The 138,769-nt window shown below is 48.3% G+C and overlaps 5 protein-coding genes and 1 long non-coding RNA gene across 11 annotated transcripts; 3 read left to right on the top strand and 3 right to left on the bottom strand.

The window, feature by feature from the left end:
• The first annotated feature begins 10,217 nt into the window (after positions 1 to 10,217).
• LRRC2 (leucine rich repeat containing 2) lies at positions 10,218 to 30,156 on the top strand. Its single transcript, XM_028087235.2, has 8 exons — positions 10,218 to 10,342; positions 17,090 to 17,297; positions 19,035 to 19,191; positions 19,943 to 20,079; positions 23,908 to 24,053; positions 25,613 to 25,768; positions 27,832 to 27,968; positions 30,107 to 30,156. Exons 1-8 carry the CDS (start codon positions 10,218 to 10,220, stop codon positions 30,154 to 30,156), a joined length of 1,116 nt encoding a protein of 371 aa, XP_027943036.1.
• A 5,148-nt stretch (positions 30,157 to 35,304) lies between these two features.
• On the bottom strand, positions 35,305 to 38,802 carry RTP3 (receptor transporter protein 3). Its single transcript, XM_088022224.1, has 3 exons — positions 38,648 to 38,802; positions 35,719 to 36,205; positions 35,305 to 35,556 (listed from the first exon to the last, which is right to left on the bottom strand). Exons 1-3 carry the CDS (start codon positions 38,800 to 38,802, stop codon positions 35,305 to 35,307), a joined length of 894 nt encoding a protein of 297 aa, XP_087878350.1.
• Positions 38,803 to 74,123: 35,321 nt separating this feature from the next.
• LTF (lactotransferrin) lies at positions 74,124 to 102,837 on the top strand. Its single transcript, XM_028086993.2, has 17 exons — positions 74,124 to 74,231; positions 80,149 to 80,312; positions 82,491 to 82,599; positions 82,924 to 83,106; positions 83,390 to 83,537; positions 84,507 to 84,562; positions 86,008 to 86,186; positions 86,670 to 86,844; positions 87,658 to 87,812; positions 88,929 to 89,019; positions 90,203 to 90,250; positions 90,833 to 90,988; positions 92,615 to 92,756; positions 97,833 to 97,900; positions 99,956 to 100,140; positions 101,070 to 101,259; positions 102,630 to 102,837. The coding sequence occupies exons 1-17, from the start codon at positions 74,189 to 74,191 to the stop codon at positions 102,662 to 102,664; spliced, it is 2,127 nt and encodes a 708-aa protein (XP_027942794.1). The 5' UTR covers positions 74,124 to 74,188; the 3' UTR covers positions 102,665 to 102,837.
• A 5,827-nt stretch (positions 102,838 to 108,664) lies between these two features.
• CCRL2 (C-C motif chemokine receptor like 2) lies at positions 108,665 to 120,651 on the bottom strand. The gene is made up of 3 exons (XM_028087028.2): positions 119,364 to 120,651; positions 110,342 to 110,458; positions 108,665 to 109,823 (listed from the first exon to the last, which is right to left on the bottom strand). Exon 3 carries the CDS (start codon positions 109,762 to 109,764, stop codon positions 108,715 to 108,717), a length of 1,050 nt encoding a protein of 349 aa, XP_027942829.1. The 5' UTR covers positions 109,765 to 109,823; positions 110,342 to 110,458; positions 119,364 to 120,651; the 3' UTR covers positions 108,665 to 108,714.
• LOC114196388 (uncharacterized) lies at positions 117,095 to 124,015 on the top strand. Of its 3 annotated transcripts, none has more exons than XR_015769434.1 (3): positions 117,095 to 117,748; positions 118,293 to 121,398; positions 121,482 to 124,015. It is a non-coding gene; the product is annotated as an uncharacterized LOC114196388 (long non-coding RNA). The 3 variants fall into 3 exon arrangements; XR_015769433.1 differs by having other exon boundaries at positions 118,293 to 118,416; positions 118,638 to 124,015; XR_015769435.1 differs by having other exon boundaries at positions 118,293 to 118,416; positions 121,139 to 124,015.
• Positions 124,016 to 127,993: 3,978 nt separating this feature from the next.
• On the bottom strand, positions 127,994 to 133,533 carry LOC114196370 (C-C chemokine receptor type 5). Of its 4 annotated transcripts, none has more exons than XR_003606661.2 (3): positions 133,437 to 133,533; positions 130,261 to 131,799; positions 127,994 to 128,613 (listed from the first exon to the last, which is right to left on the bottom strand). XR_003606661.2 is itself a non-coding variant. In XM_028086996.2 (2 exons), exons 1-2 carry the CDS (start codon positions 133,513 to 133,515, stop codon positions 130,730 to 130,732), a joined length of 1,149 nt encoding a protein of 382 aa, XP_027942797.1. In that variant the 5' UTR covers positions 133,516 to 133,533; the 3' UTR covers positions 129,254 to 130,729. The 4 variants fall into 4 exon arrangements, 2 of the variants coding, with proteins under 2 accessions (XP_027942797.1, XP_027942800.1); XR_003606660.2 differs by lacking the exon at positions 127,994 to 128,613 and adding an exon at positions 129,254 to 129,885; XM_028086996.2 differs by lacking the exon at positions 127,994 to 128,613 and having other exon boundaries at positions 129,254 to 131,799.
• Positions 133,534 to 138,769: the final 5,236 nt, after the last annotated feature.

Raw genomic sequence — 138,769 nt, forward strand, 5'->3', positions numbered from 1 at the left:
AGGCTGATAGTGGGTGTCTTGTTCACGTGGTGGCCATGCTGGGAAGAATGCTGTGGAAAGCCTGGAGCCGGTCTGGGCAGAGGAAAGAGGGGCCCTGGGGGTTCTGAAGAGCAGGTGAGGACCATGGGGCTAGGCCTCTCTCCCCATGGATGTTCGGGTGACCCCCCGGACCTCAACTCTGTCCCTCAGACTATGCACACACTGTGCGTTCTGCCTAGACACACCTCCCCCTTGCTGCTGTCTGTCTTCCAGCCTGGCAGAGGGGGCACCTAGAATGGCCGGACCCCTGTATTGTGGGCTTTGTTGGGTCTCCTCCCCCAGGCCCTTTGTACTTCAGACCCTCAGAGATGTGAGCTCTGTACCCAGCCTCCCACGCCCCTCTGCCCAGTCTGCCGCTTGACCAGAAGGGGGAGGATGAGGTGACCAGAAAGTCCCCTCCCGCCTGGAACCCTGGCATTCATCTTCTGAGTGGGGACGAGTGCTCTGGTGCCAGGGGACATGTTTTTCCAGTCATGCCCTCTGGCTCAGACAGTGGATAGCTCTGTAAAAGGGATTCTAATGTACCTGGGCTGTGGAGGGAGTGTGAACAATTACCCAAGCAAACCTGCACGGACAGTCCCTTTCCCCTTCCTCAGGGTCCCTGTGGGACTGCCTTGAGCCCCCCTTCCCCCACGCACTTGAGGGCGTCCCTCGCTCCTCTTCTGACTGCACAGCATCTGTCTGCGCCCATTATCAAATCCACACGCAGCACTGAAATGTATCTCTGTGAGCATTTGTTCCCCTCCCCGGATGGAAAGCTTAAGGGCAGGGACATTCATCCTTCCCCATTTGATAGGTGCCCCTAATGTCAGTTATTTGGGGTTCCCAGCAATCAAAGAACAGGGATACACGCCAAGTAAACTGGCTCAACACGCAGGGTTTCTGTGTTGAGGTCCAGAAGCAGGAGCCTGGCTACATCTCCTCCAAAGCTACCATCTGTCACCCTCTGTCCCCTGGTGACCGCTTTTTAGGGTCAGTGGCTGACTCTGAGCCCACGTCTGGGGCTTCTCAGGTGGCTGCCCCTGTCAGTAAACCGTGGCCCTTCTCAGTGCAGTCCACAGTCAAATTATAATTAAACCAACAAGCAAATCGTTCAACTCATATTATGTGCTGTGAAGTAAATTAGCAACAGTCTGAGAGATGAACTAACGGGGGGATCTACCTTAGATGAAGAGGCCGTGAAGGCCGTGCTGAGGAGAGAACACTGAAGCTGAGTTCGGGGGCGTGGGGTGTGGGGAAGCCAGGAAGATGGGGGAAGAGTGTCTAGGCAGTGGGCACAGTGTATGCAGGATCTGAGGTACGAAGAAGCGCGGGGTGGGTGAGGCACAGAGGAGGAGAGCGGTTGAGGGTGGATCATGCCAGAGTCTCACTGGGCCCTGGGAGGAGCTGGGATCTCCCCCTCACCCCAGAGGGAAGTCTCTGGAGCACTTGAACCAGGCGGCAGGATGATCTAATTCTCTCACTGTTGTGCGACAAATGGATTGGATGTGGGTGAGTGGGAAGTCAGGACACCAGCTGTGAGGCTTCTGCATGACTGAGGCCAACTGTGACACTAACTTGTGGTGAGAAATGCATGCCCTCTAAGACTTGGGTGATTCACTGGATGTGCGAACGAATGTGTGTGTTTGTGTACGTGTTCATGCCCACATGGTGGGCAGGGTGAGGAAGCAGAAGGCATAAAGGAATGACCTCCAGGTAATGACAGAGTCAAGGTGAGGAATTAAGGCAGCCAGGAATGGTTAGATTCTAAGTGAGGAACTTTGGAAGGAATTATATTTCTTTGAGATACATGTGAGACAGCCAAGTGGCTATGTCAAGGAGGCAGCAAGATATAGACACTAGATGTCGCTATAAATTGAGACTGATTCTTATTTTACTGTCTACCGTATTAATGATTTATTGCTGCATAACAAATCACCCCAACACTTACAGCTTAATACAACAAATATATCATGTGATGGTCTTTGAGGGTTGGGAATGGCTTAGCTGAGAGGTCCTGGCTTAGGGTCTGTTGTGAAGTTGCAGCTGAGATGTCTTCTGGGGCTGCTACCATCTGAAGGCTCAACCGGGGCTGGAGGATCTGCTTTTAGACAGCTTCTGCTCACAGGGCTGCTGGCAGGAGGCCTCTGTTCCTCTCCATATGAAGCTTCTCCATAGGGCTGCTTGAGCATCCTCATGACACAGTGGCTGACTTCCCCCAGAGGGCATGCCCCAAGAGATAGAGAGGGGAGCACCTGGTGGGACTTGGCCTCAGAAGCCACATGCCATCATTCTCACCACATTTTATTCATTAGAAGTGAGTCACTGAATCCAACCCATGCTTAAGGGGGGAGAAATTAAGTTCTACCCTCTTAAAGGAAAGAATGTCAAGGAATTTGTGGGTACAATTTAAAGCCATCATATCCACAAAGCAAAATCTAGTTTATTGTTCATTAAAGCTGGGATGCACACACGGGACCGGCAGATGTTTTTGTATGGCAGGTAGGCACCGCTGGAGGGGGCTAGCACTGTGAGCCATGGAGACCAAGCTGGAGCCTCCCCCACCCATTCCCCTCCACTCTCAGTGTCTGTCTATCTGACCAGCTGTATCTTGCTGGTCAAGGCCCATGCTGGTTGCTCTCTATATGTTGGAGACTCTGCTGTTGGCAATGGCCAGGCACCAGGCAGTGGAATCTCTGCTCAGGAGTTGGTGACTTAGCAAGTCCACTTAGCCTCCAGCCAGCTACCCAGCTTGAGCCGGCAGGAAGAGAGAAGGACACACCAGCATCTGGGTGTCACCAGGACAGAGAGTGAACCTGACTACAGCAGATCCCCATTCCCAGTCCCTCTGTGTGCTGGCCTGCTGGGCCTTTCCCTCTTGGGCCAGTCGCTCTTGTCTTGAGAATGTCTCTAGCAGGTGGCAACTGAGCACAAAGCATGGAAGCATGCTCATGGCTCTGGCAGGCCCAGGGCAAGTGATCAGGGAGGGGCAGACCAGGAGTTTTCTCTTTTGTGATATAAGTACCTACAGAATATCTTCCATTTTGCCAGTTGGACCGTGAAGCCTCCAATATTTACTATCTTGCCCTTTACTGAAAAAATTTACTGACCCCTGCAGTGAAGCAAAAGGTTTTTCCAGGAGGAATTTTCCTTTCCACTGTGAATCCAACCTTTGACCATCTCTGCTTGTTGACGTGTTCACTCAGGACCCAGAACACCAGAAGCACGGGAGAAAAAATAAGCTTCAGGGCACTCTGCCCCAGTGTCCTTTGTATTGCCATGAGTGATGTTATTGTCATCCTCTCGTCTCTTCTAGTCCTGTGTGTTTTCTTCCCTGGAAGATGCTCTGTGGCTGTGGACCGTGGGGCCCAAAGCTAAGGATCCGTGTTCTGGTGCTTCTGCTGTAATGCAAAGCCAGATAGATCTCCAGCAGGGAACTGGAATCAGATGTCCCCTTGGGTCCCTGAATCTTTGCTGTAAAATCCACTGAGGGCTCAGGCTAATGCTCTGCATTTTTTATGGCGCCTCAGGAGAGTCTGCTCAGATGTTTTGTTTTCTCCATTCTCTAGGAGGATAATGCTTTATTGGAATTGACGGTCTCTCACACCACACCCTGGAGAGGTGAATTTCTCTTTACTGCTTTGGGATAGTATATCATGGTGCTCTTTCTATAGTTCTGGAGAAACCTAATGCTTAGAAAATTGCATTTTACGTATTTGCCTGAAAGGTTGTGTTGACTGGAGCTCATGCTACAAAGAGGAGATGAGCTTTGTAAATTTGCCAGGGAATCGTCTCTCGTTCCTGAAACTGCTGAGTGACTGGTCCCCGCTCCCCATTGTGGCTTTGTTCCTGGATGGAGCGTCTCCTGCCTGTCCTGGAATGACTCATTGGCTCCGATTATAAAACCTTTTTTCTGATCTGACACCAACCCACAGACCTACCATCTCCAGGGTTGATCTCAAACCTGCCCAGTTGTCTAGGGAGGCCTAGATTCAGCCCTGTGCTGGACAGGACACCAGGGGCTGGGCTGGACCTGGCATTCACGGGTTGGTTATTTCTTAGCTTCCCAGGCTTTCTGCACAGTACATGCACACTTATAGCAAACGTGGTCATGTCTCACTGCTCTTAGAGCCTCTGCATTTTGTCACACACATTTGCAAGCGGAACATCTCACAGGCAAGACCTTGATTTAAATTCTGACACATTCAAAACCCTCTTAATTGAAGAATAGAACCTCCTTCTCTGCTTTGCGAGATACAAGGGAAATGGGGAACATGGTTAGATGACAGACAGGATATGCTCTTTCCCACCCAAATACTGACATTAAGATTGATTTGGAAGTATTTAAAAATAGAACCTACAGGCATCAAGTAGAGACCATTCCTCTAGGATACAAACCTGAATTACATTTTTCTAAATGAATGCATAGAAACTAATGAGCAATGGTGTGTGTGTTGGTGTGTGTGTGTGTTTACAGCATGGGCGGTTAATGGACAGATCTGGCTACTCCCCAATGATTTGCTGGTCTAAGAAAATGACAGTAACTCAACAGCAGAGGCTGAGCCATGCTGGTTGATCTAGAGCACACAAATCCTGAACAGAGTGCAGTCTTTCCAGCTTTAAGTACCCTGGGCTGCCTGGGCTGTCCACGCTGCTCGGAAAGCTCACTTTACTTTGGCTTTTTGCTTTGCTTTTATGCGTAGACTTGGATTATGTGTAGAGATGGCCTCAAAGCATTTAAGTCGCCCTGGTTCTTTCTCTCCTTCTAATTTTTCTCTATTTCAGGCTGGGGACTGTGCTCTCTTGTCTTCAGGCTGTTGCTTGGCCGGCCTTTATGGAAGCTTTTTTTTTTTTTTTGGTCAAAAGCCAAAACCTTAAGACCTTTGCAGCGTAGGAGCTCCTGAGCTAAAAATGACAGAGTAAGGAATGTGGTAAAAGACAAATTAAATGCAGTGGTTTCTGGTTCTGGGTGAGACAGAGTTAGGCACACATGTCTATCCCACTGAATGCAGCTCTGAAACCTGGAACGAATACATGGAGCAGGAATATGAAGACTCTGCAAAGTAACTGGTTGCAAGAGAGTAAGGGCAAGACACCAGAATTCCAAGTACAGAGAGCCCGTGGTATGTTTCCCATTTTCGCCTGCAGCGTTGCGCAGCCTGGACTCAAAGCAGCCTCGAACCCAGAATTGGGCACAAGGATGCCTAATATTGCTCCACAGGTGGAAGAGGGGACCCCTCATGCTCAGAGAGTGCAGGCAAATCCCTGTTCTTCTTTTCACCATCCTGTCATGCCTCAGCCCCCAAAGGATTTAGTAGTAACAAGAGGGGCAGGGGCATGGCGGGGGGAGGTTGAGAGTGGAGGGCCTCAGTCACTCAAAACTTTGAGAAAGGGGTCTTTCCTTTTGGATCGGAGGAGTTGCAGGCCCCAGAGGGTGGAGAAAACTCTCATTGCTTTTTCTCTCCCCAGGCCCTCCTGCTACTTGGCCCCCAAAAGAGCATGCATAGCAAAGCAGGGGGATTAAAGCCCCAGTTCTCTGGCCAGAGGACTGTAAAAAGGAGCCCCAGAAATCTAGGGTGCCTGGGTGGCTCAGTCGGTTAAGCGACTGCCTTCGGCTCAGGTCATGATCCTGGAGTCCCGGGATCGAGTCCCGCATCGGGCTCCCTGCTCAGCGGGGGGTCTGCTTCTCCTTTTAACCCTCCCCCTTCTCATGTACTCTCTCTCTCTCTCTCTCATTCTCACTCTCTCAAAATAAATAAATAAATCTTAAAAAAAAAAAAAAAAAAGAAATCTAGAAGAACCCGGGGAACTGAGGAGAGGGAAGAGCTTGGAGAACAACCATAAAGTCATTTAGAGCTCCTGGGCTCATCCCTGAGCTGCACCTGGGGATCTGACCCTAATCAGCATGCCTTCTGCTGTTTGAGCTGAAGGCCAGGGTGGACCAAGGCCTCCATCCCAGACGGCCACTGGGGGATGACATGGGCAGCTGAATGGCACTGAGCCATCGGAGGACAGTCTGCGGGGGAAGGAATGCGAGGTCTGAGCTGAACCACACTGATCACCTACTCTGTCATTCATCAACGTACTGCCTCTCAGCTCTGAACGTAGCCTTCAACATCTGTACTGTGTGACACACAGCATTGTTCCTTGAAGTACTAGTCCTTTAAAGAGAACTCCACGTTAGACTTTCTCAGGGGAGAGCCCTGGAGGGACAGTGCGGTGGGAGGAGTTCCCCTACCTTTTCCAGTGTGGGCGGGAGGGGGCAGGCAGGGGCACAGTTACTGGAGCCCGCCCCAGCCCCTGGCCCAGAACCTGGTCCTTTGCAACCCCCCAGCCCTGGCTAGCAAGAACTTTTCTGCAGTCCTTTCCACCTAGAAAACAGAGCCCTCACAGAGCCCCTGTGCTCTGAAGGTTTCCTGCGACCCGGGACCCCCACTGCCTATGTGCACAACCCTGGTGGCTGGTCACGTGGCCTTCCACCGGCGCTCTGGGTGCGGGGTGGGGTGGTGGGCACTATGAGTTGCCCAGGGAGCCAGACCAGTCTGACCAAACCAGGGGACTTCCTTGCTGTCTGCTGGGCTGAGCTGCAACTTCTCAAACGAGGTTGGAAGAGCTTCCAAGTTTGTCCTTTCTGGGGTCCTCTCCCTCTGCCCTCGGTGTGAATGGAAAGATAAAAGGATCAGCAACGAGTAGAAGATATAAAGAACCAAAGGGCAACTTCAGAAATAAAATAGACAATCACTGAAACAAAAGCACTCCCTGGATAGATTCATAAACATAATGGAGATGATCTGGGGAAGGGGAGGGACCTTTGAAGATGGATTGCTGAATATTACCAATCTGAAAAAAGAGAGGAAAGGAGACTTCTAAAATAGTGAACAGACTCAGGAATCTACACAACGATACTGAAAGGGCTAATATTTGTGTTGTCCGAGTCCCAGGAGGAAGGGAGGAAGAGGGCAGTGCAGAAAAAAAAATAGTTGGGAGGATAAAATGGCTGAAAGTCCCCAAATTTGGCAAAAGATAAAAGCTCCCGACCAGAGGAGCTAGGCAAATCCCACACAGTATAAACCCAAAGAAATCCATGCCCAGATTCGTCATAATTAAACAGGAAAACCAAATACAAGGAACAATTCTCAGCAAATCGAGAGAAGCAACAAAATGAGAGAACCACGATGCATCACCTCTGTGAGACTTAGGGTTCCAACGACTGCACACTTCTCTCGGGCAACCATGGAGGCCCGAAGAAACGGGCAGTGCCTATAAAGTGCTGAGCGAAAAGAATGAACTCGGGATTCTCTATTCAGCAAAAACAATCTTTAGGAGTGAAGGTGAAAAAAAGATATTCAGGCGAAGGGGAACAGAGCATTTGTCAGCCCATGTCCTCTGCCTGAGGGGACTGTTGAAGGGAGCTGTTTAGGCAGAAGGGAAATGCTGCCAGAGGGGACGTGGGACAACAGCAGCACCGAGGCTAGAGCCTAGGTGACCTCGGTGGTAGTAAGGTTTCCACGTCTCATTCCAAGTGGTTAAAATACTGTTTCTGATGGACTATGAGAAGGGAAGCTGGAAGCTTATTCTCGCTAGGGCAACCATGAAAAAGAAAAGACCACACGGAGAAACATAGTCCAAAACACAATAGAGAAAATAAATTGAATACCAAAAAAATGTTCAGATAAACACAAAGGAAGACTTGAACGTGTAAAGAGGAAAACAAAAGAGGAGTGAAGCAGAAAATAGGTAATAAGTGAATTTAGACCTAAATGCAAAGTATCAGTAATTATGTTAAATGTAAATTGCCCAGATACACCAATTAAAAGACATTGTTGGAGTGTGTGAAATAAATGATCCGACAAGCTTCGGTCAATGGGGGCGCCTGGCTGGATCAGTCAGTGGAGGATGCGACTGCTGACCTCAGGGTTGTGGGTTCAAGCCCCACGCTGGGTGTGGAACCTACTTAAAAAAAAAAAAAGCTTCTGTCTGCAAAATCTCACATCAAATATAACCATATACTTAGGTTAAAAGTAAAAGGATGGAATTGAAAAAGTTTTGCAAATCATGTATCTGACGAAGGACCTGTGCTTAGGATATATAAAGAATTATTACAAGTCAACAAGAAAAAGGCAAATGGCCCAGTTTAAAATTTGGCAAAGGATCTGGATAGACATTTCTCCCAAGAAGGTATAAAAATGGTCTGGGGCGCCTGGGTGGCTCAGTCGTTAAGCGGCTGCCTTCAGCTCAGGTCATGATCCCAGGGTCCTGGGATTGAGTCCTGCATGGGGGTTCCCTGCTCAGCGGGAAGCCTGCTGCTCCCTCTCCCCCTCCCCCTGCTTGTGTTCCCTCTCTCTCTCTCTCTGCGTCTCTCTCTGTCAAATAAATAAATAAAATCTTTAAAAAAATAATAAAATAAAATTTAAAAATGCCTTTAAAAAATAAATAAAATCTTTAAAAAAATGGTCGATAAGCACATAAAAAGATGTTCGGTCAACATCATTAGCTGTCAGGGAAACGCAAATCAAAACCACTAGAGGCACCTTTGTCAGAAATCTCCTTTAGGTAAAAGAATTTTAAGGGAGACAAAAGACAGTCCCAGATGTCAGAAATGAAGGGAAAGATAGAAGTAAATCGGGGCCAGCATTTTCAGCTCCTTAGACGAAAATGAGGGCTCTCCAGCATTCCACTGCACAAACAGAAGCCGGCTCTCCCACTCAGCATGACAAGCCATTCATAGAGTACACAGCTGAGTCAGAAGATTAAATATTTGATTTTGTATCCCCACTGACTGCCATTTAGAAGCATCTGGAACTGGAGCAGAGAATATTCAATAGTCCTGTGATCTGCCTGCCAACTGACATGCTGTGTGTGTGTGCAAATCAGGAAAAGGATGGAGCCAGATTTCAGTGCTCTTAAGTAGGGGAAATTTAAAATGATAACTAGGAAGTTATTTTTAGATAAGGGAGATCAGTGTAGGTTAGTGGAATGAACATTAAAATGTACTTTTACGTCCTAATAATTTTTTTTTTTTTTTTTGCTGTGAGCAAATAATCACTTAAGGCACATAGTAAAAACAAGATGCAAGATGGGAACATAAAAAAGAAGAGAGAAAGCTCGTTGAGCGGCCTGAGAGGGGAGCAATCTGGATGCAAACCTTTTATTCAGTTTTCATTTGTTGATTCCACAAGTATTTATGGAGGGCCTGCTGTGTGCTAGGCACTGTGCTGGGTCTCACTTCAATGAAGGGCCAAGATGTACCTGACTTTGATTTTCCTTGCACTTGGAAAACCAATAAACAGAGACCAGCAGCTTGTGAGGTTTCATGTTGCAGGGGACCCTCACAGAACAGTTCCCCATGCTCTGTGGTGTGGTCAGTCCTGGCTGGGAAAGTGCTCATGCGCTTGGTGCAAGGATCGGTTTTGTCGCTTAACGGTGACTGACTGATGTGTAGCCTCAGATCACCAGGAGTGTGTGTATGTGTGTTTTGTGTGTGTGTGTGTGTGTGTGTGTGTGTGCGTGTATGTTCTGATTAACTCACAAACGTACCGTTGAGTATGGTACAGCTCTATTGGGAAGATGAGATGCTAGAAAATTCAGTGGAACGTGGGCTCGATCCAAGGACCCCAAGATCACAACTGGAGACCTGGAACCATGAGGCTTGCGGAGGGCCCAGGGGGCTTTGGGAACCCACAATTCAGCTGAGAGGTAGGGACACAAATGTGACCTTGTAGAGGAGAAGTCACAGAGTGGGTGTTGGACTTGACTTACCCAGAGTACTATCAGGCTTTAAGAACATTAGCGAACTGCCATCTTGGAATTAATAGGGCATCTCATCATTACTTAAGACAATGGATTCATTCTTGTTTCATTTTAAAGTTCTTGCTAAAACTGGGGCGCCTGGGTGGCTCAGTCGGTTGGGCGTCTGACTCTTGGTTTCAGGTCTCCAGTCATGATCTTGGGGTCCTGGGATCGAGCCCCGCGTGTGTCGTGGGCTCCATGCTCATCAGGGAGTCTGCTCGTCTTTCTCCCCACCCCTCTGCTCTCTGCCCCCTCCCCCCCACCACCGGCTCATGCGCACTCTCTCTCTCTCCAATAAATAAATAAAATCTTAAAAAAAAAATAAAGTTCATGCTAAATCTATTTTCTTCCGTGTGTGTGTGAAGCTGACATATGTATGTTTCTTAAATAGGTAATTTCCTGCTCCCAACATGGGACACAAAGTAGCCGTGTTCGACATTTCTGTCATCAGAGCCCTGTGGGAAACGCGTGTCAAGAAGCACAAAGCTTGGCAGAAGAAGGAGGCAGAGAGGCTCGAGAAAAGTGCATTGGAAAAGTATGTGTTTTCTGTCCTTACCTGTAGCTTCTTTAGCAAATGGGGACTAGGCAGGCTGCGGTTGTGGTGTGGAGGGGGATGCCCTTCTTTTGGGATTTCTCAGTGACTCTTGCTCATTGGGCTTCAGAGCCATCCCACTGTTGCCCAGAGCGAATGTCTGATTCCCATAACAGTGACCGCCCCCGCCCCCCACCCCTGCCCTGTGGTGTATGGACCTACATGCATTCCAGGCACTGTACCAGGCACAGGGGAGATGCCATGATACAGTAAACTCTCTACAGTACACTCTGTGGAAGGCTGCTCAGCTGGCCTCACGAGGCCCTCTAATGCTTTCCACACCTGGGCAGACCATGCCCTAGGGCAGCTCAAGGTCACTCGCAGTCCTGCATTTCCACCCTCACCTGTTGAGCTGAATGCTGGGTAAGACTCACTGTACTGACACCATTTTTAGTTGGATCGAAAGGAGGTAATTTGACTATGCTCATGTAAACTCATGAAATAGGCGTAAAAGAGAGTTACACGTATATGAAATGAAGCTGAGCACTTTGGAAAAACTACATTTGGGACAGCCATGAGCCACACAATTGACTCAGCACTGCACAAATCCGAAAAGGTATGGCAGGTTGGAGAGGTTGCACATTCTGATGGCTTTGCGTGTCTACTTTTTATTCCCTATGAAGGAACCAAAACTGGAGCTCTTGCATGATGTGCGGACGGTGTGGTTTATATAAGGAAGGCAGAATGGGATTTCTGATTGGCAGACCCATTCTCGGAGGAGGTCCCTGACTCTATCTCAAGTTGGCAAAGGTTGATATTTTTCTGTGCTTTAAGTTAAAAACCAAAGGTGTAAGGTGTGAATGTCTCTCTATTAGTTCTCCATTTTTATGAACTATTTGGATCAAACCAATACCTATTCTGGTCATGCTTGATAATTAAGCTGTTACTGTAAGCATCACAGCTGTTCCAGGTGGTTATCTTCATCCCCAACTTGCAGACAAGGAAGTTGGGACCTAAGTGACTTGCCCGAGCTGACGCAGCTGCTAAGTGGAGGATTTGACCAAGCTCTTTCCCCTGCACAACGCTGCAATCTCAGACAGTTGGGACGTTCTTTCCACTTGCACCAATCTGAGGTTATCCAACATGATGTGAATCTTGAATTTAAGCATTGGAACCTCAGACTGGGGAACACCTGCGGTAATGGGTCTGAGTGATCTACACTAGTACGAATTACACAGGTCCCCGGACCCCGTGAGCCCAAAGTGGCTCTCAGCTCTGCTCAGACCTCCTCCCCACTCCTAGCATCTAGGGTTACTCTAGGGTAGGACAACTTGCTGAAGGGGCACCCAAGCCCTGGGGGGTTTGGGGAAAGTGTCTGTAGCTGGCGTAAACCTCCCCCACCATCCCGAGGGTTCTTGGAGCTGGAGGCATCTGCAGAGAGCCCGGGTCCACAAACTCTCAGCTGTTTTGGAGTGGTTTTTGCCTCCTGACCTCTGTCTTGCATTGTGGTGCTAAATGGCTTTGTGGACAGCTTCCCATACCTCCCGTACACCAGGTCGGCCCTGAATTGGACTTGTGCCACGTCTTATCTTGCCCTAAAACGGAAAACTTCTTAGGGATTTGTTAGGCTTTTCTAGCTCAAGATAAGAAAAACAGCCATCATATTGGCTGGGCAGGTGAGGAGGAAGTCGGGATGGTGGAGGAAGGAATGTGGGGGTTCAAGGAGCAAGCTGATTAGCTTCCCTGCAAAAAATGAATGTAGTAAATTTACGTTTTTTGCAGGTGTCTCTGAGTTTCCATACTATGATTCATACTGTGATTGTTAATACTATTTGAAGGTTAACCGTTAGTTTCTCAAGATCTGTTTTCTGTGGGGAAATCAATATATTGAAAAGCTGGTGAAATCCTAATCAGAACACGCAATTATCTGGTTAATTTAATTTTATGAAAACAGGCAAAACACTGTAGGTTGCTCTGTGACTTCACTTCATGGTACTTCATTTTTGTAAGACTGTATTTGTTTCATGAAGCATGTATCAAAACTTAAAAGTTATAAGCAGGGGGCACTGGGTGGCTCAGTCAGTTAAGCAGCTGCCTCCAGCTCAGGTCATGATCCCAGGGTCTTGGGATCCAGCCCTCCACTGAGCTACCTGCTCATTGGGGAACCTGCTTCTCCCTCTGCCTGTCGCTTCCCCTGCTTGTGCTCTCTCTCTGACAAATAAATAAATACAATCTTTTTAAAAAAGTTATTAGCCGAGGGGGCACCTGGGTGGCTCAGTCATTAAACATGTGCCTTCGGCTCAGGTCACGATCCCAGGGTTCTGGGATCGAGCCCCACATCGGGCTCGCTGCTCAGTGGGAAGCCTGCTTCTCCCTCTCCCAGTCGCCCTGCTTGTGTTCCCTCTCTCACTCTCTCTCTGTCAAATAAATAAAATCTTTAAAAAAAAGTTATAAGCAGAGATACAATACAGACTAACACTCTATCTGAAACTCAGTCACCAAGTGGGGGAAATAGAAGAACCGCTGTAAGGCTCTGAGAGAGGACTTTCTCATCCAGGGAGGCTCTTTGCCATCCAGCCTAGGATTGTGGGTTCTTTTCTTAAGGGAAGAGCATTTTATTTGCACATTTACTGATTTAATTAGTGGAACTGTAATGGCATCATTTTACATGTCTATCTGTCTTGTATTTGAAGTTCTACTAAAATTGATGCAAGAGGATGATAATTCAACTATACGGGTGATAAAGTATAAAGACAAAGACAGTTTGTTTATTTATTTATTTGTTTATTTTGATCTCCCTCCCTTTTTCTTATTGAAATGTGGCTGACACACTATGTTACGTTAGTTTCAGGTGTACAACGTAGCAATTTGACAACTCTATGTTATGCTAGACAGTTTACTTATTTTAATTAGTCTCAAGGAAGAGAATGGAATTGAAAAAAAGAGTTCATAGTCTCATCTTGACTCTCACCAAAAAATAGCTTATATTCTCATGAGGTTTTGGAGGGAATGGGTTAGAAAACATTTAAAACGAAATCCAAAAAAGATTTGGTATATGCTTCTTTTTAATGAGATGTGTCTAATATTCTTTTGTTCTCCATTGTATATTGGCTGCACCAAAATATGTGAGCCATTGATGTTGGTTTATTTGTGATATAGGAAGGATGTATTCTGTAGGGCTTAACGGGCATTGTTCCATTCCATTGGCAGGGTAGCCCTTCGGGTTCGGTCTAAGAAATGAGGGTAGTAGAGACGTTAACCTGAAAAGTGCTTGGTGAACACAAGGCTTGGTGAACGGTGGCCATGCTGTGTTGGCTGTTGCCATTTGGGGGGGGATTTCTTTTATTCCTTCAATCCGCATGTCTTAGACCCGGGGTCTGCCCCACATCCTTGACTGCTACAATCAGGTCTAGATCTATAAGCAGGTATTTACATTCATTTATTTATTTATTTTTAAATATTTATTGTTTATTTAAGAGAGGGAGAGAGTGCATGAACAGAGGGAGGGGCAGGGGGAGAAAACGGAGAGAGAGAATCTTAAGCAGGCTCCACGCCCAGTGCAGAACTTGGACGCAGGGCTCGATCCCAGGACCCTGAGATCATGACCTGAACCAAAATCAAGAGTCGGATGCTTAACTGACCGAATTGCCCAGGTGACCCTAGGTATTTACATTTATTTTTATCACATGGTATTAAAATATTTAAATTATACAGAAGCGCTAATAATGAAAAGTAACAATCCCAAGCCAATCCTACCACTTTCTCCCAGTATTAAACTCATCTCTCTCCATGTGCTGGAATTTTTAAACTTATCCCTTTTATGACATTACATGGAGACGTCAGAGGTAGATCCTGAAGCCCTACCTCCTTGATTGCTGAGTGCCTACCCCAGCTCAGCTCACTGTGACTAGGATCTGGGTAGGGTGGTAGCTGGGCTAACCAGGGCCATCAGCAAAATACTTTTTTAAAAATGCTCCTCTTTCTCCCAGCTTAATGGCAAGCTTGAAACTCCAATGATACCCAAAGTCATTTTGGAAGAGCAAAAGCTGTGACATAGACCTTGGGAGCCAGCCCTGCAGAAATTCAGGAACGAATGTCCCAGGCAGACACAAGAGCAATGTGAACACTAAGGCATGGGTTGGCCTGGGATGGGGAAGAGGCAGGTTTTAGGGTGAGGATTAGGAATTTGGGTTGGAACATGTTAATTTGGGACCCCTTTTTGACACTCAGCTGGAGATACAGGGGAAGCAAGGAGTCTGGATTCAGTGAGGCAGTCTTGGCTAGAGAGCTATAATTGGGCACCATCAGCATACAGATCTATTTAAAACCACAGCACTGGGAGATATCCAAAGAATGAGTATAGATAGAGAAGGGCAGAGACCCAAGGGCTGGGTGTTGGGACCTTGGAGATTTGGAGGTTGGGAAGTTGAGGGGGGCGGTCAGCCTGGCGACTAGAGAGGTAGGAGTAGAATTGGCAGAGAGGGGGGTCCTGGGAGCCAAGTGGCAATCAGGCTTCATGGGGGGTTGGGGGGGAAGGGCTGTGCCAAATGCTGCAGATGGAAGATGAAGACTGGATTTGGCCACTGCGTCTAGCAAAGTGGAGGTCATGATGACCTTGAGAACAGTTCCAAAGAAGCGGGATGCTGAGTGAAGGGGGTTCAACAGAGAATAGGGGAATGGGAACGGAGAACTGTGGATGTGAGTCACCACAACTCTTTCGTGGGGTTGGCTATAAAGTGCAGCGGGCTTGATGGAGGACATGAGGTTGCAGGGGGTAGAGGTGGGGGGTGAAGGTGGCAGTGTTGCCCTTTAAGTTGGGAGAAATAACCGTGGTGCATGCATCAATGGGAATGATCCACAGGAGGAAAATACTCAGGAGAGAAGCGGGGGCAGGAAGTCCTTGAGCAGGTGAGAGGCTGGGTTTTGCTCGGGAGGCAGTGTAACCACAGGGAGGATCTGGGACAGTTCTTACAGACCAGCCTAAGCACAGGCAGAGTTGACAGGAGCAGATGCGAGCCGGTGGCGTGGATGTGGTGCTGGGAGTTCCATGCGTTGTGTTCTCTTTCATTTCTTCCCTCCCTGAACGAGGAGCTCTGAGACGGAGGATGGGGTAGGCACTGATGGAGGTTCGCTTGAAAGGGAGAACATGTACAAGAGTCACCTGGGGCCTGGGGCAAAGGATCAAGCTTGGGAGTGTGGCAGGGCTGCTGGACAGCGGTGAGGGGCCTGGGGTCAGGGGTCACCATTCAAAGCGAGGCCAGTTTGCAAGGCAGTGAATTTTCCTCCACCTTCACTCCTGGGTGGGTGCAGGTGCAGAGCCAGGGGTTGGGGGGGAGAGGTGGATGCCAGCTAAACTGAGGTTTGTCCAGGTGCCCCCAAAAAACAAGAGAGGGCCAGGGGGATTGAGGAGTGATGCAGGAGTGATGGAAATGGGACCACAAAATGTTTTTTTTTAAAGATTTTATTTATTTATTTGAGAGAGAGAATGAGATAGAAAGAGAGAGTATGAGAGGGGGGAGGGTCCAAGGGAGAAGCAGACTCTCTGCTGAGCAGGGAGCCCGACACGGGACTCGATCCCGGGACTCCAGGATCATGACCTGAGCCGAAGGCAGTCGCTTAACCAACTGAGCCACCCAGGCGCCCACACAAAATGTTTCTTATGAAAGCCTTACTGAGGAGCATAACTGACACACAGGAAACTACACGTATTTAAAGGATACAATTTGAAAAGTTTGATGTACATATACCTCCGTAAAACCATTTGCACCATCCAGATAGGATCATATTCATCATCTTAGGTGTCTCTTCCTCGCTCTAGGTGGTTCTTTCTTCTCATCCCCTGTCCTCGGTGCCTGGGCAGTCACTCCTTCCTGTTGCTGTAGATGATTTTGCGTTTATTAGAGTCTTACAAATCATTTTATATAAATAGAATAATTTTTTTTTTGGTCTGGATTCTTTCGTTCAGCCTGATGACACCGAGATTCATTCACGTGGTAGTGTGTATCAAGAGTTTATTTCTTTTTATTGCCGAGTGGTAGTCCACGTGTGGATAAGCTACAGTGTGTCCATCCATTCACCTGTGAAGGTGCATCATACCCAAATATGAACATATGCCCAGGTCTTTGTATAGTTATACACTTTCCCTTGTCTTATAGAAATACCTAGGAGTAGAATGTCTGGATCATACGGTATACATATGATCTTTATAAAATTCATTGGGATCTAGAGGGTTGGTGACTGGCAGGGTCCGGCTGTGTCCCCAGCCACCCACCCCGGCATTGCAGCTCTCCTGAGGAATTACTGACATTGACCACACTCTAGTGCTGCTACCAAGCTTTGCTAACACTACCAACTCTTGGCTGGTGGAAAGACAGTCTATAAGCACTTACTAGAATGTTTCAACACCTGTGATTCCTTTAACGGCGTGGTCCAGGCTCTGAATCAGGGGTCTCTTGCTGGCCCTGATTCTCCTTCTCTACTTTTTTAGTCAAAGTTGCTGATAATTCACAACTCTGAGGGTTTAAGATGCCCCTTACATTCCCACAGCAGAGGGACCAAGAGAAGAGGTGCAGGGAGGAGGGCTGAGGTTTGGGTGGTTGGGTGGGTGGGGGTGCTTGAGTCTCCTGCGGCGGCGGGGAAATTGCCGGCCTGGGGAAGGGCTGCCCCTGTGCCCAGGTGGCCTGCCGGCTGCTCGAGGCAGGTGAGGGCGGTTCCCCAGGAACGTGACTTCGGCCTCTGCTGTCCATTTAGGATAAAGGAGGAGTGGAACTTCGTGGCCGAGTGCAGGAGGAAAGGCATCCCCCAGGCTGCGTACTGCAAGAATGGCTTTATAGACACCAGTGTGAGGCTTCTGGAAAAGATCGAAAGGAACACCCTTGCAAGGCAGAGCTCACTTTTCAAGGAGAGAGACAAACGGAGCAGTCCATTTGTGTTTGAACTTTCTGGGGAGCAGTGGACGGTGAGTGCAGCAAGGGGTTGCCCAATGTGCGCTGCTGGGCTCTGTTCCAGGCATTGATTGGCCTTGGCCTTGGCCCAAAGAAGAGCTTTCCCATGGATGGGGAGGAGCCAGTTGCCTGCTCTGAACCAGATTCTCTCCTCCCTTCCTCCATGCAAGACCGAGTAGTCCTGGGGAGGGCAGCAGGATTCCTCCCAGGCTGGCAGGGGCTGCGACCCCAGCGGCCCTCACCAGGATGGCGCAGCCTTTAAAGTGTTTACTCCTGTGGTCTCTCCCCCAGACCTTTAAAATCACTCTTTGCCCCCCACCCTTTTTTTTTTTTTAAATATACTGAGTCTTTTAGGTAACAACCCCTAGTGGGTAGTGACAGACCCTTTAACTGCTTTTCCTCCTGAGAGTCTGAGGCCAGGACAAAGATGCCCCCTGTGCCCTTTCCTCAGGTGTTTACAGGTGGCCTCCTGTTCCCAGTGCCCCTGACCTGCTGCTTTGCTTGGGGAGGCATCTCTAGGGCTTGCCTGTGATCTGACGTTTTCTGGTAGACGCAGCACCTGAGTGTGCCATGGGCAAGCAAACTGGGACGATGGTCCCTTTCTGGGGCACAAGGTTCTCTGGAACCTGCCCTCCATCTCTTTTTATCTCCCCAACTTATGGCTGAAGGCACTCTGGGCCCGGAGACTGAAATTTGGAGGGGGGGGGTCCTGGGGGCTGTCCTTTATTGGCCATGTGATCTGGGGGCAGTTTACTCCACTTTCATATATTTTATCTTCTCCAGTGCTAAGGCCTGCCTTGGCTTCCTCTAAGGGCTGTTGTGGGTTCTAAATGAGCCGATATTCTAGGACACTGACTTGTTGGCTGCGCTGCCCTTTGAAACTGGGAGAGATTATTACTGTACAACCTCTAGTCTTCTTTCTCCTGCATCCCCATCACTGAGATCAGTGGGTGCTCTTTCTGCAGTTCCAGTTAAATACCGCTGGTAAATCGTTCTCATGCGCCATTGTCAAACATGGTCCTGGTCTAAGCACTTACCCCACAGGGGTTACCCAGCCCGCCTGGAGAACCTCCAGCCATAAGCACTTCTCAGCACCTTTCCAACTGTATCCCAGAGCCCTTGAGCTAGGGGCGGCCTTGGATTCTGCTGAGTTCCTCTGTCACTGCACAAATGAAGGCCGAGGGAGGTGGTGCACCTGGAAAAAGGCAGAGCCTGGCCCAGCATTCAGGTCTCCCTGCTGTCTTTCTGGTGCTCTTTCCTATGATAGACTCAGAAAAACAGTGAGAAATTTGGTACAGCAACTATTAGATCTTTATCAAGCAACTACCTAGGGAGGGGACATGTAGCACAAATTTTAAAATCCAGTGCATAGACAGATTTTGTTTTGAGATGTTAAATCAGTGTGTTGTAAATTAACAATATATGTCATGGCTATGGGTGTGAGCCTGGTTGTCTGTGTTCACTGGACATTTGATCTTAGTATCATGAATGAACGGCAGTTTTGTAATTGGGCTAATCTGTGAAATTAATGACAACCCCAGAGTGAAATTAATGACAACCCCGGAGTCTTAAAGTGGCTTCTTGGAGGGGCTATGGAGTGGGCTAAGGTTAGGCCTGACGCTCTCCCCCATGCTCTCTTGCTTCTTGCCTTTTACGTAAATGCCTGGTTGTACTTGGCTTTGTGCATTCTGCCACTCGGCTCCGACACCTTGAGGAACTAGTTGTGACTGATGTCATTCATTCTGTTTTAGGAGCTCCCGGATTCATTGAAGGAGCAGACACACCTGAAAGAATGGCACATCAGTAATACCCTGATTCAAATCATTCCTACTTATATCGAGCTGTTTCAAGCCATGAGAATTCTGGATCTGCCAAAAAACCAAATCTCCCATCTTCCTGCTGAAATCGGTAGGTTCTCCAGCAGGAGCCTCAGTGTTCTTGTCTGGCAAGCAGGCTGCGGGTGGGCAGGTGGTGGCTTGGTGCTCCCTTCCCCTCCTGGCCCAGGACACCGCTGGGCGGGGCTGTTTCCTGTGTTCCCAGAGCTGCTGGTGAGTTCGCAAGGTCCCCTTGGGGCAGTGATAGCAGGATGCCACCTGCAGAACTCAGCATAGGCAGACATTTGCCAATGGCTCAGAAACTAGAAGTCTCATGAGTGAGCAATGCTGTGTTTAGGAATTTTTTGTTTATTTTCTTTTAGTTTTAGAAAGTTAAGCAGGCAATGACATGCTCATTCAAACATAAAATACGACCAATTTGTTCCTGTATAAGTTTAGTGTAGCCTATTATGTCATTTTGATCAACATTTTATAATTTTCCATCATTTTTCTGTTCAGCTGCAGTACCTTAAAATGAAGACTACAGTGATCATTACTGCTTCTCTTTCTCTTGGGGTGGGAGGGGTGAAGGTCTGGGGGCTGCCTATAGTTCCATGAAGGATTAACTAGAGAGTAAGCAAAAAAATGCTATGGTCAAGGACTGACACGCTCAGGATAAAAGACGAACGGACATTTAATCAAGTGCTTAAAAAACAAATACAAAGTTATGTTTCATGTCTCCCCCATTGTCATTTATACAAAAGTTTTATATCTTGGTCTTGTGTTTGTTATTAAAAGACCTTTAAAGGATCTTCCCCATGGATGTTCATTTGTTCTGACGACAGGTCGTTTGAAGAACCTGAAAGAACTCAATGTGAGTTTCAACCATCTAAGGAGCATTCCTCCAGAACTGGGAGACTGTGAAAATCTAGAGAAACTGGATTGTTCTGGAAACCTAGAATTAACCGAGCTCCCCTTCGAAGTAAGAAAGCAGTCATATTGGCATTGTGATTTACTTGTATTTGGTTTATGACATGGGCTGATCTATAATGCAGGGAAGACAGTTTACAAGATGAAATCCATCTTTATTATATCATGCTTTCTTGACATTTCAATCGCCCTATACCAGCGATTTAGAAGGTCTTTTAAAATGTTTTTATACTAGGCCAGGAGCTGAATTTAAGTTCAGAAAAGCTATCAAAAACAAACAAAACTAGGCAAAAATGTCCTGTTTTCATATAAGATATTTTTATTTAATGCCTATTCAATGTATGATGCCTGTTGTCTGTAATGCAGATCTGGATTTTTTTTAACCCACAGTGGTAAAATAAATTGGAGACAGTTGGAAATAAAGGGGGTAAAAACTTTTTAAAAGTTTATAGATTCATAAAAACTTGTAGATAACTAAAGTAGTCTTAACAGATAGGATTTTAAAAGTCCATTAATTTAAGCAATATTCGTTAATGATTTTTGGTCTGTATTCACTGGAGAAATGATTTAAAATCCCATTCTGATGAGATGGAGCAGCTGAGAGCAAAGAGTGTTGCCAAACAAAACTCAACAGGCTTCTTGCGCTGAAGGGAGATAGAGATCTCATAATCCTGCTGGTAATGAACAGAGTGGAAACAGTGTTGCTGGTGTGGTCCAGACAAGGCCCTGGCTGCTGATTAGAGTCCTAGATGGGGTGTTACTCTCCTTGCCTGGAAACTTCTGGGTGGGAGGAAGTGGCTCCGTCCACTATCGCCCCAGGAAATGCCTGACAGTCCAGGTGAGGGCGTCTCCCCAGGGGCATGACTCCCTGCATGAGACTGCTCATTCCCCAGGCCTCTCTAGTTTATTTATTTTAATTAATTAATTAATTTTTAAAGATTTTATTTATTTATTTGACAGAGAGAGAAAGAGCGTGCCCACTAGCAGAGGGAGTGGGAGAGGGAGAAGCAGACTCCCGGCTGAGTAGAGAGCCTGATGCAGGGCTCCATCCAGGTTCTGGGATCATGACCTGAGCTGAAGGCAGATGCTTAACTGACTGAGCCACCCAGGCGCCCCCAGGCTTCCCCAGTTTAGAAATTGGCTCAGTCTTCTCTTGGTTGTCCCGGCTGGAAACAGTCCAGGTCATCTTGACCTCTCTTGCTCCCATGCCCTGTATTCACTCTGTAAGTGAGTCTATTGAAAATGCCCTTCAGAATAGGTTCTGTGTCTGACCACCACCCAGGAACTGGTCACCAACACCCTTGCCCAAGCCCGTGCTGTCCATCATCTGGACTGGGACAACAACATTTCTGGGCTTGCCTCTCTGTCCCTTCTCTGTTTCCCCCCCTTTATTGAGATATAATTTATAGACTTTCAGATTTAGCCATAAGTAATTCACTTTTAGGATATTTTAAGCATTCCCTCAAAATTCTGTCTCACCTGTTTACAGTTAATCCGCATGAGTTGGCATATTGAACAGCCCTAGGCAACCACAATTTGGGTTGTTTTTTTGTTTTGTTTTGTTTTTGTGGGCAAACAGCAATGTCCTGCTGATTCATCTATATTGACATAGGTGGGAGCAAATGTACTTGGGATATAGATTTTTAGGCTCTTTGCTTTGAATGGGATTCTGTAAATGCGCTGTACTTGTTATACTTCCCCAGGTGGCTCTGTTAAAACAGCTCACTGACTCTTCTTGTATATAATGTCACTATTTCCAGCCTGAATGGTTCTCATTGGCCATAAATTTCAGCCACCTGTTCAAAGTATGGCTTATTCAGGATAAATAGAAACTATGTAGCTGAAGACAGGTCATGTCTCAGCCTCATGTATCCAACTTGTACTATCCAAAGGAAGCACACAGCACACCAGGTTCTCACCTCTACAGACTCAGGAAAGCACTGTTTGCCTGGATGCGGTATCCAAACGCTGGCATTAGAACATTATTTTCCCTTTGGTTAAAAACATTACATTTACCATTGTGACCATTTTTAAGTGTATGGTTTGGTAGGGTTCAATGTAATCGCATCATTTTACCTGTCTTCATGAGGATGCTTCTCACGCAAATAATTGTCACAACCCTGAATTCAAGTTCAAACAGACCTCAAATAGAATGAATGACCCATGGAGGGAACTACCAGGAATTTTGAGACAAAGGTAAAGATAATGAAACTTCTGTATAAATGAGTGTTGTATTTATTTTGACTGAATGTCAGATTTTTATCTGGACAGCACTGGAATTGTCAGGCAAATATTAACTACCTTTCAAAAGAGTTTGAGTGTTTTGCTTTGCCCTTGCTGAAAGTAGTTAGTGGGGAATGACTATATCCAGGCATTTGCTCTCCTTGCTTGTTTGATGCCACTGTGATTTTCCTTATTCTAATTTTCACAGAATTCTTAATTTATTGAGGATATTTAAAGGAAAGAACTTGGGGCACCTGGGTGTCTCAGTAGGTTAAGCATCTGTCTTCAGCTCAGGTCATGATCCCAGGGTCCTAGAATTAAGCCCCATGGCTTCTCCCTCTCCCTCTGCCTGCCGCTCCCCCTGCTTGTGCGCTCTCTCTCTCTCTGTCAGATAAATAAACCTTAAAAAAAAAGAAAGGAGAGAACTTATTCTTTTAGAGGCTGAAAAAAATGCACCTTCTACATTTATTGTAAAAAGGAGAAAGATGAGAGGCTGATGGTAATTCAGTCTTGATTTTTCTGCTGGTCTGAGAACCCCTGCAACACAGCCAGAGACTTTAGACTGAATTATGGGCACCCCAAACATCTTTTTTGACTGCTTATTCGCTGTCACATTACTGTCTTCACATTCATTTTCATAAATTCAAAACAAGAGCAAAATTAGAATGTGCCCATTCAAGGGGGTGAGTTTGACCTGTGTGTCACTAAAGCAAATGTGGCAATACAGAATTAGGTATTATATTAAGGTAAAGAGAGGCATAAGCCTACTGATTCTTTCTTTTCTACATTTCACATTTCCTTCTGTTGGTCCAACTGGCTCCATATTGCATATTTCATAGGTTTGGAAAATGTGTTCTGAGAGGCAGCCCAAATGTTATTTGTGGACTCTGAAAATAAGTCAGTAAAAGGTAGCTCCTTCTATTTGTCTATATTGTCACAGCCACGACCCAACTTACAAAAAAATCCAAACATGAGACACTTTTCCATTCAATATTCATAGATATGCATTTGAAATAAAAAAAAATATTTCCCTGCATATCCAGTTACCATGTTAAAAAACACAAATTACAGAAATGGGACATAAAGAGTAGAGATTTCTGATCTTTTGCCATGGCCCTTCACAAGTTCAAATGTGAGTCTTTTTTAAGATTTGCCAAAACTCCTTGTGGCTGTCTTCAAGTCATTCTGTTTTTTTAAGGCTTGCGCTTTTTGTCTTCTGTGACTTTGCACATGTTGTTTCCCACCTGGAGTTCATTTCCCTATCTTTCCACCTGTCAAGGAACCTCAGGACCCAGTGTAAAAACTCTATTCTCTGTGAAATCTTTCCTGACCCCTTCCCTTACCCCACCGTGACGTCGGCACATTAGCCCCTTATGTCTGTGTTACCGAACGCTCCAAGTTGAAAACTTCTTCACATTAGTTCTTGCTACATAAAATGGCATTGCTTATTTTTAAAAGTGTGAACTCCTGCAGGGCAGCCCCTGTGTGCTGTTGATCTCAGCCCGCCCCGCATCAGCGCTCCAAGATACATACTCTGCTGATCTGTGTTGCATATATTCTTAGAAGGGCCTTTGGGAAGAAATAGCACCTGAAAATTATTAGTTGAACATACCCGCTCTTACAAAAGTAATTAGAATATGTTGTTATTCCTTTCTAGTTAAGTAACTTGAAGCAAGTTACATTCGTAGATATCTCAGCAAACAAGTTTGCCAGTGTCCCGATCTGTGTCCTGAGGATGTGTAATTTGCAGTGGTTGGATATCAGCAACAATAGTCTGAGTGACCTGCCCCAAGATATAGACAGGTAGCTACTCGCATTCTGAAGGTGAGGTGTATGAATTACTTACTAACGCCTTAGACACCGTTAACGTTTTAAACATGCATAACACACGAATGGTCTTTGAAATCAGTGACTTTTCCAAGAGCTTATTGTTTCTGGGAAATGAGTTTCATTCTTTATATGATAAGACAGTTTCCAGTCAGCCTCATACATGTGCGTGCATATGTGTGTGCATATGTGTGTGCATTTGAACACATCTCTGCTGTCTTGGTGACCTTTAATTTGCTTGAGTCCTCAAAAGAATGACATCATTAACTTTACCCCACAGAAATAGCAAAGTATTTTTATTATATATGGAATAGACACATATCACTCTATGTCTTTATATATATGTTATTTTTGGATGAGGAACATATTACTCTGTGTTTAGACTATCGGTGAGGATAATTTTTTTTGTTTCATTTATTGATTTATCACACATAATTTTTCAAACAAAATCGATATGATTAGGAGGTTTTTCCAATTATATCCCTGTATTTCGTGTTTAGAAAATAATTACACCAGGCTGCCTGGCTGGCTCATTCAGTAGAGCATGCGACTCCTGATTGTGGGGTCGTGAGTTCAAGCCCCACATTGAGCATGAGCTCAAAAAAAGAAAAAATTATACCGAGTCATGTAAGATCCATTCATTCACTCATTTATTTCATTCATTCATCCCACCAATGATTTTAGGCTCCTGAATGCCAGACCCAGAGTTTAAAATGGTGAATGAAACAAAGTATCTGGCCTCCTGGGATCCACAGTCTTCTTTATAAAGATAGAGCATAATAAGTAAGCTGTCGTGACACAGAAGCCAAAACTGACTTAGTTCCGAAGGTCACTCACATGACCTTTTTCTACTCCGGGTACTTATGATGTGTATTGGTGCTTTCCAGGTTTGTGAGACTAAGTGGGAATTGTTTTAGTTTGAAACACGAGGGGAACTTGGTGAACTATTTGTGGAATCAGTCAAGATTTTGCAAATGCATGCAAGAAAAAACTGGGGGGGGGTGTCCACCGAGTCAGAATAAAACGGAAAACAAATAAAACATATTTGGAGCGCATTTTGCTCATTTCCTTTTCATTTTGCAGGTTTCTTTCCATTTTAAAGTTAGAAAATATGATGGGAGAGGAATATCGGGCTTTCAAGATATACCCCAGGAAACATGTTGCCCAAATCTGTTCATTCCCGGCCCCAACTCCAGTAGGGTTCCTTTCCCATCCCCTGCTGACCCCGGGGAATGTGGCAGACACTTGGAGAGGTGTACTGATTGGTCAGGCCCCCTCCCAGACTAATGTATAATGTGCCGTTTGCTTATCCTGCTGTTATATTTGTCTTTGCTTGGCAATTAAGCCAGTGAAAACTTAAAAAAACCCAAATAGTGTCACCTGGCATGATTTTATTTAAATTTTAAAGTCCGTTTATTCTCATAGGGTCACATACATAAAATAAACTATGTAGGGATTTCATACCAGAATTTCTCCCCGCCCCCCCCCCCATGAAGTTAATCCTTTTAAGTCTAATCCGTTTTACTTCTTCTTAGGCTAGAAGAACTGCAGACCTTTCTCTTGTATAAGAACAAGCTGAGTTATCTTCCTTATGCCTTGCTTAACCTAAAGAAGCTCACCTTGTTAGTTGTCAGTGGGGACCATTTGGTGGAGCTCCCGACGGCCCTGTGTGACTCATCCACACCTTTAAAGTGAGTAGATCCCTGTAGAGACATTCATGCGCAAGGTAAGGGGCACCTGGAGCCTGGGCGCCCACCTGTCTCAGGAACCAGATTGGATGGTTCTTGGACTCGGAGGACCTAATCCCAGTTCACAGAAGTTTCAATGCCTTTTTACAGGCATTGTAAACGATTCCATTGGGCAGACCACTCAGCACCTGACCAAAAAGCCTGAGGTTTTGTCTAGGGTGGCCCTGGGGGAAAAACCCCAGAGTTTTGTGTTTGGAGACTCGCCAGGGGACTGGCAGCTCCTTGCCCGCGTGGTCACCCATGGTGGGCTGGAGCCTGGGCAAGCATGGGCTGCATGTGCAGGTGCCCAGCCAACATTTAGTGGTCTCAGCCTCAAACATGAAGGCATCACCAAGCCTTTCCAGATGATTGTCACAAAAACATGAATTTTTCAATTTTGGAATCAAACTGCAGGCAAGATAGAAAAGTTAAATATGGTTTCAGATCAGAATGCGGATGGTGTTGGTGTTAACGGTGTAAAAGTGAAAGTACGTGATGTCTGTGATGTGCTTTGAATGCATCAAAAAATAAGATGGCTCGATGAGTAGATCGAGGGGTGGATACATGGGTGGGGGTGTGATAAAGCAGGTGCAGTAAAATCTTAAATATGGAACCTAGGTAGTAGGGATGGGTGTGTTCACTGTAGCATTTTCCTGACTTCTGAATGTTGGAAAATTTTCATAGTGGAATGTTGAAAAACGTGAAAGTATAGATCATAAAAGCTGGGAGGTGGGAGGGTTGGGGAACTGAAGAGAAGGGAAGGAATACCTCCGCTTGATTAAACAACATTGAAGTATTGGTCCTGTGTAGAAGAGAATTCCAGCAGGTTAAGTAAAAATAATGATTGACCGATGAAAGAGACTGACTCTGGGGATCTGAGACACACAGGTCGGGTGACAGACTATAGTTTTAAATAAAAAAGTATCCTTGCACTATTCAAATTTTAAAATACCCACAGTGATTACTCTGATAAAACATTGAAGAATGATGAAATATAGACATTTTCTTTTTTTTTTTTTTTGGATAGGGACAGATGATAAAAATGAACTCAATGAAAGAGCTTGCAAAGGGGGCACATGGGTGGCTCAGTTGGTTAAGCTGCTGCCTTCGGCTCACGTCATAGTCTCACAATCCTGAGATCGAGCCCTGCATCGGGTCCCCTCTCCCTTTGCCCCTCCCCCCCTCACTTATGCTGTTTCTCTCTCTCTCTCTCAAATAAGATCTTAAAAAAAAAAAAAAGAGCTTGCAAAAGAAAAGTTGCATGGATCTATCCACAAAGAATTTAAGACTTTTTGCTTTCTCCGAATTTAGACATTAAATAAAATTACAAGGAAAAAGAACTGGGAAATATATGTTACAAAAATAGGACAGGCGGGCTTTATCTTCCACGTGTATAGAGCTTCCACAAACCAATAAGAACAATACCACCCAAGCCAGCAAGGGCTCACACTTGCAGCCAGAGACTATTCGAGGGATTTCCAAGTTTGAATTGAAATAATTACATTGTCTTTCACACCAAAACATCTTTCAAAACAGGACAGGAGATCAAACGTCATTTTAGTTTCTGTCCTTGAGCTTCTTTTTTTTGGTAGGAGTATCCGTCTTTTCAGTTGCAAGGATATTGACCATCTGACTTCTTTATAATTTAACCCCACCTCATCTTAGAGTTTGATATCATTCATGGGAGTAATATCAAACATAGCAGGACATGATCCAGTGTGAAGGGTCTGACAGAGAGCAAGTGTTAGTGTCCACCTCAGGGCCTCCTGCCTGCTGTCTTCCGTTTGTGGTTGAGTAGCTCTCATTCCCCCAGCAGACCTCTGAGCAGGACTGATTCCATAATCCTATTGGATTATTCCATGGACCAGTTCCACTGGTGATGCTAATATTATGTGGTCATCTGTGACCTTCAAAGATAAGTAAGAACTTGAGATTTAATACCACAGAGGTTGACTTCTTATGAGAGGAATTCTGTGGTTAAATATGTGCAGGTGAAAATGTGATATTGTCCATATTTTCTTGAATAGATTTGTAAGCCTTATGGACAATCCTCTTGATAATACCCCGTGTCAAGATGGTGTGGAAGTGATGGAAAGTGAACGAGATCGTCAGTGCTTTGATAAAGAATTTTTGAAAGCCTATATCGAAGATGTTAAGGAAAGAGGTACGTTAATCTTATTTAAAATTATTTTAGGGGCACCTGGGTGGCTCAGTCAGTTAAGCATCCAACTCTTGATTTCCGCTCAGGTCATGATCTTGGGGTCCTGAGATCAAGCCCTGAAACTGGGCTCGGTGCTTAGTGCAGAGTCTGCTTCTCTCTCTCCCTCGGCCCCTCTCCCGGGCTCTATCTCTCTCAAATAAATAAATAAATAAATAAAATCTTTAAAAAATTATTTTAAATAAATATATGGAATTCCATGTACTCATACAACACATTTATTGACATGACTCACAATGATAAAAAGTTAATTGGTTAATTGATTATTTTTCCAAGTACCAAATATATATGTATATAATTTTTTTTAAATATCAAATTTTTCTAGTGTACTTGAATACTTGATACATCACCAACTGTTTGACAGAGAGGCCTGGAAACATACACTTGAGACGTTGCATGAGTTTTTAACAAAATGACATTGACAAAAGAGTATCCCGGTTAATGGGAAAATAAGATTCCATTTCAAAATCCATTTAAATTCAACTTTAGGAAAAGTTGTTTCTTACATAAATCAAGGTCCACTTATATAAAGATCACAAAAGGAAAAACACAAGGTGGCAGACTAGTACCTAGATCCCTTTAGCTTTGGTTTCCCACAGGGTGGTGATAATACCCAGGAGCAGGGGGAGGTCACAGGACCTCAGGAAAGGGCGGGAAGCTATTTCCCCAGGGGCTGTTTCCAAAGTGTTCTGGAAGGTAGAAGCCTCTCCTTCTGTGGTAAGCACAGAAATACAGGAAGAAGCCATAAGCACCCTTTGTTCTTCTAACCACCTCCTTCCTGGTGATGGCTGCGCATTCCAGATGAAGGATGATTGGTCACATTCAGATATTCAGGGGTTTCATGACATCAATGAAAAATACCATTTATTTGGCAAATTAAAATTTTTTTTCAACTAAATTAAGCAAATCTCTATGCAGTTACCTCCAATCCATTTGGCTGTCCCCAATCTTGAATGCTGAAATAGTATGAAATAAATGAGACGTTTATATGAAACATGAAACAAATAGCAGAACCATTTATTTTGTCAAAATTTATCTTTGGGTTGTATAAGTTTCCTCTTGTGAAAACCTTTATTGTTGTATTTTATAGATTTATTCATAATTACATTTTAGAGCTATTGTTTAAAAATGCAAGAAAGAATTAGAGAAAATAGGTAGTTAGCTTTGGATCTGTTGGTCAGTGATAAAATAATTTGCTCTGTAAGGTTAACTTTAGTGATGATAGCTTTTGAACTCATTCACTTATTTCTAAATAATTATAATAATTCTGTCTTTCATGTATTCATATTGGTTCATATGATATTGCCAATACTAAGCTGGTTTTGACCAGAGTCCATAGCTAAGGGGGAAAAAATGTAGCTTTAGCAAGTCACGTGGACCTCCAAACTCATGTGATTTAAGAATGATGAGCAAGTGAAACTCTTTGCTGGTCCTCAAGTGTTAGTGACCCTAAGAATCACCTGTAGGCCCTGCCTCAGAGATTTTGACTCAGCAGCTCTGGGGTAGGACCTAGAATGTGCATTTCTAAGAAGGTCCCAGGTGATGTTGACACCTTGGGCCTGGGAGCCTCACCTTGAGAGCCATTGGTATAGACGATCCTTTGACAAAATTTGGCTGTGAAGGGAGAGTGGGCAGTAACCAGTGAGAAGAGCAAGACTGAGTAAAAGGGGTACTTACTAAGATCACGCTTGGTTTAGGAATAGCCCAAACTTTGCTTATAAACCATTTTCCCTTCCACCTGGGGTCTTACCTGCTGTCTCAGGTCCTTGGCCATCTATTTCTGTTTTGTCAGTTTTTCTTATTTTAGGGTCATACAGTTTCTCAGATCCTGATGTAGGTGTGTCAGTTTGTTGGAATGACTGCAAAAGAATGAGGGTTAATAATTCTATCTTAGATCTAAATATTTCTAAAGCATGACTAAACATTTGTGAAAGCTGACTTAATGGTGATAGATAAATCCATTTATCTCCATAGTTTAACATAAGAAGTGGTAGTATTTTGTGTGTTAACATGAGCCATGTTTTGTAGCTACACTTTGTGATAAAATGGGGAATGATTGAGTATCTTTGTTTCTTTTGTTACAGAATCTGTTCCCAGCTATACCACCAAAGTATCTTTTAGCGTTCAGCTTTGATGCCATGCATTAGAAGACTGCAGAATCTCCCTGTGCCGTGGAGCTATAAATCTTGGTGTTGTGGAATAATGGTTTGCACTTAAGGACAAAGTCTAGAAACCACAGTCATAGTTAGGAAAAATGATTTTCGGATTTCACATTTGCAAATACTTCTCTCTGTGGACTGGAGAATTGCTAAGTGGGTTTATATATAAAAGTTCATTTGCATATACTTGTTTCCAAATAGTCACATTTAATATTTTAGAAAGTGTGTTTTTTTTTAAATTATAACTTAGAGACCAAAATCTGAAGTTGATTACACTGTTTTTAGGAATTCAGGGATAAAGGGATTGTAAAAAGAGCATTTATATGGGACTAGCCAAATGAGATTTTATTTTATTTTGAAAGAGTTTTAATGAATTATTTCTTTTACTAAGAAAAGCTTTCCTTGGGTTTATACAAACTGCTGTTTTCATATATTTTAATTGTATTTTGTAAGACTTTAGGTATAATTTGGGCATTGAAGGTAGAAAGAAGAGCTGGATTGTCTGCCCATGCATCGGGCACAGGATACTCAGATGGTGCGCTGGGAGTCCTCACAGAGGCATAGTGGTCCTGGCTGGTCCTGGGAAGCCCTACGTGGCCTGCATGGATGGTCCTCCTGTTCTGAGTGGGTACCTTGGGGGTCCCAGGATGCACCTTAGAGCAGGGAGCAGAGGCAGTACCCTTAGGGACTCCTCCTCCAAGGTGGCTTTACAAGGTAGCAGGGATGACTACTTGTCCATTACAGATGAGGAGTGCCTAGGAAAGCTTTCCTGACAGGTGCTACAGGAAGACTTTGCCCAGGCCACAGTGCTGCTGTCCACAGGGAGCTCATGAGACTGCTTTTTGTTGGCAAGGATGGGATTCATGATAGGGCTTTGGACTCTTACACCACATCACATGATTTGGAGAAATTTTACAAATGTCTATTTTTATACCACGATTTTGAGCTAAAAGAAAACAGGACTGTGAATTGAAAATAAGCTTTAACAAGTAGCTTTTGTGACTAAGAAGGAAAAAGTGCATATATTTACGTATATTCCTATATGAATTGACTCCTACATGGTCTAGTTCAGTGCCATCCAATAAAATTTTCTGCAGTGATGGAAATGTTCTTTAACTGTGCTGTCCAAATGTAGTGACCACCAGACACACGTGGTTTTGACTACTTGAATAATGACTGGTATAAGTGAAGAACTTTTAATTAAGGATTTTTTAAAATTTTTTATTGTTATGTTAATCACCATACATTACATCATTAGTTTTGGATGTAGTGTTCCATGATTCATTGTTTGTGCATAACACCCAGTGCTCCACACAGAACGTGCCCTCTTTAATACCCATCACCAGGCTAACCCATTCCCCACCCCCTCCCCTCTAGAATAATTAAGGATTTTTGGGGCGCCTGGGTGGCTCAGTTGGTTAAGCGACTGCCTTCGGCTCAGGTCATGATCCTGGAGTCCCAGGATCGAGTCCCGCATCGGGCTTCCTGCTCGGCAGGGAGTCTGCTTCTCCCTCTGACCCTCTTCCCTCTCGTGCTCTCTATCTCTCATTCTCTCTCATTCTCTCTCTCTCAAATAAATAAATAAAATCTTTAAAAAAAATAGAATAATTAAGGATTTTTAATTAAATTTAAATTTAGATTGCCACAGGTGGCTGCCATATTGGACACACAAGTCTAGCCAGTTGGGTTTTTTGGAAGACAGGAAGAGTGATTTTTATTTTCTCTTATCTGAAGAACACTCTGTCTCCAGAGGGGCCCCTATTGACACCCTCCATATTTTGTCTTGATAGATTTAATCATAATTCCCAGTGTTTTATCCTCAACAGATGCAAAACAGGCAGAACATTCTAAAACCATATGGTAATGCTTCAGCGGAGGATTGCTTCAAGTTAAAAACAAACTCTGAGAAGTAGGTTAAGAGATGAAAAGAGTAGGAAAATGAGAAATCACTTCAATTGAACCTCAAACAATTGCATTTTTCTTTTTAACTCTTCAAAAATGAAATTGAAATTTATTACTTGTACTACTTGAGTGATTTTGAAATTGCATTTCATGGCAAGGTATACATTATATATAGCCAAATGGAAAATAAATCTTAAAAGGGGGCAAATAGGGGCTTTCACACAAATTGTCCATGAATAATGTAAAATTTGTTTCAATAAAACCAGTCTTTTGTGCAAAAACCTTGTTTCGGTGCTACATATAAACAAAGGAAAAAATATTGCAAAGTATATAATACATAATTATTTCGTGTTACATTATATCCCATACCAAATATATTGTTTGAATATAACATTTGTAGAGATACTATTTAATTTATTCATGTAAATGTAAAAGTGCAGCAGTATTATAGGGCATCTCAGTGGAAATATCATAGAGATTTGAAAATTTTACGTGACGCATATGGACTGACTCATAATTTGGAAAAGGAATTTCCATAGCAGGATATATGTATGAGCATTAAAGCAATATGAATAAAAGAATAAAATGTAATTCCTAGAAGAAAAATGTTCTGGTTCCAAAAGCTTATTATTATACCCATTTTTCAGACATTGGATTGTTAAGGGGCAGAGACACTTAGGTGAAATCATCGAGTAGTACATTTTAATTACCAGTAAGGACCACATCATATTTCTTAACTGGAGCTTTCTAGAATGACCATTAGGCATGCTTGCCAAACACCAGTTTAGGGTAACTTAATGATGATGGCAAACAGTAACCTCCAGAAATCAGTTACTGTCTTTCCTTCTTTGCCTCCCTTCCTTCCCACCTCATTGCCATCTCTTGACTCTCTCACTACTCCTGAGTGGGAAGGAAGCCTACTTTGAGGTGTTGTGTTGTGGTGGGTGTAGGTTTATGCGATTCTCATTTCCCACGTCCTGATTCATAGGGGCACCACTTTGCCTAGCTTCTCCCACCCTACTTGTCGGCAGCAGTATGTGTTATTAGAGTAACTTTTGATCACGTAATAACATTTCTTGGAATTTTAAAGAACTTTCCAATTCTTTCCTGAAATTAAAGTTCTTCACGCCAGTCTTCAGTGAGTTCACAAATCGTTCAACATCGACTTCCCTTAATGTCCCGCTGATCTAAATTCCATTTTCTAGTTTGTTTTCCTTATTGACATACTCCAAATCATTCCAGCCATCCTTGCCTATCTTCGAACACTGTAGAGTCTGTCTGGAGATATCGACAGATGTTTCGAATCTCCCTATATTTGCCATCTCTTTATTGTGCAAATGTGCACGCACACACGCGTGCACGCACATTCCAGTCTCTTCTGGAAGCTGATCGGCACTGGGACTTGGGGAGTCAGGATTGCAAGACCAGCTCTTTTACTAACACACCGTATAATCTTGGGAAAAATCACTTCACCTTTCACCTACCTGTAAAAAATAGAGTTGGAGAAGATGATTTCTAAGGCTGATTCTATCTTTAACATTTTATGACTTGCCTTCTACTAAGAACCCCCTTTTATATTAACAACCCAGCGTGTCCTCCCTACCTCACTGGTCACTCAGCTTCCAGCTCCTTATGGGCTGCTGGGCACCCTTGTTCCTTAGGCATCTGTTTGAAACTATCTTGTCCACTATTACATGTTAAATTTCTGGAATTTGCTAAATAGATAGACAGACTGTGCCCAAATATTAGAAAATGAATAGCAAGTCTGTGAAGAATTTACCCACACATTTCTGTTGCGTTCCCAATACTTCATCTGTGCTGAGATGTACAAATATTATTTCTGATATTGCCTCAAAAGAAGAAGTGTGCATCATAAAGAACTGCATTTTCTAGATATCCAAATCAAAGATACAGTGAGGTATCACCTCACACCCTTTGGTGTAGCTATTATTAAAACAAACAAAGAAAAAAAACCCAGAAAATAATTGTTGGTGAGGATATGGAGAAATTGGAACGCTTGTCCCTGTTGGTGGGAGTGTAAGATGATGCAATTCCTATGGTAAATAGTATGGCAGTTCCTCCAAAAATTAAAATAGAATCACCGTATGGTCCAGCAATTCCACTTCTGAGTATGTTGAAAGTAGGGTCTCAAAGAGCTATTGGTACACCCGTGTTCCTAGCAGTACTAGTCACAGTAGCCAAGAGCTGGAAGCCTCCCAGATGTCTACCATATATACATACCATGGAATGTTCTTCAGCCTTAAAAAGGAAGGAAATCCCATCACACGCTACAACATGAATGAAACTTGAGGACATTATGCTAAGTGAAATAAACTAGAGACAAAAAGACAAATACTGTATGAGTCCACCTCTATGAGGTCCTCAGGGGAGTCCTATTCATACAGACAGAAAGAAGAATGGGCGTTAGCAGGGAGGAGGGGGAGGGAGAAAACGCGAGTTGTTTAATGGGTATAGAGTTTCAATTCTGAAAATGAAAAAGTGAAAAGTCAATGAGAAACTGAGTGCACACTCCAGATGGGTGTATATTTATTTAATTACACATTGTGTCACAATACCATTCTACTAGTACAGTAACGCACATTATAAACTGTGCAACAAGAATAGTAAAGTACGAAGAAACATGAAATAGAGTTTGAAGGCTATCTCCCCCACGTGGGTGGATGGTCCTGCTGCAGCCCTGAGCTGCACGGACCGTGCTGTGGAGAACATTGCTTTGAGACCCAGGCTTTCAACCTTATGAAAACCACGGCAAGTGCTTCCACAGGCTGACGTCACCGGGTCTGTGCAAGCTTCTCTGGGGAGAGAGGATCCACAGGTCTCATGAGATTTCCAAATAGTTCTGTGAGCCATAAAGGCTTCGGTCTCAGTTCTCCTTAGAATGAGCAGAATGTCAGCGAACTTTACACAAAACTGCGTTGAATTGAAATTAACATTAACCCTTAAAAATCACATGAAATCAACCACTTTAAAATAAACAATTCAATGGCATGTACTGCATTCACAGTATTGTATAACCACCCCCTCCGTCTTGTGCCAAACATTTTCATCACCACCCACCCTCTGCCCCCAAAAAGCCCCATACCGATTAATTCCCTTCCCCACAGCCCCTGGCAGTCACCAGGCTACTTCCCGTCTCTGGATTTACCTCCTCTGCGTATTTCCTATTCGTGGGACCAGACTACATGACTTTGAACCTGGCATCATGTGGAGGTCCACTGAATGGTCTCTACAATAATCACCACAACAATGATCAGAATGAAAAAACAGCAGCAAGCATTAAAGTTCCTGCACCTGAGATTCTGGACTGTGTGGCAACAGGGCACCCCACTCCAGGTGCTGACCTGGATTCTCCTCTCCATGTGGTGGTGGGTGTTTGGTCTTGAGCTCCAGTGGGTGGGGAGGATTGTAGCCTTTGTGGACACAGTATACCGGGGTTGGGGTAAAGCCTTTCCCTTGTTTCCCATGGCGTTCTTCTTCACTGCTTCTGCTCTGGTGTTCCCCTTCACTGTGTCCGCTGGGGTGTTCCCCTTCACTGTGTCCACTCGGGTGTTCCCCTTCACTGTGTCCGCTGGGGTGTTCCCCTTCACTGTGTCCGCTCGGGTGTTCCCCTTCACTGTGTCCGCTCGGGTGTTCCCCTTCACTGTGTTTGCTGGGGCGCCACTCCTAGTGGGAGAGGGCATGGGGATGGCGGTCCCAAGGGCAGGTGAGCTAACGGCAGGAAGTGATGGCAACACTGGTAACTGCAGGGCCTCACCTGACCCGCTCTGAGCACAAAAGCCCAGCAGACAGGCCTCGCAGTTGTTACTGTCATGCATCGCTTTAAGAGAGATTTCCTTGATGGTAGGTATCTCCTCCATGGACTTAAATCCTTCTCTGTAGCATTTCTCCAGAATTCGGAACACCAGGTTGTTCAGGATCCTTGAGATGTTCTCTTCTGTGAACTCGGGAACCTCAAATGGAGACTGATTGCATCTCTGACATCTCTGGGCAAAGACCCTCATCTTCACCCTGCCCCTGGGTTTCTCCCCACTCTTGTGCATGTGGAAAAGGACCTGAACTTGAGCAGAGGCCCAACTGCGAGAGCACAAGGAGCACTGGAACCTGCGGGGACAGAAGACAAGACCCTCAGCTTGGCCCAGGATGGCTGAGCTGTGGGCTGGGCCAGAGGGAGGAAGGGGCACCCAACCACACAGAGACGTGACTTGACTGGGGTCGAGGTTAGCGGGGGAAGAAATTAGCGAGCCCCTGTCTCCACTGTGCCACCAACATGCGCTGTGACCCACAGGTGTCTGTCATGAAAATAACAGATCACAAGCTGTTGGTGTTGGAAGGGACCTTCTAAGTCCTACACGATGGTGCTAGAGATGAGGAGCACGCTGGAACCCATCATGTGCAGAGACTTGGTGGGTGTAAGAAGCAAGACTAGACCTCTGGTCTCCTAACCCCAAACCAAGGCTTCTTCAAATGTAGATTGAAGTGGGTCAGAGGCTACGGGGCAACAGCAGCTATTAAATCATCCCCCAAGAGCTCCGAACTGAAATCCACAGGTGGTACAAGTGGGTGCTGGTAGGTGCTACCGTCTGAAAGTTTGTGTTTCCCCCCAGTTTCACATATCGGAATCCGAACTGCCAAAGGTAATGATGTTAGAAGACCTTTGGGAGGTGATTAGGTCAGGAGGGTGTAGCCCATGTGAATGTGATTAGTACCCTTATCAAAGAGATCCCATAGAGCTCCCTAGCTCCTTCCACCACGTGAGGATAACAGGAGAAGTCCACAACCCGGAAGAGGGCTTTCACCAGACTAGCTGACACCCTGATCTTGGACTTCTAGCCTCTAGAACTGTGAGCAATACATTTCGCTTGTGTATAAGCTGCCCAGTCTGGTGTACTTCTTTATTTCTTTATTTCTTTATTTCATTTTATCTTATTTATTTTATTGCCACCCAAACAGACGAAGACAGTAAGTCGTAGAGCCACAGATCAGGGCTGGTCTAGTGTCTGGAGGAAAAGCATTGCTTTGCCCTGTTGCCCAGGGGCCCCCAATCTGCCAGTATTTTAGGGAGATCACTGTGTCCAGCTCTCTCTCTTTTCGCTCCCCCTCCCACCCAATTCATCGCTCAAGGTAGCCTGGAAAACTTCATATTCTGTGTGCACCTAGCCTCAGGGTACGAGAGAATGACACCTCATCTCTGCAGGGAAGAGGGCAATTTCCTGAGCTCAGATATTTGGACAAATATATGTCAGGATATGATGGAGAGAGGGGAAGAAGGCACACAAGAACATGGTTGCACCCAGGACAGGAATGATGGGAGAGGCACAAGCTACAGGATGGCAGGGACATTTCATGCTCACCAAATTATCCATGCACTCCTGCCCACTTCCCAACCCCCTCGAAGTTATGTTGGGCAATATGACTGGTTGCCCAACGGGACGTGGGCAGTGACGTGTTATTTCTAAATCTGGCACAGAAGCTCTTGGAAAACCCTCCAGCTCCTCTTCCTCTGCCTCGGTGACCTGGGGACCACGTGTTAGGTCAAATCATTGATATTTCGAGGTTTATCTGTTCTAGCAGCCAAGCCTCGACTAACCTGGGATGGTGAATTGGAGGGGGCTGGGAAGAATGAGCCAGTCAAGGTTTCCTTCTTGTGTTTTGATTCTGGCCGCACCTCACAGGGTGAGCATGGCCATGAAATGAAGGGAAGAGGCCAAGAGGTTCTGACCACCATGAGTGAGATGACCTCACTGGGGTCATTCGGAGTCGGTGGTGCACAGGGCCCTGGACTCTGCTCTCCTGAGCTGCTTGCCCTGGCCCTCCCTCTGGGTTATATTGCTCTGTTCAGTGCCAGCTCAGAGTTCAATGTTCTCACAAAAGAAGGGGGAGGGGACTGAGATTTTGCTTGGATGCTCTTGGTGCCAGCTCCTGGCCCGGGGAAAACCATGGGCCACAAGGAGAGGAGACCTCTGCTTCCTCTGCCCAGACCCTCCCCAGAGAGGAGGGCAGTGGGCAGGCACCGAGGCCCTGCCCCAGTCCTAGGAGAGAGTCTCAGGCCCCCACCCTCTGTGCAAGGGGGCGGCCCCACCCCCTGACCCTTGGGGCTCTGCTTTCCCACCTGGGAAAAAGGGTAAGGCTTTGGATGACTTCCAAGAGTCTTAGTTTAAAAGGATCCATCAGCCCAGAGCACAGGGAGCAAGACTGCTGCATGTTGCTCAACTACCTTAACCTCTGCCCTCTCCTGGAGGGGCCTCCTCAGCCCACGGGACCTCTCCCTCCTGGGCTCCATAGTGAGCCCCAGGTCCTCCGAGGTGGGAACTTTGCCCACCCAGCTCTTCTTCACTGCTCCCCCCCCCCAACCCCTATGCAGCCCACACCAGTGCCCAGCCCTGCTACTGTTTGGGGTTCACTGTGATAAAGAAAAAACCCTTTACCAAAGCTAAAACTTCTTGGATGATGAGCACCATACTTCCTGTAGTCTTCCATGTGCAAGCATGGGTAACAAATAAACAAGAATTTTCTGGAATACATACCATCCCTTTCCCCACTCACCTGGCAAAAGCCCGCTGCTGGTACTGTGACCATCCTGGCTTAAGGCTGTTGGGAAGAAGGTCTTTGTCTACTGTCAGGGTCCATATGTGCCATGGCTTCACTTCCTGAATTAATTCCTGGAACATTTGCTTCCATAGCTCCATGTCCTGATTCATCGTATGCTATGTGGTGAGCTGCGTGCATCAGGATCTCCTGGAGACTCTGACGGGTCTGTAGCAGGACATGAGGTTTCCTGCTTTAAAGAACAAGGGCTGGGACCTGCTCTCCCTTTGTGTACCTGACCTGGGCCTGTGGACCAGGTCTTTGCCTCAAGGACAAAGGTCAGTTGAATCTGGCTCCCAGTTCAGAGGACAGGGCTAGCCTCCTCCACAGGGAATTTCCAAACACACAGAATGCATGGTTTCATCCAACAAAATATGAACACGGGAAAGCTCCAGACTCTGGATTGGATCTCAGGAGGGGATCTCAGTCTTGCTCTGCTGATTACCTGACTTTAGCCTGGAATACATCCTTTACCTCTGAAGCCTCTGGAAATGGTGGAGAGAGGCTGCAGGTGCTTTTTCTGTTCTAACACTTGGAAGTCCTTATCCACTGGGCTGCTGTGCTCGCGACTAGGGAGGAGAGATGCAGATGCAAAGAAGGACCGTGCCATCGTGGGCCCTCCCTGCTCCCTGTATCCCTGCCCTGGGCTCTCTGCTTCCCGTTCCAGCGGGTCTCTGTATGACTGGATCTTACAGCCCCCAAGTTGTCCGAGGAGACTCCTGAGCCTTGTCCTCCACCCATTAGAAACCAAAGCTGACACAGCCCGAGTGCCCCGATGAGGCTGCAAGGTTGGTCCCCACGTGGGTGAGCAGCCAGTGGCCAAAACTGACCCCACTTCCTTGAGGAGAGGCTTGAAAAGGAAGGAGAGAGGAGCAGGGGGCAGGCAACGGCCCAGGGAGGGCGGGCAAGATTCTGGGTGTCTGCATGCCACGACTCCCTCCGCAGACAGCCTGCCACTGACCTGCGCCCCTGACCGACTGCTGCCCAAGAGGAAAGCCCCACCCTCGGCGGTCCGCTGCCCTGGCATCCTTCCAGCTGCCTCCGTGCCTCTCGGGCCACTCTCCACGCTGCATCTGGGGCAGGGGCGTCTTTCCAGAGGTGGAAGCCCTCACCCACACGCTGCATGTTAGCATGGCATTTGGACCCCTCACAGGCCACCCCTGCCTTCTACCAGCCTCAGCCCTGCCATCTTCCCCCAAGCCCATATCCGCCCCTACACCCTAAGCCACAGCCCCTCGCTCCATGCCATACTCTTAGACTCTTGCTGTCCCAGCCCCGCGCCCTGTGCTCACGGCCGCCCCACGGAGGAGAGCCCCTGCCTTCGCTCCCAGGGCTCCTGCCCAGGTTCCAGGGCCCAACAACGCATGCTCCATGTTCCATGCCCCCTCGCCCCCCTCCCCCCCCGCCTGCCCCAGCCAGCCCACACCAGCCTCCTAGCTGGACCCGGGAAAGTAATCTCAGCCAGGTGAGCAAGGTTGCTCCCTCCCCGCCCATAGTTGTACAAATGCCAATGCTCTTCTGCATCGCAGAGCTAGTTCAGAGCAAGTGGGGAGCAGAGGGTGTTGAGACAAGAGCCTGTCTTACTTTCTGGCCTGGTATGAGATCTTGTGTGAAAATGTCATGGGCAGTTCTGCGTTGTTAAAACCACCCTTGGCGGGGCGCCTGGGTGGCTCAGTCCGTTGAGCCTCGGACCCTTTGGTTTCGGTTCAGGTCATGATATTAGGGTTTTGAGATCCAACCCCGTGTCAGGCTCCGTGCTCAGCACGGAGTCAGCTTCAGATTCTCTCCACCCTGCCCTTTCCCCTACTTGCGCTCTCTTTCTCTAAGATAAACAAATAAATAAAATCTTAAAGAAAAAAAACCAACCCTTGAAAGCAAGTGTGCAAGGAGATCCTTGAAGATCCCCAGATAGCTCAGTGTTTCTTTGTCATGTAAAGGTTACTTTTAGCCTCTCGCTCTACTAAGAATATTCTGATTGGAAGACTCTGCCTTCTTAAATGATATAAGTATTTGAACACAAGCATTAAGGAATGTGAGAAGGTTTGTCACATTTAAATTAACGTAGACTAGGGTCGTTTGGGTGGCTCAGTGGGTTAAGCGATCGACTCTTGATTCTGGCTCATGTCATGATCTCAGGGTTGAGAGATCAAGCCCTCCATCGGAATCTGCCCTGGGCCGTGGAGCCTGCTTCAGATTCTCTCCCTCCCTCGCCCCCTGTCCCTCCCCCCTCTAAAAGATTAATGAATTCGTTAATATAGGCTAAATGTCTTCCCTCTAACTATCGTGAGTAACATCATTTGCCTGATCTTCCAGAGAATTCTGGGTTTCTGGGGTGGGAGTGGGGGTGCCAAGGCCTACGAAGTAGCACAGGAGCTCAGCAGGGCTGAAGATAGCTGGAGATTCATATTCCTCAGACCAGCCATGGGGTTCTCATTGAACTGGTCTGGGCATCAGATCTCTAAAAATTCCTCAAGTGATTCCAAGGCCAGGCTATGATGGTCACCACTCCAGGAGGCTTAAGGGAAGGACAAGGTGGGCAGGTCCTCGTCAGCAATCACAGACCCAGAGCCAGAGGGGTCCCTCCCCCTTAAGTGCTCTGCTGGGATCAGCAAAGCTTACAGACGCTGTTCTGGGGGAAGTGGTCCTAGGGCTGCCCAGTTGCCTCCACCAGTTGGGTAGGACACTGGTGGTCGGAGCAGTGGGCTCCCAGGGGAGGAGAGGGGGTGGATGGGGTGGGAGAGAGGAAGGGGAGGGAGGGAGGAAAAGGAAAGTTTGGGCGCGATGAGGAGGGAGGGGTTTCCTGGAGCCTCTCGGGCAAGCTCCTTCCTGGCCTCACTGCAGCTGCAGAGGAGATTTATAAAGGGGGTGAGGGGACAGGGGACAGAATGGAGCTGGGGTCAGGGGGTCTTTGGTCTGGGGCTCTGACCTGCTGTGTGACAGTGGACAAGTCACTTCAGGCCTGTTGAGGATGAAATGCCACGTTTCATGCGGAGGGCTACTAGGCATGCCTGGTGCCGAGAAGGGCCTGGAAGGAAGCCAACACTGGTCCCTGAAGCTTGACAAAAACAATTCCTAGGACCACAGAAACCCCTGCCCTCTGGAAATGGGAATTTACGTGCAGACAGACAAGCTCTCCTCACTGCCTCTGCCTGGCCAGGGTTCTGTCCCTCCCTTCCTGGTGGGCAATGGCCGCAGCACGGCCCTCCTCATACCCAGCTTCTAACCCAGAGGCCATTCTCCTCGCAACAGGGTCAGGGACACTTGCTGTCACTCTTTCTGAACACTGGCTGGGCTCTGGCTGTGCCGCTGGAAGGGGGCCGTGTGTGAAAGCTTGGGACAGGCCCAGCTGAGCTTGGACAACACTCTGCCTTCTCGCTTCAGCTCCTGTGCTGAAAACAAGTGTCCTTTTCAGGTCTATTTGTGCAATGTGTGTCAGATTTTTTGTGTTTTTTGTTGGCGATCTCATTGTTTCAAGTGGCCCCGAAGCCTAGGGTGCCTAGTGGTAAGGAGGCTGGGATGTGCCTTCCAGAGAGAATGTGTGTTCGATAAGCTTCATTCAGGCATGAGTTCTAGTGCTGCTGCCTGCATCTTCAATATTAATACATGAACATGACTTACTACGTAAGGTGTCTTTAAACAGAAACAACTCAAGGTTATGGATTGCTCAGCTGACCAAAAGCTAGAGGCTGGCAGGAACTAAGTCTGCATTTCCCTGGGGAGCGACGGTTCAATATTTTGCTATTTCAGTGTTCTTGGCAACTTTATGGACCAGAACCGCAAATCATGAGAGGGGGCTGCATTTTCCTTTGTCTACCCTGTGGTTTATCTTCCCTCCCATCCTTCCAAGGGGAGAACTGGCTTGGTGAAACTAAACCACTTCCGAGCCTTGCACTCACCTGTTACCCAGTTTTTGTTCAGAAAGTGCTAATGACTAGGGCAGTTAGCTCTGGTATTAGACCCTGCCAGATCTCCAGGCCGTCTGCTAGCCCCTGTCTTGTCTGTGGCCCAGAGATCGAAGTGTCATTCTTTTCCCAGCCAGGCTTCTGGATGGGTGCTTATCACTGATAGAACGCACTGGCAACTGTAAATCCAGCCATTTCAGACTGCAATTTCTTTTTACTCCGATGTGCCAAATTGCCTGGACCCTGGGGAGTGGTGGATATATTCCAGGAAAGCAAGTCCGCTCCATCCTCAGCCCAGTGCTTTCCAAGTCCTGTGCCAAAGGCGGTCTGGCCCCTTCTGGCAGTCCCTTATCATCCCTTTCCCCTGCGGCGCTCCTGGGTCTCTCCCAGCAGTGAGAGCTGATACAGAGAATGAAGCTGATACAGAGAATGAAGAGGTTCCTGGGCTCAGTCCTGTGATGTTCCATTGTGTAGAAATTGGGAAAAGAAGGATGATCCAAGAAATGAGATGTCATGTTTCTGCAGTCTCTGCATCAATCCCACAGGAAAGAAATCATCTGTGTGATGCCACAAGGTGCCAACAGACACCACTAGGAGCCTCAATCACTCATTCACTGTGTGGTTGGTGAAAAGACACCAACAGACATCATTAGGATGTTCCTCCATTTATTCAAAAAATATTAGTGTCAGTTTCTGTGCTCCAGACACTAGGGCTACGGCGGCAAATAAAGCAAAGAGTACCCTCACAGAGCTTATGTTTTATTCAGATGGGGAGACAGACAATGACCGAATAAACAAGCAAAGGCTTCCACGTGAGATGACATTTGAACCAAGACCTGTCTGAAGTGAAGGAATAGGCCAAGCATATACGGGGTGGAGGCACATTCAGATCAGAGGGGACAGACCGTGTGAAAGCCCAGAGGTGGAAGTGGGTCTGGTGTGTCCGTGGAGGAGCAGGGAAACCAGGGTGGCCAGAATCAAATGAGCGGAAAAGGAGTATATGAGGTTGGAGATGCAGCTGAGGGCTGCAGGGCCTTGTAGGATTTTATTCCTAGTGTGATGGGAAACCAGTAAAGAGTTTTGGGTACGAGAGTGAGAAGGTCTGATTTCACATTGTGTGATCTCTGCTGTCTGATCTGTCCACTCAGGCTTTCTGCCTGTCTCTGCATTGAGCAAAGGACCAAAGGGACGTCCATGCCTAGTGGGTCAAGGACAAAGCAGGGAGACCCACCGGAAGCCTGCTGCAAGGACAAAGCAGGGAGACCCACCAGAAGGCTGCTACCCATTGGGTAGAAAAAGGAAAATGCAGTCCCCTCTCATGATTTGTATTTCCCTAATGCCGAGTGATGTTGAGGACTTTTTCATGTGTCTGTTGGCCATTTGGATGTCTTCTTTGCAGGAATGTCTGTTCATGTCTTCTGCCCATTTCTTGATTGGATTATTTGTTCTTTGGGTGTTGAGTTTGAGAGGTTCTTTATAGATTTTGGATACTAGCCCTTTATCTGATATGTCATTTGCAAATATCTTCTCCCATTCTGTCGGTTGTCTTTTGGTTTTGTGGACTGTTTCCTTTGCTGTGCAAAAGCTTTTTATCTTGATGAAATCCCAATAGTTCATTTTTGCCCTTGCTTCCCGCGCCTTTGGCGATGTTTCTAGGAAGAAGTTGCTGCAGCTGAGGTCAAAGAGATTGCTGCCTGTGTTTTCCTCAAGGATTTTGATGGATTCCTGTCTCACAGTTAGGTCTTTCATCCATTTTGAGTCTATTTTTGTGTGTGGTGTAAGGAAATGGTCCAGTTTCATTCTTCTGCATGTGGCTGTCCAATTTTCCCAACACCATTTGTTGAAGAGACTATCTTTTTTCCATTGGACATTCTTTCCTGCTTTGTCGAAGATTAATTGACCATAGAGTTGAGGGTCCATTTCTGGGCTCTCTATTCTGTTCTTTTGATCTATGTGTCTGTTTTTGTGCCAGTACCATACTGTCTTGATGACGACAGCTTTGTAATAGAGCTCGAAGTCTGGAATTGTGATGCCACCAGCTTTGCTTTTCTTTTGCAACATTCCTCTGGCTATTCGGGGTCTTTTCTGGGTCCATACAGATTTTAGGATTATTTGTTCCATTTCTTTGAAAAGAGTTGATGGTATTTTGATAGGGATTGCATTGAATGTGTAGATTGCTCTAGGTAGCACAGACATTTTCACGATATTTGATCTTCCAATCCATGAGCACAGAACATTTTTCCATTTCTTTGTGTCTTCCTCAATTTCTTTCATGAGTATTTTATAGTTTTCTGAGTACAGATTCTTTGCCTCTTTGGTTAGATTTATTCCTAGGTATCTTATGGTTTTGGGTGCCATTGTAAATGGGATCGACTCCTTAATTTCTCTTTCTTCTGTCATGTTGTTGGTGTATAGGGATGCCACTGATTTCTGTGCATTCATTTTATATCCTGCCACTTTACTGAATTCCTGTATGAGTTCTAGCAGTTTTGGGGTGGAGTCTTTTGGGTTTTCCACATAAAATATCATATCATCTGCAAAGAGTTTGCCTTCTTCTTTGCCGATTTGGATGCCTTTTATTTCTTTTTGTTGTCTGATTGCTGTGGCTAGGACTTGTAGTGCTATGTTGAACAGCAGTGGTGATAGTGGACGTCCCTGCCGTGTTCCTGACCTTAGGGGAAAAGCTCTCAGTTTTTCCCCATTGAGGATGATATTCGCTGTGGGTTCTTCATAGATGGCTTTTATGATATTGAGTTATGTACCCTCTATCCCTACACTGTGAAGACTTTTAATCAAGAAAGGATGCTGTACTTTGTCAAATGATTTTTCTGCGTCTATTGAGAGTATCATCTGGTTCTTGTTCTTTCTTTTATTAATGTAGTGTATCACATTGATTGATTTGCAGATGTTGAACCACCCTTGCAGCCCAGGAATAAATCCCATTTCGTCGGGGTGAATAATCCTTTTAATGTACTGTTGGATCTTATTGGCTAGTATTTTGCTGAGAATTTTTGCATCCATGTTTATCAGGGATATTGGTCTGTAATTCTCCTTTTTGATGGGGTCTTTGTCTGGTTTTGGGATCAAGGTAATGCTGGCCTCATAAAATGAGTTTGGAAGTTTTCCTTCCATTTCTTTTTTTTTTTTTTTGGAACGGTTTCAGAAGAATAGGTATTATTAATTAATTAATTTTTTTTAAAAAAGATTTTATTTGTCAGAGAGATAGTGAGAGCAGGAACTCAAGCAGGGGGAGTGGGAGAGGGAGAAGCAGACTTCCTGCAGAGCAGGGAGCCCGATGCGGGGCTGGATCCCAGGGCCCTGGGATCATGACCTGAGCTGAAGGCAGATGCTTAACAACTGAGCCACCCAAGCACCCCTAGGTATTAATTCTTGAAATGTTTGGTAGAACTCCCCTGGGAAGTCATCTGGCCCTGGGCTCTTGTTTGTTGGGAGAATAGTTATTTTTTTAAAAATACACGTTTTTAGTAAACTGTCTCACACTGGTGCCCCACCCCCCCTCCCCCCAGGCACCCACAAAGGGGTGTTAGGAAGGCTGGCACACAGGGCACCCTCAGTGGAGCACCAAGCAGCAAGGCAGCCGGGTCGCTGGCTTCTGGCCTCGCAGATCCCAAGTGGGGTTGCCAGATGAAACACAGTTTTACTTGGATTTGAACTTCAGTTAAATTCCAATTTCAATAACAATGAATAATAAAGATTCTTAGCGAGTTTTACACTACAATTAGTATCTTATACTAAAAGTTGATCCCTGCTCATCTGAAATTTGAATTTAAATCTGGCACCCTGGTGCTGACTTTGGGCTGATAAATGTGACTACTTTCGCCGAGGGGGGCGGGGGTCGGGGGCGAGGGCCTTCGCATCCCTCGCGGTCACTCCAGAAGCGATCCCGGCGGGTCCCGGGCGGTGGCGGACGAGGTGGGCGGGAAGCTACAAGTCTCGCGAGAACGCGAGCCGGCTGGGGTCGGGCCGGAAGTGTTTGGCGGGCGCCGGCTGGGCGGGGCCGGAAGTGTGCTGGGGGCGCGGGCTAGGCGGGGCGAGGGGCCAGGGGCGGAGAGGCGGGGAGCAAAATGACAGCTGCGGTAGAGTGCTGCTCGGCCACAGGGCCAAGGTCGGACGAGTGAGACGAGCAAGGACCCTTCCATTTGAACTGTACGCTAATGAGATTAGATCCAGAAGCTCCGTAAAGGAACAAAACCCTCACACGTAATATTTCTAGTTATTCAAGTTTGAGGGTTTGTGTCCTCCCATCCCACAGAATATAGTTCCAGCTTCATGGCGAAGGGGAAAAGGAAAAAAAAGGGGAAGGCAGCGATGAGGTGAACTGCAGTGGGGGGGGGGGGACCCGGGCCCCCTGCAGTCCCACTGGTTACAGGCGGAAGTGAGCGACGCCCAGGATTTAAATACCTCCTTGATATTAACCCCACTCTCGCCCCAAACGGAGCATTTCCGCTTCCAGTCAATTGTCTTGAAGTAGAACGAACGTTCTGAAGAGATGACTAGTCCACAAAATAACAAATTTTTCACGATTTTTTAAATGAAAATGAGAACTACTAGGGTTAAATAAAGGGGATTTAACCATGTTCCTGGCTGACTGGAGAAGGAATAAAACACCGCAGAGCGGGTGAAAGGTATTTTACAGTGTTTTATTAGGTATGGAAGTAGCGAACTAGGGATGGGCCACCGTGTCATCACCACACTCACCAGTCCACTGTTACTGGCTCCTGGAAAGTCAGTCCACCTTCATCTCTGACATATTTCGTTCATCCTATTTTAAATCTTTGTGAACCTGCAGTCACTGTTGTCCTAAATACAGCTAAAATGTACCCTTTGTTTAGACCGTATTTTAAGAAAATAGGTATGAGGACCTACCTTTATGCCATTCATATCTGTCTAGCCTGGCTTCTAAGATTTTGACTTAAAAATGTTTTACGCAATATACAGTCAGAAGAATAAGACATATATACCAGCATAATGAGTAATTATAAAGCAAATACTTGTATAAATACTACTAAGTTCAAAAAATAGAATATTGGTATTGTGAAAGTGCATAAAGGAAATCTTATTCAAAACTGAGTCAGCAGTCGGGGGGGGGGGGGGCGGTGGGGCGCGCCTGGCTCAGTCCTGTAGATTGCGGACTCTTGATCTCAGGGTCATGAGTTTGCGCTCCACGTTGGGCATGGAGTCTACTTAAAAAAAGAAAAAAAATGGGACGGGAGAGCGCTCATGCGCTACCACTCCTCACAGCCTAGTAGACCAGCACGAAAAAGGAATATTTCCTTATCGCCCAGAAAGAGCAAGCTGTGCTTGCCTGCAGCCGATGAGAGGCCACCACCACTTCCAACTCTCCTTTTCCTCCAAAGAACTTTAGTTCAAACCAGTCCCTCCCCAAATTCCTCTTTCCTCCTCTAAATGGACGTTCTCCTTCTTTGTTCTCTGGACTTGCCTATTCACCATAGTTTGCAACTCCTGAATTGCGATTCTTCTGCTCTTCCTGAATAAACTCATGTGCTACTTGGTCACCTTTGTTAAATTTTGAAGGTTGACACCATCATTCTAGAAGCCCCCCAAGTGTCCCTTCTCATCAAAACTCTCTCCTCTTCTCTAGAAGTGACCACTCTCCTCTAACTTTGGTGTAGTAATTACCACCTGTGTGTCTGCAGCTCTATTTTTAAATTTTGTCTTTTAACAATGTCACGTAAACAATCAACCTATATGTATTTTTTTGTTTTGCTTCTGTTAATTAAATGAGGCCACTAGATGGAGGTGGTTCTAATGCCTTGGTAGCTTATGTAAGCAAACTGGAACCTAGGTCAGAATCAATGCATTGGAACCCGAGAAAATGAAACTTAAGAACAACCAATCACAGCCAACCGGACTTTCCCAAATAAGGCTACTGTGTAAGCTATAGCCAAGCAACTAATTTCCTCACTTAGCTTCTGAGTCTTCTCTATAAAAACCTGTTCCCTAGCTCCTGCGGGTGGAGCACACCTAGCCACTTTTGGTCTGGGGCTGCCTGACTCCAAAATTCTTGAAAAATTTTAATGTGCCTCAGTTTATGTTTTAACACTTCTTTTACCCAGTAGTATATATGTGAGATTCATCCATGCTGTTTCATGCTACAGTAATTTATTGATTTTCAATCCTGTATATTCCACTGAATGAAAACTACAATGTTTTTATCCACACTACTGTTGTTGCCTGTGTGAATTGTTTCCAGTTTTTGCTTATGATAATGAAACTTTCCATATATTTAGCCATATCTTTTGTGCCTTTATGTGCCTTTTTGTTGGGTGTATAACTAAAAATGGAAATGCATGGTCATAGAGTATGCATATATTAACCCTCAGTAGATATCCCAGTTTGGGAAAGTTTATGAGTGTTTCAATTACTCCATTACTCACCAATACTTGATATTGTCATTATTTTAAAATTTAACCTTTCTAGTGGTAATGTACAAATATTTCACTATGATTTAAATTTATGTTTTCCTGATTATTGTTGAAATCGAGTATCTTTTCATAATGTTGATCGACAATTTAGATATTCTCATTTCTGAAGTACTTGGTCACGTCTTTTCCTCATTTTAAAAACTGAGTTGTTTATCTTTTTTATTGGTTTGTTGGGATTTTAAAAATATATTTTCCATATTGATTCTTTTCCAGTTACATGTGGGACAAATATATGTTTCATCTTTATACTTTGGAGATCTTTATAATGACAAATTTAAATAAAATAAATTCATACTACCTAAAATAAATAAAATAAGAGAAATAGAGGAAATGAATAACTTGTTAAAATTATGAAACATTATAATTAACTTAACATCTTAACATACCTGTAATTATTAAAGAAAGCTATAAAAACTGGGTCTAGGTTGTGATCTAGGTTTGTTTTGTAGGTGAGTGCTATAAAACATTCAAGGAAAAGATAAATCTAACCTTACACAATATTTTTACATGTATACAAAAAGAAGTCACACTTGATAACTCATTTTATTAGCACAGTATAACCTTGATTCAAAAAAACAATCAAGAAGACAAATTGTAGGCCAACGTCATCTAAGAACTTAACATATATATTAAAAAAAAAAACACATAGAATAACAAAAAATCCAGCAAAGGCAATCTAGCAATGTATTTTATTTTATTTTTTTATTTTTTATTTTTTTTTAAAGATTTTATTTATTTATTTGAGAGAGAGAGAGAATGAGAGACAGAGAGCGTGAGAGGGAAGAGGGTCAGAGGGAGAAGCAGACTCCCTGCTGAGCAGGGAGCCCGATGTGGGACTCGTCCCTGGACTCTGGGATCATGACCTGAGCCGAAGGCAGTCGCTTCACCAACTGAGCCAATGTATCTTGACCAAATTGAATGTATGCTATGAATGCAAGAGTGTCTTAACAGAAAGTTATTATTGTAACTCACTATATTAACATACAATCTTCAAAATAGATTAAAAAGAAAACAAATAGGGGTGCCTGGGTGGCTCAGCCGGTTAAGTGTCTGCCTTCAGTTCAGGTCACATAATCCTGGGGACCTGGGATCAAGCCCCAGGTCGGCCTCCCTACTCAGCGGGGAGCCTGCTTCTTCCTCACCCTCTGCTCCCTCACCCTCCCTCACCGCCCCCGCCCCCGCTTGTGCTCTCTCTCTCTCTCAAATAAAAAAATCTTAAAAAAATAAAAGTAAGTCGGGGCGCCTGAGTGGCTCAGTCGTTAAGCATCTGCCTTCGGCTCAGGTCATGATCCCAGGGTCCTGGGATCGAGCCCCACATTGGGCTCCCTGCTCAGCAGGAAGCCTGCTTCTCCCTCTCCCACTCCCCCTGCTTGTATTCCCTCTCTCGCTGTGTCTTTCTCTGTCAAATAAATAAATAAAAATCTTTAAATAAAAAAAAAGTAAATAAAAAACCCAGTAAAAAACAGTATTAGGTAAAATCCAACATCCATGTAAGACAAAAAGAAAAAAACATCAAATCTTAGCAGACTAGGAATAGAAGGGAATTACTTTGTTTGATAGAGTGTCTAATAAAACCCTACAGCAAAGTCATTCCACAAGGAGAAACAATAGAAGTTTACCCTTAAAAATTCAGAAATGAGACAAGTACGCCACCATCATTTAACATGGGAACCTCTATTCAGTGTTGTAATACAACATTATAATGTAGCCCAATAAGTTGTTAACAAAATGGCTATAGGGACTGGGAAGGGAGAAGGAAAAACTGCAATTATTCACAGACAGTATGATTGTTTACATAGGTAAGGAAAAAAAATCCCCAAGGAATCTATAGATAAATGATGAGAATTATTAAGAGTTCAACAAGGTTTCTACATATAGGATGCAGAGACCAAAATTATGTGCATTTCTATACACCAACAACAATTAGAAAACAAAAAAATTTTAAGTGACATTTACAATAGCAATAACAATAAAAATTAAGGCAACTAGGAATAATCTAACAAAAGATGTTGAAAAATTTTATGGAAAAATCCTATAATTTTATATAAAAGACATTTTAAAAAGACCCTAATATCCCCCCCACAGGAGAACTATACCATGTGCACAGGTCAGATACATCTGTATAAAAATGTCAATATTTTCCAAATTAATCTAAAAGCTCAATGCAGTTTCAATAAAAACTCCTACAGGACTTTTCATAGAACTTCATAAGTTTGATTCTAAAATTTGTATAGAAGCAAGAGCCAAAATAACTATAAGACCATTTTATTTTTTATTCATTTTTTTATTTTTTTAAAGATTTTGTTTTTATTTATTTGACAGAGAGACACAGCGAGAGCAGGAACACAAGCAGAGGGAGTGGGAGAGGGAGAAGCAGGCTTCCCGCTGAGCAGGGAGCCTGATGTGGGACTCGATACCAGGACCCTGGGATCATGACCTGAGCTGAAGGCAGATGCTTAACGACTGAGCCACCCAGGCGCCCACTATAAGACCATTTTAAAGAAGATCAACTTGGGGCAGGAATTCTCCCTACTAGGTATCAACATTTAATTAAGACACACAAAACTATGGGTGCCTGGGTAGCTCAGTCGTTAAGCGTCTGCCTTCGGCTCAGGTCATGATCCCAGGGTCCTGGGATCGAGACCCACAGCAGGCTCTCTGCTCAGCGCGAAGCCTGCTTCTCCCTTTCCCACTCCCCCTGCTTGTGTTCCCTCTCTCACTCTCTCTCTCTCTGTCATAAATAAATAAAATCTTTAAACACACACACACACACACACACACACACACAAAACTAGTAAATCAAAGCAATGTGTACAAGTTACCTAATTAAACAGGATAAACAGCCCATAAGTGGCCCCACCCATACCTAGAGATATGATATGAGAGAGACAGCCCTGAAGATTATTAGGAAAAGGTGGAGCCATCAATCCATTTTTCCAGGACAATGTGCTACCCAATAAATTCAAATCCCTACCTTAATTTCTATAGAGTAAGAACCTAAATATGAAGAGCAAAATTTCAAAATTTTTTCAAGTACATACTTAAACAAGACATACAAAAAAGAGCTATACATTTAACAAAACTTTTTTCCTCAGAAGATACTCTTAAAAATGGGAAAAATCCACAAAATGGAAGAAGGCATTGTCAACACATTTGAACAAAGGAGGTAATTAATCGATATATGAAGAACTTTCACAAATCAATGAGAAAAATATAAACAACTAATAAAAAAGTGGGCAAATGGTATGAATAGGCAATTTACAGAAGAGAAAGTAGGAGAGATCAATGAACATTTGAAAAAATATTCAACCTCACCTGTGATCCAGAGATGAAAATTAAAGTCAAAGCATCACACGCCAGCCAGATTTGAAAAACCTGAAACATTGATATACCAAGTGTTTATAAGCATGTGGCCCATCAGGTATACATATACACTGCCGATCTTTGTGGAAATTAGTACACCCACCTTGGAAAGCAGTTCAGTATTAAAGATCCACAAGCCCTATTCAACAATTGGCAATTCTACTTCTATGTATACTACCCAGAAAAACACTTATACATGCAGTGCATCGATATAAACTAGATTATTTATAGAAATATCATTTTAATATCAAAACAACTGGAACTCCATCCCCTGTGAATAAATAAATGAATTTTTTAGAGTCATCCAATGGAATTTTTATGTATGTATGTATGTATGTATTTAATTTTTTTTTGAAGATTTATCCATTTATTTGAGAGAGAGAGAAAGAGAACAAGTCGGGGCAGGAGAAGCAGACTCCCTACTGAGCAGAGAGCTCGATGCAGGGCTCCATCCCAGGACTCCAGGATCATGACCTGAGCCGAAGGCAGACACTTAAGCGACTGAGCCACCCAGGCGCTCCGTACTTATTTATTTAAAAAAAAAAAAAGATTTTATCTATTTGAGAGTGAGCATGAGGAGGGGGAGGAACAGAGGGAGAAGAAGAAGCAGACTTCCCACTGAGCAGGGAGCCTGATGAGGGGCTCGATCCCAGGACCTTGAGATCATGACCTGAGCCGAAGGCAGACGCTTAACTGACTGAGCCACCCAGGTGCCCCCATCCAATGGAATTTTATACAGCAGTACAAATGAATGAACTAGAGTAGGGGTCAGCAAACTATCACCTGCAGCCAATTCTGTCCCATCACCTGTTTTCGTACAACCGAAGAACCAAGAATAGTTTATAAAGATGAAGAGTTGCAATAGATAGGGAACATTAATAAATATAAATACATAGTACCCTCCATTTTGCCTCTGGCTTCATAAAGCCTATAATATGTATTATCTGATTCTTTACAGGAAGAGGCTTGCTGACCTTTGAACCAGAGCTACCTATATCAACATGGACATATCTCCCAATCATAGTGTTGAGCAAAGAATTCAGGTTGCTGAAGAATAATATAGTATGATACCACCTATATGAAGAACAGAACCATAGCATGGTACTCTATGTCACATAGGCAATCACTCACCTGCACTTAAGCATAAGAAGATTCATAAATATAAGGGAGGGTTGAGGCAGTCAGGGAGGCGCACATGGGGGCATTGTCTCTATTGATAATATTCCATTTCTTAAGCTGCAAGTGGTCTGATTATTCAATCTTTTCATATTCATATGTGTCTAAAGTATTTTATAGTAGATTAAAAGTACAAAGACATCAGATGAGGGAGGGATTACAGAGTCTCTTTGAGGACTCAAACCTGTGCTTTTTGGCGGGTCCCTGGTCGCCTTGTCCTGCCTCCGGCCTTTCTTCAGGGTCTTTGGAGAGCCCATTGCTGTGTTGGGGTCATGAGTTGCCCCTGCTATGGCCCTGGGCAGTGTTTCCATCTTGGGCTTGGGAGGGAGCATGCACCCTTCTAAATGCTGCAAGAGCGTCTCTGAGCGAAGGGTGCCATGGCTAGCACAGGGAACAGAGAACACATGGGACTCAAGCGAGAGAAAGCTTATTTGTGACACTGGGTTCTCTCTGAGCCTGGTTTCCTTTTGGGTCCTGCCCCGTGATGGTGGAGGCTGTGCTTAGCCTGTCCCTGAGACCAGCCTGCCAAAGAGAAGCTCACCTGGTCTAGGAACATCAGACACACTCTCACCAACACATATAAATCCAGGAAGAGGCACCCAGGGGGGATCCCTGCTCAGTGCCCCCATGGCTGAGCTCCAAGTGAACGCTTAAGGCTGGGGTTTGGGAGTGGGAGGCTACCCAGCCCAGCTGCTCCCGCCACCAGCCCAGGGGCACAGAGCACCAGCCTGAGTCTGCATTTCTCATCCCACTGGCTTTGGTCCCAAGGTGCCATCATTGGGCTGCTTTATTAAATTAGGACACATTCCTTTGTGTCTGAGGCCAAACTTCTCTCCCAGCGGGAGTGCTCCTAGGGTAGCAGAGGGGCTGATACAGAAATATGAACTAGACTACAAGACTAGAGGCGTAAGGCCACTCTATAGGGTGCTGCAGAGCCAAAGGAGAGCTCAAGGAAGGACACACTTGGAAGGGCTCAGGTCTCCTTGGAGAAGGTGTGGTCAGCCCAGTGTTTACTGGGCACCAGCGGGGACGAAAGGCCTTCCGAGTGCCTGGCCACGTGGAGGCTTGTACATGGGGCTGCAGGTGAGCGTATGACCCTTGGGGCCACAGGCCACTGTGTGTAGGCCACAAGGAGCCTTCGAGAGGGAGTCTGGGCACCAGCACACAGCAGGCCAGCAGGGCAGGCAGGCTGCACGGGGCTTCAGGCTCTGTGTTAGAGGGCTGCTGAAAGCATTAGCCACCAGACCCAGGCTGTCAAGTTGGAGGCTGGATGCCCCTCCTCACATCCACCCCGCCCTTCCCCGGCCCCACACTGCAAACAGCATCATGGCTCCTTCCTCCTGTCACGTCCCTCCAGCGCCCTCTACCGAGAGAGCTTACTCTAAAAGTAATCTCGCTCACCCTAAAGGAAGCTGAAGGGTGCATCCCGGCTCTACCTTATGATTGACACAAACTTTGTACAAACGTGTGACATAGCCACACTGAAGTGGCTGGGGGACAAGACGCCCAACCAGCTAACTTTGTAAAACAGTGGCCTGGACTCAGTTGAGCTAAAGATGAAAGGATCTGCAAATATCATACTCTAATTGGTAAATTCATTTCCCAGAGGGGTGTCATTCTTTTTTTTTTAAAAAAGATTTTATTTATTTATTTGAGAGAGAGAGAGAGAGAACGAACAGTGAGGAGAGAGAGAGAGAGAGAAGCATGCTCCCCGCTGAGCAGGAAGCCCAATGCGGGGCTCCATCCCAGGACCCGGAGATCTTGAGCTGAGCCGAAGGCAGACGCTTAACTGACTGAGCCACCCAGGCGCTCCCAGAGGGGTGCCATCCTGACATTGCTTCATAGCGTGCTGGGGTCGAACAAATAAATACGTGGATGACAGAGGTGGGCCAGGTTGTTGGCACCGAAGGAGAGGGAAGCTGCAGGTGCACAGGAAGGAAGGCTGGGATGGATCCTGAGGGCCGGATTAGAATTGGAGACAGCCGCAGGGAGCTCCGTGTATGCACAGATGGGTAGATACAGAGTGTAAGACTTACGTATGTTCCCCCACAGACACATCCACCCAGCCCTGTGTGCTGAGAGCTTCTGGCGGCAAGGAGCACACTCAGTCCTTACGACTTGATTTCTAAATATCATTCTCTAGTAAAGGAGTGAAGGCACCTTGGTGATACGCAGGAAGAAATACGAGATGAGCCTGGAGCATATTGTAGTGCCAGAAAAATAAGGAAGTGCTCAAAAGTCAGAAAGATGCGGGCATGTCAAAGGGACGGCAGGACCAACCTGACCGAGCTCCCGAAGGCTGGAGCAATCTGAGCCACAAAGTAACACAGTATCGGATCATAAACCAAAGTATAACATGAGCATACATGAATTCATAATGATTGAGTACATGAAAAGTAAGAGGGAAAGACAAATCTTTATAGAAGAATTCCAAGTAACATATGTAGAGAGTCCCCACTCCAGGAGGTGAGACTTGGTTTGGCCCCACCACTCTTCTTCTGGGTAGGCTAGACTTGCTTCCAGGGAATAGAGCCTCAGGCCTTCTTAGTGGCAGAGAACAAAGTCGTGAGTGAGGAGACTGGCACTCCACCATGCTGTCACCCTGCCTGCTGTGAGCCCCAGGATCCGTTGCACTCCTCCAGGCAGAAGGAGATGCTGAGTGAGCCTACAGGGACCCACGGTGGGAACCCTGGGGGCAGCTTGTTAGAGACAAGGTGGCAGCTAGCCTGAGGTTGCTCCTGTGCTGGGGTGGCCTCTACATAAGCCATCCAAGAATCTAGCCTGTAAATGCCTCAAGGTTTCAAAATGAAAATGATAAGGACGACCCATCACGAACAGCCAACGGGCCTTTAAACTATAGCCATTCAATAATTTCCTGTCTTGGCTTCCTGCACCTGTCGCTGGAGAACTCCTGAGCACTTCTGGATTCTCGCTGTCTGATTCACGTGCATTTGTGCTCAGATAAAACTCTTAGCATGTTTCATATACCCGAAATTATCTTGTGAGAGCGCCCCGTCGTGTTTCTGCCCTCGGATGTTGATTTTAGCTGCCTCTCCCCACCTCGCTGTCTCCCGAGTGTCAGTAGGAGGAAAGGGACGCTGGTACATTACCAGCCCAGGGCTCGAGAAATGCCCCTTGAGTGAATGGATGGCAGGAGTCCCTTGGCTGCGTCTGAGCCCCAGGGAAGGAGAGCAGGTGGCCAGCTGCCAGGGTCCTCCTCTCTAGCGCCAGGGAACTGGCTGAGCTGGAGAGGCCTTCCAGATTGTTAGTGTTGGGAGGGGAAACCCTTCCTGAACCCTGGCTGCCTCAGCCTCCAACCCCTCTGCTGAGGGCATTGGGAACAGGACCTCTGCTTGTCCTTCTAGAGACACGTTGTGGCCGCCCTTCCCAGGGGGAACTGGCTTCCAGGGCCTACAGCTCTCTGCTTTTGGGGAAGGGTGTCTGATCTATTAGAGAGAGTGGTGGGGAGAAGCAGAGGAGAGGGGAGAAGGAGAAAGGGAGAATTTGTGCACAGTTGTAGAAGGCTTCCACAAAGCAGACCAGACCCCTCCTGGACCTGGTCACTCAGGCCCTCATCCCCTGGGGCCTCGATGGAGGGGAAGAAACACATGTCCCCGTGCTCACGGGCGATGCAGCCTGGTTCTCACTGGGAACCTCCACCCGCTGGAAAATTCAGTGAAGTTTTCAGGCCTTTGACAGGCCCTCAGGGTGCAGGGGGGTGGAGGGAGGGTGCAGAGGGGGAGATCCCTGGCCTTGGAGTCCTGGCTCAGCCTGGAACCTCCCAGGGAGGCTCTGAGGAATTTGGGAGAATCTGTATTTGGTCGGCATTCCTCCTTCCGCCCTCCCCCCTTCCCTCCTTTTCCCCCTCCCTCCCTGCCTCCTTTCTCTCATTCATTCATTCATTCATTCATTCATTCATATACCCAGTGTTTGTGGCTCACTAGCAGCTTTGGCGGGTGGCAGACAGGACAGAAAGGAAGACTGGAACCAACATTTCCCTACTGGGCCAGACATCATGTTAAGTTTTTAAAAGATAAACGATCTAATCCCCACTGCAACCCTGGAGATTATCGCTCCCATTTTAGAGATGAGAAAACTGAGGTTCAAACTGGCGATTTGGAAATGCCACTCATATAGGCCCAGGGCACCGATGGAAGCCGAAGGCGGCCATTCATCTTGTGGCCACTTTGTGTCACTCTCAAGCTCTGGGTGACTGCCCTCCCCACCCTTGGCATCATTTGTCCCTGGAGCCTTCCTCCCATTCAGCCCCAAGGGCACTGCTGTGGGTCAGGAGGCCGGAGCTTCCCTGTTCCTGTCCAGGGGCGGGGGTCTGCAGTGTGGCCTGCAAGAGAGCAGGGTTTCTGGGCACAGACACACTCCTGCTCCGTCCGCAGCACCCACCCATTGTGCTCTCTCCCATCACTTCTAGAGGACCGCCCTCTCCCCTCGCCTTCCTTTCCCAGGGCTGCGCCAGCTTTCCAAGCTTCCGAGGACCGTTCTCCAGGACGCCTTGTCTCCTGAGCTCCTTCCTGAGCCTTTGCGTGGACAGTGGCGGTCCTGGTGTGCCTCCTCCGCAAGGCCTCCCAGCTTCGATTGGGCCCAGGGTCTCAGCTCCCTCCTCCGAGGAGTGAGTCCACAGTGCCCACCTGAGACTGCCTCCCCCGTATTTACAAGGGGGAGGGTCCTCACCCAGTGGCCACAGCACACACCGTGACCCTGGCCCCGGCAAGGACGGGTGGACGGCCGACCGGACTGGGCCTTTGTTTCTCTCCTAGCCAAGAGGAGCCACGATTAAGGTGCCCCAAATTATCAGCATTATCGCAATGAACGCTGACCTTTTGAGGAAGATGTATGAATAACCACTCTCCAGGTGTGACTGCCAACACCCACGGGGAGCAAAGGAGCTCGCCAGCACAAGGGGGTTCTGTACAATCAGGGGGAGGGGCTGGGCATAGGGAAGGGTGTGGCCGGAGGGCCTTCTGGCCGGTGGGCACCTCCTGTGACCTCTTTTCTCTGAGGAGGCCCCATAACTCTCTCTAGGAGCTGTGTTGGGTCCTTGGAGCCCCGATCTCCACTCCCACTGGCCTGGCCTGTGACCTCGGCATCTCTGTGATTGACACTAAGCAAGCAACTGTCCTCCGTGGAGACCGGAAGCTGTCACGGGAACTGTGGGTGGGCATCCTGTACTGCCGAACCTCCTCTTTCCCATCAGGCCTCCTTCCTTGCCCCAGCGCCCCCATTCCTGCTCATTCCTGCTCCCCATCAGGGGGCCCAGTGGACAGTGGGTGGGCTGCTTGGGGACCCAGAGAACAACTGGAACCCGGGAGCTGGGAGAACAAAGTCTGTAGCCCAGCGAGCAGAACCCGTCATCACCTTCCAGACCACCTGCCTCTGGCCCACCCGGCCTGGGCCCCTGAGCTTTCTGCTACCAACTTCCCTGCTCCCTGCAACTCCCGCTGGGTCCTGGACTGAGGTCAGACTTGACTCAGAATTTTTAACAGAGAATGGAAGAGGGCACATTCCTCCTGGAGCTGGTGGGGGCTTGGGAGAGCAGGTGGCTGGCCACGGAGGAAGTATGGCCCCGGGGGCCAGTCCCATAGGTCGTGGTGACTCTTTCCAGTCTGGAGCCCACTCAGCAGCCCCCAAGTGTGTGGAAGGCTTGTCCTCTCTACCCCAAGGGGCGAGCTCTTGCCCTGCCCCTCAAGTGGGCCGGGGTGGGGGCTTGAGATGAGACTATGCCTTCAGGTATCAGCCCTGGCTGGGAACAGGTGTGAGCACCAGCTGGAAACGGTTGACTTGATTTTTCAGTTATTTCCTTATTCCTCCTGTGGGCCCCTTTGAAGTCCCTGCTCCATCAATCACAGTTAATCTTGATCAACAACAGTATGCTGGGAGCCCCAGATCACAAGGGCTCGGTGCCAGTGTAGGAGGAAGGTGCACGGTGGCAGAACATTCTGGGGCAGAACATTTCGGGCCCTTCCTGGCACTGCCTTCCCAGCGGGGACATGCAGTTTGCTAGGGGAGTAGGGGTAGGGTATGGGGCCTGCAGTTGCCTCATGGGCACTTTAGCTTTACCTCCACCCATGAGCCTCAACCTCCTCCTCTGTGAGATGGGCAGAATGATAACAGGATCTACCCACACTGGTGGCCCAGGGAGTAGTGCACACAGGGCGTCCAGAACTTGTGCTCAGGAGCTCCTAGCATTGTGCTCAGGAGCTCGCCAGGGTCTGCCAAACATCTTTGTTCCTTCTCTCCCCGTCCCTCCCTCCCTTCCTTTTCCAGAGCCCATGCCCCAGCTCAAACACCTATCCCACTGTGACGTGGATAACCGTAAGTTTTGTCCATTTACAAATATTCATTCCCACCCTCTCCCACACATCCTTTCTCTCTTCAGCCACCCACAAGGGTTGACCTTTGAGGGAGAGGGTCGTTTTTCCGGAAAAGCTTTGCTCTGCACTTTCCAGAGGGTCCCCGGAGGAGCATTTCTGACACATCCCAAGCAAGGGCAGCCCCTCTGGGGGTGCCAAGGAGGCCACTCCCAGGGCCACAGCCATTCATATGCCCTCATGCTGGTGGCTTTTAAAACTAAGCTTGTTATGCACATATAACAAACATCTAGAAAAGTGCATCATTAATATTTTGTACAGCTAGATAACTTATTACAAAATGAACCCCCTCATGTGATCACCACCAGTAGCCCACATTACCAGCACCCCAAAGCCCCACTCCTGCCCCCCTCAATCACTTTCCTACCTTCCTACTTCCCAAAGTTACCACTCTCCTATCTTGTGACCTCAGAGGCTAATTTGACCTGTTCTTTAGCTTTGTATACATGCAGTAAGGTGGGAGTGCTCCTCTGTGGCCCCCTTCTTTTGCTCAGCTTTATATTTGTGAGATTGAGCCATGCTATAGTGGCTCACAGCGGCAGGCTCATTCTCCTGGCTTTATAGTTTATAGTATTATTATTTATTGTGTTTCTTTCTTTATCATTTATTCATTTGTCATTTATGTATCGTGAGCCTACCACTCAGACATTTGGGATGTTTAGGGAAACACTCTTTTTTTTTCCTTTTTAAGATTATTTATTTATTTGGGAGGGAGAAAGAGGGAGTGAGTGGGTGGAGGGGCAGAGGGAGGAAGAGGAAGAGAATCTCAAGCAGACCACCCGCTGAGCACCATCTCACCACCCTGACATTACGACCTGAGCCAAAACGGAGAGTAGGGTGCTTAACCGACTGAGCCACCCAGGCGCCCCTAGGGAAATGCTCTTATGAACATTCCTGTTTATGTTCTTGGTGCACATTTCAGTTGGACGTAATTCTGGGAGAGGAGCACCCCGTTGTAGGCAGCACAGTTGGAGCTGGCCCTTCCTGGCTCATGAGAGCCGGCTGTTAGGCTGTCAAGACTTTGCAGAATTTTGCCCCATTCTGACCTTCCTTTCCTTGCATTCTTGGGCTCCTGAGGTTGTATCTGTAATGGTGGGACTACCATATAATGTGATATTACTTGTCTCTTTCCTTCTCCCCGTTCTGTGATAGCCGTCCATGTTGGTAGCATGAAATCAGTCATGGGGGAGTTTTTACACCACGGAAATGTTACAGATCGAGGCTTAATAGATTTGTTTGGCTGATGGTCTAGGGTTAGCCTGAAGGCAGTGATGGAGAACATGTTGGTAATGCAGGATGGGCTCAGAAGGGTACCACCTCTGCAGCTGTGACATTGTAAATATAGCGCAAAGAAACTTAGGATATATTTCTCCAGTTTCGGAAAACTATGAACTGATTCAGGAAAGAGTTTCGTTGCTTACATCACTGACGAATGAGTGACGTTCAGTGTTGTTTCTCTTCCGAGTTACTCTTTAACATCAACAAAAATATTAACCAAAAATATTTTTGTTGGAGCTGCACTCCCAGAGCCAGTTAGAAAGCGCTGATCAACCCGGCATTGGCCGAGGGTGTGTTGTGCCGTCGCTGGCCCCGCGAAACCCTTCTCCAAAGTGGTCACGCCAATTTATATGTCTGCTGGTGGGTTTTTAAACAAAATTCACTTGTACTTTGTACTCCTATCCCAGGACCAACACTTTCCTAGAAACTAAGGTTATGGCTGAGCAAGCATGCTGACATAGGCTGGTTGATAATTATTGGCAAAAGATTCCCATAAACAAATACTACTTCCATAGGGCCGCTGTCTGAAGCGTGAGCCCGGCAGGGCAGTGGGCTGCAGGTGTAGCTACTTGGCTTCCTGGTGGGACTGTCCTCTGAAGGCCCCCATGTTCACGTTTGAGTGGGCGGGGGAGACACCAGGCACCGGGCAGGGTCAGCCTGTGAGTGCTATGGGGTGAGGAGTAAGGCTGGGGCGTACTCCCAGAAGCAGTGGCCGGGGCAGACAGCTGGGGGCATTTCCATGGGCAGATGTATCCCTCCTGTGCAGGTTTCCTGTCCTCCATGCAAAAACCCCACTGCCCACCTGGAAGGAAGGCTGAACTGGGCTGTCTCTGGGGCAGAAGTCTCACTTGAGGAAGCTCTGCTCCCCTCTCAAGGGAACCCCTCTCTTGCGGGTTCAGTTCTCACGTTTTGTATATCACTGCTCAGATCCAAACTCAATAAATTCTTTTGTGCACTGACATCTGTGGGCAACACCGAGTAGCCCATAATATAATGAATAAACATTGTCCGAAAACGCACACAAGCCCTTCCGAGGCTTGTGAATGTGCCCATTGTTCTTGTGGTCAGGGTAGACACTTCCTGCTCTTTCTCTTATGCAGAGGTCAACAATCAATCACAATGGACTTTTAGCTGTGAAACTCGAAGAGACAGGCTTTGCATTAGATGTGGACTGTACAAAGAAAAGCTTCAGCCTCCTTCTGAGTTCATGTGTAAAGAAAGAACCAACGTCCGTGGAACAGCGAGATGAGCCAAAGGCTTGAATGGGAGATTATTGGCGGTCCAGTGCCACAGACACAGGTTGGGGGGGTGGGGTACAAAGGTCAGAATGGGGCTTGAAGGAGTGGTTAGGAAGGCCGTGGAGTCCCAGACTCCCATGTGAGAATGACCCACGGACATGTACAGTGTTTCATGAGCCCCTGGAGTTGGACACAGTATTTTACATAACTAGGCATCAGCATTATCTTGGGGAGAATATGGACCTATGGTCCAAAATAAATTTTAAATAAAGTGGTAGATTTCTACCTGTGACTCCTAGTACCAATGCCACACTAGGTGGTAACGAGTTGGGGAACTTCCTCCATCATATCCACCTGGAAATCCAAGGGTCTATTCTACTGACAGTGTACAGAATGGACCTTCTGGTCTACCTCTCCCAGTCGGCTTCATCCAGTTTTCCCCATCTCAGCAATCCAAGTCCCTTCTTCTAGCTTCTCAGGCCAAGCACCCTAGCGGTGTCCCCTTTTCCTGATGCTCACATCCCACATTCCCGGGTAATATAAGCAAACCCCATGGTGTCCACCTTTAAAACACATCTAGAATCCAACCCATGCTGCCACTTCCCCACTGCTGCACCCCAGACCAAGCTGTCGCATCTCGCTTGCAGATTATTGCTGAGCCCCCACAACTGTCTGTCTGCTTCCCTCCTGCCCCTCCTTCTTAGTCTACTCTTAGGCCCCTCCAATGGCTCCTTCCTCCCTCAGAATGAAAGCAAAGGTTCTTCAGGTTTCCTGCGAGGCCCCACAATTCCTAGTCCCTATAACCTCTCCCTCAGTCACTTGGTTCTAGCCAGGCCCAACTGGTGGAGGTTGCTGGAAGATGCCAGGGTGGGGGAGTGTGGGGGCTTTCCCAGCCTCTTCCAGAGCTGCCCCAGGCGGTGACACCTCCCCCATTTACAGGGCACTGGGCACAAGCGTGGTCTTTCATGCCTTTTCCTGCACATTCTCATCTCCCCTGTGGTAGTAACTGCCTGCTCTCTTGTCTGTTGTCCTTGGGGGCAGGGACCAATTCTGATGCATGTTGCTGACCCACAGCACTTGACAAGTACCTGGCCCAGAGCAAATGCTCTGCTGAGATGTCTTCAGCTGAAAGGAACCTTGCTTCCCCATACTCTCCTCACTCTACCTAGTACAAATCAGGAAGCCAGAGTCCACCTAGCCCTACTGGGGCCAGTCTGGGCAGGTCACATGCCCCGTCTGTGCTTAGAGACCCCACTTTTAAAATGGTATCCAGGGAAACATTCAGCTCTGAAAGTGTCTGATTTTTTAGTTAGCTTATTTCATGGGAGCAATCTCAAAGCAAAACATTTCCAAATATCCTGGAAATTGCTCACTTCCGACTCTCCTCCATTTCCAAATAGCCATCAGGTTCTGCTTTATCTGCCAGGTCTCCATCTACTTTGCCCACCACTTCCTTATTCTACAAGTCGTCTTCTGCCTTTGTGTCTTTTCAGTGGCCCTCTGGCATTCATGTTGCATCCTGTGGCCACTTCCTCGTCAAAGTGCAACTTCCCCAGTGACCAGGGAATGGTGGTTAAGAACCAGCTGGGCCTGGACTCATCTGGATTCACCTGGACTCACCTGGACTCACCTGAACTCAGTCCCTACAGCTCTCTGTGGCCCCTGCCGTTGCCTACTGATGGGCAAAGCACATCACCTGTCCTTTGTCACCAACACCATGACCCTCAGCTCCTGGGGAAGAAACCAAGTGGCTACACAGGCTCCAGGAAAGCTTCTCCTGTAGCCCAGGGAAACTTGGAAGCAGGAGGGAGAAGGCACTGTAGAGCGGAGATAGGACCTGAGAGCCGAGAGTTAGCTGGCTGGGAGATAGATCAGAAGTGCTGAAGACAGTGAAGAGTCTGCTGGGAGAGGCATTAGGGGACTTGGGGGCTGTGGGGCTGAGGGAGAGGGCAGGAGTGGTGAGAGTGACAGAGATGTAGTGGGAGGATGAGACAGAGAGAGATCTGGAGTTGAGAAAGAGCCAGAAGTCCTAACAGAGAGTTACAGACAAGTAACAGGACAGAACAAGGGATCAGAAAGACAGACGTCATGGGCCAAACATGGGGGCCATGCTGTCTGGGTCAGCTTCAAGAGGGAATCTGTGGGGAAGGGGCTCCCACTCTGTCCCCGGTCCTACCTGCTCCTTCTGTGTCTCACAGCCCCACTCACCCATTGAATATTTGGATGCTTAGTTTCTTTCTTTTTAAAAAAAAAGATTTATTTATTTATTTGAGAGAGAGAGAAAGAGAGCGTACAAGCAGTGGGGACGGGCGGGCAGAGGGAGAGAGAGAGAGAGAATCTGAAGCGGACTCCATGCTGAGCATGGAGACCAACATGGGGCTCCATCTCACGACCCTGAGATCGTGACCTGAGCCAAAACCAAGAGGCAGAAGCTCAACTGACTGAGCCACCCAGACACTCCTGGATGTTTAGTTTTATAAGAGTTTGGAGATTTTCCTCTTTTTGTTATTGATTTTTAGTTTGATTTAATTTTGATCAGAGAATATGTTTTAAGTGATTTTAATTGCTTTGTTGAAGTTTGTTTTATGTTCTAGGACAGGGGCGGTCTTGGTAAATGTTCTGTGGGAACTGGAGAATTATTATTTTGCTATTGTTGGGCAGAGTGCTCCTTAAATGTTGCTTACGTCTTGTTGGTTGATGGTGTTGTTGGTCTTCTGCACCCTTGCTGATTTGCTGTCTCCTTGTTCTCTCAGTTGTTGAGAGAGGGGTTTGACGTCTCCAATTATAATTGTGGACTCATCTATTTCTTCTTTTAATTCTATCAGGTTTTTTTAGGATTTTATTTATTTATTTATTTGAGAGAGAGTGAGTGTGAGCAGGGGGAGGGGCAGAGGGAGAGGGAGAAGCCGACTCCCCGCTGAGCAGGGAGCCCAGTGCAGAGCTTCGTCCCAGGACCCCAGGATCATGACTTGAGCTGAAGGCAGATGCTTAGCTGACTGAGCCACCCAGGCGCCCCAATTCTATCAGTTTTTTCTTCACGTATTTTTATAGCTCTGCTTTTTGGTGTGTACACATTTAAGATTGTTACCCTTTTATCATTATGTGATGTCCTTCTGTGCCCCAACAGTTTTCTTTGCTCTGAATTTGACTTTGTCTGATATTAATACAACCACTCCTACTTTCTTTTTATTAATATTTACATGATAGATATTTTTCTATTCTTCTACTTTCAACCTAGTTATGTCATTATATTTTCCAGTGAGTTTCTCGCAGACAGCCAATAGCTGGGTTATATTTTTTTAAAACCACTTTGCCAGTCCCAGTCTTTTAATTGGAATATTTAGCCTATTTATATCTGATATAATTATTGATGTACTAGGGTTACATCTGCCATTTTAGTTTTTATTCGTTTTCTTTGTTTTTACATTTTTCATCATTTTCTTTTTTCTACTGTCCTGTGGGTTACTTAAACATATTTTTACAATTCCATTTTGATTTATCTACAGTGTTTTTGCGTGTATCTCCATACAGTTTACTTAGCGGTCACTCTAGTGGCCACTTCGCATACATGATTCATCACAATCTACCGGCCTGTTAGGCTGAGTAATGGAGCCCAAAGATGTCCATGTCCTAATTCCTGGAACCTGTAAATATATTACCTTATGTGGCAAAAGGGACTTTGCAGATATGATTAAATTAAAGATCTTGCGATGGGAAGAGTATTCTGGGGATTATTCAAGTGGGCCCAATGTAATCACAAGGGTTTTTATAAGAAGGAGGCAGGGGATCAGAGTGAGAGACAGAGGTGTGAAAGTGGAAACAGAAGAGGGAACGATATGGGGCCAAGACCCAAGGAACTCAGTCAGCCTCTAGAAGCTGGAAAAGGCAAAGAAGTGAAATCCCCTGAGAGTCTCCAGAAGGAATGCAGCTATATGTTCTTTAGCCCACGGAGGATGATCTGAACCTCAACATTTAGAACTGGAGGATGATAAATCTGTGTTGTTTTAAGCCATGATAGCAATCATCCCCAGAGTTTTAAGCTGTATGTGGGAGGAGTAGGGAGAGATGTGTCTTGCTCCATCTTGATCCAGAACTGGAAGTCGGACATGCAGTTTTGAAGTGCTGGTGAGACTTTCAGGTTGAGCTGTCCTGCTCATGGTTGAGCACACCTCGATCAAAGTAGACATGAGATCTGGGTGGGCAATATAGTTCCAGGAGTTGTCAGCACAGGGAGGGTAGTTTAATCTAAAGGCAGAGGGAGGATGAAGTTCTTCAGGGATAGAGTGTAGGGAGAAGAGAAGAGGGGCAAGGAAAGAAGCCACTGTGGGCTCTGTGGTTTTGAGAGTCCCTTGGGGTGGGACTGCAATGGGGCAGCGAGAGGCAGGAGGGTGATCAGGAGCTGAGGCAGGAGCCTAGGACCATCTCATGACCACTGAATGAAAAGGGATGCATGGGCACAAGAGGCAGGACGAAGGAAGGCCAGATGGCACCCAGGGAGTGAAAGAGAAGGGGGCATCTGAAAACACATACAAGTATTGACCTAGAGAGACGAGGAGCTGAGCCCAGCCCTGCCAGATTGGAATGAAGAGAAAACCATAGGGGGCTAGGATTCCAGAGAGGAAGGAAGACACGAAGAAGAGGCAGGAGGGATGAGCAGAGAGAAGCTCTTTGATTGCCGAGTTTCCTTTACAAATGGGGCAACATTGGGCAACAACGGTGTTGGTCAGAGCCTTGCTCTCCTGTATCCCCAGCCCCCACCCCTCAGCTTCCCCCAACCCTCCCTCGAACACCACACATGCCAAGCTGATGATTGAACTTTAATCTTTTCCCAAATGGGTTTCTCTGGAAGTTAATGCCCTCTGGAGGAAGACTTTCCTCGGGATCAAGACCTGCTCAGTGGATCAAGAAAAGGGGGCGTCTTGGGGCATCTGGGTGGCTCAGTCAGTTAAGCGTCCGACTCTTGGTTTTGGCTCAGGTCATGATCTCAGGGTCGTGAGATGGAGCCCTGCATTGGGCTCCACACTCAGCGTGGAGTCTGCTTAAGACTCTCCCTCCCTCTCCCTCTATCCCTCCCCACCCCACCCCACCCCTGTCTCCCTCTCTTAAAAAAAAAAAAAAATCAAATTGCACTTGTTTAAAAAAAAAGAAAAGAAAAGGGAACGTCTTGTTCTCCCTCTCTGCCCCTCCTCTCGCTCAACGTGAGTACACAGGAGGTTAAGGACGAGCAGACAGAGTGCCAGGAGACAACCCGGTCTAGTGCTCTCTGTAGTCTTGGGGAAGCTCAAGTTCAGTGATAATATACACTTGTGGGGTGATGTCTCAGCACCTCCTACAGGGACCTGGGTTTGTGCTAGCTCTACCTCTGGTTTCATGAGCAAGAGTAGAGGGAGGGGAGAGGAGGAGCGGATCTGGAGCTGGGAGGGAGAGGGAAGGAGGGGGTGGGAAGGGTGGGGTATCCCTGGAGAACACAGCACCTAGAAGGAGCTAGAGAAAGAGGTCCCAGGCCTCCAGAGTCCTTCTGGACATTCCAATAGGCCTTTGGCTGCAGACTAATTCACTAAGATGAGAACATCTCTGGCCTGGAAAGGGGGGGTGCATTAGGGATTGGGAGGCTCTGGTCCCTCGCCTCCACAGTCCCCCCAGCTCATCACTGATATTTCCCTGCTGCTCTCCTGGGGCCCCCTCTCCTTGTCTTTGGAAGCTGATGTGGGCTGTAGGGGAGGGAAGAGGCCTTTCAGTAGAAGGGGATCCTAGCTTCCCTGTAGGGGAGTTCTGGGTGTTGGAGGTCATGGAGGAATCCCTTCTCCAGCCTTTCCCATTAACCCCCTAGCTGCTGTCCTCATACGGATGCTCCTTAGGATACCAGGCCCACAGACGCTAGAAGCTGCACAGGGCAGGGCAGGGGCAGGACAGGAATATCCCATCTGCTGGGAGGTCTCTGCAGGGCACAGAGGGCGGGCGGGCGGGGAGGAGATGGGGCAGGCGCCCCCCCCACCCCCCCACGCCGCATTGGACCTCAGTGCCCCAGTCACTCTCATGGGCCAGCTTCCTCTTACCTCCACAAGGATGAGAAGGGTGCCAATTAGATTTACAACCAAAGGATTTTGGGCAGGCAGATTTTGACCTCTCCTCCTGTTTCTCCTGTTTCTCTGATCCAGAGATGGGTCAGAGGCAGCCCCTTCCTCCCAAAGCTTAGCATCGGGAGAGGGGGGTGGGGAGATGGGTGAGTGTCACAATCACTGTGACAGAAGGACGCTCAGCCGCTCAGCTGGGGGCAACCGAAAGGAATGTGGACTGGTGAGTTTAGGAGGGAGGGCCAGAGCTGGCGATGGAGAAGGAAGCCAAGGAGCGAGAGGTAGAATAAGAGGAGACCGAAGAGGCAGGAAACAGGGACAGAGACATGGAAGAGGAGATGGAGTGCAGGCCAGGGTAAGAATGACACTCTAGAACCCACGGGCAGTTCAGGGCAGCCGCATGCTCTGTTAGAAAGAAGGGCAGGATGGGAAAAATAACTCTGCCACTGTCTTTGCTCCGGGGGGCTGTCTGCCCCCCCCCACGCCCCCGCCAGAGCTCCCAGCAGCACCTTGCTGGGAGACCTGTACTTGGGATGGAGACTTTCAGCACACACAGCCCCTCCTGATGGGCCAGGCATCCCCAGAGGCCACTGCCTGCTTCCCCCATACCCCTGTGCCCAGCCGAGGCCCACACTGCTCATGACACTCATGCGTGTCAGCAAATAGGAACAATAGCTTGCCTGTACTGAGCACCGTGTAAGCATCTCAAACATCAGATTTTAACTCTACCCCCTTCATACGGTGGATATTATTTGTATCCCTTAACCTTGCACAGGTTAAGAACCTAGCCCAGGTCAAGGTGGCTATTTAGAGTGGAACAGGTTCCAATGCAGGTATCAAACCCAATCTCTTATGCGTCTAACCATTTCTCCCCTGGGCCCTCCAGCCCGCCAGGCTGTCCAGTGCAGGGATGAATGAGGGGATGTGGAAGAGGCGTCCGCCTGGAGCAGGTCAGGGGGCTGGCCACTCCCAGCCTGGGAGAGCTGAGGAGGAGCAGCTCTGGCCTCGCCCAGGGGCATGGAGGAAAACAGCGGCTCCTTGCTCTTCTGGGCACCCACTCAAGCTCCTTCTCAGAGATAGCCCACCAATGGTCCCCCATGGCTGCAGGGGGAGGCCAGCCAACGGAGCTGCCAGGGGCCCTCCAGCTCAGGTGCTTCCTGCCTGGGATTTCTCTGGCAGGGACCTCATTCCTTCTGGGAAGAAATTTGCATGGCTGGCCCTGGGCCAGCATCTGCCACCCTCCAGGTTGCCCTTGGCTGGCACCTTCCAGGAAGACTCTCCCTGCGCCTGGCCTGCTGCATGTTCTCATCTGGACCTGGTGATTAGGTGCTCATGGAGTTCGGATTTATGCCAGGGAAATGGGGGTGCTAACCAGGCTGGGAGAATTGAAATCTTGCACCTGGAAAGCCTGGGACATTTCCACTGGCCCCTGGACCATTGGGCAGAAGGGTGCAGTGTCATTTGGCAGGACTGTGGGGTGCTGGCCCTGAGGGGGGAGGGTCCAGAAGGGCAGAGGGTGCTGATTATGAGGAGAGGGAGGTGAAGGAGGAGAAGGAGGAAGAGGGCTGTCCAAGGACATAGAAGCTCTTAGTCTCTGTGGGTTCTTTGTAAATTGGGCAACATTTGGCAACAAGACATATTAGTTAATAAAGCCACCATTTTCCTGCCCGCCACCCTTCAGCTCAGCCCCCACCACCCACAGACACCCCTGAAGACTCCCCAGGGCTTTTGGCTATAGGCAAGGGGCCTGCTTGGGGCGGAATATTAGGACCTTGCTCCGGAAATCGTGACCATCCCCCTGGCCAAGAAAGCAGGGAGCTCTGCGTCCACCTCACGCTCACTTTCTGCTCTCTCTTCAGGGTGGTCAGCAAAGGAACGATCGATAGCCATCAAGGACCACTGGATAGAGGGCAGGGGGCAGTGGTGGATTTCTAGACATGACCAGCAGCGTGACCATGGTTGGGTTGCTTTGCCTGATTCCCCCCATTTGGAAAGCAGGCCTGCTGAGGCATGTCGTGATGCTTCCCTGAGGATCAAGAGCCATGGCTGATGTGTGGAAGGTGCTGGACAGTCCTGCTTCACAAGGGTCTCAATCCCTGAGGGTTTTCCTTCCTGCAGAGATCAAGAGCTAGGTGTCTCCCTGGATCTCAGCCTCTGCAGAGGAGGACAGACCAGCTGTGAGCCTCAGGGGAGACTCAGGGCCGGCAGTTCCATCTCGGCATCTTACTCACTGTGTGACTGTAGGGCAGCCCTCAGTTTACCTGTTTTTAGAGCAGTAACCATGACTTCCAGAGCTGTCCGAACCATCAGAGACAAGGCCACAGGCCGCTCCGTTTGGAGTTCCAAGTGCCAGCCAAATGCTTCAGGTTATTACCTTGTCTGTCTCCTAGGAAGGCATTCTCCCCCCACCCCCACATAGCCACGCTGACGTGGGGACCGCATGTCCCCACACAGTGACAACCCTGGGCCGTGATGTGCTGTAAACTGGCTCCCCAGGAGGGAAGCATGCTCCGATTCACAGTGTTTGCTAATTTCCATGGTGTAGATACTCCCACCACGAGTGAGTTCAAGCTACCAACCGTTCAACAACCTGCCACAAAATCTGTGAATATTTAACAAGCGGCTCTCTAGCAAGTCAGTAACCTCCCACCATTGGCAGGGGCAAGCAGCCTGACCTGCGGTCTCTGGTCGGCCAGGCTGGAGCCCCCCGTGTAAGCAGGTGTCTCAAGAACTCCTTTTCTCCTTTGTTCCTTCTAGAGCTGGTTCTGCCCAGATCTACACCTTCTTCCCAAAGCTCCTCTTGGGGTTTGAAGCTGGAGGGCTCCGTCAAGGGCAGGGTGTGGGACTTACTGCGCACCGGTCAGGAGGGCGCTTGGCTTGGGCCAGTCCTTGAGCTGGCAAAGGGTCCCTGTGTGAATTTCGGGGGTGAAGAGGGAGTGAGGATGTGGGAGAAGTTAGTTGGCTTCCCTCACCTGCCTGCCGCACACCGGCTCCTGCCACTATATGGTGGTTTCTACTATCTGCACCCTTCTTTGCCCTCCTTATATTCACACCATGCCATGGTCCCAGCATTGCAAAACCCACCTCCTACTTCCCTGCAGGATCTGCAAGATCTGGCCCAGCTCCTGGCCCCTCAGAGAGCCATGCAGATCGATGCTGAGCTCACGGGCAAAGTAATGACCCCGGGCACACAGGTTCTGGGGAGGCCTGGCATCGCCAGCCCTGTCTTTCAGACCTGACACATGGCGAGCAGGATACTTTAGCCCCTGTCCCTCCTCCTCGCTCCTTCATTCATTCAACTGATAGTGATCATCAGGTGCCCATCGCACAGACAGGGCTAGCTGGCCAGAGGATCTGAGGACCCCTCTGAGGCTCTTTGTTTGCAGGGTTTGGTGGAAGGTGGAACCAAATCTGAGAGAAGGTGCAGGGCTGGAGGGAGTGCATGGCTCCATTTCAGATGCACGGAATGCTGGTGCCTACAGGACCTGCAGGAGGAGCTATCCAGAGGCAGATGGACACTGGTGTGGAGCTCAGGACAGAGGAGGTGACACTGTTAATCTTTCCAAGGAGAGGTCCAGGCCAGAAAGCCCAGAGTGACCTTTTGTGGTTCTCGTGCTTAGGTAATTGGTCACTGAGTGCTCACGCTCCCACGCCCTTTCTTGGCTGTTTCCTCCACCTGAATATTCTCCCTGTAGAAATGCGGTCATTCCCCCACCACTACCCAGGTCAAATGTTCTTCCTCGGACCTTTCTGGAGCCTTCATGATGGAAGCTGGTCACTCATTCCTCCTCCCACCTTGACTTCGTTTATGCTGCCGTGTCTGTGACTGCCCCCCACCCTTGACTGTGCTGTGAGCTCCTGAGGGCAAGGACAGACCCCTCTTCTCTGTGTCCCTCCTGGAACTCACCAGTTCTGGCATGAATGAATGAAGAATGAATGCTGATGATAGTTCAGTTGAACTCCATAGTCTCCTGGGTAGACCCCACCCTTCTATCCACTTCCCCTGCAGGTGGCCTTGGCGTGGCCATGCTCTGCATGTGTCCAGCTGAGCACATCCCTGGCCTGGGACTGGGCCATGCCCTGTAGACAGAGCATCCAAGCAGTGTGCCCTGGGGCCTGACCTCTCCCAGACCTGCCTCCAGGGCATATCCTTTCAGCTCAGCCTCTTGATTGTGGTCCCAGGTTCTGTGTGTTCCTGCCAACGCTGTAACAGACATAAGAGGGTCTGAAGGCCCCTGACTTCACAAGCCACCCTTTGTAAAATTTGCATTCAGAGACAGACACATGGGTGGTGACATTTATTTCTTAATTCTCTTATAATTATGGAAGGGCAGAGCAGCTGAGTGGCTAATTTAGGTACAAAGATGCTTCAGCACTCCTGAGAATTAGTCAATTTTGTATTTCTTCACTATTTTTGAAACCGTTTATTGCAATTATTGATGAAAGCAGCTTTTAATGTTGTGACACTATGTTTCCAAACAATAGGAGATGCTGGATTTGTCACCCCCAAACCCAGCTGGTGATTTCTAGTGCTGAACCCCAGACCCCACTCTTGGGTCCGGCAAGCAGGGTACCTGATCAGACCCTACTCCGTGCCTTGGCAGGCTCCACACCTGGGGCAGGGGGGCCTCCCTGAGAGTCTCAAAGGGGCACACTCTTTGACACCCCCCAGACGTGGATGTTCAATTCGCTTCCAGTTGGTTAATGACACACAGTGTTGCCTTGGAAACCCTCATATGTGAGCCATTGTGCATCATGGGAGTGTATTTACAAGATATATTCTTGGCAGCCAAATCCTAGAGCTGAAAAACACCTTCCTGAAATAAGGTAAGTTTATGTTGACAAAATATGACATTTATCAAAACGAGGTTCCCATCTCCCACCTCATACCGCCACAAAACAAAACAAAAGAAAAATGACACAAGTGTTAATGAGGGGATAGGGGAAGAGCCGCTGGGCCCTGGGTGGTTGGTCACTTCCCCTGAGGCCTCTGGCTCTGTTTTCTGGAAGCTGTACTGTGGTCTCAGTGGGGCCAGGAGAGACCCATGGGCAGCCTGGGGCAGACTCTGGGCAGCGACCGTCACCTTGGTTAGCTGTCCCACGATGCTCATGTCAGGCCGAGGCAGCTCCCAGGCACTTTAGACCCATCTGTGAAAGGAAAGGCGAGCCTCGCGGTTCAGGATGATCACAGATGTTCGCCTTAGGATCCCTGCTCTATGTCCAACCGTCTAGGAGGCAATAGCACCAGAGGAAGGACAAGGACAAGACACGAGTCCCTAGAGACTTGCAGACTGGTGGAGAGAAAGGCCATCCCAGCGACCACGCAGCACGAGCGCGCGCGAGGTCGCCTGTGGGCCGGGTCTCCTCTCTCCTGGTGCTCAGGCTGCTCAGGCTCCGGTCCTTCTCCCCTCCCGCTTCTGTTTCTCCTCCCCGCCCCCCTTGCTGGGCCTCCAGGAACTAGTGGAGGAGGGGTGCGAGGGCTCAGAGCAGGGGATCCCTATTGGGCCACAGGCCGGGGCAAACCCTGTGAGGTCACCAAGCCCCGGATAAAGGGGTGCAGAGCCCGGTACAGGTGGCAGAGACTTCGTTCGCCAAAGTCGCCTCAGGAGCCCAGAATGAAGCCAGTCTTCCCTGCCCTGCTGTTCCTCGGGGCCCTTGGTGAGTGCGGGTACCTGGGGGCGCGTCCTGCCGGGTGGGCGCCCCCCCCACCCCCGACGCCCGGCGGGTGGGTGCCTGCGTCCCCACTCTCCCGCCCCGCACCCGTCCATCCCTGCGCCCCGCCGCCGGGTCCCGCCCACCTGCTTGGGGAGGAGCCAGAGCAGGGCTCAGAGGAGCCTGTCGGGGTGTCTCTAGAGCTGTGCACGCAAAGAGACCCTGTCCCATTGTGTCCCTCCCGGACCTTTGGTACCCATAGTCCTGTGGCAGGCTTTTTACATGGGAGGAAAATGAGACCCAGAGACAGTGAGTGACTTGCCCAAGACACACAGGAGACGAGCTCAGAGCCCAGCTCCTGCAAGGACTGTGTAACTTGGGAGAGACAGAGCCCTAGTTTCTTCAATTAAAAAAAAAAAGTCCAACCGTCTTCCCACGCAGCTGTGAGGTGGAGGCTGGCTGCCACCTACTCAATGGCGGGTAAAGGTATACACACACGCTTCCCGCTGCAGAAGGGCGGGGGTGGTGGCCCAAACCCTCCTGAGGGGACCCCGCCTTCGGAGCGTCTAAGAGAGAAATGATTGATTTCTGGCTTGAAATGCACCCAGACTAGGACTGTCTGAAATAATTTCTGGGGTGTACGGAGGGCACTGGCCAGTCCTGGACATCAGAGACGTGAATGTGTGAGGGCAGGTGGTGGGGGGCTGTGATGGGCATCAGTGCCTAGGCAGTATGTGGGGGGTCAGAGGAAAACGACAGGTGTCCCCTCCCTCCCTGGGCTCCCACCAGCTCGGGGCAGCCTCCTCCCGGCTAAGAGCATGTATTCCCAGCTGGGAGCTTCCTGGATGGAAAAGGGTCATAGAGAGCACAGTGAGCTAACACCCCCAAACCTAGGGACCATGAAGCCTTCTCTGTCCCCACCTTCTGGCCCCCTTCTCCAAAGTCCTTCCTATGGGTATTGTCATCCTTGTCTTCTCTGAGGCAGGATTGGGTCTGCCAGGACCAATTGCTCAGGACCAGCTTCCCTTTTGCTTCCTGACCTGTAGCCTGCTGGGAGCACAGCACAGGGTTGAGGCCACCTGGGAGAGACCGAGAAGCGGGAAACCTTACTTTCCTGGAGGTGGTCATGGGCAGTGGTGCAGGATCCCGGCTCAGAGTTGCACCCCTGGGTTCCATGTTCACTTGAATCTTTGGTTGCCTTGGACTCCAGCTCTAGGGGATTCTTGCCCTGCTCCCATGGGCATCCTGGCTGGCAGAGGTTGGGTGGGGTGAGAAGAGTAGCTCCATCCTGGCCCCTGCCCTTGAGGTCAGGGCACTGCATGTCTGCACAGAAACAATCAAGGGAGGCATACTTTCAGGAAGATTCCATCCAGGCTCAGGGGGGCAGCATCTGAATGGTTGACACGGTTCAGGTGTGGGGGTGGGGTTACAGGAGGGGCCAGCCCCAGACCTGCTTCAGAGAGCATGTGGTCTTAAGGGGGACGTGTGGCTTTGGAGGTGGCTGGTGAGAGGGGGAGGGATGAGTGGGTGGTGCATTCTGACTCAGGCTCTGGTGTTTTGGGGGCTGGGACTGTGGATCTTGGAAAACCCCTCGGTGGTCCTTTATAGTCTTCTGGTTCAGCCCTTCCCAAGGGAAGAAACCAACTCTGCCCGTAGGTTCCCCATTCCTGCCGCTATTCATGTCCCCCCCACCCCACCTTGAAGCCTGGTCTTCTGTTTTGCTCTCCCTCTTCACCCTCTGGTCCCATCCGTCACCAAGCTAATTTCTGACACCACTTCCCTGTTCCTGCCCCATGTCCATTCCCACTGCTTTTCTGCTTGGTTCCCTGCTTTCAGTCTACCCTTCCCCCATTCTAGGCAGAACTCTTATCTCTGCTCTCTTTCACGAGAGAGCTCTACTCCCTCTAGAATAAGACCTCCTTGGACCAGCACTGAGGGCTTTCCATGATCTGACCCCAAACCCTTTACTCACCCCATCTCCACTGCAGCCCATCTCTAACCTAGCCAACCTAAATAGGAAGGCTAGCTTTTGTGGTAAGAGACTTTAGCTTTGTGTCTGACTTTGTAGGTTCAAATCCTGCACCCAATACTTATTAGTTTGGGGGACCTTGGGCAAGCCATATAACTAGCTAAAGCCACTGTTTTCTGACCTGGAAATGAGGGTGTTAGCAGCGCTGACAGTCAGGGAGTTGGGGGGATCAGTGGACAGAGAAGGTGTGAAGTGCTGAGTAAAGCACCTGGCATAAAATATGCTTGCAACAATGGGGCCATTATTCTTACCCTCCTGGACTGCCACCACCCTGATTCCTGGCTGAGGTCATGGGGACCTCGCTTCTGGTTTGGTATTTGTTTCTTCTAGAGCGTTCATCATCCTTAGCTTCTTCTTTTTTGACTTTCTGCCTCTCCAGATGGGAGGTAAGAGCTAGTCCTGTCTGCTTACATGTTCCTCCGTATGACACACAGTGCTGTGTATACAGAGGGCATCCAGTAAATGCTACTGGGTCACAAGTGGCTGAATATGACCAGGTTGATTTTTATGGCAGGACAGTTCCACGAGAGCCTCAGGCTAGATTACCGCCCCTGGGATTTCCTGGGACGATGGCTGGTGGAGAAGGATTGTGGCAGCATGCTCTTGAGTCCCTGCAGACCTGGCCTGGGAGCCACTGGTCTCTTCACCAAACCCTCCCAGCGAGCCTCAAATACTTTGATGGGTCTGATTATGCAGGGAATGGTTCATGAATGAGAGGTGGCAGAGAGCTGAGTGTTCTACTCTAAAGCACATCCAAATGGGAAGGGGGCTTTTGCAATCAAGTGTTTTGTTTTGTAATAGCTTTATTGAGGTATATTTTACATATCCCCAAATTCACCTAGTTTAAGTGTACAATTCAATGATTTTTAGTAATTTGACCAAGTGGCACGACCATCACTGTAAATCAGTTTTAGTACATTTCCACCCCCTAATGCGTTTCTTCATGTCCATTTATAATTACTTCTCATTCCCACCCCCACATCAGGCAGTCATTAATCTGCTTTCTGTTTTATAAATGTGCCTTTGAGGACATTTCATACAAGTAGAATCATATAATAGGTAATGTCTTGTGTCTGGTTTCTTTCATTTAGCATAAATGAGGCTCATCCGTATCATGGTCCATATCACTAGTTCTTTCCTTTACACTGCCAAATAATGCTCTGTTGTGTGGATGTACTACATTTTCTCTAGCCATTCACCAGTGGCTGGACTTTCAGGTTGTTTCCAGTTTTTGGCTTTTCTGAATAATGCTGCTATGAATGTTCATATAAGAGTTTTTATGTGGATATGTCTTTTTATTTCTTTGGGGTATAGACCTAGAAGTGGATTGCTGGATCATAGGGTAACTCTATGTTTAACATTTTGAGAAACTGCCAACCTGCTTCCTAAAGTGGCTCCACCATTTTACAATGTACAAGGGGTCCCATTTCTTCACATCCTCACCCATATGTTATCCTCTGTTTTAGTTATTAGAACTAGTTCCAGTAGGTGTGAACGAATATCTCATTGTACTTTTAATTTGCATTTTCCTAATGATTAATGATATTGAACATCTTTTCATGGGCTTATTAGCTATTCATGTATCTTCTTTTGTGAAATGTCTGTTCATATCTTTTGCCTATTTTTTGAATGGGTTGTTTGTCTTTGCTGAGTTGTCAAATTCTTTGTAAATATTTTCTCCCAACCTGTTGCTTGTGTTTGCATTTTCTTTTCTTTTCTTTTCTTTTTTTTTTTTAAAGATTTTATTTATTTGACACAGAGAGAGCAAGAGAGAAAGAGAGACAGAGAGCAAGCACAAGCAGGGGGGAACGGCAGGCAGGGGAGAAACAGGCTCCCTAATGAGCAAGGAGCCCAACATGGGGCTCGATCCCAGGACCCTGGGATCGTGACTTGAGCCTAAGGCAGACGCTTAACCGACTGAGCCACCCAGGCGCCCCGTGTTTGCATTTTCTTAACGGTCTTTTGAAACACAAAAGTTTTAAATTTTGATAAGCCCAATTTATTAATTTTTTTTCATTTATGGACTGTGCTTTTGGTGTCATAGCTAATTAAACTTTGCCTAACCCGAGGTTGCATTGTTTTCCCCTTGTGCTTCTTTTTAAAAGTTTAATTGTTTTATCTCTTAAGCTAAATTCTGTGATCCACTTCAAGTTCATTTCTGTGTGTGGTGTGAGGTAAGGCTCTAAGTTAATCTTTTTATAGGTGGATATCTGTGTGCTAGCACCATTTGTTAATAAACTACCCTTCTGCCAATGAATTGCCTTAGTGTTATAAAAAATCAATTGAATGTAAATATAAGGATTTACTTCTGGACTCGATTCTGTTTAATTGATCTATATGTCTGTCTTTATGCTAATCACCTTTTTGATAACTGTAGCTTTATAGTATATTTTGAAACTAGGAAGTAAAATTGCTCTAGGTTTTTTATTTTTCAAAATTGTTTTGACTGTTGAATATAAATTATATAAAATAAATTGTAAATATAAATTACATAAAATTGCTTTGGCTATTTTATATCAATTTACTTATTTATCCTATATAAATTTTAGAATCTGTTTGTCAATTCCTACCCCCCAAAACAAACAAACAAAAAAAACCTGGCCTGCCAGAATTTTGGGAGTATTTGTGTTGATTCTCTATATCAGTTTAGGGAGAATTACCATCTTAGCAATATTGAGTTTTATAAAGCATGAACACAAATGTTTCTCCATTTTTTAGATCTTCTTTAATTTCCCTCAGCAAAGTTTTATAATTTTCAGTGTACAAATCTTACATTTGTTTTGTTAAATATTTTCCTAAGTATTTAATTATTTTTGATGTTATTTGAATAGAACTATATTCTTAATTTCATTTTTGGATCATCCATTGCTTAGATGCAAAAATATAATTGCTCTTTGTGTATTGATCTTGTATCCTGTGACCTTGTTATACTTGTGTATTAGTTCTAATAGCATTTTGTGCACTCCTTAGGCTTTTCTACATAGAGGATCATGTAATCTGCAAACAAAGAGAGTTTCACTCCTTCCTTTCCAGTAGGGGTGTCTTCTATTGCTTTTTCTTGCCTTATTACTGTGGCTAGGATCTCAAGTGTTATGTTGAATAGAAAAACTGAGAGTGGATACCTGATCTTAGGGGAAAAGCATTCAGTCTTTCACCATTTTAATATAATGTTCACTATAAGTTTTTCAATGACATGGTTTTTAAGGGCTGTGAGCAAATCTGGTCCAGCCTCCTTCCTAATTGCATAGATTCCACTAACAAGGCAGTCTCGGCGGAGAACCAGTCTTTTTGATACAGAGGTGAATGGTGGTAACTCAGGCACGCTGACCCATTTGGTACACCACTTCCTGTAGCTACTGACAAGGAGTCAGGTGTGTTTTACTTGCCTTGGCATCATCTGGGGAGTTTCTTGTCGATGCAACAGTCTAGAGAGACCTGGATTCTAGGCAGGATTTTGCCACTGCTGAGCAGGCAATCACTTAGCCTCCTCAAGAGCCAGTTTCCACATTAACAAAACAAGAGCAGTAATCCCTTTCCTGCCCACCTCTCGGCTTCAAGGGGTCAGAGCAGGTGGAAGACCTCACAAACTGAGGCAAAATGTCATTGTCATTTTTTAGAGGTAGGAAATGTGTCAATTACAGGAAGGAAAATAATCCAGAGGCTCTGACTATTTCCTTTCATTTATTGAGAATCACAGCCCTCCGGCCAGCAGAGAATGCTCATTAGACCATCAGGGCACCTCCACTCGAGGAGAGTGGCCTGATTTGGGCACTGAATAGAGAGGAAAGGGGAGGAGCAGAGAGATGGAGGAGTCTGGAAAACCCTGTCAAAGGGTGAGGTGGTGTCTCCCATGGGCAGTGCTGAAGCCCTGACTCTTTGGTTTCTCTCTCCCAGGACTGTGTCTGGTTGCCCCTAGGAAAAATGTTCGGTGGTGCACCATATCAGAAGCAGAGTTGGAAAAATGCTCCAAATTCCAGAAGAATATGGAAGAAGTGGATGGCCCCACTGTCTCCTGCACAAAGAGAACCTCCCGCCAGCAATGTATCGAGGCCATCAAGGTAAGTCAGTGCCATGTGTTGGGTGGGACCAAACTGAATGGAGGGAATGAAATGGAGTGAAATAGGAAATGTGTTTTCCCCTGCTTCCTCTGTTTTTCTCTCTGGGTACCTGTAAGTTGGGAGTGCTCCTTCCTCATAGGACACAAGGTTATTTTGAAAGCAGATATTAACATTCCAAAGTGGAGAGACCAAGTGTGGGGAATCTGGGGTTGCAACGCAAATTGTTAATAACAGCTGTTGCAAACACAGAAGCAGTCACATTGGATGAATATGTAACACTAACAAAAGTCACGGTCCCTCTGAAAGGTAAAACCTCCAGAAGATCATTACTGCCAAACCCCGAGCAAAGTAAGCTCAGCTGGTCTGTAGTTACCACATCACATTGCTGGGGAAGGGCCAGCCAGGGTACCGGGCACTGGACGGGTATTCATGCAAGACGTTTCCAGGGGGAGAGAAAAGGGACTCATGACTTCTGGATGATTTCAGATTCCTTTTGTTTTTTGAGATATAAGATCTACTGAAATAATTATAACTCATTCACTCAACATATATGTTCTGTGTCCCTGCCCTGCGCCATTGTTGTGGGTACTTGACTCTAGCACAGAGTGGGTAATTTGTGTCAAAGTTTTTAATAATATCTAGAGTTATCGAAACAGTATGTAGGGGGAAAAATCTAGTTTGAACAGTGTTGTGGGCTATTATTTTATAACTGTGGCGTGGGGGAAAAAGAGCACCCGCATACCTTGCTGGTTTAAAATACAAATTCTTAGACCCTATTCTAACCTATTCAACTGAGTACCTGTGATGAGGTTGCAAAATCTGCCTTTTTAATAAAAGCCCCCTTCGAAATCAGATCTACATACCACACATCAAATGACATGGTTGGAAATAAAACATGTATTATTGAAGAACCAAGGGACAGTTTAATTCTCAGAACTTTAGAGAACAAGAACTCCCATAGCTTTTAAGCAATGAACTAAATCATGGAGTAAACTGACAGATTGAAAAACATAACAAATTTAACTTATAGCCATTAAAAACACTTAACCAAAAAATTTAGAAAGCACCAGAATGAATATGCACCAGCTCTGACAAGGGTTTGCTATTTACTGTATACTCTAAAGAACTAGTTCAACCTGGTAAGAAATGTAGGGTCATATATGAAAAATGATATGAACCGAGCATTAGTAAGAGGGCATGCATAATTACTAAAAATAGGAAATGTTTCCCTTAGTAATCAGAGGAATACACACTTAAGCGATTGGTTAGCACTGGCATTTTCTAAAGTAATAGCAATAGAATAAAAGCCAGTCCTGCTGGTGATTTTATAGTGAAACTGATCTTCGTGATCGGTGGCATTCTAAATTGGCATTACGGATCTTCTGGAAGGCAGAATAACAACAGTGGCCAGGGCTATAAAGATAAACATGCTCCCTGTCTGCGTGACCCCACCCTCAGATGCCCATCCAAGGCAACAGGTCATCAGAAGGAAAAAAAAAAATTTATGAGGACAAAGCGATCCATGAACACATAGATACCACAGCAAAAAAAGAAAGTGCTGAACATTTAAGGAATTATTTGATAAACTATGGAACAACCACACTATCATAAAATTTTATGAGGTCCATCAAATCAATAAAGGCTGCAGAAGTAAGGAAATGTCATGCTGTTTTAGATGAGTAAAGCAGTCCACCAAATATTATCTCTACCAGATTGCAAATATAAGAAATATATAAGTATATGAGAAGTAATATGCCAAAGAGGATGCACATGGTTTACTATGATAATTTTAAGATAGCGTAATAGTTTTATTTTCTATTCGATAGAAAAGAACTTAAAAGAAATAAACATAGAGCAAAAGAATGGGAGAAAGCATCTAGGATAAACAACTTTAGATAGAAATGACTGAAATGAACGACCAATACAGGCAGAGGGGCTCATACAAAAGAGCCAACATAGCAACCCCAGGAGTTAAAGCCATTGAGCTGATGCAGAGCCCCAGAGGAGGGACCCTTGGCTCCAGAGGAGGACACCTCTCATAGGACATGAGTGAACATGACCAAAAGGCAACCCTTCTGAAGATCCTTCCAGCCACGGAGACTTGTGACCTCCTGGAATCAAATGGCCTGGGTTAGGGCGGACTCTCTCCTGAAGTTTGGTTGGTCTCTTTGCTTTCAGGCAAACGAGGCAGATGCTGTGACCCTGGATGGTGGTTTGGTGTTTGAGGCAGGCCAGGATCCCAACAAACTGCGACCCATAGTGGCTGAGGTGTATGGGACCCAAGAAAGTGAGTTGTCCCTGGAGACCCAGAAGCTGGGGTGGCCCTGGCCTTGGCCCTGGGCTCTGTGCAGTCAGAGGGGCTGAGCTGTAGAGGTGGGGTCTCGGATAGTCCCCCTTGCAGGGGATGGAGTCCCTGGGCTCTTCAGGCCAGATGCCCACCCACTGATGGAGGACATGCGTGTGCTCCCAGGGGAAACAGAGCAGGCCAGAGGAAAAGACAGCAACATGGCTCCCCTTTCGACCCGGGCAAGATCAAGGTGGGCTATTTTTCTCCCTCTAAGCCTTTTAATTCTCAGGCTAAGAGCTTTCAATTCTCTCGGTCCCTTTGCAGAGCAACGAATCCACTATTATGCTGTGGCCATAGCCAAGAAGGGCACCATCTTCCAGCTAAACCAACTACAAGGCGTGAGGTCCTGCCACACAGGCCTTGGCATGCCCGCTGGATGGAACATCCCCATGGGTACCCTTCGTCCGTTCTTAAACTGGAGAGGGCCACCCGAGCCCCTTGAGGAAGGTGAGGTGGCTGGGGGATGGTGGGCCATCTCTGGCACGGGTCTCCAGGCCAGCTGTCCCCACAGGCCACATGTGCGATGAGCCCAAGGCGGCCCTTGGGAGGCGGCAGCCGAGTCTGCCGTGGGCCAAGTGCATCTCTGTGCTCCCAGCCTCACAGGGAGGCTGTCCAGCAGGGGTGGGGGAGGTGGCTCTCCACCCGCAGGTGGCTCTCTGACGCTGGGAAGTGTGATGAGCTGTGGCTGGGCTGGCTCGCACTGTGTGGTCTACTTCTCTGTGTCCAACAGCTGCGGCCAAATTCTTCTCTGCCAGCTGTGTGCCCTGCGCGGATGGGGGAAGGTACCCCCACCTGTGTCGCCTGTGTGCAGGGACGGAGGGCAATAAGTGTGCCTGCTCCACCCAGGAACCATACTTTGGCCAGTCTGGTGCCTTCAAGTGAGTGAGAAGGCCCTCTTCTTCCCTGTCGCCTCAGCCACGGAGGCCTTTTCTCTGGCCCCAAATACAGCTCAGCCCGCCGGCCGGGCCCACAGAGCAGGTCCGGTTCTCCCACTGCCGTGTAGACAGACGTACTGAGTCCAAAGAGCGCACTGACTTTGCCTGGGACACATGCCCCTCCAGCCCCAACCCCTGCCCACCCCCCCCCCCCGGGTGCCTGTGAGCCATCCTCCCCCGCCCCCACCCCCTGGCAGTGGTCATTTCTTCTCCCTGGAGAACCCTGAGTCTGGCTTTGCCCTGTGATATCCTGGGTTCCCCTGCCAACTGCCGCCCTCTCCCTAACCACAGAGGAACTGCAGGGGTCTTGTCATGAGATGACCAGTCCCACGCTCCCGGCAGGACAGCTGAAGTGTCCAGGCTGATGTGGTCTTCCCCGCACGGGCCTCTACCCCAGCCGGGAGACAGCGAGCTCTGCCCGACCGCCCCCAGCACCCTCTGCCCCCGTGCTGAGGCAGAGGCTGAGCTGCTTCTCTTCCCCCATCTGCCTCCTGCGCTCGGGCAGTTTGGCAGAGGGAGGCCTCCCTGCTTGTCTGCCGGCCACCACTCAGTCCTGGAAGGAAGAACCACACGGTCAAGGACACTCAGACTTTACTCTCTGGTGTAGAGGCTTCAAACCCTTTTATATAGAAAGACCCATTTTGCCCTTTCAGCCTCTAACACAGGAGGAGCTGCAGGGGGAAGGGGGGATGTCTCTGGCCAGCACCTGAGCCATTCTTCCTCACCATCTACCTGGGGGTGGCTCCCGACCCCTCCCCAGATGGGGTGCTCCAAAGCCTCAGAGCCCTGACCTCTGTGGGTTGGACGCCCACGGGAGACAAGCCCTAGGACCCTGTTCTCCTGGGACGCACGAGGAAGAAATCGGGGAGGGCCGCTCCGTGCTGACCCTTCTGGTGCTTTCTCATTCCACAGGTGCCTGCAAGACGGGGCTGGAGATGTGGCTTTTGTCAGGGACAGTACAGTATTTGGTAAGAGGCAGGAGAACAGCCACGGGCACTCCTCCTTTTATTTTACTCTCTCATAATTTTGAGTATTGAGCTAATCGGACTCCTCACCTCTTGGCACACTATTATCAAGGTTCTCTTCAGGGCATGCCTCTTATGTCCTGTTATTTCCTGTTTGAAACAATCATTTTTCCTTAAATCCACCATACGCACTGCCCTTCTTTTCCTCATAGACAGCCCTGCCACGGTACTTGACACGGGTCCTTCGAGATGTATATGGTCTCGCAAAATGTAGAGTGCCCCTGTGTTTTTGGGTTCTAAGACCACAGAAGTTTCAACATTAGAAACCATGCTACTACCCAGATTTTCCACCCAACATTTTGTTTTAGAGATTTATCTATGTTGTATGTACGTCTGGTTCAGGAGTTCTAACAGTTGAGGAATGCTCCACGGAATGTGTCCAGCAGATTTGAAGTGCATGCTTACATTTTCTTCTGTTAGTATGATTTTGCTGTAGCCATTGTGATGAATGGCATTTGTCAAGGTCAAGAACTTTACCAAGTTCTCCATATTACTGATTTTCTGGCACTAAAAAACAAACAAGGTAGATGTTGAACATACACGTGCTTTTTCTGCATCTATTACTATTAGGATGATCTCATGGTTCTCCTCCTTTACTCCATTCAGGACGTGCATTGCTTCAGCTTTTTTGATGACTGACCATTCTTTCGTTAATGGAATAAATTGACAAAACTTAATCCTGATCTATTAGTTTTTAAAATACTCTGTTAGACTGAGTTAGCTAATGTATATCTGAGATTGATGCATTTATGTTCGTAAGTACAAAAGGCCTGTCTGTACTTCTCTCTTTGATTTTGAGATCAATGTCGTACTAATCTCATGAGTTGGGCAGCTTCCTGTCACTTTATGTATTCTGAAGCAACTTATGTATGAGATACATTAGCAGATCCAAATGGGGCTGACCTCACTCATAAAAACAGTCTTCTTTCCCCTTCTTTTGATAACACCCAATGTTGGGAAGTGATTCAGATGTATTTCCTGCCTTAAAAGTGTTTGTAATTTTTCTTTCTAGAGAGATGGGTGAGGCATCGCCCCCTGGCTGGCTACCTGGGGTTGCCTCTGCCACATGGCCCTTTTCTAGGCGGAGTTGCCATGGAAACAGATGGAGTCTGGTCCCCCCTCCTTGGCTGGCCTGGCTGCAGTCCTAATAATCCCAGAGCAGCCTGTCTGACTCAGAGGAACACTGGGCTTAGCCCCCAAGGCTTTCTGGGCACTATCTTTCTTTTTTGAATGTTCTGGAGCAATCCACTACCTTTCTGACCCCCCCCCCCCAGTTTTGCAGAGTGCGTCAGGGACAGTAGAGATTTTGGTAAGAGGCCACGATAGCTCATGGTTAATGCCTCCAGTGGGCTCATCTGGGCTCCCCTTCACTTCCACCCTTCCTCCAGAGAACCTGCCCAGCAAGGCTGACCAGGACAAGTATGAGCTGCTCTGCTTAAACAACACTCGGAAGCCTGTGGATGCTTTCAAGAACTGTCACCTGGCCCGGATCCCTTCGAATGCTGTTGTGGCCCGGAGTGTGAATGGCAAGGAGGACTTGATCTGGGAGCTTCTCCAGAAGGCACAGGTATCCATCCCCCCTCCCCCCATCCCCGGACGCCCTCCCCACCTGCTTGGATTTGGTGTGGGGAGATTCCTTCCTTCCCCAATCTCCTGCTGCTCCAGAAGTCGCTCTGCAGCCTCTCTGCACAAAAGTTAAGAAATTCAGTGAACTTCCTAACTCGGCTGTGCTCTGGACAGCAGAAACAATAAAGATCTCTCCAGCATTACTGATGAACAGTGTCTCATGGGCTGGAGCAGAAGCAGAGGGAGGATGAGGTAGTATTCTCAAGACCCTAAGGTGCTTGGACCCTAGCAGCTTTCTAAGGAATAAGCCACAGCTGAGCTCCTGTCACAGGGGTGGCGCCTGGGTCCCCGCACAGGAGGAAGTGAACTAAGGCTCCCGCCCTCAGAATCATCCCCCAGCTCCAGATATTGTTTTTCAGCATTGTGTTTTTTCTTTCCTCTCTATTTACCACTGAGACTGTAATTCTAATTTTTCCCGAATTAGGAAAAGTTTGGAAAAGACAAGTCATCTTCGTTCCAGCTCTTTGGCTCCCCTGAAGGGGAGAAGGATCTGCTGTTCAAAGACTCGGCCCTTGGGTTTTCGAGGATCCCCTCGAATATAGATTCTGAGCTGTACCTTGGCTTCAACTACATCAATGCCCTCCAGGGCCTGAAGGAAAGTGAGTGAGGCCTGGGCAGGCCCTGGGGGCAGGCTGGTGCAGGGGCAGCAAGCCACGGGGGAGGCCTTCCGGGAAGGACCCTGCTCCGGAGTGGTCCCTTCTCCATTGGAGGCAGATGCCAGTGTTCCATCAACCAAGCCAGGGCATTTTAATATGTCCAAACTCCTGTGACAGGCACCCAGTTAATGCTGTTCTATGTCCCTGTGTACATCAGGCTCCCCAGCCCTGATAGAACAATCAACGTGCCTCCGATGAAGTCAGATATATGCACAGGAACCAAGAGAGCCGGGGTGCTTCCAGGGATGAACCCCGAGGCCTGGTGGACACCAAGTCTGGCCTGGGGCCCTGCACCTGGCGGGGGATACCACAGTGGGCCAGCTCAGCCACAGCTGCTCCTCTCCTGGGTGCAGTGGGGAGGTGGGGGGGGGGGCGGTCACCAGGGCACCTCACTGTAGTTAATGGTGGTGACTGCCCTAAGGGAGTTCAGGGCTGGGCTCAACGCCCCCTGGGCCATCTCCTGGGACTGCCACTGTCTCTGTGCCCTGGAGGTTTTATCCCTCGGGACCGAGATATTAGGCAAGTCATTGCACTGAGGCTCGAAGGGTGGATTAGAAGCCAGGGAAGTCTCCAAAGGAAGGGGAATGAGAAGCCGGGGTTGCGCGCGCCTGGAGAAGGGGTTGCGTGCGCGTCTGAGGGTTGGAGCGGGAGAGCGGCAGGTGCGCGGGCGCTTCCCTGGGCCGGCGGGCGGCGGGCGGGCGCCGGGGTGTCCCCGCCGGGCTCTGGGCCCCACGACGGCCGCGACCCTGTGCGCAGAGGCTTCGGACGCGGCGGAGCGGCGCGCGCGGGTGGCGTGGTGCGCGGTGGGCACGGACGAGCTGCGCAAGTGCGAGCAGTGGAGGCGCGCGAGCGGCGGGACCGTGAGCTGCGAGTCGGCGCCCAGCGGCGAGGACTGCATCGCGCTGGTCCAGGTAGGGGCGCGATTACTGCCGGGGACCGGGGCGGGGGGTGGGGGGGAAGCATCGACAGGTAGCATGTCGAACACAACTGGCCGAGCTACACCGCCGTTCGGGGGGGTGATAGTTCCCCAGCCCCGGATTTCTTGGTGCGTGTGTGCATGTGCCCGCAACCATCCTGGATCGCACCAGCTCCGTAGGCTTTGAGTCCTTGTCACTTGACGGTACGTCGTGGCCATTTTCCCACGTGAATCTATATTCTCTGAAAACACTTAAAAATGATGTTAGGGTATCTTTCCTGTGTCTTTGGCTCGGTTTAGCCGTGATCCCATTCTGCTTTGTCCCCTTATTTCATTATTATAACCCTATAACCCCGTGGTGCTGCATCCCTGAATAGAAATCTTCAGCCACGTCTCCAGATATTTTTAGGAGAGCTGTCAAAAGAATGATTACTGACCCGAAGAGGGAGTTTGCAGTCTTGATGAATCCGTGTTCTGATGTTGGGGTGCAGGCTCGTTCATTCCCAGAGTGAGGCAGATCAGTCATTTCTGCTCACTTGTTGAACAATTTTTTTTTTAATTTTTAAAGATTTTAGTTATTGGAGAGAGAGCACACAAGCAGGGGGAGGGGCAGAGGGAGAGGGAGAAGCAGACTCCCCACTGAGCAGGGAGCCCCACATGGGGCTCCATCCCAGGACCCTGGGATCATGACCAGAGCTGAAGGCAGATGCTTAACAGATTGAGCCACTCAGGTGCCCCATGTTGAACAACTTCTGTGTAGCACTTTGAGTGTAGTGCCCACGGGATGCATCCCATGTGTCTCCTCAGTGAGAGAGGCTGGTCCAGGAGGGTGGCCCAAGAGTGCTTGGAGGACAGAGGGTCAGTGCCGCCTGTGCCTGGTCTCTGCATTGGAAATGACAGCATGAAAGACGTGCGAGGCTGGTGGAGAATCAATAGTGCACATAGTCTTTCCTTGGATGCTCCATTCAAACAAACCCCTGTCTCTTTCTGCTGCTTTATGGGAACACCTGACATTCTCTGACATGAAGCCATGCTCTTTGAGACCGTAAAGACAGGTGGGACGGGAGACAGCCTCACTGTGTGGTGCTGATGATCTGCTTTGGTTTTACAGAAAGGAAAAGCTGATGCCCTGAGCCTGGATGGAGGCCTTATCTATGTTGCGGGCAAGTGTGGTTTGGTGCCTGTCCTGGCAGAGAACCAAAGTAAGTCAGGGCAGTGTCCTCTCTGGTTTATTCCGCTGGGCCGTGGGAGGAGTAAGCCCACACAAGTGGAGATGTTGAGATGGATGGATGGAGTCAAACAGGAGAATCGGGGGAAAGAATAAAGGAGAGGGGCCCTTACCCACACAGCTTGCTGTGTTGAGGAGCGACAGAGCATAGATTGGTTTCCTCCTGTTCATTTAAAAAGAGGGGTTTCAGGGGCACCAGTGTGGCTGAGTCGGTTAAGCGTCTGCCTTCGGCTCAGGTCATGATCCCGGGGTCCTGGGATCGAGCCCCGCATCGGGCTCCCTGCTCGGCGGGGAGTCTGCTTCTCCTTCTGCCTCTGCCCAGCCCCCCACTCCTGCTCTCTCCCTCGCAAATAAATAAAATCTTTTTTAAAAAGATTTTTTATATATTTATTTGACAGAGAGAGACACAGCGAGAGAGGGAACAAAAGAAAGGGCAGTGGGAGAGGGAGAAGCAGGCTTCCCGCGGAGCAGGGAGCGCGATTCGGGGCTGGATCCCAGGACCCCGGGATCATGACCTGAGCCAAAGGCAGACGCTTAATGACTGAGCCACCCAGGCGCCCCAATAAATAAAATATTTAAAAAAAGATTTTAATAAAATATAATATACATACCGAAAAGTGCCCATAGGTGTGCCCTACTCAGTGATATTTCACGAACTGATACATCCCCTTGCGTGAGTGCCCAGACCAAGACACAGCAAGTTCCACGTGGCCCCGGGTGCCCTCCTGCCACCAACCCCCTTACTCCAGTCAGGGTAATGACCCCTGACCTCAGATGGCACAGAACAATTCTGCCTGTTTTTAAACCCTTCATGCGAGGCGTGTGCTTTGTACGTCTCTCCATTGTGTTACGGTGTTAACGTTTGTGCTATTTATCCAAAGGATATTGAATCTCATGGCTGTACGGTATTCTGTGGTGTGACTCAACCACAGTTATTTGTCCCTCCTATGGTGGAGAGGCATTTGGGTGGTGTCCAGCTAGTGGCCGCTGTGAACGAGCTGCTGTGAGCATCCGTGAACACACAGATGCCTTTCTGGTGCCTGGGACCACTGCACAGTCTCTTCGGATTTGATCCTGCGTCGCTGAGACTTAAAAGTTTGCGACTTCTCAACAAAGCTCAGTGTTTAATGACATTTTGCTTGTTTTTGTCCTTTCAGAATCACAGAACCCTAAATATACAGGTTGTGTGGATAGACCGGTGGAAGGTGAGTTGGAACCTGCTCATTTCAGAGTCAAGGGCAAGTCGTCCTTGTTGCCGGAGGAGGTGGCAGGAACTCACAGAAAGATATGCAGTGGCAGAAGCCTTAAGTTCTTTTGGGGATGCAGATAATTCATAGATGAGTAATTGTAATGAATCTTCTACTGACCTTCACACTTGGCAGAGAACTTTCAGAGTTGAACCAGGTCTCTTGCGCTACATCCCGTACTCTGAGCATCACCCCTGCCCTCCCGCCAGAGCCCATGCTTGTCCCCGATTCAGAAGAGCTCTGTACTCGCCCAGCGGCTCCCATATCACGGCGAATTGCCGGTGTATAACTCCGGGATGATGTGTGGCTGGTCAGGGACGGTTCCCGGCACTCACTTAAAGGCTCAGCTTGTCTTACTTCTTCATTTCATAGCTTAGATCAGTCTCACCTTCACATAGAGCAGCCGCTTAAGCTCTGACAATGGCCAGGTATCCGGGAGCATCACCGCCTCGGGGCTCTCCTCGACTTGCTTTGGCTCAGGCTGCAGACAGCTGCACTCAAGTCGATGCCAACCCCCTCCCCCCTCTTCTGTGGTTCAAGGGTACCTTGCTGTGGCCGTTGTCAGGAGATCAGATGCCAGTCTCACCTGGAACTCTCTGAGAGGCAGGAAGTCCTGCCACACAGCCGTGGGCAGGACTGCAGGCTGGAACATCCCCATGGGCCTGCTTTTCAACCAGACAGGCTCCTGCAAATTCGGTAAGGTGTCCTGAGGGAGTCGTGGGTGGGTGGGGGCGCTGAGCCGTGGGACCTCAGGGAAGGGCGGGGGCGGGGAGGGGCAGGCCGACTGTGGCCTGCAGGACTCTTCTGGGGTGAGCACTTTGTCCGTGTGGCTGCCCCCTGCAGACAGAGCAGCATTGAGTGGGTCTCTACCCTACACTTCACCTGCCCCAGCCCCCACCAAGATAAAAAACTGGAGGATCAGTCTGCTTTTCTGCACCCTAAGAATAGATGCAGGTTCTGAGAAGTACAGATGTTACTTTTTTTTTTTTTTATCTCTTGGAGCGCTGGATCCAAATTTCTCGTAGGCACTGGCTTCCTAATTTGGGGAAAGGCACCTGCCTACTTCAGGAGACAGACTTCTTCCTCCACACTGCCAGGAAACCAAATAAGAGCTCAAGGGTTCCGGCTCCGCCTGCTTCTGGGGCCTTCTCTCCCTGCCATGTGCCATGCTCCCACCCCATGTGTAAGCTGTGCCCCACCTGTGCGGGCCTGCTGATGTGGAAGTGTGGGGCTCGCCTCTCGTGCAGGCGTCTGCCTGAGGGGGGCGCTGCTGCATTTTGAGTGGATTTGGGAGCCTGGCTTGGGCAGACTTCCGTGGGGCTCTGCCCTCACCTTTGTCGCCCTTTCCAAGCCCCGTGGCTGCCTCCGAGCTGGGGGGACCTTAGCTGGTGCTCCCTGGGCCTCTCCGGAGGTTGACACACAGTGTGGCTCTTCCAGGGTCCGGGGCCGCACGAGTCTGGTAATGGGTGCTAGCTGCTCATCGAGACAGCACTTTCTTGTCCCCACCGTGTTCTCTCTCCTTCACCCACATAAGTCCCCATCAACTCCTGAACGTGGGTCAAATCACACGGTGAGTTAGTTCAGATTAAGTTCAGTGGCCAGGAGAGAAAACTCCAAGTAGCAGAGGCTTCAAGCAAGCAGAGGTTTCTTCCTCATGTAAGCAAAACCCAAGGGTTAGATTGTCCAGAGCTGCTGTGACAACGACATGGTGTCAGAGACCCGGGTTTCAGACATCTGGCTGCGATCCGTATGGCTGCCATGCTCAAGGTTGCTTCATGGCCCATGTCGCAACTGGAGACTGAGTGCCTCTGCCTGCCGTGTGCAGAAGGAAGGAGAAGGGGAGAAAGGCCTGTGCCAACTGTCTTCGAAGGGTGTTTCTAAGGTACTCACTGGTGAGGTCCGTACTAGCCACAGGGCATCTGGTCAGGCCAGTCTTTATTCTAAGGGACCAGGCACCCAGGTAAAAAGCAGGGTTTCTATTTCTGAGGAAAGTGGACATCAGATCCTGGAGGGTGGCCTGCAGGTTCTGCCGCGAGTTGCCGCCAAGTTCATCAGTTGAGTTTCCAGCCCGAGGCTGACACAATGGGACCCTCTGGTCAGTCCCTGGGCAGACTTCCTGTCAGTGCCTCCGGTGTGAAGCTCTTCTGATTTCTGCTGGGCCCGCGGTGGGTGGTAGCACGTGGCTGTGTGTGACAGCGAGTATGTGCTGTCTGTCCCAGGCCGTGGAATGAACCCAACCCAAGTTGCATGGTCTGCTGGGTAGAGAGGCCTCTTGTCTCGACTCAGGTGGGAAGCGCTGACTCCCATGTTCCTTCTCTGCAGATGAATTCTTTAGCCAGAGCTGTGCCCCTGGGTCTGACCCAAAGTCCAGGCTCTGTGCCCTGTGCATTGGCGACAAGGAGGGTAAGAACAAGTGCGTGCCCAACAACAGTGAGAGATACTTTGGCTACACTGGGGCTTTCAGGTGAGTTCTGCGGCCGAGCCTGCCCAGGGTAGGGCCCTGTCCTTCGTCCCTCATCTTCCAGAATCTTGGCAGGGCATTTCTAAGGAGACAGATACGGCCTGTCACAGCAGAGCCAGGGGGCAGCCTGGGGGTCCACTAAGAGGCTGAACCCCTGAGGGTTCTCCCACTCTTCCCTGGAGGCTACCACAGGGCTTCTCCCACGGGGCTGCATGACCTCAGCTCTCCTGGGCTACTCCCCAGGGCTTGGGGCCAAAGTTAGCCTCAGTGGGCCTCAGGGTCCTCCTTCTCAAAATCAAATGGGTCGTGTTTGGTGGTCTCTTAAGTCCTTTCTACAATTCAATTTTATGGTGGGCAAGACTTCTCTTCTCTTTCCTGTAGCCACCAACCGCGCCCCGCCCCCCCAATCAGGGTTGTCATTACGTCTCACTCTTTACTTTTCTCTTTGATTTCAGCCTTAGAAATGGCAAAGACAAAGCAGTAGTGCAATGTTATTCTCCACTAGTAAAGTGAAAGATAAACCAAAAAATAAGTTTTCAGAATTCATCAGTTACAGCCACTTAGTGATGCACAGTAACTATCCATAATTCAAAATTACAACCCCGTTCATACAGATGTCAGTTGTCACTTCTCAGGGGCCCTCCCCAACCTCTTTTTCTCTATTCATCAAGAATATATTGCACTTGGGGTGCCTGGATGGCTCAGTCGGTTAAGCGTCTGGCTCTTGACTTCAGCTCAGGTCTTGATCTCAGGGTTGTGAGTTCAAGCCCTGGGTGTGGAGCCTACTAAAAAAAAAAAAAAAAAAAAAAGATATTGCACCACCAGATGGCGTCATGGATCTGACAATGATCATGGCCAAACTGGGGTCTTTGAACTTTTTAATATATAAATTCAGTAGCCTTCGCTCCAATGATGGGATGATGTAGACGTAACTTTTACTATAGTGTGAGAGACTCATGAAAATATTTTGTGAATGTACAAGAATATCTTTAAAAGACTAAGGATTTGCAAATGGAAAAGTTGTGATGTGATTCTGCTCAGAAATACTGAGTAGACACATATCTGAGAAAAACCCAGAGGAACTACTATGTGGTTTTTTTTTTCTTTTAAACTCGTGGGAAGGTATTATTTCATTGGAAACACCTACGCTTTAGTATTCCTCTTTATACAAGAAGGAAATGCTTTGCCTTTTATGTAAACTGAAAGCTGGACCCAGAAGTCCTTTCACCTCTGTATTTCTAACTAACATCCTTAATTTTCAATTTTCAGCTATTTTCCTTTGACTTTCCATTATGGAAGAAGTTCTAGCCTCTCCTGCTGCTCTGTGTCTCACAAACACAAATTTCACCTGCTTGCAGCACCCAACAGATTTATGTCATGTTCAGTGCTTACATTATTATGAATATGTAAATATTCTCATATTAAATACGTGGTATAATAAGGTTATACTTCCCTTATGGTACAGGGTTTTTTTTTTTTAAGATTTTATTTATTTATTTGAGAGAGAGAGAGAGCACATGAGAGGGGGGAAGGTCAGCGGGCGAAGCAGACTCCCTGCCAAGCAGGGAGCCCGATGCGGGACTCGATCCAGGGACTCCAGGATCATGACCTGAGCCGAAGGCAGTCGCTTAACCAACTGAGCCACCCAGGCACCCTGGTACAAGGTTTTTGTTTACTCTAGAGTTAATAGGTGTCTTCTTTCTTTCTTTCTTTCTTTCTTTTTTGCTTAATTTTCTGTGCTTAAAAAAATCACTAATTCATCTCAAAACCCTTAGCCAGTAGTGTAAACCTGCTAAGAATACATGCCCAGAGTGAATGCCGGCTCAGGTTCATCAGATGCTTGGGAATCTTGCTCCCGCCCAGTTGGAACTGATGTTCTCTAGGCCCCCCGCACAGCTGTGGTCCTGGGATTCCCGTTGACGGTCATTCTGGGATTTCCCTTCGACGTACATCTTGTTCAATTGCCTGTTTCCTGGATTCCATATCTTTTGCTCTCTTGGTTTTGTTGGCACACAACACATCTTTTTGGGAAACGCTGAATTGGCATTGCTGTTCTTTGAGTATTACATGTCTGGAAAACATCTTTGTACTACCTTTGAAAAATTTATAGTTTGGGTGGATAACTGTCGGTTGAAAAACATTCTCCCTAGGGATTTTGACAGGATTTTCCCTTTCTGGGAAATGACAGCATCAGCTATTTTGAACAATTGTCTCACTAAAAACAAGCAAAAAGTTTGGATTAGTCCACATGCACGTGTGCGTGCGTGTACACACACAAACATTCTTAAGAATATCGAATAAGTGACAAAGTAGCAAGATTATTAAGGGAGAATAGGAATTCAGAGAGCTAAGTGTTCACTTTGTCCTGAGGACATTTACCTGTCGTGACAAACTTGAACACAGAGGTTACATACACCTTTAAGGTAGGAGCGAATCAGAAGTAATTTCCACACCTACTCCTGAGGGCATCAAGTTGCTGGATGATGAGGAAAACAGGGAGGAGAATGCACACCATCCCTGAGAAACGGAAAGCATGAGCCATCTCCTGCATGGATTTGCAGCTCAAACTTATATCCCCTAGAATGGTCCAGAAATTCTCAACTCAAAAATATTTTTAAAAGTGGTCCCCTCTAGAAACCTGCCTGAAAGACAGCTCCTTCAGGATAGGCTTCAGCGATTGCTCAAAAATCCTGTCTCGATAACAATGAGCAGTACACAGTCAAAAGTAGCTATAATAATATTAACTGAAAACACGGGGAAAGTTACTAGAAGCAACATCCATCAGAAAAAACAAGGTAGTATTTTTTTATAAAAGAATAAATTGAACTTCTGCAAAGGAAAAAATATAGCAATTGAAATTAGCTACACAGTTGACCAGTGTAACAGCTTAGGCATAGCTAAAAAGAGAATTAAGGAAGATATGTGAAAAAATTATCTGGAATGTAACAAAAAAGACAGAAACTAGAGCAAATTCAAAAATTTAAAAGCATTAATCTGTTGTCTTCTAAATCTAGAATTTTTGTTGAGAAATCTGATACCATTTTGGATTCCTGATTCTTTGTATATGACTCTTCCTTTTTGAAAAAAATTGATTTTTGAGTTTTCAACTTATTTGTAACTTCCTTGTTCTGAAAGAATGAGCTTTAGGAGGGTTAGGAAGTATCTTAGGTGCACAGGTTGACACAAAGCATATTTTGTGAAGAGTAAAGAAATTAGACACCTATACTTCTGTCTTAAATGTGTGTTTCTCTCTAAATTTACAGAGATTTAACAATGAATGAAAAATACTTTTCAGGAAAAATTCATTTGGGGTTCTATCAAAAGTAAAATGTTTAGAAAACAAGTTTCTTAAGAAGTTTCTGAGTTTTTAAAAAATGATTTAAAAAAAATCTCCAATGTTCTGAAACTTCACACTGATATTTCTTTATGTGAGTCTCCTTTTAATCCTTTGGATTGGGCACTTGGTGGGCCTGTTTCATCTGGAAGCTCAAGCTGTTCCATTCTGGGAAATTTTAATTCATTATTTCTTTGATAATTTCTACTCTGTTTTCTCTGATTTCTCTTTAAACCTTAATTCTTAAATTATTGACTCCTGGGTTATCATTTCATTTTCTTCTTATTTGTTTTTTATAGTTTGCTTTTCTCTATCTTCCAGTTTCTGGGATATTTCTTCAGCTTAACCTTTTAATCATTATATCATTTTTGAGAATTTTTATGATGATTTTTTATTTTCTAAGAACAGTTTGTGTTCTGACTGCTCCTTTTTTAGAACTTCTTGTTCTTCTTTTATGAATGCTATACTTTCTTTCATCTCTTTAATGATATTCATTATAGTAAAAAAAAAAGTTTTATTCTCTCTCCTGTATTGACTCTGTATTTTCTGAGTATAATCAGCTACATTTTTAAAACATTTTTTAAAGATTTTATTTATTTATTTGACAGAGAGAGACAGTGGGAGAGGGAACACAAGCAGGGGGAAGGGGAGAGGGAGAAGCAGGCTTCCCGCGGAGCAGGGAGCCCGATGCGGGGCTCGGTCCCAGGACCCTGGGATCATGACCTGAGCCTAAGGCAGACGCTTAATGACTGAGCCACCCCGGCGCCCCTTAGCTACATTTTTTCCAGTATTTCTTCAGTGGTTTCTGACCATTTGTCCATATTTAAGAATGAAACACTAGTGCTGTGAGTTTTGCATCGGGTGCCACGTCTTAGCTTGGTTATGGGTCTCACCTATGGGGCAAATGGTTTGTGTCATTTCACCGTGGAGCTTCCCCATGTCAGAATCCATAGGAATTTTTCTTGGATTGATCAGCTTTTCCAGAGAAAAATCATCCTGTATGCTTCATGGGAGGCTGAGTGGGGGAAAGAGGTTATGATTTAACCTTCCAGAATATAGATATTCAAACCACTCTCTGATGTCCGTGTTGGGCCTCTGCTCTCCACTGTGCTTGGCTCTCTGTCGTTAATGTTGTTCAGGTTCAGTCTCTCATGAACAAACCTTCAGTCTTCTGCTGGGGGAGGTGGGGAGCCACCCCCCATCCGTATGGAATAGGAGGGCACCTACGCTGTGTCTGTACACACTCAATCCAGTCCTCCTGTCTCAGCCACTTTCGTGGTGCCTGGTACTTCTAGCTGATGAGCTTTTCTGGAGTTCTGTAGCACACCTCGGTTCTTCTGGGCTTCCCTCACTTTCAGCATATGTTACAGCTGTTTTTGCTCCGCTGGGTCAATTACAGCTCATTGATTTGCTCTCCGCCTTCCAAACATTGTCAGTATTACCCTCTCTCTTCCCCCCTGCCCGCCTCTTGCTCACGGTTTCTGGCTTAAAAAAAAACTCACTAACGTAAAAAACCCCAGCAATCTCACTAACGTCATGTTATTGGGATTCTAGAAGCAGGGAAGGTTCACAAACGTATGTGTTCAAGCTACCATTTTAAACCATAAGTTCCTAGAAATTTTTATCTTTATCTGTTCCATGTTTCCTCCCGTGTTTCAGTTTTTATAATCTATATTACAAATATTTATGAAAACCCTAATAGTTTCTCTTTTGTGGCAATGTGTTTATTTTCTGGAACATTTTAGGTGTCTGGCGGAGAGGGCTGGAGACGTCGCGTTTGTGAAAGACGTCACTGTCTTGCAGAACACGAATGGTAAGCGAAGTGTTTCCCTTTCGCATCTCAGTATTCAGGTTTGCAATTGGGAAGCTGTTATAACCTGTTCTAGGCTTTGGATCAAGTTACTTCCAAAATTCTTCACCTCTTCATGCCACATGGTATGTCTGTGAGTGTCACATTGATTTTGAAACCAAATTCCCTCTCTCTCTGTCTTACACACACACACACACACACACACACACACATACACACACACACACACACACACACACCAGCCATCCTCAGTAGCAAATGTCTCCCTGGCTTTGTCTAGTCAGCCTCAGAAGCACACCATCTCCCTGTCCCATAGTTTTAAAAAAGGAAATAAAGGCCTTCATTCAGACCTGTGTGAGCCCTCTATTTGGAAACTCCTTGGGAGTCTTAGGTGACAAAGTCACAGGCAGGTACAGTTAATAGAAGATGAATAATAATTGCCAACTTCAGCCCCCCAAGCCATCTGGCCACCTTCCAAACCGCAGCCTTCTCCTGAACCGCCCCTCGGCCCCCACGGTCCCCAGCAGATGACTAGCCACTTCAGCCTCTGAGGAAGAACCTCCTCGACCTTCTGCTTCTGTCCTTCAAATATTGGCAGTCACAGCCCCTCCTCCCTTCTTCTGATCCTCCCCATGTCTCTTGGGAGAGGTACTGAGGACAGACATAAAAATCTGGAGTGATCTCAATATCAAATAGATAAAGCCAAGAGAATGGATAAAGTGTCTTTGTTTCTGTTTTGTTTTGTTTTTGAGGGAAGAAGGGGCAGAAGGAGCGAAGCTGGGGTCTGAACATTGAACCTGTGTTTGCACAGACACAGACATGCATACAATTCCATTTCAAATTTATGAACCATTAATCTAAGTGATCTCCAGGGATTGATTGATGTCAGTTTTTTTTATTGAAGTATAATTAACATACAGTGTGATAGTAGTTTCAGGTATACAGTATAGTGATTCAACACTTCTGTACATGACTCAGTGCTCATCACGATAAGTGCACTCTCGATCCCCTAGAGCAATGTCAGATGTCAGTGTAAGTTTCTTCGTGATTTCACAACTGTTTTTTTTTTTAAATTAATGGATCATATTCGATAAACTTGTAGAAGTTTCTGTCCTTTGTCTGGCTATACACTAAGAGCATTTGAATATGAAGGGAAGGATAAAACACTTTCTTCTTGAACATAAACCAGATATTCTTTTTCTGGAACTCGCTGGAAAATAGGGCACAGGTGGAGGGCGTTCTTTTTAAAAAATTAATAGCTCTCTTGAGATATAATTCGTGCTATAAAAATCCACCCATTCCGAAGGGGAGTAAGTCGGAGGGGGAGACGAACCATGAGAGACGATGGACTCTGAAAAACAAACTGAGGGTTCTAGAGGGGAGGAGGGTAGGGGGATGGGTTAGCCTGGTGATGGGTATTGAGGAGGGCACGTTCTGCATGGAGCGCTGGGTGTTATGCACAAACAATGAATCGTGGAACACTACATCAAAAACTAATGATGTAATATATGATGATGAACATAGCAATAAAAAAATTAAAAAAAAAATCCACCCATTCCAAGTGTGGGATTCAGTGGTCCCTAGCACATTCATGGAGCGCCACACCCACCAGCCCAGTCCAATTCTAGAACACTCTAGAACGCCCCATGAAGTACCCTGGCACCTTTCCCCACGCCTCCAGAGCTGCCAACCACCAGTCTCCGCTCTGTCTCTGTAGATTTGTCTGTTCTGGACGTCTCACAGAAATGGGATCACATGGCCTTTTGTGACTGGCTTCTTTCACTGAGCATCCTGTTTTCAGGGCTCGTTCACGCCGTAGAATGCGTCAGGGCTTCACTCCCTTATGTTCCTGGATCCTGTCTGCTTGTATGGAAGCGGCACCGACGTTTGCTATATTTGAAGTTTGTATAGCTTGTGCGGACAAAACTTCCTTCCCTCTCCCTCGCGTCCCTGCGACCCGCATATGCGCATTTCAGGAGAGGCCAGTGGACTCCTCCGACCCACCTGACTGAGCGGGGGCAGCCCCGTGGCTGATGCCGCCTTTCTTTCTCTCCCCAGGCAGGAACACTGAGGCCTGGGCTAAGGATTTGAAGCTGGAGGACTTTGAACTGCTATGCCTCGATGGCACCCGGCAGCCCGTGACGGAAGCTGGGAGATGCCACCTGGCCATGGCTCCGAACCACGCTGTGGTATCTCGGGAAGATAAGGCGACACATTTGAAGCAGGTGCTGCTCAACCAACAGGTGTGGATGACCAGGGCCTCCTGCCTTCTCCTAAGTGCTCGGGCTGCTGCGAGGCGGGGCGGTCACAGTGCTAAAGGGGTAGCAGCCCATCCAGAGCCCCCCTCTCCCGTTCCTCTGCTGAACGCTGGTGCTGACCTTGTTCGTTTCATGCCGAGGAGCTGCCCAGAGTCTCAGTGATGAGAACACCAGAGGCGTCCACATGTGTAATCTCTAGACACGACACACCCAGAACTTCTATAGATTGAAGGCTGTGGGAAGTGGTTTGAAGGGAACCATGCAATTTCCTTAAAGTCTGTGATTCTCTTTTAGAGCTTCTAGTTTTGTATTAGAATACCTTGTGTCCAGGTTGCTTTAAAGGCCCTAGAATGACAATAATGGGTACAGTAACCTCACTGTGGCACACTCACTGGTGCTGATAAGAGGGGGTCCATCATGGAGGTGTGTTGCTCTCGCCCTGCGGAGGAGGCTAAGTGACCCACCCGCCCAAGGCAATGACCTGATCAATGGCAGAGACGATTTCCAGTGCAGACTGTCTGTCTGCTGGAGCTGGCCTCTCAGAATGCTGTAGGTGATCAGCTTTTGGGGGAGAGCTCAGAAATCCTCAGCTGTCATCTAGCCACCCCGAGTTTCTACGGGAAGAGGTCACAGATGGACACGGAGGGAAAGATGGCGGGAAGTGAGATCAGAAGTAGCGAGGGGCCCAGGCACTACCCGGGTGGATCTGCCACCCCCGGGGCACGGGCCGCAGGAGGACATGAGGCAGGGGAAGTCTCAGCCAAGCAGTGGAAAACCTCTAGAACACAGCTCCTTTTGTTCCGTGGGCTTCCTGGGGCTGAGCCTGGATGGAAGAGATGTCTTTGGCCTCTCCCAATCCATACGTTCTCCTGTTTCCCTCGGCCTCTCCCTTGCCGTCTGCCCTGTTACTACAGGATCAGTTTGGAAGAAACGGAGCTAAATGCCCGAGAGAGTTTTGCTTGTTCCAGTCTGAAACCAAAAACCTTCTGTTCAATGACAACACGGAGTGCCTGGCCAGACTCCAGGGCAAAAACACGTACGAAGAATATTTGGGATCAGCGTACGTCACGGCCGTCGCTAATCTGAGACAGTGCTCAAGCTCCCGTAAGTGGAACGCCCCAGAGAATCCAGTACGCGGGAAGGGTGGCGAGGTTGCAGGGCCAGGAGGCATTCTAGGAACGAAGATGGGAATAAGAAAGTTAAGGTGCTGTACTATCCCACTGCCTCAGAAAGTTACAGAGTCACTGATGAGATGAAAGACAGAGAAAAATAAGGCAGTGGTCGTATGCGAAATTTTTATAATGCTGATAGTGCCTGTCATGGGTTTTAGAAACTGTGATTCATTTTATCCAGTAGAATGAAGGGTGTGTGTGTATGTATGCGGGTATATGTACATACATACATATGCTCATATACATGTGTGTATTCGGAAATGACAGATTCTGGTCTCTAGACAGTTACCATAAATACCAGCCGTGGAGAATACAAATTCCCAGAAAGTATCTTAGCCAGGAAAATGTATTGACAAATAATTTGCTCCTTTAAAAACATTTGTAAGATATTGCAGAGTGTTGTAAGGCTCCAGGCGGTGATTCTAAAATTGCAATGTGCACTGCCTCCCCTGCGCATGGGGTCACCCAGAGTCCTGTTTCTGGTACCTCGTCAGACAGCTGGAGGCTTTGGGGTGGTGGGGGCCCAGCGATGGGGTGGGGCCAAGAAGCTCTGTATCAGTCCTTCTCAGCTAGGTGCAGTCCCCTCCCCCCCGCCCCAGGGGACGTTGGGCAATGCTTGGAGGTATTTTTGATTCTTACAACTTAGGGTGTGCAGCTGGTGTCTGTGGGCAGAAGCCACGGATGCTGCTAAACAAAGCAGAGAACAGCCTGGCCAACAAAGAGTTCCCCGGCCCCAAATTGTCAACACTGTCACTGCTCTTTACCAGCCAGCAGCTCGGGGAATTGTGATCAGGTGGTCCGAGGACTCCGCTCTGACAAAGAGCTATTCTTGTGAGGGCAGGGCCCGTGTGTCCCTGCTGCACCCCTCACTTAGCACAGTGCCTCAAACAAAGCAGGCCTCGGCGAGTACTGGTGAATGCATGAGTGCACAAGTAGGAGAGCACCACCTCAGACAGACTGGCATGAAGTCGAGCAAGTTGATTGCTCCCATCTGAGGACCATCTGTGTCTTGTGAACTTGAGTGTAACAACTGATTCAGTTAAAGGCAAATGGGATGAGGCCTGTGTCACTCAGGCCAGGGCAGGAAGTCACTGGGGTTAGTGAGGGCCAGGGCCGTGGTGGCCGCCATTAGGAGGCGGCTCCGGGGGCGGGGGGGGGGTGGCGCGAGGTGAGCAAGCGCGGGCCGAGGGTTGGTGGGACAAGACAGGGGAAGGTCTGTGTTTCAGTACTTCAGTCCTTGATTGATCTCTTGGTTTAAAAAAAGATCAGTTTCTGAATCTCCGGCTCTGGTGTGTCCCACAGTGCTTCTGGAAGCCTGCGCTTTCCTGAGTAGATAAAACCTGCCCAAAGACGGCCTGGCCTCCCTTCCTGAGGCGCCTCAGCCCCTCGCTGCTCCCGGCCCTTCCCGGAGGTGCTGGGCCTTCTCCCTTCCTGGCCAATCATCTGCTTTCCCAGCTCTCCCTGCTGTCATCCTCGCAATAAATAAAATGAGAAGGACCGTTGATTTTCATTCCTCGTAAAGCGTCATTCATCTTTTCTAGATTTTATGCTGAAATCATGTGTCTGATCAAGTGCCGGCGCAGCTGGCCTTTCGTTCTGCATTTTCCAGGTTCAGGGCCTCCTCTGTCCTGCAGTTTCTGGCAGCAAAGGACAGGCCCAGCAGCTAGTGTCCCCAAGGGCATCGGCTTGTTCACATGGATGTTTGCGCGTGTGCGCGTGTGCGCGTGTGTTTCTAGGGCAGGGGCAGGGAATAGGGAGTAGGAGTCAAGGCTTTAGTGAAAGAAACTGGATATCACAAAGAGTTTTGAGTATTTGGTATTTTAAATAAATTGTGTCAGGTACAGCGAATGTACAAATAATACAGGTGTCATAGGGAGAGGTGACAACCTTCTGTCCCTTGGCCTTCTGACAGGCCTTATTGTCCCCCACCTCTGGCTAACCTCCACTCACTCGTTCCCCCCCCCGCCACTTTCCTCGGCCCAGTTCTGGAGAGCACGGTCCAAGCGGGCTGCCCTCTCTTCCTTCAGCAAGGGAGTGGGCTGGTTGGGCCACTCTCTCATTCTCCCTGCACCTCACTGTGATTGGGTTCTAACCTGTTCTCTCTCCTGGGTGGTTCTGGGAAAGGACGCCCATGCCCTCCCGAACCGCCAAGCTTCTCATGGTTTCCCGGTCTCGTTCCCTGAGCCCGTGGCTGCTCCTGACCCTATGGCCCACACAGTCCTTCTCGAACCCCGTTCCCTCAACTTCCATACCATTCATTCTCCTCTCTGGCCTTCCTTCCTCTGCCTTGTGGAGGGCCCATGCTTTGTCCTTTAACTGTGTCCCCCATGGCTTTCTTCTCCAGGGTGTTGCTTCTGACCCACGAGAGAACCAGATGATGGGGTCTCAGCTACTAATGCAGACTTTCTTCCAGAAAGTGGGGCTCACTGGTGCTTAGGTACCAGCTCTCTCAGATTGCTAACTTTTCCTCGGGAAGGGATCATTTTCCAGCTTTCAGTTTTTTCCATTAGCTCATTGGACGCAACAGGTAAACCCGTGCTGACAGGGTGAAGACAGCCCCTTCAAAGGCAGATGCCAGACAAGGGTGACCAGCGTTGACCACCACCAATGGGTGGGGAGCTTTGCTGCGGCCTGCACCAGGCTCTGAAATCTGCCAGGAAAGGACATGAATTGGGGCTCTTTAAGCTTAGGATGAAAACTCACTTTTTGCTACTGTGAATTATTGGCCCAGATATGCAGTCTATCCTTACTAGCCTGAGAAGGTTATTCAGTGAGCAACGTTTGATGCTGTTGCCGTATTAGTTACAGTACCAACCCCGCAAAGCATAACATTGGAACAGTATGAACCTTCTTGTATAAATAAGATACAAAGGTGAAATTAAATCCCCACCCATGAAATCCCCTTTCTGGCCAAAATTAAATTTGAAAATTGAACATCACTGAATCCATCAGCTTATGCTAATAAGTTCTATTGAAATCCTAGCGGCTTACACGCAAATGCTTGTATCTGTCTTTGTTCTGAGACCTGGGCTAAAAGAGAGGTGGAGGTGCCTCACTATATATTTCTAGAGCTTCTGTAGGACAGCGACCTTGTCATTCCCCTCATTTCATTGTCCAAAGTCAGTTGGGTGGCCACGACATCAACGAGGCAGGCATATGATGTCCTGCAGGGAGAGGCCCAGTGGAAAGGAGCAGTGAATATCTTGGCAATAGGACACTATTTCCCTTCTGGATCTGGGGCAGTACCTTCATTTACTTCAACCCTAAGGCTCTGGTACGTCTCTCTTTTCTGAAATTTAGTATTGTCAACAGAACACACAGGAATATCCGTACACCAGGCTCACAGTCATGAAATGTAGAGAAGGTGAGCAAATCACCATCTGTGCTGTGGTTGCGGTTGTGAGCACCCACCTGCTCCTTCCAACCGAAGCGTCAGTCCTGCTGGGCTGTGAACACCATGGCCCCAAAGCAGGTCATTTCTAGTGTTTGAGCCAGATTGAAATAAACGGGTGAGGTTGAGTCTGAATTTTAAGGTGGAAGCAGAGGGTATGTTAGGGAGTCATATTAGGTGGCCCCTGGGGTCGAGAAAAGTGAGCCCTTTACCCTGAGAGTGAGAGTTTGGAGCCAAATCAATCGAGCTGACTCACTCCTCCAGATGAGTTCCCCCAGGGAACTTAGAGTCGGCCGCAGGTGAGGAAAGGTGTGAAAGTGGTGGAAGAACCGCCCAGAGAGGACGCACGGGCCCCAGGAACACAGCCACTCAGGTTCTAAAGAAAAATGTCATCATGGAGACAGTTCCTGCCTCTGCTGGTCAGGGTGCTTGATCACCGACACCTAATACCTATCGATGATTGGACCCATTTTGGCCATCACCCACCAGGACAGTGTCAGCCTGTGGGGATTGCAGCTTCTGGAAATGAAAGGTGGTGAAGATCAGTAATGAGGGAGCAGAAGGATGTGGGTGGCAGGTGGTCAGAAGAAGGTGAGGCCCAGGAAAGCCGTGGGAATTCTGAGTGGGGCCGTGAGCTCTCTGCAGAGCAGGAGATGGGTACCTCAGCCTGCTGTTTGAGTTCTAAGGGAGAGCGTCACCCCAGAAAGTCAGAGGCTATGGAGAATCCAGGGTAAGGCAGGGACAGAGGGAGGAGGAGAAGAAGCAGCCCAACATCTCCTTCACTTCAGCTTGGCTGGGACGGTGGTCAAAGCTTCCAGTCATGAGAAGGAACCAACGTGTGGACTTTGTCTTAGTAGCCAAGAGCCACATCCTTCCTTCTGTGTGTCTCATATCTTTGGGGACACACAAACCCTGAAACTGCACCCACGGTAAACAGTCTCAGAGCTTAGTACTCATGAATTCTCGCAGAAGTGGGAATTTTCTTTTTTTTAAGATTTTATTTATTTATTTGACCGAGTGAGAGAGCACGTGCAGGGGGAGCAGTAGAGGGAGAAGCAGGCTTCCCGCCGAGCAGGGAGCCTGATGCGGGGTTCGATCCCAGGACCCTGGGATCATGACCTGAGCTGAAGGCAGATGCTTAACCATCTGAGCCACCCAGGTGCCCCAGAAGTGGGAAATCTGCATGTTACAGTCCCATAACGGCCCAGATGCTCCTTTCTCTTCCCCCCCTGGGGTGCATCCCATGTAGCACAAGCCCTGGGCTGCCACATGAACTTTGGTCCCCCCATTCTTTTCACACTGAATGGAGGGTGGCCTCCGTTTGGTGTCCCTGCTTTCACTTCCTCCAACCCCAAGTTCCTCACAGGCTTCAAGTGAAAGGCCATGGCCTTGCACTCTGCATGGTTTCCACCCTGTGTCTTCTTCTCTGGCCTTTCTACCCTCTGGGCAGGCTTTGCCAGCCCTGCACGGGCTTGCAGCTGTCTCTGCCTTGCTCCTTGAATTCCCTCTGCCCCCAAGCTTGGTCCCGGAGGGAGACAACCCCCTTTCCAGTTTGTCCTGGCAGCGGAAGGACTCCCGTGCCCACACACAGGACAGGGAAGAGGGCGATGGCACAGGGAAAATACACTAGAGCATTTCATGGTGCCTGGCCAGACAGTAGTCAGAGGACAGCCCTGCCGGCCCATACAGGGCCTCTGTGCGAAGGCCAGGGAAGGTACCCCTTTCCCAGGGTGCATACAACCTCCTGCCTGGGAGCGTGGCCTGCTCAGCAACGTAGGCTGGATTTCAGGCCCAGTGTGTCCCTCCTTAGGGTGTGGAGGCAGGGCTCCACCTGCACAGCTGCCCTGGCCCCACAGAAACAGAAGACGGAGCAGGTGCAAGATTCCCGTGGGGGAATCACTCATGTCTGAGCCCAGATACCCTCCAGGGAGCCCGCTGCTGAATCTCATAACCTGGTCACGTTCCCTGGCCCGGTGATAGCTTCGCGCCCCTCCTCCAGGCCACACCTTTAGGACTGGTCCAGGCACCTCTCCTTATCATCCCTATATCCATCTGCCCGCGATTCTAAGCACTATGGGTGTAGCAACGCTGGACACTCTTGTGTATGTATGATTGGGAAAATGAGTAAATGTGTTGATGCTTTTGGGGACCTAGAGTTACCATGAAAGAAAAGAGGAGGGCAGAAATACGGAATGGGAAAATGAAGGGGGGGGAATTGGAGGGGAGACGAACCATGAGAGACTATGGACTCTGAGAAACAAACAGGGTTCTAGAGGGGAGGGGGTGGGGGGGGACGGGTTAGCCCGGTGATGGGTATTAAGGAGGGCATGTATTGAATGGAGCGCTGGGTGTTATACGCAAACAATGAATCATGGATCACTACATCAAAAAACTAATGATGTAATGTATGGTGACCAACATAATAAAATAAAGTTAGAAAAAAAAAGAAATACGGAATGGAGAAGGCAAGGTGGAAACTCTGGGTTGGGCTAGAATGGGCGGTATCAGTACCGACTCATAACTGGAGTATAATTTCTTTCGTGTGATACAGGTGTACTAATGAGAAGAGTGGAAGTTAGGGGGGTAACTTCTGTTTGACTGAGGTTCAAAACTGGTGTTCCCTCTTATTAAAGTCAGTTGCAAAAGGTCACCCCTTAAAGCTGATCTGTGGAGAAATTTTATATCTTTCATCTTTGAAAATGTCTTTTCACACAAGCTGCTGCCAAACACTGACACCAGGCTGCAAGCATAAGATATTACATGTGCATATTTATCACTTGGAAGATATTTATAGAATTCTATTAGATTCCTCACTTGATGTATACCTTCTTGCATGGCATGCCATTAGGTCACAGAGCACCTCCAACTGAACGTAAGATGAAAGCTCTCCAGTTGCACAAACTGATTGTAAAATACGGAAATGTCTTCTGTCCTTGCACTGAGGTCTGAAAATCACTGCTAAGTTCAGAAAACATGTTTTTTAAAAAAAGATTTATTTATTTATCTATTTGAGAGAGAGAGAGCGCGAGCAAGCATGAGCGGCAGGGGCAGAGGGAGAAGAGAGAGGGGAATCCCAAGCAGACTCTATCTCATGACCCTGAGATCACGACCTGAGCTGGAAGCGAGAGCTGGATGCTTAACCGACTGCACCCCCCAGGCGCCCCAACACTAACAGTTTAATGCACGTGGTAAATTCCAGTATTTTCCACAAAATACCACTAACAAATAACCATTGACTGACCCACTTCCACACATTTTGTAAATTTGTCCCACCCAGGCTTTTCCTGCTCACAGCATATTTTAACCCCCGTCAATTCCAACACATCTTAGCAAATTCCACTTCAGATTGAGCTTGAATGAATGTTTTCTCAATTCCTTCGAAAATCTTCTTGCCTGGAGTTATTTCACACAGACTATTCATGTAGCAAGTAGCCAAGGAGACCTAGTAAATTCCACAGAGCACTTTTACCCCTTTATCCCTAGTTTCCAGCTGGACAGTCCTTTCAATTACCTGCAAGAAAATGTGCCTGAACAATTCCTTCTATATGAATGGGTTGCTTTTAACTTGGAATGTGGTCTGATTGGTTTTAAGGGTACGTATTTATTTCGTGTGTTTCCTTGCCCAATTTTTGGAAGTTTGGCATGCTGGACAAAGCGTAGGCTCTGGAGTGAATGGCACTCACGTTTGGGCCCCAGCCCTGCCACTTTCTAGCTGTGTAAGCCTAGACAAATTTCCGTGCCTCAGTTTCCTCCTTAGCGAAATGGACACATTCCATCCACACCCATGGTCAAGTATTGAGGCGCAAAGGGGCTCAGGTTTGCAAAGAGCCTCGCACAGCACCTGAGACAAATTCGGTGCTTGGAAAATGCTTGTTCACCTCCCTGCTTTTCTTCCCATATCCTGTTTTATATACCAATGTGTAAAAAAAAATATGCAAAACAATGCGACGATATAAAAATCAATGTTTATTTGTCCCACCTTTGATGAAAGCTAGTTTACACTTTGGTGGAATGGTCAAGTTCTTCCCTGGCGGCATCTCGTGTAGATTCCTCTCTGGACTGAAGCAGACGGCCATCGTGCACACAGCAAAGGCGGCCAAGGTGTCTTCTGAATGTGGGGTCAAGGAACGCGTGGAGGAGGGGGTTGATGCAGCAGTGGGTGGCTGCAACAATTCTCAGGATCTGAACGCTCCTGTCCAGGTTGTAGTTGCTCTTGCAGTCGTGCAGGGAGAAAGATTCTTTGAAAGTGGACAGGAAAAGTGCAATGTTGTAAGGTCCCCACATCAGAAGGAAAACAGCCATTATGGCAAAAACCAGCTTAGAAAGGCCAGACCTCCTCTCCCCAGACCTTCGTATTTTTCTCATTCGCGTGTGGCAAAAGACAAAAACGCACAGTGGAAAAAGAAGCCCCAAAATGTTCATCTTTAAGGTCAGAAAACGCTTCCAGGATGTCTCCTCCGCCAGCAGGAAGTGAGGTAGTCTCAAGGAGCACTTGTATGTCTGGCTTTCCATCTGAGCTTTATAAAACACGGATTCGGGCAAAATGACCAGAGTGGCTAGGACCCATGCCAGAGCACTTGAGATCATGCCCCAGCGTGCCGTCCTGGTGGTTGAGGGAAGGCTCACGGGGAAAAACACCAGGTACCTGTGCACTGTCAGGAGGACGTTGAAAAATGCCTCACTGTATAGGCCTATGGAGTACAGGACCACTAGAATTTTACAGAAGGGGTTGTCGAGAACCCCCCCGTGTGTCGCAGTGTAGGCCCAGAATGGCAGGGCCAGCAAGAAACACAAATTCGAAACTGCCAAGTTCAGGAGATAGATATCTTCCGTGTGCTTGAGTCCTTTATGTTTCACCAGGATGAGCACAACCAAGAGATCGCCCAGGAGACCAGCCAGGAACACGGTGGTGGAGAGCTGGGGTACCACCCGGGCCGCCAGGATCTTGGGGTCGTAGGGGTTGCATGGCTCTATTTCGCTGCTCTTCAGGTCATCCTCTATGAGGACGTCATAGTCATCCTCCGGGGCTGACGTGTAATTAGCCATCTTCAGGCTGCCCTCCGGAGACGTGAAAGATTATTTTCCCTTCAAACAGCTGGGTGGTCCTGGAGGGGAAAAAAAAAAAATTGGATTAGCGTCCGTGAAGCTATCCCGTCCCTTTTCTGGTGCTTCATTTTACCCAGCGTAGGTCTACAGCTGAGAAGATTGAAAATAAGCATTTCTCCGACGCATCCCCACTTGCTGAGAGCGGTTACTATAAATGGCCTCCTCACTAAGCCCTCACGCACTTGGCAATGCGCTAATACCACCGGCGAAATAAAAGTGAGCATTACACTTCTTCACAGAACTTAAATTTTCCTGGTGAAAACACGATTTGCCTGTCTGAAGGTGATATTTAAGGAAACACACCGTCAAAGAGAGCCTGGTGCTGTGGTTTAGGGTCATGAAATGGGCATCACTCCTAATGTCTACGTGTTCCAAAACTCTGCTCACCCTGTGAAGTAGCTTCCTGCAACAGGCTGGCCGAGCTCTTCTCTCCAAGGATAGAAACCAAGGTTTGCAAAAGCGAAACCATCCCAAGCATCAACATGGACGTCACTGGTTAAATACACAGATGACTTACCCCTTGACGGAGTTCCAGGGGCGCAGGGCTCGGCCTCCTGACCCACCATCTGAGCTGCTGTGGGAATGGCCTGGGGCAGCCGAGAGGCCAGCTTTCTTCTGAGCAGCTGGGCCTGACCTTTAGGGGCAAGAGAAGCCACTGTTTACCCCTGGGGAGCTCTACACCACAAGTCACTGGCCTCGGTCTTGGTCTCGGGGACTGACCCAAAGAAAGCAACTTGAAAGCTCCTCCGGACCCCTACAGTGTTTCTCAAGCCTCTGAGAGAAACCAGGAAGTTGTTTTCTCCTCCCGGTTCCCCCTGGACCCCGCCTTTGATTTCCCCCTGGCCTTCAGACAGGCGTCCTCCTGGCTGCCCCAGATAAGGGAACTGAGTTGCCACTGCTCCCCAGTGATACGAGGTGGGCTGACAACAGGGCACTTCTGAGCAGGTGACAGCCAGCTGCGGAGGGGAAAGTGTCCTGTGGGAGCTCTGTGTGCAGACCCCAGGGCAGAAGCCCACTCCCTGCATCCGTAGGGCATCTAGAAGGCTTGGGGAGGTCCACGGTGAGCGGCATGAGGTCTGGTTCTCGCTGTCACTGTTGAGAGACACTGTGCTGGGACTAGGGGGGTGGCGTCCCGAGAGAGGATCTGGGGACAAAGGAAACCACAGAGTGGTGTCACTTGGGAAGGGGGCTGGTGCAGAGATGCTCAGGACCAGTGAGTGGGATTTGAGGAAAACAGAGTGAGGAAAGCCAGGAGTTAAGCAAGGCGTGAGGTGCTGACCCTGCTCCCAGAAGATCCCAGAAAATTCCACGGAGGGTGGGGGAAGGGCGTCAAGTCTGGGCTACAGAGCCTGTGGGGAAACCTCCCAGGCTGGGACTGTAAAGGGGAGGGAGGCGGTCTGAGGCTGGAGAGAAAGGAAGCTGGAGGAGTCCAGATTTCAGAGTCAGGGGGAGGAAGCGGTGGGTGGTCAGGGGCAGGACATACGGGGCAGGGGGTGGCTTGAAGAAGGATGAAGGGAGAAGAGGAATGCCAAACCGGCTGGGAAGTCTGTATGAACTTCTCCCGGATCCTCTCTCTGGACCTGTGACTGACCTAATTTGGGGCCACCCCCCTACGCTGTGGTGTAGCACTCACACAGTTGGCTAAAGGACATCCTGTTAATGAATGCCAGAAAAGTGTCTGAGCTAGCTTTCAACTCAGAGCGTGGACCTGTGAAGATGGAAATAGAAACAAACTATTAAAAGAAAGGCAAAAACAAACATGAAAGGGCCCAGACGAATACGTGGTTGAGCGTTAAATTTAACTCAAAGATCACATTCGTCCTCCGCACGGAGGGGTTGTCGTCGGTGGGAACCTGGGGGGTGCACGCTTCCCAGCATGGGCTTGCCCCCTCCCCCCCGCACGGGCTCCTGGAGTGAGTGGGGGTCACTGCCCACTGGTGGCAGCACAGCCCTGGGACCCGCCCGTGGAGGGGCTCTACCTCCCTCAGCTGGGCTATTTGCAGCCACACCAGCCCCGCACGCCCCCCGCCACCGGACCCCCCAGGACCTTGAGTGAGTAAGGGATGGTGGCTCAGTAAAGCTCATGCAGGGTGCTCACCGGTCCGCGCTGGGCAAAGCAGTGAGAGTCAAGTGAACTCAGAAACATGGAAAGTCCCATGAATATACACACTCACACTACATGGCTAAATAGAAGAAAACGGCAGTAGGCAGGACCTCATGTAGGTCACAGAATTATAGGAAATTTGAAGTTACCCGGGAAGAGCACGGGAAATTTGAGACCACCCTTAACTTCCTGCTATTAATGGCCTTCACTTTCAGTATTATTTTATTTTGGCTTGATTCCCAACATTCTGCTTATCCAGCCTCAGGCCATGGGGTTCTTCCCTTTTTATTTTTTTCAATTGAGAGATACTTGACATATACCATTGTGTAAGTTTAAGGTATACAGCGTGTTGATTTGATACGTTTCTACTTCCCCACTGGGAGGTTGGCTGACACCCCTGTCCCGTCACGTAACTAGCATTTCTGCTAGTGGTAGAACGATTAAGATGTATGCTGCCAGCAAGTTTGCTGTTTATAATACACTTTCGTTGCCTATAATCACTAGAGTGTGTATTAGCTCTCCAAGGCCTTGGGATTCTAGAAACTTCTAAATGGGTAGGAAGGAATGGTCTGGAGGTCTGAAGTGGAGGCAAGAGGAAGGTTTTTATTACCCTTCTACTATCTGGAACCATAACAGGGTCTTCATCGTTTGTGAAACCTTACTTCATTCTGCGGCTTTGGCACGTGGCTCACAAACCTTACCTTCAAGGGTCTGAATTCTTCTTTATCGCTATAATTCAACCCCAATTTCAGTCCACGAAACTAAGAAGCTATAACTCTCATTATCCTGTACACACAGGTCATTCATTAATTCAGTTCATCTCTCCAGCTATTCACCTATATTTACAGAGTGCCTAGCAGGTGCCCGGCACTGTTCTGGGTGAACAATGCAGGCAAACATCCTGAACTTCACGGAGCTTTCGTTCTACAGACAAAAACAGAGTAAGTATGTAAGTTGTAGGGTAGTAGGAGAGGTGTTCTGTGGAGAAAAGCAAAGCAGGAAGGAGGGTAGGAAGGGCCGGGTTGGTTCAGGGGCTCACACTTTACGTAGGATGGTCAGAGGAAGCTTGGTGACAAGTGTGCGTAGGAACAGCATGTGATTAGGCCCAGTAATTAATGCTCACGATCTCATTTTTTCTTCTAGTTACTAAGTTCTTATACCAGGGAGCTTGGAAAACCCACAGTCCAGTGGGTTGTAGTCACACCATCTCCAACAAGGTCCGAAGCTCAGCCTTGGGAGGGAAGGCACCTTCCACGTGTGTTCCTTCTGGGTGTTCTGCCTTAGCCTAGAGATAGCTCCCTACCTCTGCTGGTCCTGTAGTTAGTCCCTGGTTACTAATCAGTAATTCTTCATAGTAAATGTTCTTTGGTCAGATTACTGGTGTGATTTCTGTCTCTTGACTGGATGCCGATTGATAGATATCCAACATTGAATTTAGTTCAGTGAAGGGTTGCGAGCATCTCTGGATGATGAATTACTAACATGGAGAATTTCTCAGGGATTTACTGATATTGAGAATTGGGTATTCAAAATTTTAAAATTACGGTAATTTAATCTATCCCTTAAAATGGCTTCTTCAAATGTCAGTGCTCTCAGATTACCTATCAATCAATCAATCTACCTATCTAATTTTTATTTGAAAATATTACATTACAGAAAAATTGCAAAGTATAGAAAAAGTAATCTAAAATAGTGATAGTCACAAAGAACAGCTATTACAATTTTTAAATAACACTTCTTCTTAATGGAAAATGTGCAAAAACTGCTTTTAGATGACTGCTTCCTGCTGGATTAGTTGTTTGGCATTGAGTAGTAGATTAAAAGGACAGATACCCTCGTGTTGTAATTTTCAGGATTCTGAGGGTGTCTGTCCTGCCCCCAAATTTTCTCCCACTGACTGCCTAATAATGACTAACAGCCAACCTCAGGTCTCGGGCCTCCCAATAGCTGGTCTTCCTGGGAAGGCAGCAAAGGGGGAAATGATCCTTTCAAAATGTGATCATAATGATAATCAACCCTGAAACTCAGATTTTCTATGTACTTGCTGAAAGAAAAATTGTTAACTGTATCTTAAAAAGCCTCTCTCAGTGCATGCTCCATTTATTCTGCAGTGTGCTAAAAAAAGTGTAAAAAAGAAAAGTTGAGGGGGGAGACTTTGCCCACGTAAGTTTGAAAAAGAGCGAAACTAAAAAAATTAAGCGAGTTTCTTTACTACAGGACTTCTCAGAACTCTTAATATGCTAATAAGCATTGTGGTCCTCCATGAGGAAGAGAGGGTCTGCAGTGTTTCCTAAAGTTGTTTGATCATGGAATCCTCTTTTTTTATCCTCAAACAGATACTTATGGGCCAAGGGCTCTGCAGAACGTAATTTGAGAAGTGTTGCCTTTGACATACACGTGTTAACTGTGTCTTGGTGTGGCCATGGGGACAAAACTCCACATCTCTGAAGGGAGCATAGTGACCGAGGGTCCCAAATGCCACACCCTGAAACACATCCTCGCATTCGTGTCAAGGCCATGCCTACCAGGGGCTGCTCCAGCCGGTGACCCTCTTGGGGACACCAGCACAGGCCCAGTCCTGGGAGGTGAGCTCCTCTGATGGGACTTTGGCTGGCGCTTTCTCCCAGCCTGCCTCCCTCCTTCTCTCCTTCACTTGGGGCCAGTTCTGCTCTGTGATCTGGTGGCTTTCCCAGCTTCTCCCGGCTCCCTTGCAAACTCTCAGAGTGTTTCCTCTAATACACTTCCTTTATGCCACATCCCATCTTGAAGGAGCTGAGCTAGCACAGCCTTGGAAGGGAGGCATCCATCTCTAGAGTCTTAAGCCCTTGGCTTGCTGGAGAATGATACCTTTTGCAGCACCCCATCCTTCCCTGACCTTCTTGCCCACCATCTACCTGTGGCCTGCTGGGGTGGAACTTTCCAGAACCCAGGAGACCAGGTACTGCCCTCATGCCCCCATTCCGCTCAACTCCTCGGGTCATGTACCTTGTCTCGGTTCTTATCACCATTCTCCTTTGTGCTTCCCCTGCCCTTGGCTCACTTCTCAGTGTTTCCCTCTCTCCCCACGCTCTCCCTCTATGCCCTCTGGAATCTCGAACTCCAGGACAGACACTCCTCCTGACATCCTTCACGAATTCCAGAACATTCCTGGCATCTCTTGGCCCTTGAGGATACTCCGTCCCTCTCACCCCCACCTCAGACTCGGGGGTCCGGAGGTGACATCCCTGGTCCCAGTGCCACTTGCTGATCATTGCTTCCGGCTACATAGGAGATCCCTTGGGTCCCCAGCCCTCTGACCCTATCACCCTCTGCTCCACTGCCAGCCTAATGGCCCCCCTTCTTTTATTTTAGCCTTGTGTACCATGGATAACAGGCTTCTGTTCACCCCAGTTTCCTCCACGCCCCTGGGGACCTACCTGCCCAAGTTGATCCCTGTTCAGCACCCAGGTCATAACTTTCATGGACTCGTTAATTCAACTTCACTCAGGTCTGTTAATACTGATCCACCACTGAACACTTACAATGAAATCGCTCACCCCCGTTCACTTCCCACCATTGGTTGTTCTCTTTCCTCGAGTCCTCCAGCTCTGTCTGTGAGCGCCTTGGGTGGTCACATCCCTCCTGTCTCGCTGAGACCCGAGTCTGTCACTTAGCCACTCTCCAGTCAATACTCTGCCCTCCCTTGAAGCCCCAGCCTTAGCTCAACCCATCCATCTGCTCCTTCCTCCCAATTTTCTTCTGAGGATAGCTGGTTAAAACCACTTAGCCACAAAGAGAAGATCCATCACCAATTTGTGGTCTCCAGGCTCAGCTAGCTTCCAGAGATTTCTCTTATTTCCCTAGTTACTCTTCTGAGTGTCCTAAATCGTCACTTTCTCCTGTTTTCCGTCGGCTGTTCCAAACCCCCTGAAACTCTTCCAGTGCCTTCAAACTCCCACCGCCACCACCCACACTTCTGCTCAGGAGGTGACCTCATTTCCTGCTTTTCTCAGAACTCTCTCCACTCCCCGGCTTCAAATGTCATCATGGCATCTCCATTCCTTCCTCCTCCTCGGACAGAGCTGCTCCTCGGAGAGCAAAGGCTCATTTCTCCTCCTGCCCTCTGGACTGCATTCTGTCTGACCTCTGGCAACTGTTTCTGAGGGTCCCTTCCAACCCCGACTGCATTCTTCGCAATATTGAAATGCTCTGGTCTCTCCCTTAAATAAGGCCACAAGCCCATCCTGAACCCCACACATTGCTCTAACTACATGCTCTCCCTCTTCTTAGGCAGCCTTCATTCATTGTCCAAACCCATTCTTCCTACTTTGTCCTTGTTCATTCTCTACTCAGTCCCTTCCAGCCTGGCGTCGGTCCCCACCCTTCCGCGGAGATTGGTCTCCCCAGGGTCCCCAGCACCCTTCTGTGCTGAAATGTCATCAATTGCTTTGTGAAGCGCCCATGAGCAGGAAGTGTCCAATATGTCCCTACTCCCAATAAAGCCAACGACACATCCATACCGCTACCTCTGGGGCTTTCCAAGCTGAAGTCGTGCTTAATGTTTTTGAAACCCTTATGAAATCTAAAAAACATTAGTATGGGCTTTCTAGTAAAGATGGCAGACGGAAGCAGGATCAACAGCCTCGCCCTCCTCCAGCGGTACCTTATAAAATGGCTTCAACAAAAATTCTAAAATTTTGCCAGTAGCAACTGAACACGAAATAGGGTACAATCTCGTTCCAAAACCTTGAAATGTGGTGCATTGCAGCGATGTCTAAACCTAATCCTATTACAGACACAGTATTGAGGAAAGAGGGACAAATCAGTAATTCCTGAGGATTATCCTAATACTCTCCCGTTAGGAGATAAGTGGGTAGAAGGAGAGTATATATCCCTGGGAAAAGAAAGGAGAAACACTTACTGAGTAAAAGCCCTCTCATTCCAGAAGGGTTTCTTGGACTTCTCACATTCTAAGACAATGTGCAGAGCAGGGCAATAGGACAAACTCCACAAAAGTCAAATATACCTTTATACACACTGAGTAACTTCTGGTAATAATAGTCTTTTTTTTTTTTTTTTAAGGATTTTCATTCCTTGTAGAAGTATTTTTTTTAAAGATCTTATTTATTTATTAGAGTGGGAGAGAGAGCATGAGCAGGGCAAGGGGCAGGGGGAGAGTGAGAGGGAGAAGCAGACTCCCCACTGAGCAGGGAGCCCGACACGAGGCTCGATCCCAGGACCCCGAGATCAGGACCTGAGCTGAAGGCAGACGCTTCACCGACTGAGCCACCCAGGTGTGCTGATTCCTTGTCAAAATACTTTGAATCAACTAACGATTTAACCAAGTCTTTCAGGGTTCTAGTCCTATGGTTTGGGAGGGCCGCCCACCTCACTCTTGGTGCCGCATTTCCTCGTGTGTTCTGTGGTGTCCGCGTGGGTTCACATCTATTGGGAATTACCGGTCCTGCAGCAGCGTTTCGTTGCCCGAGGTGGGAGCACTCCCTCCCGGAGGAGTTTTGCATTTGCTTCCACCAGGACCGCGAGGGGCATCCATGGCCTGAGCTGAATTTTAGTTTCGGGGGTCTCCCGCTTTGAGGGTATTATAAAATCGAACTTGATATTTGCATTGAGGTACGGGTTTTGGAGTCTCAGAGATTTTCTGCCTACCACTTGGAGTCAAGGCAAAACCAGCTAAGCTCCCTTATTGTCCCCGCCTGTGGGTGTGTTTCTTCCAGGAGCTAGCTTTCTGGGGGGACCTCTCGGCACCAGCTCCCCGTCACACATGGCCCGAAGCCTTGCTGTCTTCTCTGTGTTGGCCGGTGTCCTCAATGGCCTTGTAGGGTGAGTGCCTTCTGATTTGTTTACACCAGACAGTGATCAAAATAATAAATTGAATGAATGTTCAGGGAATATTTGTTGAAAAACGTTATTCATTTCACAGGCATTTAGTGTCTGCTGTCTGGTGAACCCCCCCTTCCCCCCACTTGCCCTTGCATATCCACTTTCCATCCCCTTCCGGCCCGCTTTTGCACTTTCGCGTCCCCATTCCTGGAGGCTCAACTTGTTAACAGCAGAGCCTCCACCCTCTGACCCTCTGAGTCTCAGTCAGGTTTGGCCAATGGGGGCTTTGGGCAGGAGGTTAGAGACTGAGGTCAAGGCGTTTAGAGCCCTGGCTCCTTCCTGGTGGGGCTGGTGTGTCTCTTGACCTTGACCCAGGCGGCCCCTCCCCCTGCTCTGCCCCTTGTTCCTAGCAGTCGGAATGGCGGCGTGTTCTCTCCTGCACCAGTCATGCCCTGGGGTTTCCCTACACCCTGTCTAAATCTCGGGAGGAATCCTCTTACCAACCTTCCTCAGTTGCCTTACTTCAATGTGCCATTTGTTTTAGGCAAGACTCTGCAGGACACATCTCCTGGGTTCCAGGAACTTTGCCAGGCCCCGGGAGAAAATGGTGAGCAGATAGACCTGTCCTCTGCCCTCATGGCTTTGATGTTCTAAAGGGAGCTGGGCAGGTATGTAACTGATGGTAATCTGGGGAGTCTGGTGCTGTGCTGGGGGAAGCCCACAGCAGCTAGGGGAGCCATGGGCGAGGGCGCCAGGCCCTGGTCCAGAGGGACCAGGGATGGTGTCCCATGGGAGGGGCCTTCTAAGCAGAAAGCCTGAGTGGGAGTTAGCCGGGCGAGGGGGGCACAGCCTTTTCTCTCCTCCCTTCTCCTCCTAACGTCTCCTTTAGGTTCTTGAGGAGCCATCCACCTGGATCTCAGAGATGGGGCAAGGCAAGGGAAACAGAACTCGGCGGGGGGAGACATTTTATTACTTATTGGCGTCTGAGTTTCTGCAGAAGAGAAAGCTGAAAGCAGGAACCAGGCTATTTTCCATCTAATTCCTGGAAGTCCAGAGCTCAGCGGGACAGCTGCAGGCCAATGCCGGGCTGGGGAGGGCTTCCGGGAGGCACCCCCGTCAAGGAGTAGGCAAGGCAAGCCTGGACAGAGGGAGAAGCAGACCCCAGTGTGGAGACCACCGAAGCCCCCGCCAACCCCACGAGGAGCTCTAGGCCTGGGATGGCCCTTCGTCACTGTCCCACATGGAGGGAAGGGGGCCGGGCCCTTGCTACCCCCCATCAGCCAGTCATGGGCCTCAGTCGTCCCCTGAGAGGGGGCAGGGCCCAGGGAAGGCGGGTCTCAGTGGCTGAGGGTGGTGGTCCCCGTCCCCAGCAGCTGGGAGGGTGGGCACACTGACCCTGAAGAGGACGTCTGGGCAGACCACAGGGCACCCACGGCACGGGCTGGGTTTCCTAAAATTTCCTGCATGACAAGAAATGGCAACCGAAATTTCTAAAGCCACCACGTCATAAGACTGTGAGCCCCCTGGGGTGCACTTGTGCATGCTGAAGGAGTCACGCGCCCAGCAAGGGCAACCTGCTCACTCACTCCACGTGACCGCTCTGTTGGTTACTCACCCATTGGCGTCTGAGCGTGAAGAACAGAGTTGAAGAGGAACTGGACCCTCCCAGGCCCCATCCTCCAGCTTTTTCTTTTTCCTTTCCTCTTTCTTCTTCCCCACCTAAGCGGCCACACTCCTGTTTCCACGGGGCCAGGCGGGTTGGACAGTCACTGGTCTGATAGTAACCATATTTAAAATAGATTGAAAAAAAATCTCTTTCCACGAGCAGGGGCAAAACGTAATAAACCAAGTAGCATTCTCATTATAACAAAATTCCATCACAGCAGGGCAGGGTTTGCTCCCGCGGTCGCGGTGGGCCCCTCCTAGGGCCTAGGCTGCTGTGAGCCCCAGATGTTGGATACGGAAGGTTCTGCTCCCTCTCTGCCCAGTGCCCAGCCAGGGATGGCCCCTGAGGCTCCTCAGAGGCTCTGCAGCCATTCCCTAGCAGGCTCTGGGGCTCCCATCTCCGCCCCAGAGTTCAGGGCCCCCACACCCCTTTCCTGTCCCAGAGGATTCAGCTGCACCCTCTGGAAAGGGTCACTGGAAAGGGCCCCTAACCAGCTAACCAGGACCTTCAAACCACAGAGGCTGGTCCTGTCCCCCCCGGAGAGTCCAGAACTTGGGTACAAAAGTAGTGCTTTTCCAGAACGAGGGAGGAAGCACGATTCTGTGTCCTTGGCCGTGAGTCGGCGTGGGAAGAGACGGGCAGGGGCCATGAAGTTATCTTGCCTTTCTGATTGCATCACAGGGTTCGTGGATGTTTTTTCCGCTCTTACCTTGCTTCATGTCTCCGCAGCGTTTGACACTGCCAACACTTCCTCTTCCTCCCAGAGGGCTCTTCTCTGCACTGGGTCTGCCTTTCCTGGCACACCTTCTCCTTCCCCTTGGGGCTCCTTTGCAGGCTGCCTGTGTGCTCCTCTGGGCTCTGTCTGGAGCCATCTGTCCACCTCCGTGGTGTCCATGGCCTGTGACTGGATCTCCATGCATGTGCTCCGCTGGGTTCAAGGCGGCTCCTCCTGACACTGCCACCTGGATGGCCCCCTGGATTTCTAACTCAGCTTGTCCTGAAACCTGCACCTGAAGCCAGTGCTTTGCATCCCCCTGGGCTGGGGCCCTAGCCTTGCCCTCCCTGCTTCCCTCGCTCCCTCAGTCCAAGTTCTGATGAGTCCCTGGTCCCCCGTAGCTTTCAGATCCATTCACTTGTCTCCTCCCAGAGATTTTTACCTTGGCAGAGGCCTCTGCTGTGTCCCAGAGGAGCGCAGCCCACCCTTTGCCTTGGGGCTCCGACTCCATTCTTGCCTTCCTCCAGGGGCCAATTAGCCCTCCTGGGTATGCATTTCCTCCCTGGCTTCAAACCCCCACCCCATTGGCCACACCCCTCAGCGCTCTGTGCGACGCCCGGCTTCATCTGCCCTCCGCCCGCCGGCTTGCAGTCCTGACTGTTCCCACTTTCTTCTCGCCTTCTGCTCTCACAAAACCACTTATGGTTCCATGAAGTTGCCTTCCGTGTTTTTTGTTTTTAATGTTATTTATTTATTTGACAGAGAGGAGACACAGCGAGAGAGGGAACACAAGCAGGGGGAGTGGGAGAGGGAGAAGCAGGCTTCCCGCCGAGCGGGGAGCCCGATGCGGGGCTCGATCCCAGGACCCCGGGATCCTGACCTGAGCCGAAGGCAGACGCTTAACCCACTGAGCCACCCAGGCGCCCTTGCCTCCGTGTTTTCTCACACGCCGTTTCCAACGAAATTTCTCCCACGTGTATGCACTTGCCCTTGTATTTTCTCCTTGTAGGACCACCACCTCCCACTCCAAACTGGATCACTCAGAAAGATGCCCGGCATGGCTGTGTTTTAAAGGGCACCTTGCCAGTGGAGATGGGGGTCGGAGGGCATGGCATTCTGGCCCCTGGCGGGACTCTCAGCCGGCGTGTCCTGCATCGACAGGCGTGGGAAGGCCACGGAAGCAGAGGGGTGGCACGAATGAGGAGGAAGAAATTGTGTCTTCTCAGCCAGTGACCTGCAGCCATGCGAAGGATCTGGAATGTTCCATAAGTAAGCTGCAGCAATTTGGGAGGGCCCAGGACCAGCCCCCTACAGGCCTCAGACTCCTTTTTTTTTTTTTTTTTTTTCGAGAGAGAGAGAAAGAACAAGAATGAGCAGAGAGGGGCAGAGGGAGAAGGAAAGAGAGAATCCCAAGCAGATTCCGCACTGAGCGCAGAGCCTCTTGTGGGGCTCCATCTCACGACCCTGAGATCAGGACCTGAGCCAAAATCAAGAGTCGATGCTTAACCGACTAAGCCTCCCGGGCTCTCCCCAGATTCCTCTTGCTGAGGCTTCAAGCAAGGCAGAAACACCAGATAGGGTTTCTACCTGTGGCAACTGTCCACATTTGGATCGGATAAGCTTTAGTGGTGGGGGATTGTCCCGTGCATCGTAGGATGTGGAGCAGCGTCGTTGGCCTCTTCCCAGGTGGTGACAACCAAAATACGGCCAGACCTTGCTGGACGGCCCCTGGAGGAGAAGCATGCTCTGGTGGCTATCTGCTGCACCTGAAGAATCAACTGTGGGAGTTGAGGGACTGGGAGAAACGAGCCCTGGACCTCCTGAATTTGACTCCTGAGTCCCAGGATGGGACCCAAGATGCTAGGAAGGGGGGGAATAGAAGTCTGGGCTCTAAGACAAGTGCAGCTCAGAGTGAGGGAGCGTTTGTTTGGCTAGAGACTAGCTTCCTTTGTGCTTCTGAGTATGGGCCTGATGGAGATGGGAGGCATCAGACGGCTCCTCCCGCTTCCCAGGCTCTGGCTGAAGCTCGGGGCTGGGGGGCCCGCCTTGGCGCAGGGGGCGCCCCTCGCTCTCGTGGGGACCCTCCATCTCCCCGGCTCCCGTCGCTCCTTGAAGACAGGACTTGGGCCATGTGGGGCTCTAGCCCCAGCACACCAGCTTCTCAATGAACATTAGGTAAATCACTGAATAACTTAACATGCCAGTCCCAAATTAGTGACACTTTCCACCGCCATTGGTTAGTTAACTCTGTGCGGGGTGAAGGAGGGAGTGGAGTTTTTGATCGAGGAGGAATACCATGAGACAGGCAAAGGGGTTCGTCTTCCAAAAGCAGTATTCTTTTGTAATTGTCTTAAGGCCCCTTGAGAAAGCAATTTCCAAGGGGGTAGACAAACACCTGGTAGAAGAAAGGGCTGGTGTCTTGGCTTGGGCTGCTGTATCGAATTACCACAGACCTGGGTGGGGGGCGGGGGCTTAAAGAACAGATGCGTGCTTCTCAGGCTTCTGGAGGCTGGAAGTCCAAGATCAAGTGGCAGGCAGACGTGGCATCTGGTGGGAGCCCACTTCCTGGTTTGCAGATGGCCATGTTCTCATTTTGTCTTCACAGGGGGCAGGGCAGAGAGAAGGAGTGTGCGCTCGTGTCTCTCCTTACAAGGGCATCGGTCCCATTTGTGAGGTTCCACCCTCAGGATCTCGTCCGTCACCTCCCAAAGCCCCCCTCCCCCAACACCATCACATGGGGCATTAGGATTTCAATGCACAAATTTGGGGGGGAGGCCAACACACATTCAAGCTACAAGAGCTGGCAAACAATCTGTGCATGAAAACCCATCAACTCATCTAGAAAAAGAAAGGGGCAGCTGAAAATGATGAAGTGGAGAACTCTTTCTTGCTGAGTGTGGGAGAAGTGGGGGCTTTAAGTCTGTACTAGTGAGGGCTCAGCTCGTCTAGCCGTGATGGGGAGAGCCGGAACATTCTTGGGGTTGATCATAGGACAGACGGAATCGCTGGATGTTTTCCCCAGGGAAAGATGGGACCCCAGGCAGCTCTGCCTTGGGACATACATCTCCCCAGGCGATCCTAAGGCCTCCCTCCAGGGCACTGCTGGCCACTGTGGGGTGCATTCGTGGTCATCACTTTTGGGAGCAAGAATCTGATTGACTCACCCTGAGCAGCACACCCCTGCACTTTGTGGTTGGCAGTCAGCCTCTAATTTGTGACCGGTGGGGGACTCGAGCGGCTCTGACTGACAGTCCCTGACCCACCGATCAATGTTCTCATCACGGAAGCAGGGGCAGAGCGCCCCATGTGGAGCAACAGAAGGACTCACCCCACAGCATGCGGGGGCCGTCCCAAGGAAGGAAACACATTAAATGACACCCGGGGATCTAGTTCTTTAACTGGAAATATAGAAGTATGGCCAAACATGGGGGGGGGAAGCCTAAAATAGTATAAAAATGGCATTTTAAGTGAGTAGGAAAATTATTTCATAATTGGTCTTGGGATGGTCGTGTGCCATCTGGAGAAAACCTTGGGATTCCCACCTCACTCTGCATTCCAAGATGAATTCCAGAAAGAGCAATACAAATGATAAAAACAAAACAAAAACGAAGCCATAACAGCGTTAGAAATAAAAATGGGAGATTTTTGCAATCCCAGCATGGGAAAAGCTTTTCCAAGCATGTCATAAAACCCAGAAACCAAAAAAAAAGTTACTAAGTTCACTTGCATAAAAATAAAATCTGCATGGCGGACGACAGCTAAAATTCACCGAGTGGTTGTCATGAGATTGTTGCCACATGCCAGGTCATATATTAGTTCATTTACTCCCTGGAACAATCAATGAGGTTGGCGTTATTACCCCCATTCCACAGACGGGGAGAGTGAGGCACAGAGAGCTTAAGAAGCTTGCCCAAGAGTGTAAAAAACCCAAGGTGTGGTATATAATACTGGCATTGGTGTAAACACGAGGGATAAGGGAAGAGACGTGATCTTGCTTATATACGCAGGAAATCTCTCCCAAATGATAAGGCAGTGGTAACTTTATCGCCTCCGGGATGGATGACCGAGTAGCAGGAAGCAGGGGTGGGAAGGAGACTTTTCACTTACTCCCTTCGGTACAAACAAGCTGAAAGCAAAAGTGGAGACGGGGAAACTACAAAATCAGCCCCAAGAATTCAAAGAGGCAGCTGGTGTCTTGTGCAGACACAGCCCTCTCCCCGGCCCTGGAGGACCCCGCCTGGGGGCAGCGGTGCTGGTGCTGGGACAAGGAACCAGTACGTTCTGTTCTGTTCTGCATAAGCTGTTTAAGGAGGCATGGAACCAAGAAGTGGTTGTAGCTACGCTTTCTTTACAAAAATGGTCAGATAAGGCACTGTTTGTCTGTCCCCCTCATCTGTGCTGGGCCACTTTAGGAACCTGGATGGTACCTAGTCCTGGGTGACCGGTTGGTGCCTGCGTAGTTGCTCCTCCTAGGCTCCACCCACGGAGCTTCCACGCAGCCTTCACTCAAGGGCACAGCGCCCCCTGCAAGCTCCCTTACCCGACGCCCCCTGTCGGTCATGCATAGGCCCTCCATAAATGTTTGTTGAATGAATGAATGAATGAATGAATGCGTGCATGCCGGCTAAAATTGGGCTGCACACGGTCAACGCACAAGTGAACTGTGTTCCCGCCTTGCTTCTCCGGGTGTGTCAGCTTCTGTCGGAATTCCACACAGGGGGAGGGGGCGGGGAGTTGGCCTGCCGCCCCCCCCCCCCCCCCCCCCCCCCCCCCCGTCTCCCGGTTTGCTTAGAGCTGCAGGGTCTGCATCAGCCAGAACTACATTCTCAGGTTAATCCCTGCCCCCCCAACCCCGCCCCCGAAAGCCTTTCCCAAGACCCTACACAGGGTCAGACGGATTGAACACAACGCCATGAGGTTGGGAGGCCCTTTCCATCTATTGCTGTCAATCCACAGTGTTTGATTTCACACCCAAGAGCCCTCCCAGGTCCCCAGTAGCTTCCATTCCACCGCAGAAGGGGAGCTGTGTTGCCCACTACACTGAAGAGCATTCTTTGGGGGAGCGCAATTCTAATCTAAAGAGGAAATAGCCATTATTAGGAAAGTAGCTAACAGCTACCAGAACTCCAATGTGCCAGGCACTGCATTCAGCCAACACGCGACCTCTCATTTCATCCTTCACACAAACGTATGAGCTAGTAGGTATTACTCTCTGCCCCATCTCACAGATGAGGAAACTGAGTCTAGAAGCATTGAGCAACTTGCCTAGGAATCCCTGATGCCACAGTCCAAGTTATACTGACGTTTCTTGACTACTTATTGTATGCGAGCCTTGCACTATCCATTGAGACATGCATCGATGTTTTAAAATTAATTAAAATGAAATAAAATAAAAAACCCAGCTCTATAGTCACATTAGCCACATTTTGCACTGGTCTGGTGGCCATCGTACTGGACAGGGCATCTCCATCAGTACAGAAAGTTCTTCTGAGCAGGGCTGGTTTAGATACTCCGACCCAACCTAGTTATCAGGCAGATAGTATCCCAAGTCACTGGAAGGGACTCTGAGGTCCCGAGACAGATGCTGAGTCATTTCCCCAAGCTCCCTCAGCCTCAAGGCTGGACCTCAAGCAGGCTCTACTTTCCACCCTGTAGAAAGGAGTGACAAAACCAATCAACAGAGAGTCCTGATCTGATGATCTGTTAGAAAAAAAAAATTATAATTTTCTTAAAAGGGATTTTTGAAGAATATTAGCTAGTGGAAATAAACCAAAATACAGGCATTTTATTTATTTATTTTTTAGATTTTATTTATTTATTTGAGAGAGAGCAAGCACAAGCAGGGGGGGAGAGGCAGAGGGAGAGAGAGAAGCAGGCTTCCCATTGAGCAGGGAGCCTAATGCGGGGCTCAATCCCAGGACCCTGGGATCCTGACCTGAGTTAAAGGCAAACGCTTAACGAGCGGAGTCAACCAGGTGCCCATGTCCAGGCATTTTAGAGTAAATATGGACTATTGCTGTTTTAAAACTACCTTGTTGCTTTCTCTGCAGATTTATCATTGCGTCACCCAGGGCTGACACAGACTTCCAGCGTTTTCCAGGTCTTTGGGATTAAGGCTTTACTGGACACAGTTAAAGGGATGGCTCCCTGGAAGGACGAGGAAAGGGAGAAAAGGGAGAATTCCTTTGCCAAGGAAAATCGATATTCACTTCTAAAGCATCTCAAACAGACCTCTTCTACTTATTTCTACTTATTCTGTCTTGAATTTGAAGCCACCAAGCTCCGCATGGGCGCCAGACAACCCATCTTTATTTACTTTTCACTTGGAATGGACAGGCTGAAACATAATCCAAAACCAGAAACGAAAGCAAAATGCTTGGAGCCTCCAATACAAAGATTTTATACTGCGAATTAGGTCTAGATTCACATGCTTTAAAGACCAGCTTGTGGGAAGACAGAATTAATGTTCTGTTGTGAAAATCGAGGAGTTGAATCCAGACCCTCCCTGGCCCACGAGTCACTCACGGGAGGACCCTCCACAGACAGCAGCCTCCCTGGAGCAAGCTCAGTTCAATGGGCTTTAAGCAGTCATTTCCAAAGTTGGCTATACTTAGAACGGCCAGGAGCTTCTGCAGACCTAGCAAATCAGAAGCCTGGGGGTGGGACCAGGTGTCCCTATTTGTAAGACTGCCCAGGTAACTCCAACGAGCAGCTAAGGTTAAGCAGCTAAGGTTAAGGGGCCAGGAGAGCCAGCTCTCTGTCATTAACATGGGTGCTGACCGGCAAGGCCCCCACCTGCTCTCCGGCACATCGCTGGCTGAACTGAAACCTGGCCTGATGCTCTGGCGCACCCTGACGTCAGACCGTGTGGCCCCGGGGGGGTGGGCTGTTTTCCTCCAGAGAGTGAGGGGTGGGGCTGACTGGTCCTCAACAACCTTTCTGTTTTCAGATGATGTGATACCAGCAGAGGGATCTCTGGACGAGGTGAAGTCAGCAATGGAGAAAGGGAATTGTGAATAAATTAAAAAAAAAAAAAAAAAAGCCACCCAAACTGGCGATCGTAATTGATTGCTTCAAACACTTGGTACCTGAGACCATCGCTGGATATACGAGAGAGACACAGGGGAGGGGCTTGTGATGTTTTTATGGCCTGTGAAAAATACTTTGTCACAAAACTTTTTGTGACCTTGCTGCAAGGCTGTGGGTTCAGTGATCTGCAGAGGTTGGCCCTGGGCTGCTCGCACCTTCATTTCCACTGCGGGATCCTCCATGGGCGCTCCTCTTATTCTTCAGAAACGGAAAGAGTCGAGCATTATCTACCCCGAGCTGCTGTGGAGATACCTCTTGTCCAGGACAGGAATGGTGTCAGCAGAGGCAATCACTAAACCGTCCCTGGGGTCTCCAGGCTCTGGGGTCCAGGCTCGGCAGCGGGGATGCCCTTGTTGGTTACCAAAGTGGCCACAGGGAGGCAGTGTAGCCCAGGGTTTCTACTGGCTCTGAAGGCCCGCCCACTGGATTCCAGTTTGAAAAGACTTTATTCTCAAGTGTTTTAAAAAACTGGGTACCAACCATAAGAAAAAGAAACAAAACCAGGCTCCTGGCACAGGACGGAACCACAATGATGCAGAACTTATGATCAAACTAAAGTAGTAACAATATGGAGCCAAATCGAAGTAAGACTTGTAAAGATGCTTCTAGAAAAGACTGAAGGCAAATAGGAAATACGGCACCATATGCAGAAAAATAACTTGATTTCATGATAACAGTGGCAAGGCCAATGCACTTTACTTGTGTTGCAGGTGTTTATTTTTTTATTTTTTTAAAGATTTTCTTTATTTGTCAGAGAGAGAGAGCACAAGCTGGGGGAGCGGCAGGCAGAGGGAGAAGCAGGCTCCCTGCTGAGCAAGGAACCCAACGTGGAACTTGATCCCAGGACCCTGAGTGGAAGGCAGATCCTTAACCGACTGAGCCCCACCCGGGCATCCCTAACGTTGTGGGTGTTTAAACTAGAACCTTGAAATACAAGTGTGAGCAAAATCCTAACTTACGAATTTTCACATTTTCCCTCCCTGCTGAGGGCGTTCACTTTACTTTGACTTTATCCATGGCACATACGTAACCCCTTCCATGACAGAGGCCTCCGGGCTGGGGGTAGGATTCCTTCCACCAGGACACGGTGAGTGGAGTCAGAACCCGAAGGTCACGATGAGTCCAAACTTGTTTGTGGGTCTCAGGGATGGGGCAGAGGAGGGCTGGGCAGTGGAGGGCCCCTCAAAGTGAGGAGTGTGGGGGTGATGGGAGGGTGCCCTAGACCCTTCCTCTGCTCAGATTCAGCCCCCTTCTGCCCTTCCTTGGGTCATGCCTCCTCTTGACTCACGGGTGGAAGGTGGTCCTTCAGGCTGTTAGGGAAAAGCCATCGTACAGGCCAGTTCCGGCTCTCCTTGTCTTCTGCTCATTCCACGGACCTCCAGGTAGGATGATGACCTGCTCCGGAAGGTGAGAACCTGAAAACCAGCCAGCCCCAAACCGTGGATGTGACCCGGACCCATCACCTCTTCCTGGAGCACCTGTCCTCTCTGCAGATAAGAGACACATGCCCAGAAATCCAAATGTCAGTGACACAACCGTTGTCACCACTGCGGTTATAGACACGTGTTTGGAGGGGATTTGAAATGAAAGGAAAGCAACCTCAGGAGGAGCCTCCTTCATGCATCATGTGTCTGCAACTTAGGATGACAGAAATGACCAACCTGTGACCTTAGGCCTTCTCCACTGTCAAACACCGATAGCTGGCGTGGGCTTAAACACACATCGATTTTCTGTGTTTTAGAAATGTGTCAGGTCTTTGGCTCTGGTAGTAGAATGAAATTAGAAATTTAAAGGTTTCCAGTGTCCATTGCTCAGAAACGCCACCCTGAGGGACCGCATTTTCAAACATTATGCTGGCAATTTGACCCAGGGAGGGGGGCAACTTTTACAAATATTTAAAAAGAAGTGTGATTCTCTGTGTGTGTGAGGGTGTGTACGTATGGAATTTTCCAAAACCAGCTACTTTCAAAGGGCTTTCGCAGTCTCGTATGCTAGTCTCTAAACGGGCACTTGACTGAAAGAACAATACAATCAGTTATTTTAGAGGGCGGTTTTTATTGGGTAAGGATTTTCTTCCAAGCAATTTGTAACTTTCCACTGACGTAAAATTCTCACGTATATAGGAGATACACACACACACACACACACACACACACACACACACACACACACAGATACCAGAACGTCTTTGAGCTGACTCAGAGGCTAGGGTCATAAGATACTGATGCCCTTGTAACAACCTTCAGAGCATTTCTGGGTGCTTCCTGTTGCCGCCCATGCTCTCAAGTCTCGTCTTTCAGAGCTTCAGAAAAATCCGGAGCACCTCTCACTATTGTGACACCTTACCCTCTCGAGTGACCCTCCCTTCTTTACGTTCCATCACCTGATCTTTCCCGAATGGTCTTAGCTACTCCTCAGATTCAAAACCATCTCAGGCAGGTACAGAATAATAAAAGTAGCAACTGCAGAACATGAAGTCATGACTCTCTCCGGAAAAGATCCCTGAGTGTTTGGGGACGATGTGTCTGTAGAAGGCAGCAGCTGGAAGGAGTGGCTAAAGCCACCACACTCAGCCCGAAACACAAAGGTCTGTAAATTGTGCTTTTTGTGGCTGATCAAGCTGCGGGCGGCCTGTTTCCAAATGAATCCGTTCCTTCTGCCTTCTGCCTACAGAGTTGAATCCAGAAGACAATGTTTAAGCCGTGGTGTGCCCCGGGAGGGCAGAAATTTACTCACTCAGGCTTCCCTCCCTGCCCCGGGGGTCTCTTAACTCAATGCTTAGAAAGCTCTGCGCGTTCATTAACTATGTAATCAGTCCTCACCTGGATGTGCTCCTGGACAGTCCAGGCTCTGACTTTGACAAGTGGTGCTGTGCACGCTCTCCATGGTCCAGGCTCACCTTGCCTTCCCCAGCTAGCACCAGTCCTCCCGCAGCTGCCAAGCCACTCCACGGGTGTGGGGTCTGCAGCTTGGAGCTCAGCCTCCCTCCCCTCTCCCAGCAGAGGATCCCCTTCTCACTGAGGAAGCTCTCCCAGTTCTCACCTGGTCCTGAACATCTGTGGAACTTGACCAACCACACTTGGAAGACGTCGTTTCTGAACCGATCACGACAAGGACCTGCTTCGAGCACATTTGCAACCTGCCCTTGTTGCCTCCAGCTAAGAAACTATACAATATGTTTATTGATTAATTTTGGTATTCCTGTTCAGGTTAACCAAACTCAAGAATCAGCAGTTCTCCGAGGATTCTTTTTTTTTTTTTTTTTAATAATGAACTTCCGCAGTGAAGGGAGAGTGTGCCAATAAGTTGATGTGCGTGGAGCCGAGATGAGAAGGTTGTTACATCATCCGCGTATATTGATTTGGCTCTCCGGAAGTGACGGCCTCAAATGATCTAATATACTTAAAAAAAGAGGTGCCAGATGGATGAATCATAGACCCTCTATGACAGTGACTTCCTTTTCAAAAGAACCACTCCCACTCCCAGGCTGTGTACAAAGACCTAATCCAGGTCACAAGCCGACAGAGATCTCCTGTTCCCCAGTGGATCGAGTGTAAACCGAGCTTGCTCTCTCGGAGACATCTCCCAGGAAGACTGGGCAGCGTTTACAGAAGCGTCTGGCGATGTGCTTTCGGAAAAACTCCAAGAGGTAGTTTCTGAACTTCTCCCCGACGAAGGCATAGATGACGGGGTTGATGCAACAGTGCGTCATCCCAAGCGTCTCTGTCACCTGCATGGCTTGGTCTAGCCTATTGGAGCTGCTGCAATTGTTCAGGCCGAAGGACTCCTGGAAGGTGCTCAGGAGAAGCACGATGTTGTAGGGAGCCCAGAAAAGAAAGTAAACAATCATGATCACGAAAATGAGCCTCACGGCCTTGTGCCTCTTCTTTTCGTTTCGGCACCGGAGCAGGGTCTTGAGGATGGCCGAATAGCAGATGACCATGACGAGCAGGGGCAGGACCAGGCCCAAGATGCTCATCTTCAACGTCAGGAAGTTCTTCCAGAAACGGTACTGACTGGGTGGGAAGTGGGGGCTGCAGGTAAAGCGAGACCCCTCTTTTTGGGATCTGGTGAAGATGATCCCGGGGAGAGAGGCGAACACGGCCACCACCCAGGTGACCCCGCTTGTCACCACCCCAAAGGTGACCGTCCGGGCCTTTAGGGCAAACACCGCGTGGACGATTGCCAGGTACCTGTCGATGGTCAGGAGGATGATGAAGAAGATGCCAGTGAAGAAGCCTATATAATAGAGCCCCGTCAAAAGCTGACACATCCTATTTCCAAAGACCCACTGGTCTGCAGCGTAGTGGGCCCAGAACGGGATGGTGAGAAGGAAGAGCAGGTCGGAGATGGCCAAATTGAGCAGGTAGATGTCCGTCATGCTCTTCAGCCTTTTGCAGTTGATGAGAATGAGGACAACCAGCATGTTGCCCACGAAGCCGAAGATGAACACCAGCGAGTAGAGCGGAGGCAGGAGCCCGGCTGCGATCTGTCTCACGTTGGTCTTCTGACAGGGCTCTGACGTCCCATAATCAATGTCATAGTACGCAGTCGACGTTTGGTAATTCATTTTGCTCGACCCTGTGAATAAAGAAAAAGTGATGTTTTATAAAGCCCTAGAATGTCCTGAGCGGTCCATCACGAGCACAAACTGTCTCATACCTCCATAGGCTTTCAACATCGATGCCTCAATTTCTGCATTTCACTGAGTTCCCCTGTGTGGCCAAACGAAGGACTTTGGCAGGAAAGGTAAAGATCACCGCCAGCGTCTCTTTTCGCTAGATTGAGAGTGTGACTCTCGGGGAAATTCACAAAAGCGTCCTCTGACCCAATAAAATCTGGTGCTCTGTAGCCACGTGGAGCGAAAGCAGCTTTGGTCACAATTTCAAAGAAACTGACTCGGGTGCCGTCTAACACTGTTTTACTATCTGTGCTGCAGCTGCCCTTCCCTGGGCTGAGCTTACACAGAGCCGCATCCCCCCTCCCGCCCTGCCCCGAGGGCTAGTAACCATTAACCATCCCCCAGGGCACTCTGTGCGCCAACCGCTGTTCTGAGCTTCACACCCATTCATTCATTCGATTGATCCTCAAGGTGACTGTAGGAGTCAGGTCATGTTATGGTCCCCATGTTGCAGATGAGAACCTCAAAGCACAAAGAGGATGAGTAACTTGCTCCAAGACACATAGCTAGGAAGCAGCTGATTTCGAAGGCAGGCAGTCTGTGCTGTTATCCACCAGCTACCCTCGTCTCTCACTTCTTGGTGAGAACTGGAACATGGCATCGCCAGCCAGGCGCCTCGATATAGTCAGAACGAAAGGGGCTGAAGCCTGAGTCCCCCGAGAGGAGCCAGCAGCCAGCTGTAAAATCCAGACCCTATTATCACATTTGCTCTCACATTGGCTTGCCTGGTCTATTTCAGGTTCATTGCTTGATTGAGAAGTTTCTTTAATTAAGCCCTGTGGGTCTCAAGCCCCCTGGACCTCAGATTAGGCAGCTGGGAGGAGTATACAGAAACTTTCATCTTAACTTCTGAGCCAGAACAAGAATCATTACACTAAATGTGCTGTGGAACTGATATATTAAAGGGAAACTTAATTTGATATTTGTACTATGGTATTAATTTGGACAACATTTAGCTTCCCTCTTTTATGGGGGGAAAAAATAAAGAAACACAAGAGCCACACTTAGATACAACTTCTGCTTGGAGACACATTCAGAGGGCATCCCGTCCTGGTGGCGGGGGTGGTTTCAGTTCTTACCAGAAGATAATCTCTGCCAAGATTTTGGCCAAGAATCATCTCTCTTGAAAAACTTTCTTTTGAAAGGTGAAGCTTCTTTCTTTCTTTCTCCCTTCCTTCCTTCCTTCCTTCCTTCCTTCCTTTTTCTTTCTTTCTGTCTTTCTTTCTTTCTTTCTTTCTTTCTTTCTTTCTTTCTTTCTTTCTTTCTTTCTTTCTCTCTCTCTTTCTTTCTCTCTCTCTCTCTCTTTCTTTCAATATTGATCCCTTTACAATCTTTCATTCACAATCATGTTTTGTATCCTTGATGTTATCACAATCTGAAACTCATTCTAAATTCTAACTCTTTTCTTCTCTCAAAGATGATATTTCAAGACAGTTCTAGGAGCACCTGGTGTTTGTCTAATGGGTTTCCTGTAAGCCTTTTACTCATCACAGAAACAGAGCTAACTAACAGGCAAAGTGTCTGAAAGGTGACTTACCAGGAGGGTTCTCGTAGGGGACGGATGTCTCAGCTCCTCTGACCAGCTGAGCTGTGCAAATCAAACATATAGGCAGCATAAAAGTAGGAAATGCACAGTTTCTACTGAGAGGGGGAGGCGGAGTTTTAGTGAATAAGTATATTGCCTGGCCCCCCCCCAAAAAAAAAAAAATCAGAGAACGGTTCTTCTTCTTCTCCTTCTTCTTCTTCTTTTTCAAATGAACTTAAAATAGGCCGGAGACTAGTTGTCTGGCCTGAGAGCTTATTCATGGGTTTCCCTGATGACACTTAGGTCTTTTGTTTTCTGAGCAGAAAACAAAATCTGTTAGAATCTGTTAGAAAATAGGACTGAAGGATATTAGAACTAGAACACCATTCATGTTGATTGAGTCAAAATCCTTCATTTTGCCGAAAGAAATGGCTGCTTCAGGGGCCAATGATTTATTTGTACAAGACCACAGGGCTTATCAATGGTGAGGCTAAACAGGAGAGATTCTGATTCTCTTACTATTTGTCCTCAATCAAAGCCACTGAAGCCAACTTGAAATTGAGAGAGGAATGCTTCCCACGAACCCCGTGGTCCCCTTTTCCCGCGTCCCCCCTGTTCCTGTGCCCACCCCAGCTCACACCCATACCTCACCCCCCCGGTACTCTGCAAAAGAAAACAACTGATTGTCTAAAGGGCTTCACTTGCAGGTTTGCCTGTGAGCTAAACACGTTGCCTTGGGGTCAGGTATGTTGTGGGGCTTGTCATTATGAATTTCCTCCCCGTAGTTACTATGTTGCAGCCCTCCAAACGGGCAGGCGTTCATGAGTGCCTGCACTGCGCCGGATATTTCAACAGCAGTGATCCTGCAGCTCTGAGACATTGTCCACATAAAATGAGCAACGATTGACGGCATAGGGTCAGGTTCATAGGGTCAGGTTCAGGAGTACATGACAGTACGACATGCAGTCACAGAGAGTCTTTTTGGTGGTTGGTTACTTATCTGAAAACCTCAACTGTTGACTACTGAGCAGAGAACGCAGGAGACAGCACCCTGAGACTCAAGAGCGCCCTCTGGGGTCTGCCACTTCCTCCACTATAGAATCAGAAGCACTGGCTTGTGGTCTAAGAAAGGGCGGAGACCCCAAACCTGTGGGGGCAGCATCATACAGGGCTAAGCACTTGGCCTCCGCAGCCAGACAGCCGGAGTTTGAAGTCTCGCCCTACCCTCAGTTTTCCCATCCGTGCAATGGGCTGAATAATGGGTTTGTGGGGAGGGGCACAAGAGGCAGCCACACCCAGAATTTAGCACATTATATCCACTTGGGAAACATCAAACTCCTAGTTACTCATTCCGTGATCCTTTCCTAGGGAGAGTTTATTGGTTCCCGGGGTTCTCGTCTAGAGCAGAGTAGTCTCAGCGGCCTAGAAGCTGCAGGGCTGAAGCTAGGGACCAGTGCTTGGAGAACAGACTAGAAGGAGACGATGGTTGGGACAGCCAGAAAAGCACATAGAAACAGCCCAGCAATCAATAACCACCCAGCCAGGGCCATGCTCTTGTGTCACAACAGAACCCAACAACTGGTAATCACAACGAGGACAGTGAATCATGAAAAAAAAAAAAAATCTTCAGGTTCATCCTGTGTGTGCAAGTTAGGAGGTGACAACTGATTAAGAACCCGCCTCTGCAGACATGTTCCAGGGGTAAGTTCCAAGCTTCATCGTTTGCCACTTGGCTCTGAAACGAGCTTTTGAAACTCCCCAAGCCTTAGTTTCTCTTATCTGTAAAATGGGGGCAAAAAAACACAAACCACCCAAATCACAAACCTATTCGATAGGTCTGTGGTTAAGATCAAATGATATAACAAGAGTAGGGTTCTTCACAGATATCGGCCCTCTGTGGGCTATGTAAAGAAGGCCTTATACTTCACAAAAATAGGGGTTCACAAAATGGGTAGCAAATAGATCAATATAGAATTTTGCGGAAAATAGGTGGCATCAATAGTTTGGGTCGTCCGAAGAGCAGCCTTGTGTTCACTGGTGGTAAGGTGTGTGTATGTGTGTGTGTGTGTGTGTGTGTGTGTGTGTGTGTAGAACTCTCAGACGCTGCTGGATAAATGTTACATTTCTGTATGTGACCGTGGCTGGCTTTTTACTTTCACCACTGGAGCTGGGGCTTCGCCCTGTGAGGTTCTGCTGTCCATTGTCCAGGAGGCTGAGGATGTGATGAGTGCTCGCCCCCAGAGGGCAGTATGGAGTAGTGGTGCAGGTTTGCTGTCCCAGATGGTGCTGCTGACCCCCCCACCCCAAATGTGTGTCCTTGGCAAGATACTTCCCCCCCCCGAGCTTCCCTATCGTCCTCTGTCGGGTGATGTGCTAGACCCGGGGGTCCCGAAGGCAGCTCCCCCATTCAATCCTGGATGACTCTGTGGCCAACCTGGTTTAGACAAAACACATTTCGAGGGGAAATAAGGTGAGGATTCCTAGAACATGGAAGCCCAGCTTGGTGGGTGTGTCACCCCTTTGGGGGTTTCTGGGTCCAGAGGGGGATTCAGGTCACCTCTCGGGATGGAGCCTCAGCCGAAGGAGTTACAAGGAAGTGAGGACCCCGGGGAACTTCTTCAGCCTGGAATCAAGGAAACATTTCAGTCTGTCATGCCGTGCCTGAGTTTCATGGTCTCTTTCATGATTCTCTTTGGCCCCCGTGTGCAGAGCTCTTGTTCTCCTGGGGATGATGTTCAGACTACCCATGAGAAATGCTCTTTTGACCTGCTTGTCCCTCTAGACTCGATGCCCATATTGGAGGGCATCTTGCACCCGCCCTCCTTTTGGGGAGCTGGCCAGACGTTGAAATAGCTGCTCAGCATCCAGACGTTGAATCCACGCTGGATGGGTGGCTCAACTCCTTTTGCCCGCTCATCTCTGCACTGTGGATGCAGAGCATCGGCCACGGGCTGGGGAAGACGTTGGTTCCTCTCCTTGGGTTCGGAGGGTCAGCCGCATGAGCAGAGCTCCTGCCACCTGCCACACAGCAGCTCACACACACACACACACACACACACACACACACACACACACACACACACACACACACACAGTTCCAGCCTGACTCTAGGTCAATGCCAGGCAACAGCGGGATGGGCTGTGAACATCTTTTAGTTTTTTAAAACCAATGTCTAATAAAACCAACACACACTCATTGTATGGCATTAGGAAAAATAGAAAAATGGAAAGTGGGAAAAAAATCAGACATTCTCACGGTCTCACAACAATACTTCTGAACATGGGATGTGCTTGAATCCAGACTTTTTCCCATGTATACTTTTTGATTAATTGTTTCCACACGTATACCAGTTCTATATGCTTCTCTCTTTGTTTGTTTGTTTGTTTTTGCTAAAGATTATAGTATAGGGGTGCTTGGGTGGCTCAGTCAGTTGGGTGCCTGCCTTCGGCTCAGGTTGTGATCTTGGGGTCCTGGGATCGAGCTCCGCGTTGGGCTCTGCATTCAGCGGGAGTCTGCTTGTCCCTCTCCCTCTGCCCTTCCCCTCCTCTCATCTCCCTGTCTCTCAAATAAACAAAATCTTAAAAAAAAATTACAGTATAGGCATTCCACCGTGTTATTAAAAAGTTCTCTCGGTATATAATTCTTACATTGTCATTTTTATGGTCGTATCTTTCTTTCGTTCTTCTTTTTATGGCAGTATGATTTAAATGCAGCAAAGTGCACTAATCCTAGGTGCACAACTTGGTCAAGTTTTGATATGCATATACCCACATAACCATCCACCCCCCCAGTCAAGATGGTAGAGCATCATCCCATCACCCCAGAAGGTGCCCTCATGCCACACCCAGGGGTAAGGGCCACCTGACTTCTGTCACCATGGATCATCAGGTGCCTCTCCTTTGAATTCATATAAATGTAATCATAGACGCTATCGTCTTCTGTGTCTGGCTTCTTTTGTTCAGTATAATGCCATAACCATATTTGCCAGAGTTCTCTTATTAGACATCAGGCTCTTTCCATCGATCACTATTATGGACTGCTGGTTCTCAGTGTGGCGGCCAGTGCTCTGATATCCCCACCAAGGAGGGCACTCCCAGGGTCCCCAAAGCCATCTTCGCCAAGAAAGTCAGAGAATCCCCATGGTCCTCAAAGAAAGAGGAAGAATCCCTCCCTGCCACCTATGTGTCTTAGCAATGAAGCTAGGGTTCCATGACCCACACCGCTTCACCTTTGGCCTCAGATCCACTTCATGGTGAGTGGGGCTGGGGGTCATTGCACTGTCCTCTCAACCCCTGATGTCTCTGTCCTCCAGGTCCTTCCCAGAATGACCCCCTTCCCAGCCCCTGCACCACATCCCCCATGCCCTGTGCAAATCATGAAACCAAGTGGACACTTGCAGGCCGTCTACCTCCTCGCTTATTAGATGTGTCCAGATGTGGTGGAAACCCTTTAACTCAGCTGGGAAGTCTGCTCTATGCATTTGGAGTATTTCTTTCGAATCAGTGCCCAGACATAGAGCTAATGCAATGCAGTGCACCGATGAAGGAGTGTAAATAGGCCCACTGTGACTTCGGATCAGATAACACCTGCACCTCTGTTTTCAGCTCTATGCAAAACAGGATATCATACAGGACTTTTCCTGTTGCCCCAGAACTGGCAGTTATGGCCAAAGGCCGAGGGCAGAGAGGTGTTAAGTACCCCACAGTTCTAAGGAAAACCACTGACACCCGGGGTCACACATCTTCCTTGGGGACTTACTAGAGTGATAGAATCAGCTCTGCGCCCCTGGTTGTCATGTCGACTCCTCGCACCCCTGTCCTGTAAGGAGACAGATTTGGGCAGGAAAGGGTTCTAGAAATGGGCGGGCTTGATGGGGAGGTGAAAGGGGGTCCCCTCCTCAAAGCCAAGTGGGTCTGAGAGAGTTACGGGAGGAATGGGAGCTTGCCAGAGAGGGAGGCCGGCACCTCCTTGCTCGGTGGCCCATCCTCTGGGCAGCAGGCCAGCTGAGCAGAAGAGGGGATCGGAGAGAGGAGATGGTGCAGACGGGGCACAGCGGTGAGGCCGCGAGGAGGTCCCGAGATGTGAGAACACAGACGTGGTGTCAAGGTGACAATGTCCCGAGACATTTCCAACCTCAGTCACTCGCCAATCCCAGGGCCAACCCTCCCCTAAATTCACAGAGGTCAGCTCAGCAGCCCAGAGGCCTCCTCTCTCTGACGAGCCTCCTTTTGGTGCTCCCTGGTGGTCCTTGCTGCGGCTGGCTGACCAACCCTGAAGCCATTTCAATTGGTTAGGGAAATCCTAATCACGAGGCGAAGGCAGGGGTCTGGGTGGCCCACTCCCA

This window comes from Eumetopias jubatus, unplaced genomic scaffold, assembly GCF_037043125.1.
Source record: "Eumetopias jubatus isolate StellerSeaLion01/CBP00866 unplaced genomic scaffold, mEumJub1_p1.0 scaffold_1, whole genome shotgun sequence".
Taxonomy (NCBI): Eukaryota; Metazoa; Chordata; class Mammalia; order Carnivora; family Otariidae; genus Eumetopias; species Eumetopias jubatus.

Bases quoted from the DNA above. Each gene is read 5' to 3' on its own strand.
- LRRC2 (XM_028087235.2), top strand. From the start codon at position 10,218: ATGGGACACAAAGTAGCCGTGTTCGACATTTCTGTCATCAGAGCCCTG. The intron at 19,192-19,942 runs GTAGGTTCTCCA...TTCTGACGACAG, and splicing joins CCATCTTCCTGCTGAAATCG to GTCGTTTGAAGAACCTGAAA. The intron at 27,969-30,106 runs GTACGTTAATCT...CTTTTGTTACAG, and splicing joins CGAAGATGTTAAGGAAAGAG to AATCTGTTCCCAGCTATACC.
- RTP3 (XM_088022224.1), bottom strand. From the start codon at position 38,802: ATGAATCAGGACATGGAGCTATGGAAGCAAATGTTCCAGGAATTAATT. The intron at 36,206-38,647 runs GTGAGTGGGGAA...CTGTCCCCGCAG, and splicing joins CAGCAGCGGGCTTTTGCCAG to GTTCCAGTGCTCCTTGTGCT. The intron at 35,557-35,718 runs GTGAAGGGGAAC...ATGGGAAACAAG, and splicing joins GGAACACCCGAGCGGACACA to GGAAAGGCTTTACCCCAACC.
- LTF (XM_028086993.2), top strand. From the start codon at position 74,189: ATGAAGCCAGTCTTCCCTGCCCTGCTGTTCCTCGGGGCCCTTG. The intron at 86,845-87,657 runs GTGAGTGAGGCC...CCCTGTGCGCAG, and splicing joins CCTCCAGGGCCTGAAGGAAA to AGGCTTCGGACGCGGCGGAG. The intron at 100,141-101,069 runs GTGTGGATGACC...CTGTTACTACAG, and splicing joins AGGTGCTGCTCAACCAACAG to GATCAGTTTGGAAGAAACGG.
- CCRL2 (XM_028087028.2), bottom strand. From the start codon at position 109,764: ATGGCTAATTACACGTCAGCCCCGGAGGATGACTATGACGTCCTCATA.
- LOC114196370 (XM_028086996.2), bottom strand. From the start codon at position 133,515: ATGCTGCCTATATGTTTGATTTGCACAGCTCAGCTGGTCAGAGGAGCT. The intron at 131,800-133,436 runs GTAAGTCACCTT...CTTTATTCACAG, and splicing joins CCCCTACGAGAACCCTCCTG to GGTCGAGCAAAATGAATTAC.